Below are 144179 nucleotides of genomic sequence, written 5' to 3'. Positions count from 1 at the left end.
TTCAGAGAAGGTCATCACCACGCCGTCCTAATAAGACACCCCCTGGAGCTTGCTTCAAATGTGGTAAGGAGGGACATTGGGCCAAGGATTGTCCTTCGCCAAGGACACCCTTCACCCCCTGCCCAAAGTGCCACCAAAGGGGACACTGGGGGGTGGACTGCCCAACAACCCGGAAGGGAGGTTGGTCAGCCACCTGGCAACCCCAGCCTCTCCTGGGCTTGGCAGAGGAGGATTGACGGAGCCCTGGGCCTTCCCTCCCAACTATTACCATCAAGAAGCAAGAGCCTAGGGTCACCTTCCTGGTGGATGGACGCTTCATTACCTTCCTCTTAGATACTGGTGCCACTTTTTCGGTCTTGAGGGAGTATTGGGGTCCTACCACACCCTCAAAAACTCCTATTGTCGGGGTAGGAGGTAAACAGATTTTCCCTCGAAAAACCCCTCCCTTATCATGTTATATGCAGGGATCCCTTTTGTCCTTCACACACTCCTTTCTCGTTATGAGCCATTGCCCCACTCCCCTTCTGGGAAGGGACATACTCTCACTATTGAAAGTCACCATTCACATATCACCCCACACTTCTCCCACCTCTCATTTCCTCATGATGTTCCTAGGGACAGATACACCTCCTTCACACACTCTTCCATAACTATCTAAACCAGTTAACCCTGAGGTTTGGGACACAACTACACCCTCTATGGCTTAATGCAGTCCTATTCATATTGTCTTACGGGACCCTTCAAAATATATTAGTCAGCCACAATATCCACTCACAACCACAGCCCTCCTCGGATTAGAACCCATCATCCAAGATTTATTACGAAAGGGATATCTTAGGCCTACACACTCTCCTTTCAACACCCCCATTCTGGCAGTTAACAAACCTAACGGGTCCTACAGGCTGGTTCAAGACCTTCGCCTTGTCAACTCCTCTGTGGTCCCTATCCACCCGCTAGTGCCCAACCCTTACACCCTCCTCTCTCAGATCCCTGCCACTACTACCCACTTCTCGGTCCTAGATTTGAAAGATGCATTCTTTTCTATTCCCTTGTCCTCAGAATCTCAGGATATCTTTGCTTTTACGTGGACTGACCCTCACACCCGCCATTCTCGTCAGCTTACCTGGACTGTCCTCCCTCAGGGATTCAGGGATAGCCCCCATCTCTTTGGCCAAGTTCTTGCCCAGGACCTCACATCCTTTCACCCCACCTGTCCTGACTCTACTCTCCTTCAATATGTCGATGACCTTCTTCTATGTAGTCCCTCTTGGGAACACTCTCAATCCCACACCGCCCAGCTTCTTAATTTCCTAGCAGACAAGGGATATAGGGTGTCTCCCCACAAGGCCCAGATTTCCCAATATTCTGTCACCTATCTTGGCTTTTGCCTTACACCCGGGAAAAAGGAAATAACACTAGATAGGAGGCAACTCCTCTCTAATCTTCCAGTGCCCCATACGAAAGCCGAAATACTATCATTCCTAGGACTAGCAGGTTATTTTAGGGCCTGGATCCCAAATTATTCCCTTCTAGCCAAACCCCTGTATGACCTAGCAAAGGGACCCCCTAGTGAATCTCTTGCCTCCTCCTCTCAACTACTACTTCCGCAGGCTTCAGCAACTCCTCTTAAAGGCACCTGCCCTTCACCTTCCTGATCTTTCAAGACCATTTCATCTATATGTCCATGAGAAAAGGGGGCAAGCACTTGGGGTCTTGGGTCAAAACTATGGGCCTACATTTGCACCTGTGGCATATGTGCCCAAACAACTAGACCCTACCATCCGTGGGTGGGCCCCTTGCTTAAGAGCTCTGGCTGCTGGACAAATTTTAAACAAAGAAGCCTCTAAGCTGACTTTTGGGGCCCCTTTAACTATCCACTCCCCACATCACTTGAAGGATCTTTTAGCTTATAAGGGCCTTCAAACCCTTCCTCCATCCAGAGTTCTGTCACTCCTCACTTCCTTTCTGGAAAACCCTAATATTACGTTCCTCCCCTGCTCTGCACTGAACCCTGCCTCACTGCTCCCAACGACTCCCACGTCTGACACACCAACTCATAATTGCTTGGAAACCTTAGATGATTTCCTCCCCTGTCATCCTTCCATTTCTGAGGGACCACTCACCAAGCCTGACCTTATCTGGTTCACTGACGGCAGTTCCTTTAGACAGAATGGCACTCATTACTCTGGATACGCTGTAGTTTCAGCCACTGAGATTATAGAGGCCAAAGCTCTGCCTTCAGGAACTACCAACCAGCAGGCTGAACTCATAGCAGCCACTCGTGCCTGCCTTCTAGCTCAAGGCAAATACCTCACCCTTTATACTGACTCAAAATATGTCTTCCATATTCTATTATCCCATGCTGCAATATGGAAGGAGCGAGGCCTACTTACCACCAAAGGTAATGCGATCACCAATTCGGCTCTTATAACCAATCTGATAGAGGCCTCCCCACTTACCCACCCAGTTGGGAGTCGTCCATTGTAGGTCCCATCAGAAGGACGGCTCTCTTATCACTGAGGGCAACGCCAGGGCTGACCAGGCAGCACGCATGGCTGCTACCACCTTCAATTATGGCCCCCCTGGGGGACATATAATGGCCACCTTAGACAGCTCATCTGAAGCCCCTACTTCTTCCAGTAAGTCACCCCCTCTGACAAAGCCATGCTACAGAATATAGCCTCTAATTGTCAGATCTGTCAGCGGACCAATCCTCATACTCCTTTAAGGCCTAAACCTTTCCCCTCCCACCAAGCTCGGGGACACACTCCTGCTGCTGACTGGCAGGTAGACTTCACCAACATGCCCACAGTACAGCGCACTAAGTACCTCCTTGTCTTTGTGGACACCTTCTCTGGTTGGGTTGAGGCATTTCCCACTTCCAATAAAAAGGCTTCCACTGTAGCTTCAATCTTACTGACAGACATCATCCCTAGGTTTGGTATGCCCACTTCCCTACAATCCGACAATGGTCTTGAGTTTATTTCTAAGATCACACAAAAGGTCTCTCAAACCCTCTCCTTCAAGTGGCATTTCCACTGTCCATATCGCCCCCAGGCTTCAGGAAAAGTGGAAAGGGTAAATCGGACTCTAACGAAGTCCTTACCAAATTGACAATGGAATTAAACTTAGACTGGGTCAAACTCCTTCCCTTGGCTTTGCTTCGAATCAGAGCTCTCCCTAAGAAACCATCTTTACTGTCTCCCTTTGAGATAATGTATGGAAGACCTCTCATACCCCCTGGGCTGGTTGTTTCACAAGGACCTCTCACCCGAGATTTGTCTTTGCCTCTCTTGTTTCATCTCCGCTTGGAACTCTGGAAATATCAGGACTGGCTTCTTCCGGACCCAGTCTCCTCTCCAAACACTCCTCCCTTAACACCTGGAAGTTTAGTCTACTATAATACCCCAGAGGAGAAAGGGCCTCTTACCCCCAAATGGGAAGGCCCCTATCCTGTCATTCTCTGTACCCCCACCACCGCCAAACTCTCCTTACCAGACAACCGTCTCACTCCCTGGATTCACATTTCTAGGTTCAAGCCATATCATCAGGAGGCCCCACCTGCTGACGACAGGACCACCCAAGAGGAACTCCAAGAATCACCTCCTGAACCTCCCCTTTACTCCTGCTCTCCACACCCATCTCACCCCTTTAAGTTGCGGCTCACACGGTGTTCCCCGCAGCCCCATTCCTCTTAGAAAAAAGGCACAATGAGCTTCCCCAACACCCCAGTCTTCTCTCTCTGCTTGTTTTTTGTGCTCTGCTTCTTTTCTGTGTTCTGTCGGGACCGGTCTTTACCCTCCTCTCCTACCATGTATCTATTCACTCTCCGGGAACGATATTCAGAACATGGCATGCTGAAGGTCCGCGAAGTGGATGCAACTACTTGCTTCATCCACAACTGCACCTCTATTTCCCTAAAATTGTCACCTTCCAGGACCTTCGTCCCTGGTAACTGGAACTGGCCTTTCATTTGCTTCCTTTTTGATCAAACCAAAGGCTATTGCCATTGGTGGCCTGAGATATATAATGGGTGCCCCTATTGGTCATGCAGGTTCCATGATGAACGTGGTAGCTATTCTTACCACTCACTTGGTTACCCTGTAGGATGGACTTCTAGTTACCTAAAATGGCACAAAGGCTCTTCATCAGATAACCATGGATGGTATACTTTAGATATACCTGACCCCAAGGCCAAACGTTGGGACTATGTTGAGTTTGCCGTCTATGCTCAGACAACCTCAGCCAAACCTACAGGGTGGATGACTGTCGGCCGCACCCTGATTACGTCACCTAAGGCAACCATTCAGGTAGTCGAGCACATCAAGGAGTCAGAATCAAAACTTCGAGATCTTATCCATAGCCCATCCAAAGAGGATTCAGAGCCTTCAGCCCCCTCAGGCCTCCCTCCCACATGGCTCAATTTGCTACACCAAACTCTTCGATTATTAAACTCCACCCCTCTTTCTGTGCCTACTTCTCAGTGCTTTCTCTGTGCTTCACTTAGTCGTCCACTTCTAGCAGCGGTCCCATTAGCAGCAGGAAATATTTCAGCAGAAACCTACAATTTCTCTAAGAAAGGACAACCCCTACACGTGACACGTATCCCACTATGGGAAAGTTATTCCACCAATACTTCATTTCCTTTCATCTGTTTCCACCCGCCAACAATGAATCCTTTACCCATTTGTTCCTGGAGCTATAGCACCCCATCGAGCCCTGTGTTTATGCAACCTGGACATTTCCTCTGGTGTAACGGGTCTTTAAGTACCTCAACAATCAATGTCTCTGGCACCTGTTTCTTGGTTACTGTAGTTCCTCAGCTGTCTTTGTATACTCCCACCGAATTCCAACAGCTGGCCCTGCCTTCCCGCACCCGTAGGGCAGTCTTTCTGCCAGTTCTGGTAGGCCTCACTTTAACAACCTCAGTGGCAAGTCTTGGACTCTCTGGTGGAGCTCTAGGTCATGCTCTATGGGCATCCAATGACCTGCAACAAAAACTGCAGGAGGCACTTGATACCACTGCTGAGTCTCTGGGCTCCTTGCAGCACCAGGTTACTTCATTGGCACAAGTGGCTTTACAGAACCAAAGAGCGATTGATCTTCTTACTGCAGAAAAAGGGGGTACATGCTTGTTCCTCAGAGAGGAATGTTGCTACTATGTTAATGAGTCTGGGCTAATAGAGAAAAATGTTGTTAAATTGCAGGAATTATCGACCCAATTGCTTAAACCCACCTCCCCTAATCCCATAACGGGGTTCTTCCAATCCTCTCTTGCCACGTACTTACTACCTATCTTGGGGCCCCTTATTGGGATGCTCCTTTTCTGTGCTCTCTTGCCCTGCATAATAAAGTTCCTTCAAACTCAATTGCAGAAAATTTCTAATCAAACTTTCAACCAGCTTCTGCTTAGGCACTACCAGCCTCTGATGACCGATGAACCCCCAACATCTCCAAGAGAACAGTTCACTCAGTGCTGAGGCTCCCTACCAGGCACGATGGAATGCAACGGACATCAGACAGCGGGAGACAATGAGCCCAAAGAACCTCTTAATCTGCCATCCTGGATCCATAAGTCTTTATGTCCTTTTAAGCCTCCTCATGGCCCTTGGCCTCTTCTCTGTCAGTCCCCCAACATGGAACTTCTGCCAAAAATTGACCTTTGCTTTAATTTTTATCTTCATTCTGTTTTTATTCGCTCTGATCTTCTTCAGGTGCTGGTGACGCCATGTCCAGGCAACGCTTCCAGTATTTCCTAGAGTCTCTGTTGTCGCGACCCCCTTGCCCGCAAGGAAGACGCAACACCAGGAATCTTCTTTCAGCCGTTTATTCGGATCCTCGAACTTTCTTCTACTCCCCCCGGAAGCCCCTCCCAGCCTTAATAAAGTATCCCAAGGCCCAATGCAAAGCTGCCACGTGGAGCTTTCTCATAGGGTGTTAAAGAACCATGCGCTAACTCTCCCAAATAAGGAGTTGTTTGTCACAGACCACAACGAGGCCAGCGCCATCTTGTAATGGCGACCACAGTCCGCCGAAGCGGCTCACCACAGTTCCCCCTTTTGTTTTCTAAAAACAATACAGGCGAGAGTAGAGGTCCTATCCCACTGTGCAGAAAGGACTGCATAGTATGGCTCAGCCCCAAGGAGGCGCCTTCCTCAGATCCGAGGCCATATCAGCCGACGCTTTTTCCGTGGGACGGGGCGTGGACGCGTCTAACCCGCATGCAATAGGACATGCTCTCCTTGAGGTCCACTCCAAGGATCACTCAAGTGCAGTGCCTTGCCTCGCATCCTGTATCGTGACGATGGTGGACGAAGGGGGATAACCGAGGCTGAACTGTGGCTGTTTAGAAATACAATGACAAACAAGTTGGTAACACCCTAAAAGAAAGGCACGGGTCCTAAAGCGATAAAAAAGCACTAGTGTGGAAACCCATCTGTGTGCAATGGCAGTAAAGCCGGCAGAGTGCAAGGGCTTTCCAACACTAAGAGAATAGCAAGAAGAGACATGTCGTTCCCAGTGCAATGTCCGTAAAACTTGGGGTGCAACGACCATGTCAAAGATTTACTGTTTAATTTGCGCAAGCCAAACTTGAGGTGAGTTGCCATTTTCTAAAGCTGCAAGAGCTTGTATGATCATAGCCTTATCATGAGCATTGCGGGCCTTGAGGCGACAGAGAAACCACAAGCAGAGAACCAAACCGAAGCAAAACATTGCACCAAAAATGCCTACCCCCACCCACTCTTTAAAAAAGGAAAAGGCAGAAGATATCCAATCGGTGAATTGACCCAAAGTTATGGGATCGACATGGGTACTATTCAAGACAGCTATCTGGGTTAGTTGAGACTGGATCAGGTCTTCCGCTGCCATGGACCAATTTCCGGCCAAGTATTCACCAATGATACGGGAAGCATTCCTGGAATCATTAAATCTGACAGAGGTTATACATAAATGTGCACGTTGGTCAACGCAGCCCAAAAGCACTAGGTCAGCCAATTCTTCTACCTGAGCTTGGAGTAAATCTATTCTTTGGTTGGCAGCTAAAATCCCTGACAAAATATGTTGATTAATTGCATTTTGGGATTCAAGTATGGTGGAAGTTTGTTGAACAACTTGATTAACAGTGGCAGCAGTCTGCACTTGATTGGCCATGGCCACTCCGGCCGCGACCGCTGCAGCAGCAGATACCGCCACGGCTGTCACTATAGCAGCCGTGATTCCAAAATCCCTGCGGACTCTAAGTAGCTCAACAATGGGGAATTTGTCAGGGTCCGCAGTGACTGGGATTGGGACAAAAGTTGGAATTTTCATAACCACTGCCACAGTCGAGGAACCATCCCAACATTCAGCTAAAAGACAGGTAACATTAGAACAATCCAGCATCTCTGACGAGGTGTCATTAGCCAAAAGGAGTAAGAACGGGGATTGAACACAAACCGCTGCAGGGGGCAATGTGGCATTATCTAACAGAGAGTTGAACGAAACAGATGTGAGTCTATTACCTCGCTCACTCTCATAAACAGTGCCAGAAACATTAGCCAGCCAACTTTTGGCCCCCAGCAATCGAGCCAATGCAGAAATATCAGCTGAAGCCCCCTTGTTGTTGGAAATCAGCCATTGAAACCAGGACCAACCCGCTCCTGTAGAGGAGTTGGCACTGTTGTTAAAGTTGTAAACATGCCTCTTAAGAGAGGGGGAAAAGGAGAAACCTTTAGCAACTTGACGTTTCTCCCAAGAATGATCCTGACAAGGCGTGAATGTTGGGGGGAAACCGAGATTAGGGGTACAGTAAGGAGAGGCCTTAAAATGAGTGGCATTATAAAGATTATTAGAAGAAGGAGGCACTGGGATTAGTACCTCAGAAATAATAGCCAAGGTAGTTATGTTTAAAGCAGAGCTACTTGCAGGGGTTCCTGAGCCAGATTGTTCCCCCGAGACTACTTGGCTCAATACAGCACTGAGAATGCTCCCTGAGACCTGACTGGACCGCAATGGATCCTCCCAGTTAGTCAAATTCTTGGTCTTAAGACTGATACAATGAGCGTTCCCAAGGCTAAAACAAAAAACTCCTGTGAGATTAACTTGAGACTGATTGAAAATGCTTTCCACGTCCCCTCTAGGAGAGGCACAGGGAGCAGACATCTCACATGAGGTAGAAAAAAGAGTGGGAAGGACACTAGAATTACCATGAACCGGCATCGGCATTGGCCAAGCCCGTGCCACTGCCCACCACTGCATTGGTGTCGTCTGCGTCATCGGCATCAGCACCAGAGCCAGAGCACTCAGCAGAATGAAGATCCTCATCGCGGGATTGCCGTGGTAATTCTTGTTGCTGAGTAGCTGGCACCAAGACTCTTCTTGTCAGGCGTTCAGGGACCCACAATGGTTCCGTGCGATCCTGAGGAAAAACACATACAGATCCTCGTGCCCATGTCAGCACGGGGTCAGGGCCGTTCCATTGGCCCATAAGAACATCTTTCCACTTAACATAGCCAATCACAGAGGGCTGAGGGGACACATGTCTATCAGCTGCAGAGCGACCATGAATATCCAAATTCAAAAAATTAATGGTAAAGAGAGCTAAGGACAGGCGTTCTTTAGGAGTATGTTCAGCTCCTATTCCCCCTTTTTGTTTTTGTAAAGTTTCCTTTAAGGTGCGATGAGCACGTTCAACAATGCCTTGCCCTTGAGGATTGTAAGGCAAACCATGAGTAAGTTGTACCCTCATAGTAGAACAAAAGGACGTAAATTGTCTGCCAGTATAAGCAGGTCCATTATCAGTCTTAAGGAACGTGGGCGCACCCCACGCCGCCCATGCCTCCAGGCAATGAGTAATGACATTACGTGCCTTTTCTCCTGATAAAGCAGAAGCATGAATAATTCCGGAGAACGTGTCAACAGAAACATGGACATACTTGAGGTTACCAAAGTCAGGTATGTGTGTCACATCCATTTGCCAGACAACCAATGGTTTCAATCCCTGTGGGTTCACTCCATAAGTAGGGGGATGAAGAAACGTGACACAATGGGGACAGTGTAATACTATCTGCCGAGCATCTGCTCTTGAAATGGAAAAACGCCTGCGCAGTGTTAAAGCGTTAACATGGAAATTTTGGTGAAATAATTTAGCCTCCTCTAAGGAGGAAGCCAAACAGATTAACTGACCTCTAGTGGCTAAGTCTGCACAGGCATTACCCTGCGATAACGGACCAGGGAGAGAGGTATGAGCCCGGATGTGCAGTGGATAAAAAGGAGCAGTGCGGCTGCAGATAAGCTGTTGAAGCTGATTAAAGTAAGCAGATACATTACGGGCATCACTAATAGCTCCCACAACCTCCAAGATTTGTAGTGCTTGTACTACATAGATGGAATCCGAAATGAGATTAAAGGGAAAAGAACACTGTTTAAAAACCTCAATAACAATTTGCAGTTCTACCCACTGTGGATTTCCAGGAGCAAATTGATGCTGAACAGGGGGAGAATCATTAATTACATAAGCTCCCATTCCAGACTTGGAACCATCAGTAAAAATGTTAACAGCCCCCGGAATCGGACTGGATGAAGTTACTTTGGGGAAAATGATAGGATGTTCTTTAACAAAATGGAGTAACGGATGAGAAGGGTAATGATTATCAATGTCCCCTTGAAACGAGCAACATAAAATAGCCCAGTTATCTAGAGTAGCACACAAAACACTAAGTTGAGCTTTAGTATAGGGTATAATAAGAGAAGAAGGTGATTGTCCGAAAAATTGAATGCTTTGTTGAATCCCTTTAAGTGCTAATGCTGCAACAGCATCAGGATAATATTCTAAGGATTTTCCTGGGGATACATGTGGGTGTATCCATAGCAAAGGTCCCTCTTGCCATAGTACTCCAGTAGGTTGCCGCATAGTGGCAAGCACACATAGCTGGAAAGGTTTATCACTCTGGAGCCTGCATAAAGTTGCATGTTGTATAGCTTCTTCTACTGACATAAGGGCCGCTCTAGCTTCTTTGGTGAGGCTACGAGGGGAAGTAAGATCTGGATCACCCCTAAGGGTAGCGTACAAAGGCTGTAGCATAACATTAGAAATATGTAAATATCCCCGTATCCAATTAATATCTCCCAGCAGTTTCTGAAAATCATTTAGAGTTTGGAGATCCTGAGTTCGTATGGTGATTTTTTGTGGTCGTAATTTGTCACACCCAATTGTTGCTCCCAAATATGTAATAGAGTCCCCTGTTTGAACCTTTTCAGGTGCGATGTGCAGTCCAAATTGAGCTAACAACTTCACTAGGTCTTCATAGGCCTCATGAACTGTCTGCTCTGATTTAGCAGCCAATAATACATCATCCATATAATGAATGATCTTGATGGAGGAATACTTGTGCCTGAGAGGTGCGAGTGTCTTCCCCACATACATCTGACACATCGTGGGACTATTAGCCATTCCCTGCGGCAACACTACCCACTCGTACCTTTGATCTGGCTCCTCGTGGTTACACGAGGGAAGGGTGAAGGCAAAACGCTGCGAGTCTTTAGGATGCAAAGGAATAGAAAAGAAACAGTCTTTAATGTCAATAACAATAATGTGCCAGCCTTGAGGAACAGAGGAGAGCAGAGGCAGCCCTCTTTGAATGGGCCCCATAAGTTGCATTTGAGCATTAACTGCTCGTAGATCATGCAGCAGGCGCCACTTCCCTGATTTTTTCTTAATGACAAATATGGGAGTATTCCATGGAGAAGTAGAGGGTTGGATATGACCCAAGTCAAGTTGCTCTTTAACTAGAGCATGGGCTGCTGCCAATTTAACCGAGGGAAGAGGCCACTGAGGCACCCAAACAGGCTCCTCGGTAAGCCATGTTATGGATATTTGAGCCTCAGCGGCCCCTAGGAAAAACCCAGACCAAATCTGTCAAGCTTTTGATGACCTTGTACAGGATGCTTACGTCCCTGTAAATGTTTTCCTAGTCCTAGACCTGGCCTATACCCCATATTTTGCATAATCTGTTGGGACACTGGGGAATAGTCATTACTAAGAGTGAACCCCATGTCTTTCATCAGGTCACGGCCCCATAAAGAGATAGGTAAATCAAGCACATAAGGCTGAAAAGTACCATTATGTCCTTCCGGGTCTTTCCAGAATAGATGCCTGCAGCTGATCTGAGGAGCTTGGGCATATCCAAGTCCTCTCAGAGACTGATCAGAAGTCTGCACTGGCCATCCCTTAGACCAGTCCTTAAGTGCAATAATGCTACGGTCTGCCCCTGTATCAAGCAAGCCCACAATAGATTTACCCTCTATACTTAATTCCAAAGTAGGGCGATTGCTCATATTTAGTGACAAATAAGCACAATTCCCTCCGGTGGTACCAATCTCATTCCCTGTCCGTGACCTTAAGTCTGCAGGGAAATGATCATGTAAACTAGGCAAAATTAGTAATTGAGCAATCCGATCCCCTGGGGAGATGGACACAATGCCCCTTGGAGCTTCCACCATAACCTTTACTATCCCAACAGTATCAGGACTTATGACTCCGGGGAAAACATGAAGACCTTGTAAAATAGAGGATGCACGTCCAATTAGCAAACCTACAGTGCCAGGTGGTAGAGGCCCTGTAAACTCAGTTTCCACCAGTTGGACTCCCATCTTAGGTGTTAATACGAGTCTGGAGGTGGAACAGAGGTCCAATCCCGCGGCACCTGTAGTGGCTCTCCGCGTTTCATGGGATGGCGTAGAGATGGCCATGTCTCGGGTTCGGGTGTGACATTCTCCACCGCCCCATATATTTGCGGGCCCTGGGGTCGGGGGCCCCGTCGGCCGTTTTTTGGCCCAGCTGAAATAGGCTGTCCATGGATGTCCCTCACTGATCTACACTCTCTTGCCCAATGCCTCCCCCTTTTGCATTTTGGACACAATCCCGGTGGACGAAGGCCATTGGAAGGGCCACCGTGAGGAGGTCCAGTAAAATTGTCTTTGTTGAAAGTGTCTTTTTTGGGACATTCACGTCTAAAATGACCGGGTTGACCACAATGGAAGCAAGTTCCGGCGGCAGGACCGCCCTCTTTTGTAATCCGAAGGACAGCAGCTGCAAGACCTGCATTAGTTAAAGGTCCTCCAATCTCTCTACACACCTTCATCCATGCTTCTATGCCTTTGTTCTTATAAGGAGCGATTGCTGCTTTACATTCCTTGGTGCATTGCTCAAAGACCAATTGCTTGACAAGGGGCATGGCTCTATCAGGATCCCCAAAAATCTTTCCGGCGGCATCCACCATCCTTGCTACAAAGTCTGAAAAGGGTTCTGTAGGGCCTTGTATAATCTTGGTCAAATTACCAGATACCTCTCCTCTGTTTGGAAGTGACTTCCATGCCCGAATGCAAATGTTATTAATTTGATCATATACCTCAAGAGGGAATCCTGTCTGTTGATTAGCAAATCTACCTTGCCCCAAAAGCATGTCCTTATCCCAATGAGGATGTCCTGCCGCATGGTTTTGGGCGGCTTGCTCTATAGCGCCCTCTAGCACAAATGCTCTCCAGTCCAAATATTTACCTGGAGAGACACAAGCCCGAACAAGGCTAGCCCAATCAGAGGGAGTCATACAGTATCTAGACAGACTCTCCACCTGAGTTAGTGTGAAGGCGGCATCCACCCCATAAGTGCGCACAGACTCCGCCAGGGTCTTTACAATTTTGAAATCTAAAGGCTCCTGAAATCTTCCCCTATTTTCATCCTGAAAAACTGGATAAGCAAGACCCATTTCAGCGTTAACAGCCTTCCATGTTTGAGCATGGAAAGCTCTCCCCGAAACACCCCCACCATACGGTGGTGGATCCGGAGGATCACATTGCTTGAGCCCCTGTCTATCTTTGTTTCCTTCTCCTACAGCTAAACTCCCTAGCTGGCGAGACAACCTCCCAAGCTCCTCCTCCTCATCCTCCTCTTCCTCTGACCCACTTTCACATGGGGGTGTGCGCAGCGCACTGAGATCTGGATACAAGCGTTTCTTCCCCTGCTTCTCGCTCCGCACACTTCCATCCTCCCGAGATACCTCACCTTTTGCCGGAGACAATCGTCTCCTCCCCTGTTTCACGCTCCGCACGCTCCCGTCCCCCTGAGATACCTCACTTCCTGCCGTCTCTGATCTCTCCTCATGTAATTGTTCTAGAACTTCCTGTCCTTTAGTAAGTGCGTCATGACATCTGTCATCTGTGAGACAACTACGGACTATTTTCCAAAGGGGTATCACCCCACCCTCTAATATGCCCTGCTCAGAAGCAAAATCGATATCTTTGCCTAATTTATCCCAACTAGGTATAGTAAGACTGCCCGAATATGCAAACCACGGTGCAGCAATATCCACCTTCTGTAAAAATCTCTGTAAAGTGCTATGTCTCACTTTCAGGCCCTTGGAGCGTAACAGGCCGTCTAGGGCCAGAAGAAGTGGACTTGAAGATGTGACACCCATGACACAACAACAAAACAGACACAGAAAACAAAAATGAAAGCACACAGAAAACAACAATGAAAGTACACAGTGCAGCTGCAATAAAATATGAGGCTCTCTCTTTCTTTGTAGAGGAGCTGATTCCGCTTTGGTTGCGGGTCCCGCTCACCGGGACTATGGGGTCCCGCTCTCCGGGACGATGGGGTCCCGCTCTCCGGGACGATGGGGTCCCACTCACCGGGACGATCTGGTGCACCACCCCTGACGACTGAGAATCCTGGTTTTCCCGGGTTTCGGCACCACTTGTCGCGACCCCCTTGCCCGCAAGGAAGACGCAACACCAGGAATCTTCTTTCAGCCGTTTATTCGGATCCTCGAACTTTCTTCTACTCCCCCCGGAAGCCCCTCCCAGCCTTAATAAAGTATCCCAAGGCCCAATGCAAAGCTGCCACGTGGAGCTTTCTCATAGGGTGTTAAAGAACCATGCGCTAACTCTCCCAAATAAGGAGTTGTTTGTCACAGACCACAACGAGGCCAGCGCCATCTTGTAATGGCGACCACAGTCCGCCGAAGCGGCTCACCACACTCTGTTACAGGACCAATGGCTGATACCAACAATCTCCTCCATCCAGGACTGGTTCGATGCCATCGACGACTTGTGGCTTCAGGGAACATTCATAGACCTCACCCCTACGGAAGTAGCTTCTATAGCCACTGGGTTTTATTTCTGGCTGCCATGATATCCCCAGACCTGCCCCTCGAACATTCCTCCACTTCCCTTTCTAGGCCCTACGGAGCCCCCACCCAGCAGGAAGCAGCCGGATCTGACTAACGACGACCCAATTCCTAAGAAAACAAAAAAGGGAGGAATGTTGGGAAAAGTGTAAACGGCAGCCGTACCCCAGAGAAAAAAAACCCAACATGGCGCCTAAGGACTTCTCCTTCCTACCTTCTTCTTCTCTGCAGTGGCGCGAAAAGTTCCCGCCTTTGTGAACTCTCCCGCCGGCGCCAATTTCAAACCTCGCTGGCGGGGAACCTTAGCCCCAATGAGAACTAATGCCTGGGCGCGGGAACTCATATCTGGAAGAACTTGCCAATAAACGGGTGGCCTGCCATTTATCTAAGCCCTACCATCTCCCCTTTAGTTCTATATAAGCACATAGCTTTTTGCAATAAAATTGGAATTCTCCCGGCGAAGTGTCTTTGCGTGGGGAATTCTTTCAACCAGCACCACAAGGTTGATGCCAAGTTCCCACCATCTCAAGTAGCAGCCAAGCCTCCTGAGACCATGGTTTCAGCAGCCTCTAGGTGCCTGAGCCTCTAAGTATGGTGAAACAACTTCCTAGGCCCCCTTGTGCAAACAGGATGGGGATGGTCTTGCCAATTCCTGAGATGCCTTCAGGCCAACTTTCCTATTGTCTCTGTGTAAAGCATTTAGCATCTCTTTTGTGGTTCTAATTTCTTTAACAACCACAACTCCTTAGCCTCAGTTTGCCTACACTTTTCTGACAAAACTGAAAGTTATTCAAATCTTTCTCCACTGATTTATGATCCTGATTATCACAGTAAACTTGGCCAAAAGTTGCCAGAAATATTTGTGTCACTGCCTGAATGCTGTGCTTGCCTTGAAATTTGCACCACCAGATTACTTACCAATATACATAACTTCTTAACCAGAATTTAACAAAAATGGCCTCTCATCCTATTTCCAATACAGTTCTCTTCTCCTAAAACCTCACAAGTCCAATTGTTACTGTCTATACTCCTGTCAGCATTACAGACTTATAGGCTCCCACCAGAACCCCCCATTAAGCTTCACTTACAACATTCTAAAGCTCCAGCTTGCATCTCTAAACTTTTCAAAATTTCTTTCCCCAAAAAAACAGCTTCAAAGGCTTCTGAATCCCATGTGACCATGTGCTGTTATATACAGCAATTAACCCACTCTAGGTACCACTTTGTGTTTTAGTTAGCTTTTTCTGCCACTGTGATGAAAAGACCTGACAAGAAAAAATTTAGAGGAGGAAAAGTTTACTGGGTGTTCATAGTTTCAGAGGTCTCAGTCCAAATATGACCATTGTTTTTGGCCCAAGGTAAGACAGAGCATGATCATGGCCAAAGGGTATGGAAGAAAAAAGTGGCTCAGGGCATGGCAAATAATAAGAAAGAGATCTCTGCTCACCATGAACAAAATATAAACCCCAAAGGCATGTCCCCAGTGACCCATCTCTCCAGCCACACCCTAAGTAAACACCCACCCTAAATTAACAGCCTCTGGTTAAAAACCACTTAATCCCAATGTGTGAATTAATGTACTAATTATGTTAGGTTCTCATAACCAAATCTTTTGACATCTCAACTTTCTTCCACTGTCTTAGCAAGGGACTTTTGGGAATTTCATATCTAAACCATAACAGGTATAGATTTGATATTAGTATGAAAGGCCAAAGCTTAGCCATTACATTACTTTTAGATGCTCTAGTAATGAATACCATATTAAAGATAACAGGGCAGCATAGATGTTATTATGGAGACTATATTAGTATTAAAGTTCACAGGGCACATATTACATCTGTTTTAGATAACAGTATGCCTATTATATGAGTGTTAAAGGCCATATTACAGATATCATATTAATATAAGATGCCATAGTATGAATAACAAATTAATATTAATTGCCATATGGCAACTATCATATTACAATTAATACTCTATTATGGATATTATAATAGTATTAAAGGTCAAGGAAACTATTGTGTCACTTTAGATTCTCTAGTATGGATAACATATTAGCATTAAAGATAATAAGGCAGCTATTATATTAATTTTACAGCCCACAGGATGAATATAAAAAACTTAGGGGCTGGGGATGTGGCTCAAGCGGTAGCGTGTTCACCTGGCATGCGTGCGGCCCGGGTTAGATCCTCAGCACCACATACAAACAAAGATGTTGTGTCTGCCGATAACTGAAAACTAAATATTAAAAATTAAAAAATTAAAAAAATTTTTTTTAAAACTTAAATGCCACAGGGCAGCTATTATATCAGTTTTAGGTGCTATATATTGGTATCACATTAGTATTAGTTTTATTTATTTTTTTAAAGACAATCTCTCATCTTTTTTTTAAATTTATTTATTTATTTATTTTGGCGGACACAGCGTCTTTATATGTGGTGTTGAGGATTGAACCTGGGTCGCACGCATGCCAGGCGAGCGCGCTACCGCTTGAGCCACATCCCCAGCCAATAGTATTAGTTTTAAATACTCAAATATGGATATCATATTAATATTGAAGGCCATAGGAAAACTATTGTGTCAGTTTTAGATGATGATATAATAAGAATATCATATTAGTATTAAAGACCACAGCTCAGATATTTTATTAGCTTTATATTCAATAGCATGGATATTCCATTAATATTCAAAGCCACATAGTGTTATGCTCGAATTCAGGACCCCCAAAGACCACCAGAGACCCAAGATCGATGTAAGCAGCAAAGAGGTGTTTATTGCAAGCTAGCTCGGTCCTCCGCGCGCACACAGAGCAACTGGTGACGTTGAGAGGCCCCGAGCCCAGGGTTTGCAGCATTTTTATACATTTTTTTGGAGAGGGCCGGGACTTCACATACATCATAGCAAATCATCACACACCACGGGAAAATCAAATAACAACTCTAAAACATGATTAGCACATTCACTGGCGGGAACAAGTTGGGTAGGGGTGATTGGTCAGAACAAAAGGGGTATTGGTTTGAACTGATTGGTTTGAGCCAAGAGGGGTGTATGTGCTGAACTACATGGTTTTCCAATATGTTATCAACCACCATAAACTACTGGGAGGGTCATCTGGCATCCCAGGTATTTCCCTGTCTCATGCTGATTGGTGGCTGCTAGGGGGTTGCTATGGATCTCCACCTAGCCTGAGTCAGGGACACCTGGGGCAGCAGATCTCTCCTGTTATTTGTAGATAAACAACCTAGCAGGGTGGGAATGTGCCTAGGAGTGCTCTGTGGGTTTTTCCAAGGACAAAGGTCATGTCCCTTTCTTGGACAGGCTTTGCTCTGAGGTAGAGGCTGGTTTTTCAATAGAAGCTAGTGTATCAGTTTTATATAATAGGGAGCTATTATATTAACAAGTAATATTAGTCTTGAAGCCAAAGTTCAGCTACTATAATAGTTTAAGATGTTATGTTATTAATATTAACTTAATTTCCAGGAGCGCGCCACGTGAAGGTGTGTTGCTGTGGGTCTCAACATGGTGGTGTCTCCATTAGTTGTCCCACCCAGGCCGATTCTTTCGCTGAACCCACAGGAAAACGTCCAGTTTCAGAAGGAGGTGCACCACGTCCGCCAGCGCATAACCCAGCAAAAAAAGCAAGAAAAACTTATTCCTGGAGTAATTTTTGTAGGCCATCTGCCTCCAGCACTTTATGAAACCCAAATCAAAGCATATTTCTCCCAGTTTGGCACTATTACAAGATTTAGACTATCCAGAAGTAAAAAGACTGGAAATAGAAGAGGCTATGCCTTTGTGGAGTTTAAGTCTGAAGATGTTGCCAAGATAGTTGCTGAAACAATAAATAACTACCTTTTTGGTGAAAGACTCTTGGTGTGTCATTTTATGCCACCAGAAAAAGTACACAAAGAACTTTTTAAAGAGTGGAATGCTCCATTTTTCGTCAGCCATCCTATCCAGCCCGTGAAGCGGTATAATCGGAATCTGACATTTTTTCAAAAACTGCAAATGGAAGACGATTTAAAAAGAAAGAAAAATTGCTCAGGAAAAAATTAGCAGCAAAAGGAATTAATTATGATTTTTCTTCATTGGTTTTATCATCCAGTAAGACCAAAGATCCTTCAGATAAACCTACAAAGAAGAAAAAGTCTTCAGGCATACCAAAGAAGAAGAAGAAGCGGGTTTCTAAAGGCACTGCTGCCACTCCTGAGAAGTCTATAGATAGCCAGAGCCCTACACCACAGTTTGTACACCAACATTGTTAGAGAAACGAAAAGCTGAAGTGGCGGGAATGGATGATGATGAAGATAATGAAATAGTTTTCAAGCAGCCTGTATATTAAAAAGTGTTCAACGTCTCTAGCAATTAGAGAAATGCAAATCAAAACTACTCTTAGATTTTGTCTCACTCTATCAGAATGGCAATCATCAAAAATACAGGCAACAATAAATATTGGTGAGGATGTGGCAAAAAAGGGAAATTCATACATTGCTGGTGGGATTGAAAATTGGTGCAACCACTATGGAAAGCAGCATGGAGATTCCTCAGAAAACTGGGAATCAACCACCATTTGACCCAGCTATCTCACTCCTTGGTTTATACCCAAAGGATTAAAATCAGCATACTATAGTGATGCAGCCACATGGATGTAGTAGAGACTCCAACATCTAAATAGTCAGGGAAGAAAAGACAAAGACAAAAACCAAGCAGTGATTCTGAACTTATTATATGAATATATATCTTCTGACAAAATGTGATGGTTTTTTTCCTTACAGTGGCTGACTATATTTTACAAGGTACAACGAAATGTAACCATCAGTAGACTCAAAAGAGAAAACATGCTGTTTGGAAAGCAATCAGTACTTCGGCCTTTTTGCCCCTGTTGAAGTACCGGGGTACATCAGAGCTTGCAGTGGTTGGGCTAACACTGCCTTTGGTCTCAGTTTTCCTATCCCCTCTTTATTTTGCCTGTATTAAAGGGTCACTGTTAACTGTACATTTAACAACTAATCTGAAGTTATTTTTATTACCACCAAATAAAGACAGTCAATCCTGAAAAAAAAATATTAACTTAATTCAAAGGCCATTGGGCAGCTCCTATGTTAGTTTAGATGTTATACAATGGAAATATATATTAGGAAGAAAGCCTGTAGTGCAGCTCTTATATTACTGTTGGATACCACACTACAGAAATTATATTAATATTAAAGGCCACAGGGCAGGTATTACATCAATTTTAGATGCAATAGTATGAATATTATTATAGTTAGAAAACCAAAAAAAGGACCTATTATATTAGTTTTAGATGCTATATTTAGATATCATATATGTATAAAATGCCACAGGGCAGCTAATATATTAATATAAGATGCTATAGTATGAATATTACATCAATGTTAAAAGCCATGGGCAGGTATTATATTGATTTGGATACTATAATATGGATATCATTTTACTGTTAAAGTATTATAGTGTGGCTACCTTATAATTATAATATTAATTTTAGATACTATAGTATGTATATTAACATAATATCCACAAGGCAGATATTAGTTTTACATGGTATATTATGGGAATAAGTATAGGTCACAGAACACATATTTTATCAGTTTTTGATAGTAGAGTAGGAATGTTATATTAGTATTAAAGGCCACAGCATAGCTTTTATATCAAATTGATATGTTGCAATAGTTTTAAATATTAATTTATGAACATTATATTATTATTATTAAAGTCCACAAGGCAGTTATTATATTAGTTTTAGATACTATTGTATGGATATTATATTCATATTTAAGGCCACAGTACAGATTATATTTGCTTTAGAACTCACAGTATGAATATAATTGAATACAAAAATCAGCTATTGTGGGCTGGGGATGTGGCTCAAGAGGTAACATGCTCACCTGGCATGCGTGGGGCTCTGGATTCGATCCTCAGCACCACATAAAAATAAAATAAAGATGTTGTGTCCACCAAAAACTAAAAAATAAATATTAAAAAAATTCTCTCTCTCTCTCTCTCTCTCTCTCTCTCTCTCTCTCTCTCTCTCTCTCTCTCTCCAAAAAAAAAACCCAGCTATTGTATTAGTATTACTTGCCTCAGGCCAAGTGTTATATTCATTTCAGATGCCATGGTATTGATATCACATTCATGTCAAGGCCTCAGCACAGCTATTGCATTAGTTGTAGATGCTATCTTGTGGGCATCATATTAGCATGAATGCAACATTGAAACAATTACATTGGTTCTGGGAGCCACACTGTTAATATATTAATGTTAAAGGCCACAGAAAATTATTATATTAGTTTTTCAGGCCACAGTTTGGATAATATGTTAATAATAAAGGAAACAAGTCAGTTTTAATTAATTTGAGTTGCAGTAGGATCTACATCATATGAACACTAAAGTTCACAGGACAGCCATTATATCAGTATCAGATGCTCTACTAAAGATGTTATATTAATGTTAAAAGCCACAGGGCACTAATAAAATCAATTTTCAATGCTATTGTGTGGAATATCATGTTAGTATTAAAGATAATGGGGCAGCTCTTATATTAGTTTTAGATGTCATAGTATGGATATTATATTAAAATTGAAGGTCACAGGGCACCTGTTACATTAATTTTAAAATCTATAATATCTATATTATATAAATTATAAATATTAGAAGAAAGCTGTTATATTATTATCAGATACTATAGTATGAATATTACATATTATGAATATTATATTAATATAAAAGACCACATAGCAGTATTATATTTGTTTTAGATTATATAATATGGATATTACATTGGTATGAAAGGCCATATTTTATTAGTTTTATTTTATTAGTTTTAGAATCTATAATATAGATAATATATTAATTATAATCACCACAGGGCAGCTATTATATTAGTTTTGAATATAAGACTGATCACAAGTTCAAGACCAGCCTCAGCATCTTAGTGAGGCCCTAAGCAACTTAGTGAGACCCTGTTTCAATTTTTTAAAAAAAGGAAACAAGTCAGTTTTAATTAATTTGAGTTGCAGTAGGATCTACATCATATGAACACTAAAGTTCACAGTTCACAGGGGTTGCTCTGTGGCAGAGCACTTGCCATGCAAGTGTGAGGCACTGGGTTTGATCCTAGCATCACATAAAAACAAATAAAGGTATTGTATTAAATCCAAAACTTCAGTTATTATATTAGTCCATATACAACTAAAAATTTTTTTAAATGGTGGGGGTTGGGGGGCTGGGAATGTAGCTCAGTAAAAAAAAAGTGACTGAGAAGCCATTAGCAGCTTTTATATCAGTTTTAGAAAATATAGTTGGGTATCATAATGGTATTAAATGTTACTGGGCAGTTATTGTATTAGTGATATATTCTACACTATGAATATCATACTAGCATTAAACACCATCATGTAGTTATTTTATTATTTTCAGGTGCTATGGTATGAATACTATATTAGTACTAAAGGCCACAGGACAGCTCTTATGCCAGTTTTAGATGCTATATATGGATATCACATTAGAACCAAAAGCCACAGAGCAGCTATTATATCAGTTTTCAATGCAATATTATGTTTAATTTAACATATGATACAAAAGGCCTCAGAACAGGTATATCAATTTTTGATACTATAGGATGGACATAATAATAGTATTAAACACAACAGGGCAGCTATTATATTACTTTTAGATGCTGCAATATAGATATCATATAAGCTATGAAGGCCACAGGGCAGATACTATATCAGTTTTATTTTTATTTTTATTTTTTATTTTTTTGGTACCAGGGATTGAACTCAGGGGAACATGACCACTGAGTCACATCCCAGACCTATTTTATATTTTATTTAGAGACAGAGTCTCACTGAGTTGCTTAGCACCTCACTTTTGCTGAATGAAGCTGGCTTTGAAATTATGATCCTCCTGTCTCAGCCTCCTGAGCCACTGGGATTACAGCATGTGTCACTGCGCCTGGCCCTATATCAGTTTTAGATGCTATATCATGGATATCATTTTAACATCAGAGGCCACAGAGCATCTGTCATATCAATTTTAAATGCTATATTAGTCTTAAAGGACACAGAGCAGCCACTTTATCAGTTTTTGATGCTCTAGTATGGATATCATATCAGTATTGAAGGCCATGGAGCAGGAATTATAGCACTCTTAGATGTAACAGTATGGATATTGCATTAGTATTAAAAGCTATGGGGCAGTCATTATATTGACTTGAAATGCCATTATTTTATTTTATTAATTAATGGAATCATTTTATTATAAAAGGCTAAAATGCAGCTATTTTAATAGTTTTGGAAGATAGAGCATGGATATTATATTAACATTAAAGGCCGAAGGGAAGCTAGTATATTAATTTTACATGCTGTTCTGTATATCATAATAATATTAAAACCACAGGCAGTTATTATATTAGCTTAAGATGCAATAGGATGGATATTATATCAATATTAAAAGCCACAGGGCATGTATTATATTTCTTTCAGATGTTATAGTATAGATATTATATTAATATTAAGGGTCACAGGGAAGCTAAGTAATATGTTTTAGATACTATGGATATGATGTTAGTATTAAAGACAACAGGGCATGGGCTGAGGTTGTGGCTCAGTGATAGAGCACTTTCCTAGCAAGTGTAGGGCCCTAGGTTCAACCCTCAGCACCGCATAAAAATAAATAAATAAAATAAAACAACAGGACAACTGTTATATTATTTACAATGATAAAGTATGGATACTACATTAAAACTATAGGCCACAGGGCTGCTATTTTATTAGTTTTAAATGCTGTAGTATGGATATCATAAAAGAATTGAAGGTCACAGAGCAGGTATTTTATTCATTTTAGATGCTGTAGTATGGATTTCATATAGTATTAAAAGGCCACAGGGCAACTATCATTTAAGTTTTAGGGGGCACAGTGTTGATATTACTAAAAACCATAGGGCAGCTAGTATATTAGCATTAGATGCTATATGTGGATATTGTATTAATATGAAAGGCCACAGGAGAGCTATAATATTACCTAAAGAGGCCACAGTATGGTTATAATATTAACAATAGTGTCACAGGCAGCTCCTACAGTACTTTAAGATGATGTAGTGGGGCTGGGACTGGGGCTCAGTGGTAGAGCACTCATCTAGCATGGGCAAGGCACTGGGTTTGATCCTCAGCACCACATAAAAATAAATAAAATAAAGCCATTGTGCCCAACTACAACTAAAAAAAAATACATATTTAAAAAAAGATGATGTAGTATACACACTGTATTAGTATTAAAGCCCAGCCAGGCAGTGGCACATGCCTATAATTCCAGTGAGTTAGGAAGCTAAGGCAGGAGGATTACAAGTTCAAGACCAGCCTCAGCCACTTAGTGAGTCCCCAAGTAATTTATCAAGACCCTGTGTCAAAATAAATTTTAAAAAATCTAAAAAGGGCTGGGGATAGAGTTAAATGCCCCTAGTTTCAATTTCTAGTACCAAAAGCAATGTATTAAATCCAAAATTTCAGTTATTATATTAGTTCTATATACTCTACTATGTATATCCTATTAGTATTAAGCTATTATAGTCATTTTAGGTACTATAGTTTGGATATCATATTACTATTAAATGCCAGAGCTATAGGCATTTAGTTAAATTATATTAACTTTAGATGCTATAGTATGGATATCATAATAGTATCAAAATCCACAGGGCAGCTATTATATTACTTTTAGAAGACATAGTATAGAGATTTTATTAAATTTAAGGTTAAAGGTCATAGGGCTGATATTATATCCATTTTAAATGCTGTATTATTGATATCATATTATATGGATATCATAATCAAGGCCATAGAGTAGCTATTATATTAATTTAAGATGCTATAATAAGAATGTCATATTGGTATTAAAAGATACAGGGCAGGGGCTGGGGTTGTAGCTCAGCAGTAGAGCGCTTGTCTAGCATGTGTGAGGCCCTGGGTTCAATCTTCAGCACCACATAAAAAAATAAATAAACAAAATAAAGGTATTGTGTCCAACTACTTCTATTATATCAGTTTTAGATGCAATCATATGGGTATTACATTAGTGGCTACAGGGCAGATATTATATTAGCTTGAGATGCTATAGCATGGATATTAATTTAGTATAAAAGACTACAGGGCATCTATTATATCAGTTTTGTGCCAATCACCACCCATTCCTGAGTCACCTTGCCATTCAGCACCCACCACATCACCAAAGCAGCCCTTCTTAAGCTGAAGCTTGTAGACTCACCCTGCTGCTTTCTTCCTCTCCTTTTCTGTATTCTTTCTCTCCCTTTCTGCTCTCTTCCTCTCCTTTTCTGCTCTCTTCCTCTCCTTTTCTTCCCCTTCAGACAGCTCCCCAATAAAATCTCTTGATTGAATTTCCATCTCAAGTGACTCACTTACCTTTCATTGGATATGGTTTGGATATTTTATTAACATTAGAGGTCACAGGGAAGTTATTATATTAATTTTAAATGCTGTGTATGAGTAATGTAATAGTATTTAAACCTCAGGGAAGTTATTATATTAGTTATACTTGCTATAGTATGAATATTACATCAATATTAAAGCCTCAGAGCAGCTATTATATTAATGTAGATGCTGTAGTATGGATATTATACTAATATGAAAGGCTAGAGGAGAGCTATACAATCCTATTCTAAAGCCACAGTATGCATATATTAATACTAAATGCCACAGAGATATTTTTACAGTACTGCAAAGTGCTACAGTAAACATACTACATTAGTATTAAAGGCTAAAGTTTAGTTATTAGTTTTAGATACTAAAATATATTTATATAGTTTTATGGATATCATAATAGTATTGGCAGCTATTATATCAGATTCAGATGCTATATTATGGAGAATTTATAAATATTAATGGCCAAAGGGCAGCTATCTTATCAGTTTTAGATACCAAAACAAGTCATCAAATTAGTACTAATGGCTGCAGGACAACAATTATATTAGTATTAAGACCACAGGGGAGATATTATATCCATTTTAGATGATAGAGTATATATATTGTATCAAGGCTACAGGGCAGCTATTATATCAGTTTTAGATGCTGCACTAAGCAGTTTTAGATGTTCTACTAGTATAATATCATATTAGCATTAAAGGCATCATGGCAACTATTTTAGGTGATGCAGTATGTATATTATTTAGTGTTAAGACTACAGTACAGCTATTATATTAATTCAGATACCACAGTATGATATTATACTAATATTAAAGGTCACAGGGCAGCTATTTTATCAGCTTAAGATGACATAATATAAATATCATATTAGTATTATATATATTATATTATTAAAGGCCACAGGGCAGCTCTTATATTAGCTTTGGATACTATAGGATGGATATTTTGTTAGTTTTTAAGATCTCAGAGCAGCCATTATATCAGTTTTAGATGTTCTAGCATGGATATCATATTAGTATTAAAGGCCCAGGTTAGTAATTATGTCACTTCTAGATGTTCAAATATGCATAACATGTTAGTATTAAAGTCAACATGACAGTTGATATATTAATTTCAATAGCATAGCATAAATATCATTAGTTTAATGGCTACAAAGCAGATATTATACTAGCTTAATGTACTATAATAAAAATATCATGCTAATATTTTTAAAATTTTTTATTAGTTATTGATGCACCTTTATTCATTTATTTGTTTATATGTGGACCTTTATTCATTTATTTTTGTTTATATGAGAATCAAACCCAGTGCCTCACACATGCTAGGCAAGCACGCTACCACTGAGCCACAACCCCAGCTAGCATGCTAATGTTAAAGGCCACAGAGTACCTGTTTATCAGTTTTAGATTCTATATCATGTATATTAAATATTAAAATCCGCCAGAGAGTTATTATATTGCTTTCACAGGTTGTAGAAAATGTGTCACATTCATATTAAAGGTCACAGGATATCTATTACATTGGTTTTAGAGGCCATAATATGGATGTCATATTAGTTTTAAAAGCTACAGGGGAGCTATTATATTAGTTTTAGATGCCATAGTATGGATATCACATTAGATTTAAAGGCCACAGCCCAGCTACTATATTCATTTTAGGTATTATAGTTTGGATAGCATATTAGTATTAAAGGCCTCTAATAGCTCTGATATCTGTTTTTGATGCTATAATAAGAAAATTGTATTAATAGTAAATGCCACAGAGCAGCTGTTTTATCAGTTTTCCATGCCATATTATGGAGATTATATCAATAACAAAGGTCACAGGACAGCTACCATATTAGATTTAGAGATCATAATATAGATGATATATTAATAGTGAAGTCTGGGCTGGGGTTATGGCTCAGCAGTAGTGCACTTGCCTGGCATGCATGAGGCACTGGGTTCAAGTCTCAGCACCACATATAAATAAATAAAGGTCAATCAAATAATATTTTTTAAAAATAGTGAAGCCATAGGGAAACTATTATATTAGTTTTACATGTTATCACAAGGTAATTATATTAATATTAAAGGGCAGAGGGAAGCTATAGGATGGATATAATATCTGTATTGGAAGGCCACAGGACAGCTTTTAAAATAATTTCAGGGACCATAATTTTTATATCATATTAATATTAAAGGATACAGGGCAGGGGCTGGGGTTGTGACTCAGTGGTAGAGCACTTGCCTGGCATGCATAATGCAATGGATTTGATCCTCAGTATCACATAAAAATAAATTTTAAAAATAAAAGTATATGTTCATCTATAACTTTAAAAAATATTTTTAAAAGGCCACAGGGCAGGCTGGGGTTGTGGCTTGGTGGTAGAGTGCTTGCCTAGCACATGTGAGGCACTGGATTTGATCATCAGCACCACACAAAAATAAACAAATTATGGGCTGGGTTTGTGGCTCAGCGGTAGAGCACTCACTTAACACATGTGAGACCCTGGGTTCAATCCTCAGTTCCACCTAAAATAAATAAATACATAAATAAATAAAATAAAGGTATCATGTCCATTTACAACTAAAAAAAAAATTTAAAGGCCACAGGGCATGTATTATATTAGTTTTAGATGCTAAATTATGGATATTATGTTAATATAAAAGGTCACAGGGCACCTATTTTATTAGATTTAAAAGCTATCCTATGGATGTCATTAGTATTAAAGATCACAGGGCAACTATTATAATATTTTAAGTACCAGAGAGCATAACATGTTAGTATTGAAGGCCACAGAAAGCTATTATATTAGATTTAGAGTCCACTGTATGGATATTACCTTAGTATGTAAGGCCATAGTGTCACTATAGTATCAGTTTCTGATGCTGTATTATGTATTTTATATTAAAATTAAAGGCCACAGTGCAGCTGTTATATCAGTTTTAGAGGCTGTCGTATAGATGCACATTTGAATTAAAGAGCAGAGGTCAGCTATTATATTAGCATTAGGTGCTATAGTATAAACATCATTTTAGTATTAGAGGCAAAAGTACATGAATTAGTTTAAGATGCTATATGTGGATATTGCATTAATATTAAAAACACAGGAGATCTATTATATTAGATGAGACAGTATGTATGTTACATTAGTATGAAAGGCTATCAGACAGCTACTATGTTAGATTGGGATGTTTTGATACAGATATCACATTACTGTAAAAGACCAAAAAGCAGTTATTATATTAGAACTAAATGCTATAGTGTGCATATTATATTAGCATTAGAGACCAAAGATCAACTATTACATTTGTTTTGGATATATTTTGGATATTATATTAATATGAAAGACCACAAGACAGCTAATATATTAGCTGTTATATTAAAGGTTTCAGGGCAGTTACTATATGTTTTATGTGCTTGAGTATGAAAATTACATAAGTATTAAAGGCCACAGCTCAGATATTATATTAGTTTTAGATGCAACAGTATGGATATCATATTAAGATTATAATATATTACAAGATCACAAGGCAGCTATTATATTAGTATTGGATGCTATAGTATAACTATAATATTCATATAAAGACCACAGGGCACTATTATAATTATTTTCAATGCTTTAGTATGGATATTATAATAGTTTTAAAGCCACAATGATGTCATTATATTAGTTATAGAGGGTATAGTATAAATATCTTTAGTATTAAAACCACTGGGTATGGGAGACCACTCTGAATGATTCGTATCTTCCATTCCAGAATGGAGAAGCCTTGACCATCACTGCATCTCATAGTGACCTGGATAGTTCCCTGGTCCCAGAAGTTTGAGGATGTGTCTTCAGACATAGGTGTGTCACCCTATAGCCCCTTGGGTCAAATTACACTTACCTGTCCTTTGTAACCCTGCCCCTTCTGAACTTTTCTGGATGGAACTTTCTAAGAATAAGGGTCCCCCCAATAAAAGCCCACTTCTGAATGTGCTCACTCTCATGACTTTTCCTTACTCTCCCATTTGGGGAGCTTGAGGCCAAGAGTGGAGGAGAGGTCCTGAAGCTTGTTTAAAGGTAAAGTGTGTGTCTGTATTTTATTTAGTGTCCCTGGAAATTCACATGAGTGACCTTGAGTTCAGCTGCAGCAACTGGATACCTATTGTATTAGTTTTAGATGCTATAGTATGGATGTTATTATTATTAAATACCACAAGGCATCTATTATAATATTTTAGGTACCATAGTGCATATCATATTAGCATTGAAGTCCACAGGAAACTATTATATTAATTTTAGAGGCCTCAGTATAAATATTATATTAGTATCAAATGCCACAGGCAGCTATAATATCAGTTTTACATGCTACATTATGGGTTTTATATTACTATTAAAGGCTAAAGGGCAGCTATTATGCCAGTTTTTGATGCTATAATATGAATACAATATTAGTATTAGCAGGCCAAAGAACAGCTATTACATTAGTTTGAGAGGTCACAGTATTAATATTATATTAATGTTAAAGGCTACAACATTACACTAGTTTTACATGCTATGATGTAAATATCATAATTGTTATAGGTTACAGGGCTGCTAGTTTATTAGCTTTATATGCTATAGTAAGGATATTATATTAGTAGTAAATTTCAAAGGGCAGGTGTTATATTGGAATTAAATTTCAGCATGTACATATTACATTAGTATTAAAGTCCACAGGGCAGCTGTTATAGTAGTTTAAGTCCATGCATGTATATGATATTAATATTAAACATCAAAGATCAGCTATTATATTAGTTTCAGATTGTATATTATAAATACCACATTATTATGAAAAACCACAGGACAGCTATTACATCAGGTTTAGATGCTATACTATGGAGATTTTTTAGCACTAAAGTCCACTGGGCAGATATTAAATAAGTCTTAGATGCTATAATATGGATATTTCACTAACAAAAGTGTTAATATTATATTAATGTTAGAGGCCACAATGTAGATATTGTATTAGTATTACACGCCACAGTTTGGACATTGCATTAATATTGAAAATCACAGGGCAGTCATTATATTGCTATGAGGGCACAGTGTACATATTTCATTACTGTTAGAGAGTATGATTCTGATATTATATTGGCATCTAAGGCCACCATATGAATATTATATTACTGTTAGAGGTCATAGTATGGATATTACATTAATATTAGAGGCCACAGTATGGACATTATGCTAATGTTAAAGATGATAGGACTGAATGTAATATAGCTATGGGTACTATATTACTATCAGAGGCCACATGTGGACATGTTAGTATCAAAAGTCACTATGGATAATGCATTAGCATTAGAGGCTGCATATAAATAACATGTTAGCACTATCACATCGCCATATCAGTAGCATGTTACCACCAAGTCTGGGAAGGTGACACGCCCTCTGGTGGCAGCTGGGACTCAATTCAAGACACTGCAGTTCAGAGGTGCACTGGTGTCTCCTCCTGGCGTTCCTGGGAAATAGATGAACTTCAGTACTGTATCCAGATTATTCAAGGCCAATTTTGGAGATTCAAACAGAAATGAAACCCATTAAACACTATTTGTCAAAAAGTGGTGATTGAACAAGCTTTTGGAAACTATATTCAGTGAAATGAATGTATATGCAAACCAAAATTTCCACAAAAATTGACTCATAATCTTCATAACTAAACTTTGAAAAAAAATTAAACAGAAACAGAAGAAAATCCATGTAATCTTAGAGAGTGGTAACAGTGTGTGTGTGTGTGTGTGTGTGTGTGTGTGTGTGTGTGTTCATTCTGGAACTGGAGATCAAATGCAGGGCTGCACACATGTTAGACAACCTCAGCTACATAAAACCTCAGCTACATCCCTAGCCCTTGGTGATGAGTTTTAACACACAATACTAAAAGTAAATTGACAGAAGAAAATATTGATAGCATGGACTTTATGAAATTAAATTTTTACCAAGTGTGGTGTTGCATGCCAAGAATCCCAACTACTCAAAAGGCTGAGGCAGGGAGATTACAAATTTAAGGCTACCCTGAGATTTTTAAAGGGATGGGGTGTAGCTCAGTGGTAGAGCACTTGCCTGGCATATGTGAGGCCCTGGGTTCAATCCCCAGCATCACATGAAAAAATTAAATTTTATACTCTGTGAAAGAGAGAACAAAAAGAAAAGCTATAGGGGCTGGGGATGTGGCTCAAGCGGTGGCGCGCTCGCCTGGCGTGCGTGCGGCCCGGGTTCGATCCTCAGCACCACATACCAACAAAGATGTTGTGTCCGCCGAGAACTAAAAAAATAAATATTAAAAAAAAATTCTCTCTCTCTCTCTCTCTCTCTCTCTCTCTCCTCTCTCACTCTCTCTTTAAAAAAAAAAGAAAAGAAAAGCTATAGACTGAGATAACTATTTACAATGCAATTCTCTTGTGCCTCTTGTGAAGAAGCATACCAGATAACTAAGGCAGACAAAGCCATCAAGGAGGTGAAGCTAACTCCCTGATCCTTAAGTGTGGGCCCTGTATAATGACGTCCTCCAGAAAACACAATGTGGACATGCATAGAACATTAACTCCACAGAGAGAAACTTGAAAGGCACTACCTCAGCCAGGTGAGCACAGTAAGTACTAACATGGCATTCACCTTGAGGGTCTGAAATGACAAAGTAGCTGTCCACCTCTGTGACCTGCTTCCCTAAGACTCACAGCCCCGGGCTAAACAAGAGAAAAACAAGGAAACATGAAAGGCACTCTCCCAGCCAGCTGAGCACACTCAGTACTAATATGACATTCACCTTGAGGGCTTGAGATGACAGAGCAGCTCTCCACCTCTGTGACTGCTTCCCCCAGACACATGGCTTAAGTCTAAATGTGAGGAAAAACAAGTAAACCCCAAAGTAGAACAATCTAAAAGATACCAGACAGGTCCTCCCCATGGTGCCGAGGTCACTGGAACAAGGAAGTTCAGAGAAACTGTCACCCCAAGAGGAGTCTACAGAGACATGTTGACTGGATGTCATTTGGGGTCCTGGACAGGGTCCTGGAACAGGAAGAGGCAGAACTGAGAATCCAAAGGAAATACAACTTCAGTTAATTATAGCATACTAGTGTTTATTCTTCATGACAAATGGTCTAAGATGTTAATACATCTGAAATAGTGCACATAAGTCATCACAAGGGAAAAATCAGGTTGAGACTTTCTTTGAAATTTCTGTATAAAGATAAAGATACTCAAGTAAAACTTTAAACATGGCTACATTTCCAGGCTGGGGTTGTGGCTCTGCGGTAGAGAGTCACCTAGCATGTACAAGGCATTGGGTTCAATCCTCAGCACCACATAAATGTAAAATAAAGATATTGTATCCACCTAAAACTAAAAAATAAATAAATAAACATGGCTACATTTTCAAACCAACTGTTTTTTTAATTATTTGTATAGTTAGTTACTGGTAAATGACACTATTAGCTAGTTCTGTATTTTATTATGAACACAAAATTTATTATAACATAAAAATCAAATAACTCAAGCTAATATTTAATTCAAGACAAGTGCCTTTGTTATGTTCTGTGTTGAAGTAAAAACACGTGTAAACTTGTTATATTTTTATGCTGTCACTAGGTACTTTTAAAAACTTCATCACTTTAGAGGAAAAAATGATATTCTATTTTAACTCATGGCCAAATTTTATCAAAAGATCCACTTTATAAAAATACATGTTCCAATGGCAAATTGACTCACTTCAACTTTGGATTAGTTATCCTAAAGAATCCTTGTCTCTATTTTGTTTCTATGCATACACTTTAGCAATAATAAAATAAAATATTTTCCCTGGACAAATAGTCAAAGAAAAAAAAGGTAACTGCCACAACATTATGTATTTACATATATCTCTTCCAGATTTAGATGAAATTATTCTAAGAAAAAATTTCAATGTCAACTATTATATTGCATGATTCCTTTTTTTTACTTTTATTTATTTTTATGTGGTTTTGAGGATTGAACTCAGGGCTTCACACATGCTAGGCAAGCTGAGCCACAACCCCAAATATTTTTTTAATATTTATTTTTTAGTTGTACACAGTACCTTTATTTTATTTTTATGTGGTGCTGAGGATTGAACCCAGTGCCTCACACATGATAGGCGAGTATGCTACCTCTGAGCCACAACCCCAGTCCCCCCGCATGATGATTATTTTTTTTGATAGGGAGACAGAGAGAGAGAGAGAGAGAGAGAGAGAGAGAGAGAGAGAGAATTTTAATATTTAATTTTTAGTTTTCGGCAGACACAACATCTTTGTATGTGTGCTGAGAATCGAACCCAGGCCGCACGCATGCCAGGCGAGAGCGTGCTACTGCTTGAGCCACATCCCCAGCCCTGCATGATTCTTAAAATCACTGTAGATGAAGTTTCCTTAGGACTCAAGTCATTACAATGTGTAAGAGACAAGTCAATAGCTGAGTTTTGTAATTAAAAAATATTTTTACTAAAAATAAATTTTTTAAACAGACATTTTCTTTTCTACTTTTCAATTTAGAAAGCATATCCCTATGTCTTATTAAAGTTCTACATTTGTTTATTTATTTTTATGTGGTGCTGAGAATCGAAGCCAGTGCCTCATGCATGATAGGTAAGTGCTCTACCACTGAGCAACATCCCAGCCCTTAAACTTTTACATTTATAAAAAGTTAGTTCTTTTATTCATTGCAAGCAAGGGATTGGGTCTTCTGATGAGCATGATGCTTTGTATATTGCCAGGAATTCTTGTTGGAGAACTCTATTTGTGTTTTGTATCTGTTCAAAGTATCACTTGTTAATATACCATTATGTTTGGAGTTCAGAAATTTGAATTTATTCTTTTCAGGTTATATGTTTATTATCACTTAGAGTTATTTCATGTGAAATGCCATAATTACATTTTATCCTAATGTTTGTGCCCCTATGTGCTTATAAGTTGGCTTTTAGAGCAGAGTTGAGTATTTTGCATATCTGCTGGGTTTATTAGAAAAGTACATACATTTTTATCATATTTAAAATGTTATCAAGACACATCGCCCGGTTGGGGGAGGGGCAGAGCCACCGGGCGCCTGCAAGGTAGCCGACCTGTGACCCACCAGCAGAACAGGCCCAGTGGCCTGCGGAGGGGCAGAGCTGCCCCCCCGCGCCTGCAAGGTAGGCGGAACTGCGACCACTGACAGAACAGGCCTAGCGGCCTGCGGAGGGGCAGAGCCGCAAACCGCGCCTGCAAGGTAGGCAGACCTGCGAACCACCAGCAGAAGAGGCCCAGCAGCCTGCAGAGGGGCAGAGCCGCCCCCTGCCCCTGCAAGGTAGGCGGACCTGCGACCACCGACAAAACAGGCCCAGCAACCCGCCAGCGTGGTAGACACATCACCCCAGTTGGGGGAGGGGCAGAGCCGCCACCCGCGCCTGCAAGGTAGACAGACCTGCAACCTACAGACAGCACAGGCCCAGCAGCCCGCACCTGCAAAGTAGGCGGAACTGCGACCACCAACAGAACAGGCTCAGCAGCCCGCAGAGGGGCAGAGCCGGCGCCCGCACCTGCAAGTTAGGCGGACCTGCTACCCACCAGCAGAACAGGCCCAGCGGCCTGCCGGCATGGTAGGCACATTGCCCCAATTGGAGGAGGGGCAGAGCCACCACCCGTGCCTGTGAGGGAGACTTTGCAACTATACAAGAGCAATATAAATATATAGGGGGGAAATTCAATAACACAACAGTTTCACCAAGCAGAAAGAAACGCAAACAGTATGAAAAGACAAGGAAAGAAAGGACCACAAGCAATGCAGGTCAACTCAACGTTAGAAGAGGTAATAGCTGCAGTAGATGGAATTTCAGATAAAGAGTTCAGGGTATACATGCTTCAGATGACCTGGAGGCTCAAGGAAGACATTAGACAGCAAAATCAGACAATGAAAGATCACTTCGACAATGAATTACATAAACAAATCCAAGAAGCAAAAGATCAACTATACAGGGAAATAGAGGTAATAAAAAACAAACAAACAGAAATCCTAGAAATGCAGGAAGCAATAAACCAACTTAAAAACTCAATTGAGAATACTACCAGCAGAGTAGAACACTTAGAAGATAGAACATCAGACAATGAAGACAAAGTATTTCAACTTGAAAAGAACATAGACAGCTCAGCAAGACTGTTAAGGAACCATGAGCAGAACATTCAAGAAATATGGGATAACATAAAGAGACCAAACTTAAGAGTCATTGGGATACAGGAAGGTATAGAGGTCCAAACCAAGGTAATGAGCAATCTGTTCAATGAAATAATATGAGAAAACTTCCCAGACTTGAAGAATGAGACAGAATCCCAAATCCTAGAAGCCTACAGGATGCCGAATGTGCAAAATCATAAGAGATCCACATCCTAGACACATTATAATGAAGATGCCCAACATACAGAAAGGAGAGAATTTTAAAAGCTACAAGAGAAAGGAAGCAGATTACATTTAGGGGTAAACCAATCAGGATAACAGCTGATCTCTCAACACAGACTCTGAAAACTAGAAGATCCTGGAATAACATATTTCAAACACTGAAAGAAAATGGGTTCCAACCAAGAATCATGTATCCAGCGAAATTAAGCTTCAGGATGGAAGATGAAATTAAAACCTTCCACGATAAACAAAAGTTAAAAGAATTTGCAGCTAGAAAACCATCTCTCCAAAAAATCCTCAGGAAAACATTACAGGAAGAGGAAATGGAAAATAACAATGAAAACCAACAGTGGGAGGCAGGACAGTAAAGGGGGGAAAATAATCAAAGAGGAAAACAAACCATGTTTAGTAACATAAATAAACAAATATGGCTGGAAGAACAAACCATATCTCAATAATAACCCTAAATGTTAATGGCTTAAACTCACCAATTAAGAGACACAGGCTAGTAAATGGATCACAAAACAAGACCCAACAATATGCTGCCTACAGGAGACGCATTTGATAGGAAAAGATATACATAGACTGAAGGTGAAAGGTTGGGAAAAATCATATCACTCATACGGACTTCGGAAACAAGCAGGAATGTCCATACTCATATCAAATAAAATAGATTTCAAGCCAAAGTTAATCAAAAGGGATAAAGAGGGACACTACATACTGCTCAAGGGAACCATACACCAACAAGACATAACAATCATAAATATATATGCCCCAAACAACGGTGCAGCTATGTTCATCAAGCAAACTCTTCTCAAGTGCAAGAGTCTGATAGACCACCATACAATAATCATGGGAGACTTCAACACACCTCTCTCACCACTGGACAGATCTTCCAAACAAAAGTTGAATAAGGAAACTATAGAACTCAATAGCACAATTAATAACCTAGACTTAATTGACATATATAGAATATACCACCCAACATCAAGCAGTTACACTTTTTTCTCAGCAGCACATGGATCCTTCTCAAAAATAGATCATATATTATGTCACAGGGCAACTCTTAGACAATATAAAAAAGTAGAGGGTCCTAAGATGGCGGCCGGCGAGAAAGCAGCACGTTCAGTATCTCCACAGTAACGGGATCAAAAGATCCATTAATACACCCAGATTCTACCTACTGATGAACTTCGAGCAAAACTCCGCTGAAAAGAGACCTGCCGGAAATTAGTAAGTTCATTAGAGGTGACAGTTTGTCCCAAACGAGTGAATCTTGGCCACGAGGTGCAGAGGACCAGTCCCGCTGCCAGCCGCCGCCAAACGGCTGCCGGCGCCGCCCGCCCGGTTCTGCAAACGGCCCCCGGCTGCGGGACCTGGCGTGGCGAGAAGGGTCCCCCGCCCGCACATAAAACAGCCCCCTGCCCGCCCAGCCCAGGAGGCGACGTGAAGGGAATCTAACCAAGCCTCTATGAAATAGCGAACTGGGCTGCCTATGGGGGTGGCTGAAGTGCTGAGCCTGGAGCTCAAAGTAGAGGCTTTAATCGAGTCTTTGCGCAGCTTGTTAGAGCTCCTTTCACCATTAGTCTGTAGTGGACCACCCGGCCAAACAGCAGTAAAAACAAAGAGATTGAAAAAGAGACGCTTGGCTCCTGGACGCTTTTCTGCTCAGAGCCACGGGCGCTTTGCGCTCATCTGCTTCCTCTTCCACTTCGCTCCCCGCAGAGAAGCTGAATGGGTAATCAGCAGTGGATCCTAAGTACCTGAGGCTAAGAAAGCTCAGTACACCCCCGCCCTTCTTTTTTTTTTTTTTTTAATATTGTCTATACAGGGAGAATTAGTGGACTGAAATTGTTGGCTGGGCTGGGGTTTCGGGGCCGAAAATCCACTCCGCAGGAGCGGCCATTTGCTTTCGGCATGCTGTCTTGAGGGCCCTGTCTACACGGTCTAGCTGCCGCATCTAGAGACTAGAACTGGGCGGCGTGCCGAGCCCTGTCCTCCGAAGGCTGGGTCGTTCGGCATCCCCCTGCGAGAGGACCCGTGCTCCGGAGGAGGCGGTTGGAGTGCCGCGGCGGCAGCCGCTTGGGCCCCGGGAGCTAGGCACCGGGCCGAGGAACAGCGGAGGCCGCGGCGGCGCTGCTATCTAAAGCCTATTTGCTCAGGATCACTAGGCAATGCTGAGCTGACGTGGAGCTAGGGCGTACACTTTGGGCCCCTCAGAAAACACACACTGAACACGTATCTGCTGCGTTTAAGCCTCAGATCGCCTGCTTCTCGTGACTCAGCACAAACGACCCAACTGAAATAACTAGTCGGCCCACCTGATCTCACAGAGGTAAAAAAAAAAAAAAAAAAAAAAAAAAAAAAAAAAAAAACAGAGCACCATAGCCAGACCCAGGGAATCAGGAGTGATGTGGGACTAGCGGCGCAGAAATCCCAGCTATCGCCCCCAACAGGGCTGACAACAGAGGTCCCTTGCACCACCTACCAGGGGAGTTGCTACCTGAGGGCAAACAAATTCGCTGGGGGTCCTCAGCCCCAAACCCTACAAACTTAGGGCCTGAGGGAGGCAAACAGAAAGGGTGTGCCCAGACATCCATGAAAACAGGGCTCCCAGGAGCAGCAGACCCAACGTGTAGACAATAAGGTGGTAAGCGTCACAGGCGAGTGGGGCCTGGATTGAGGAACCACAAGAGAAGGACCCAGGCATCCAGGACTGGAGACCCGCACAGTCGGGGAAGAAGAGCTGAGGCACAGTGATTGGCTCCCACCTATCAAGAGGAGAAGCCTGGCCCAGTGGGCATAGCTCCACCCACTGGAAGAGAAGTCAATCGAGCTTTATGACTGCATTTATTATTAGTATTTTTTTAATGATTATTATTAGTATTTTTATTATTATTATTATTATTATTCTCACTTTTTGTAGTTGACGTTGTTGTGTTCTTTAACTTTCTTACTAATGGTTTCAATTTTTTTTGTTAATTTTTCTTATTCTATTATTATTACTATTATTTTTTTAAACTTCAATTTCCATTTTTTATTACCATTATAATTTTTTTCATTTGTTTTAAATTTTTATTTTTTCGTTTTTTCTCTCTCTCTTCTCACTTTTTTTTCTTTTGTCTTTTCATTTCTTTTCAACTTTCTTATTCCCCCTCTCTTGAATTCCACCTGCCTACACTTACTCTCTTTAGTGACTTCTTCCCTTCCCTTCTAATACCTCTCCTCCCAAGCATCAAATAAACTAAGAGTAAACAGTAACTCAACAGTCAAACAGAACAAGAAGTATCATGAGCATAAAAAAGCAAGGAAGAAAAGGAGTACAAACAATGAAAGACAGCCTAAATATTCAGGAGGACCTGGAGTCATCAGAAAAATGGCCATATAAAGAACTCAAGGAACACCTTAGACAGATGGAAAGGAACCTTAAAGATCACATTGAAAATGAATTACAAAAACAGATAAAAGAAGAAGTTAAGCATCTTTATCAGGAGATACAGATTATAAAAAAAAATCAAACAATAATTCTAGAAATGAAGGAAACGATAAACCAAATTAAAAACTCAATCGAGAGTATCACTAACAGAGTGGAGCAAGTAGAAGCCAGAACGTCAGATAATGAAGACAAAATATATCACCTTGAAAAGAGTCTAGCCAACTCAGATAGGCTGGTAAAAAATCACGAGAAAAACATCCAAGAGGTTTGGGATAACATAAAAAAACCAAACTTACGAGTCATCGGGATAGAGGAGGGCACAGAGATTCATGCCAAGGGAATGGGTAACTTACTGAAGGAAATAATTACAGAAAACTTTCCAGAAATAAAAAAGGAAACAGATATACAAATTGTAGATGCATACAGGACACCGAGCACACAAAATCACAATAGACCAACGCCAAGACACATTGTTATGAAGCTATCCAATATACAGAACAAAGAGAAAATATTAAAAGCTACAAGAGAAAAGAGGCAGATTACATTTAGGGGTAAACCAATAAGGTTGACAACGGATTTTTCATCACAGACGCTGAAAGCGAGAAGATCCTGGAACAATGTATTTCAAACACTGAAAGACAATGGATGCCAACCAAGAATCCTGTATCCAGCAAAATTAAGCTTCAGATATGACAACAAAATAAAAATCTTCCATGATAAACAAAAGCTAAAAGAATTTGTAGCCAGAAAACCAGCATTGCAAAGCGTCTTGAGCAAAACTCTACACAAGGAAGAAATGGAAAACAATAACCAAAACCATCAGTGGGAAGTGCCTCAGTAAAGACAGAGGATGGGAGGAAAGCTAATCATGGAGAAACAAACTAAATTAGGGGAAAAAAAAAGAGATAAATAATCAAATCTGGCAGGAAGTACAAACCATATATCAATAGTAACTCTAAACGTTAATGGCTTAAACTCTCCAATAAAGCGACATAGGCTGGTAACATGGATTAAAAAAACAAATCCAACGATATGCTGCCTCCAGGAGACACATCTGACTGGAAAAGACATACACAGGCTCAAGGTAAAAGGCTGGGAAAAAACATACCAAGCACACGGTCCTCGTAAGCAAGCAGGCGTGGCCATTCTCATATCGAATAAAATCGACTTCAAGACTAAGTTAATCAAAAGGGATAAGGAAGGACATTATATACTGTTAAAAGGAACCATTCACCAACAAGACATAACAATTATCAATATTTATGCACCAAATAATGGTGCTGCGACGTTCATAAAACAAACTCTCCTCAAGTTCAAGAATCGAATAGACCACAACACAATAATCATGGGTGACTTCAACACACCTCTCTCACCATTGGACAGATCCTCCAAACAAAAGTTGAATAAAGAAACTATTGACCTCAATATCACAATCAATAACCTAGACTTAACTGACATATATAGAATATATCAGCCATCATCAAGTGGATATACTTTTTTCTCAGCAGCACATGGAACCTTCTCAAAAATAGATCGTATATTATGCCATAGGGCAACCCTCAGTAAATATAAAGGGGTTGAGATAATACCATGCACTTTATCAGATCATAATGGAATGAAACTGGAAATCAATGATAAAAGAAGGAAGGAAAAATCCTACATCACATGGACAATGAGCAATACGTTACTAGATGATCAAGGGGTTACAGAAGACATAAAGGAGGAAATCAAAAAATTCTTAGAGATAAATGAAAATACAGACACAACATATCGGAATCTATGGGACACAATGAAAGCAGTTTTAAGAGGGAAATTCATCGCCTGGAGGTCATTCCTCAAAAAAAGGAAAAACCAACAAATAAATGAGCTCACACTTCATCTCAAAGCCCAAGAAAAGGAAGAGCAAAACAATAGCAAATGTAGCAGAAGGCAAGAATTAATTAAAATCAGAGCAGAAATCAATGAAATTGAAACAAAAGAAACTATTGAAAAAATTAACAAAACAAAAAGTTGGTTCTTTGAAAAAATAAATAAGATTGACAGACCCCTAGCCATACTAACGAAGAGAAGAAGAGAGAGAACTCAAATCACTAACATACGGGATGAAAAAGGCAATATTACAACAGATGCTTCAGAAATACAGAAAACAATTAGAAATTATTTTGAAAACCTATATTCCAATAAAATAGAAGAAAGTGAAGACATCGATAAATTCCTTAAGTCATATGATTTGCCCAGACTGAGCCAGGAGGAAACTCACAACCTAAACAGACCAATATCAATAGATGAAATAGAAGAAGCAATGGATAAATGGATAAAAAATGGATAAAAAAAATGTGGCATTTATATACCATGGAGTATTACGCAGCACTAAAAAATGACAAAATCACGGAATTTGCAGGGAAATGGATGGCACTAGAGCAGATTATGCTTAGTGAAGCTAGCCAATCCCTAAAAAACAAATACCAAATGTCTTCTTTGATATAATGAGAGCAACTAAGAGCAGAACAGTGAGGCTGAGCAGGAAGAAAAGATTAGCATTAAACAGAGACATGAGGCGGGAGGGAAAGGGAGAAAAAAAAAAGGGGGAAATCACATGGAAATGGAGGGAGACCCTCATTGTTATACAAAATTATATATAAGAGTTTACGAGGGGAATGGGATAACAAACATGGAGGGAAATGAATTTCAATAGATGGGGTAGAGAGAGAAGATGGGAGGGAAGGGGAGGGGGGATATTAGAGGATAGTAAAGGTAGCAGAATACAACAGTCACTAATATGGCAGTATGTAAAAATGTGATGTGTAGCCGATGTGATTCTGCAATCTGTATTTGGGGTAAAAATGGGAGTTCATAACCCAATTGATTCTAATCTATGAAATATGATCTGTCATGAGCTTTGTAATGTTGTGAACATCCAATAAAAAAAAAGAGAAATTGTAAAAAAAAAATAAATAAAAGTAGAGATAATACCATGCATCTTATCTGATCATAATGGAATGAAACTGAAAATCAACAATAAAAGAAGGAAAGAAAAATCATGCATCACTTGGAGAATGAACAATAGGTTACTGAATGATCAATGGGTTATAGAAGACATCAAGGAGGAAATTAAAAAATTCTTAGAGACAAATGAAAACACAGACACAACATATCAGAATCTATGGGACACATTGAAAGCAGTTCTAAGAGGAAAATTCATTGCTTGGAGCTCATTCCTTAAAAAAAGAAAAAAACAACAAATAAATGATCTCATACTTCATCTCAAAATCCTAGAAAAAGAAGAGCAAAACAACAGCAAAAGAAGTAGAAGGCAAGATACAATTAAAATCAGAGCTGAAATTAATGAAATCGAAACAAAAGAAACAATTGAAAAAATTGACAAAACTAAAACTTGGTTCTTTGAAAAAATAAATAAAATCAACAGACCCTTAGCCATGCTAATGAAGAGAAGAAGAGAGAGAACTCAAATTACTAACATACGGGATAAAAAAGGCAATATCACAACAGACACTTCAGAAATACAGAAGATAATCAGAAATTATTTTGAATCCTTATACTCCAATAAAATAGAAGATAGTGAAGGCATCGATAAATTTCTTCAGTCATATGATCTGCCCAGATTGAGTCAGCAGGATATAGACAACCTAAACAGACCAATATCAATTGAGGAAATAGAAGAAACCATCAAAGACTACCAACTAAGAAAAGCCCAGGACCGGATGGGTATACAGCAGAGTTTTACAAAACCTTTAAAGAGGACCTAATACCAATACTTTTCAAGCTATTCCAGGAAATAGAAAAAGAGGGAGAACTTCCAAATTCATTCTACGAGGCCAACATCACCCTGATTCCTAAACCAGACAAAGTCTCTTCAAAGAAAGCAAACTCCCGACCAATATCTCTAATGAACCTAGATGCAGAAATCCTCAATAAAATTCTGGTGAATCTAATACAAAAAACACATCAAAAAAATTGTGCACCATGATCAAGTAGGATTCATCCCTGGGATGCAAGGATGGTTCAATATACGGAAATCAATAAATGTTATTCACCACATCAATAGACTTAAGAACCATATGATCATCTCGATAGATGCAGAAAAAGCATTTGACAAAATACAGCATCACTTTATGTTCAAAACTCTAGAAAAACTAGGGATAACAGGAACATACCTCAATATTGTAAAAGCAATCTATGATAAGCCTCAGGCTAGCATCACTCTGAATGGACAAAAGTTAAAGGCATTCCCTCTAAAATCTGGAACAAGACAGGGATGCCCTCTCTCACCACTTCTGTTCAACATAGTTCTCGAAACACTGGCCAGAGCAATTAGACAGATGAAAGAAATTAAAGGCATAAAAATAGGAAAAGAAGAACTTAAATTATCACTATTTGCAGCTGACATGATTCTATACCTAGCAGACCCAAAAGGGTCTACAAAGAAACTATTAGAGCTAATAAATGAATTCAGCAAAGTGGCAGGATATAAAATCAACATGCATAAATCAAAGGCATTCCTGTATATCAGCAACAAATCCTCTGAAATGGAAATGAGGACAACCACTCCATTCACAATATCCTCAAAAAAAAAATAAAATACTTGGGAATCAACCTAACAAAAGAGGTGAAAGTCTTATAAAATGAAAACTACAGAACCCTAAAGAGAGAAATAGAAGAAGATCTTAGAAGATGGAAAAATATACCCTGTTCATGGATAGGCAGAACTAACATCATCAAAATGGCGATATTACCAAAAGTTCTCTATAGGTTTAATGCAATGCCAATCAAAATCCCAACGGCATTTCTTGTAGAAATAGATAAAGCAATCATGAAATTCATATGGAAAAATAAAAGACCCAGAATAGCAAAAACAACTCTAAGCAGGAAGTGTGAATCAGGTGGTATAGCGATACCAGACCTCAAACTATACTACAGAGCAATAGTAATAAAAACAGCATGGTACTGGTACCAAAACAGGTGGGTGGACAAATGGTACAGAATAGAGGACACAGAAACCAATCCACAAAACTACAACTATCTTATGTTTGATAAAGGGGCTAAAAGCATGAAATGGAGGAAGGATAGCATCTTCAACAAATGGTGCTGGGAAATCTGGAAATCCATATGGAACAAAATGAAACTGAATCCCTTTCTCTCGCCATGCACAAAAGTTAACTCAAAATGGATCAAGGAGCTTGATATCAAATCAGAGACTCTGCGTCTGATAGAAGAAAAAGTTGGCTCCGATCTACATATTGTGGGGACGGGCTCAAAATTCCTTAATAGGACACCCATAGCACAAGAGTTAATAACAAGAATCAACAAATGGGACTTACTTAAACTAAAAAGTTTTTTCTCAGCAAGAGAAACAATAAGAGAGGTAAATAGGGAGCCTACATCCTGGGAACAAATTTTTACTCCTTACACTTCAGATAGAGCCCTAATATCCAGAGTATACAAAGAACGCAAAAAATTAGACAATAAGATAACAAATAACCCAATCAACAAATGGGCCAAGGACCTGAACAGACACTTCTCAGAGCAGGACATACAATCAATCAACAAGTACATTAAAACAATGCTCACCATCTCTAGCAGTCAGAGAAATGCAAATCAAAACCACCCTAAGATACCATCTCACTCCAGTAAGATTGGCAGCCACTATGAAGTCAAACAACAACAAGTGCTGGTGAGGATGTGGAGAAAAGGGTACTCTTGTACATTGCTGGTGGGACTGCAAATTGGTGCAGCCAATTTGGAAAGCAGTTTGGAGTTTCCTGGGAAAGCTGGGAATGGAACCACCATTTGACCCTGCTATTGCCCTTCTCGGACTATTCCCTGAAGACCTTAAAAGAGCATGCTACAGGGATACTACCACATCGATGTTCATAGCAGCACAATTCACAATAGCCCTTCAATAGATGAATGGATAAAAAAAATGTGGCATCTATACACAATGGAGTACTATGCAGCAATAAAAAATGACAAAATCATAGAATTTGCAGGGAAATGGATGGCACTAGAGCAGATTATGCTTAGTGAAGCTAGCCAATCCCTAAAAAACAAATACCAAATGTCTTCTTTAATATAATGAGAGCAACTAAGAACAGAGCAGGGAGGAAGAGCAGGAAGAAAAGATTAACATTAAATAGAGACATGAGATGGGAGGGAAAGGGAGAGAAAAGGAAAATTGCATGGAAATGAAGGGAGACCCTCATTGCTATACAAAATTACATATAAGAGGTTGTCAGGGGAATGGGAAAATAAACAAGGAGAAAAATGAATTACAGTAGATGGGGTAGAGAGAGAAGATGGGAGGGGAGGGGAGGGGGGATAGTAGGGGATAGGAAATGTAGCAGAATACAACAATTACTAATAGGGCATTATGTAAAATTGTGGATGTGTAACTGACATGATTCTGCAATCTGCATTTGGGGTAAAATTGGGAGTTCATAACCCACTTCAATCTAATGTATGAAATATGATATGTCAAGAGCTTTGTAATGTTGTGAACAACCAATAAAAAAATAAAATTAAAAAAAAAACAGTCAATAAAGCCTTTTTATTTTTTCAATGGTATGCTTTAACATTAACATGCTTTAAGATGTGTCCCTGCTGTTCATGATAGTCTAGTTATGCAATTCACAGCAAGAGTATTTTGATTCTGATAGTCTCAATGGTGTTTCAGGTCCAACATATTTTCCTGGAAGCAGTGATCATTCATTTCCTATTTGATTACACAAATAAGATACAATTTTTTTTATGGGCCTCCTACATGTTGGGCAAACACTCTTCCACTGAACTGCATTGACAGCTCCATAGATCCTTTAGTTATGATTAGCTTCATGACTAGCTAGAGAGATAATAAAATTATATAGAAGTTCTACTGAATTTGAAACATTAAAGTGTCTGGGCATCTAAGAATTCTTTGTAATCTCTAAAGAGTGAGTGTTTTTCCATCCATGCCTGATCTTAGCAGCATCTAAAATCAGGCATGGATGGAGCTGCCACCTATGCTCCTTGTGTCTCACTATTTCCTTCAGAATGTCATGGAGGAAATGAACCTTTGTGTCTTTTTAAACTCTTCTGCTCACAAGGCAGATTGTTTTCCAATCTTGTTTACCTTTTTCTTTTCATTTAAGAGTTTGGGCATCTGATAGTTCCTTATAATTTTTAGAAAGTAGAATGTTTTCCCATAACACAGAAGCATCTAAAGTCACTGTTGGGCTGACTACCACCTGTACTTTTCTGGGCTCACCACTTCTTGCAGAGCATCATGAAGATGAACACTGGTGTCCTCTTAAACTCTAATGCCAGAAGGTGTCACTCATCATCACTGCCAATGTTGTGGCAGTTACCTTTTTCTTTTCTTTGACTATTTGCCCAGGGAAAATATTTTATTTTATTATTGCTAAAGTGTATGCATAGAAACAAAATAGAGACAAGGATTCTTTGGGTGAAAGAACTAAACAGACATTTCTCAAAAGAAGAAATACGAATGGCCAAAATAACATGAAAAAAAAGGTTCAACATCCCTGGCACTCAGAGAAATGCAAATCAAATCTACATTAAGATTTCATTTCCAGTTATAATGGCAAGAATACAAAGAAATAACAAACACCGGTGAGGATGTGGAGAAAGGTACACTCACTGTTGTTGGTGGGACTGCAGACTAGTGCAACCACTCTGGAAAACAGTACAGAGATTTCTCAAACAACAACAAAAAAAACTAGAAATAAAATCATCACAAGATACAGCTGTCCCTCCACCATTTTTCTGGTATTTATTTAAAAGAAAAAAATAAGTATGCTACAGTAATACAGACATATCAATGTTTAAGCCAGCACAATCACAATAGCCAAGCTATAGAACCATCCCAGGTATCCAACAACAGATGAGCAGATAAAGACAGCATGGTATATACACACAACAGAAGTTTACTCAGCCATAAAGAAGAACAAAATTACTGTATCTGCTGCTAAATAGATGGAACTGGAGAACATCATGCTAATTGAAATAAGCCAGACTCAGAAAGTCAAGGGTCAAATGTTTTATCTTATATACAGAAACTAGAGATAAATAAGGAAATATAAAAAGGGGGAGATCCCATGAAGATAGAAGGGAGGTCAGTGGAATAGAAGGGTATGTATGGGGAAAGAAGAGGGATGGGAAAAGAGAAGAACTGCAGAAGGAAACTGACCAAATGATGTAAGTACATATACAACTATATTACAGTGAATCCCACCTCCGTGTATATCTATAAGCCACCAATTTAACAAAACAATAAATAAATAGAAGGAATACCCTAGAGAAAGGGGAGAAAAGGGAAGAAACTGGAGAGGGAAAATAAAAATACTGGGGTGAAATTGAACAAATTATATTCCATGCATGTCTGCATATATCAAAATGGACCCCACTATTATGTATAAGTAAAATGCACTAATAAAAACATTTTCAAAAGAGAGAAAATGCACATATACTGACAATTAAACTTCAATTTTCTCAACCAAATAAAAATGTGGTTCATGAGTTTAGTTCCCATGAAAGCCATAGAATAAAATTTCTTAATATTTTTAGGTGTAGATAAAACAAATACCTTTATTTTATTTATTTGTATGTGGTGCTGATGATCAAACCCAATGCCTCACACATGCTAGGCAAGCACTCTACCAGAAAGCTATAGCCCCAATCCTTGGAATACAGTTTTAATAAATAAATTTGTTACAAATAATATGTTAAACTGAAATAAAGTAGTGGGCAGTTAATACATGTGCTTTTTCCATATTCTTTTCTACTACTTTAACACTACAAAAAAAAAGAACCATTAAAACAATAAGGAGGACTGGGGTTGTGGCTCAGTGGCAGAGCACTTGCCTAGGATGGAGAAAGCACTGGGTTTGATTCTCAGCACTACATATCAATAAATAAAATCAAGATCCATTGGCAACTAAAATAATATTTAAAAAATAAACAATAAGGAAAACAAGTAACAGAGTCCCTCCTAGGCTTAGAACCCTCATTTATTATTCCTCCTTCATCCCATCCAGGTTCTCCAGAAACAATCTGGGGTAACTGTATTAAGATGATGAGGGGGCTGGGGTTGTGGCTCTGTGGTAGAGCACTCACCAAGCATATGCAAGGCACTGGGTTCAATCCTCAGAACCACATAAAAATAAATAAATAAAGTAAAGTTATTAGGTCCAACTACAACTAAATTTTATTTTAAATTATGGCAAAATATACATAATGTAAATTTAAAAAAAAAAAAAGATTAGGAGGGTCAAAACCTAAGGCCTGCTGCACAGCCAGCCTGAAAGAAATAGTAAAGCAGCAGGGCACATAGCCAGGCTATCCTCAGCTCTCAGTCCCAAGATGGAGCTCTTTCTTCACCAATACCACATTTTCCACACTTGCTGCTGGTCACTCCAGAAGCTTCTGGGGCATCACACTCAGGCAATTCTAAGGAGAAGGAAGCTTCAGGCATTCCTAGACACATGACCCACAGTGTCCCAAAGACAGGCATCTCCCTGAGGTAGTTCTGAGGAAAAGAGAGCTCCAGGCACCCCTAGAGACATGACCCATAGTATCCCAGAGCCAGGTGTCCACCTGAGGTAGCTCTGAGAAGAAGGGAGCTCCAGGCATCCCTAGAGACATGACCCACAGTCTCTGAAAGGCAGGTGCCTCCCTGAGGTAGCTCTGAAGAGAAGGGAGCTCCAGGTGTCCCTAGACACATAACCCACATTGTCCCCAAGCCAGGTGTCACCCTCATGCAGTTCTGAGGAGAAAGGAGCTCCAGGTGTCCCTAGAGACATGACCCACAGTGTCCCCAACCAGGTGTCTCCCAGCTCTGAGGAGAAGGGAGCTCTAGGCATCCCTAAATACATGACCCACAGTGTCCCCAAGCCAGGTGTCTCCCAGAGGCTTCTCTGAGGAGAAAGGAACTCCAGGCTTCCCTAGAGACATGACCCACAATGTCCCCAAGCCAGGCATCTCCCTGAGGTAGCTCTGGGGAGAATGGAGCTCCAGTTGTCCCTAGAGACATGACCCACAGTGTTGCTGAGCCAGGCGTCCACCTGAGGTAGCTCTAAAAATAAGGGAGCTCCAGACATCCCTAGAGATATGACCCACAGTTCTGAGGTCATAGTGGCTCCCTGAGGCAGTTCTGAGGAGAAGGGAGCTCCAGACATCCCTAGACACATGACCCACGGTGTCTCCAAGCCAGGTGTCACCCTCAGGCAGCACTGAGAAGGGAGCTCCAGGCATCCCTAGAGACATGACCCACAGTGTCCCCAAACCAGGTGTCTCCCTGAGGCTTCTCTGAGGAAAAGGGAGTTTTTCCCTCCCTGAGGGGTGACCATAGTGTCTAGGAACCAGGCTTTCCAGTGTTGGTCCTGAGGAGAAAGCTGGCCTCTCACCTTGAAGGAGGTGGACCAGCATCAATGATGTGATGAGGCCCCATCCCCTTATGGTCACGCCCCTGATGGCCACGCCTTGCAGGACGCTGCTCACTGCTCAGAGGCGGTGCCAACTTCTGGGTTCCTGGTGAATCTCAGCCCTTTCTCCACTCTCAACAGTTACTGTATAAAACCTATTCTCATCGCTGTCACGAGGTCTGGCTGTGTTGTCTGCGGCATCATGGAGTGGAATCTTAGGAGAGGAAGCCCACTTCCCTGTTCACAGAAAAGCAGGGAGCTGAAACTCCAAACCCCAGCTTTTGTATTCCAATGAAGGAAAATTTAAAGTCAGACACCAAAAGTCATGTAGGAGAGGTTTCTTAGAAGTGAGGGTGAGATGAAAATAAACTAAAAGAAAAGTGAGGTTAAGCAAAAGCATTCTCAAGGAGGATAGTGGGCATCTCCAGGCAGAGAATTATAAAGGAGGCTGTCCCTGAATTATAAATGAGGCTGTCCCCAAACTTCATTAGTGTTTGATGTTTACCAAGAGAACTGGGGACCAACTCTGTACTATGGAAATCAGGTATTCAATTTCTCCTTCATGTTGTGCAGTGGAGTTTTTTACCTTAGCTGGTCCTCTCCAGAACTGTCATGGTGGCCATCCTATTTAGGGGGCTTCATCTACAAGTCAGTCCCATGTTAATGTGGGCACTGGGGTCAATTGCATGTCAGAAGTTACCTTAGTGTAAATGCTACTAAAGGAATCTTCTGTAATGGCACCCCCTCCTCCACAGAAAATCTTAACTAAGTTTCTCCAAAAATCTTCACCATAATTGATTTTAGGACTATGAGCAAAAGAGTCTCTATCTACAAGAGAGTTCAATATATGTAAACTTCCTATTTTCCTGTTTCTCTATTTTACTTGGCCACTGGCCTGGAAGAAATCATAACTCCAGGTGCTGAATGACCCTTTACTAGTTTTTCCACAAATATTTATCCAGTATAGTAGTTTGTAGAAGGGTGGGGAGCCACTCTGAATGACCCACACCTTCCAGTCCTGAAGCAAGAGGCTCTGACCGATCACTACATTTGGGGATGACTTGGGTGTTGTCCCAGCTCAGAAAGTCAAAGGCATGTCTTCAGATGTAGGTGTCACCCCTGAGGTTGAGCTACACTCACCAATTCTTTTGTAATACTACCCTTTTACCCTGTTTAGGATAGAATGTTCTATGAAAACTCCCTTTGTGTATCCCCTTCTCTTGCTTTGCTTTTGGGTGTGGCCTTCCTAAATGTCAGTCAACCTGCTGACAGCAGATATCTCGAAGCTAGACACAACCCCCTGAAACCTGATCCCTTGCCTCATTTGAATGGCTTCTCCTCAATAAAAGGGTTTAGCAAGTGATCTCTCTCTCTCTCTTTCTCTCTCTCTCTCTTTCTGTGGACCCTTAAGGTCAGAGGAGCCATCATAGGACCCAAAGAAAAAGGTATTTCTGTCTCTTGTGTGATTATTTTGTATAGCCCATTTCACCTGGAATAACCCTGAACATTTTAGTCATGAGAAACCCGACAATTTGTGGCCTGTACAGAGTGACTCAGGATGACTTTTAGAAATTTAGTGGGTGTGAAATTTTTCTTCAGAAGTTAAGCATACTTAGGATTGCAGAGTATTGTGGGCTGAATTGTAGAAAGTAAGTGAATTAGACAGAAGAGAAATCTATGATGCTAAACTTTTTAATATTTGGGAATAGTTTGTCTTTAGAAAGAAAAAATATTTTTATAATTCTAGAGAATTATAAAATAATGTAAAGAATTATTAAGATGATTAGTGGGATATACTGTTAAGTTTGGTCCTCTCCCATGGGAAAAGTGCTTTTGTGGACTTTTTTGATTGTTTTGTAAATCTTTATATTTTGAAATATTAGGTAAAGATTTGGGGGGGTTATATACTAGAAGTCTGTGCTTGGAGAGTGAGAAAAAGAGAAGGAAAATTTTGTGATGAGACTTAATACAAGGATTCTTTACCTGTAGAGGAGTGTGTTGGGAAAACATAATGGCAGCAGCACCCCAGAAAAAAAAAACCCAACATGGCGTCTAACAACCCTCTTTCTCCTCTTTGTTTCTTTCACTGGCGCAAAACTTTCCTGCCGGCGCCAATATTCAAACCCTGCTGGTGGGAAGCCTTAACCCCAATTAGAATTAACTTCTTGGGCTCCGGAACTGACATATGGAAAAGCTTGCCAATAAACAGGCGACCTGTTATCTACCTCAGCCCTGCTACCTCTCCTTAGACCTATATAAACACACAGCCTTTTGTAATAAAGTGGAAACCTCTTTGGTGATCTGTGTCGTGTGGTGCGGCGTCTTCCAGTCTTACAGAGTGAATTTTATTTTCCTATTGTTTTTGCAAATACTCAGAATGCTTATACTGAACTCTTTGCTACATTCTTGTCCTACTGGATCAGAATAGCTGGAACTCAGCTGCTGCAGACACAAGACTTTAGCCACTTTTCCCTATAGTGTCTGTAACTAGACCCACCACCAGCAGTGCTTTTAACACTTAAGCAACCTGGCCTGGGTGCCAAACGCAGACTGCCTTAAAATCTGATAGTAACACTCGTGTCTGCCATTAAAACTCACTTTTAAAGTCTCACATGCTGCAAGGGAAAGTACAAAATACAGGAGAATACAAGCTGCAAGCGCAGGTCTCAAAGACAAAGCAAGCTGCTATCCGCCTGTAGGATCCTGCTGGACAGGGATGGGGGAGTGGGTATACAGACAAATCAAATGGAATGCAACTGAGTAGGGAAGCTCCAGGACCCTTTGCCCTGACAATGGGCAGGGGGCTCCATGCCTTTTCCATCACCATGGTAACTACCCAAAACCTAGCATTGGAGTGGCCTTCCTGGTCCCACTTCCTGCATTTTTGCAAGCTTCCCATTGGTTCTTCCAGTGTCACTCACACAGGACTTCTGGTCCCGCCTTCCAGCCACTAACCTGTACTTCCTGTTTTGGACCTGCTACCAGGAGCTACCCAGAGCCTGCATTTTTAAGAATACCCTCCTGTAAATGCTAACAAAAGATATATTTTTCAGGCAAAATTTAATTCCATAGGTTTCTATGATGCAACCCTAAATATAAGTTATTTTTGAATTAAATAACCTGACTTTTCTCTATGGTTTTGTTACTAAATAATGCTATTGGTGGGAGGTTTCCAACATATGCTTTTTTATATTTTGCTTTCAATTTTGAAGGTTACGAGGGTGCATTTTCTTGTCATAGGAACAAAAGCTGGCAATGTTCCTGTGATTAACAAAAAAAAAATCTTTATTCTCATTCCTAATAATTACAATAAATAAATAAATAAAATATACATAAGGATCTTATTTCAGCTACATCATGTCACATATAAGAGTGCACTCCTAGTTAAAAATAAATTGAAATGGATCCAAATATCTTAAAAACCACGTGGCTACATAAAGTTAATACAATTATAACTTATGCCCTTATTCTTAATATATATTTTTCTAGGTATTTGGATAACCTATAGTTATTAATCCATAAAATAATTAGCATATATGTCTAATTGTTTAGTTAATATATATTTATCCAATTGCTTTTCTTCAACAGAAAACCCATCATTTCTGTTGATTTTCTTATAAATGATTTTCTTACAAATGCATTTATCTGATGCTTTGCCTTTTAGTTAGATATTTTAGATAAATATATTTTACTATAAATTTGCTTTCAAGAGAGAATACAACCTTCAAGCAATCTCTAATTCTCAGTTATTGTACAAACTTTAAAATAAAAAGAAAAAAAAAAATATATATATATATATATATATATATATATATTGTTTGTTTGTTTGCTTTAGTTGTAGTTGGATACAACACCTCTTTTTTTTAATTTTTATGTGGTGCTGAAGATCAAACCCAGCACCCCACACATGCTAGGCAAGCTCTCTACCACTGAGCCACAATTCCAACCCCCGTACAAACTTTTATAAGATGATAAAAAAATATAATTCTATCTACAGAAATATTCAAGGGCTTTAACTATATTTTCATTGATATTTCTTCTTATAAAAGTACAAAATTTATTTAGATTCTAAGATTTTCAGAAATTATTCTAAAGTATAGCCAGGAAAACTTTTAAAAGGAAAAGATGCTTCAACAGAGAGGAAGCACACATTGGAGGTCCTAAGAAGAAGAAAACATCTTTGAGTGAAGCAAGGTCTTTATATTCTAGATTTTAATGATAAAGGTATTTTTCTAAACCAGAAAATCTTTATATCATTATCTGGACAGATGATATAGAAAGTTAAAACAATTAAAAAAAGATTTATATGTACTGGACTGACTATGAAAATTTTAACTGATTAATTCAAGAATATATTAGGCTATTTCCATAATTTTATTATGCTAATGTGAGCTAAGATTTTGTCCATATTCTGACATAATAAAAACCTATTAAAATGTTAACTTTATTTCCTTTAAGGAAGGTCTTTATTGACTAATGATTCTTACTGTTTAATGTGATTTTTTAAAAAATACAAATCCTTTAAGAAGGCCTCTGTCCTTGAGCTGGAGCTTCACTGAGATGTCTACATTCCTAAGATAAAAGAAGTTACCAATCCGGCTCCATGGTAAGAGCTGGCAGGGGGGGTCGGGGAAAGAAAGGGGAGAAAAAGCTCTCCCCTTCTCAGTCATGGTCCTTTAAGTGTTAACTTGCTCAGAACAGTGAAAGAAAAAGCTGCTTTTGTGTGAACTTCTGCAGACTGTGAACTTCTGAACCCCTCCCCTTACATGCAGAGTATAAAGTTCTGAAACTATCTGAACTCAGGGTTCAGGGGGATTGATTGATTACAGCAAAAGCTGTACCCCCTGAACCTGGCTTTAGCCAAATAAAATCTGCTTCCTGTTTGGTGTCTTGCCTAGTCTGTGCCCTGCAACACTTCCTTTACAGACAAAGAGTTAGTCCCATTACTCCCTTTTCTTAACTAATGAAACTAATGTCTTCCCAATAGCTCTTTTGCTTCTGTTTATTTTCTACAAATTAACTACCAGGTTTTCTTTCTTACCTACTTTGGAAGTAGTTTAAATTTGTAATATAAATTTACTTTCAAGAGAGAATACAAAATCTGCCTGCATTTCACTGCTCATTGATAGCTACTACCTAACACCTTCACCCAGCCCTGCACTCCACCAGGCCAAGCGCTGCTACAGCCAGGGGACAGGTGGGCAGAGGTGCAGACATGTGCAGCTGCAGGAGCCAGGAAATTCACTCATGTGCCCAACAGAAGCCCAGAAACAGGCCACTGCAGAGGTCTCTGGGAAGTGTGGTCTTTGAGACAGAGTGACTTAGCCAGAGGCTGCCCCATTTTAGGATCATGGTTTTTAAGAAAAGAAGTTAAGGCTGGATGTGGTAGCACACACCTGTAATCCAAGTGGCTCTGGAGTCTGAGGCAGGAGGATCATAAGTTCAAGGTTAGTCTCAGCAATTTAGTTAGACCCTAAGCAACTTGGCAAGACCCTACCTCAATGTAAAAACTGAAAAGGACTGGGTTGTGGCTCAGTTGTTAAGTACCTCTGAGTTCAATACCTGGTGAGGAAAAAAAAAACAGTTTAATCTCAGCCCATGGTGACCACTGTTAAGGTGAGGAGAACTTGACTTCAGATCAAACCCTCTGGTGATTCTGGGAATGCAGGCTTCAGTCCCCTGCCTTGGGGCATTCTAACTAATTCTAAATAAATCATTCTAGATAACTCAGCTCTAATCATGGATGCCATTGGGAGCTGCAGGCTACACTTTCATTCAGAATTCCCAGGGATTCTTGACTGTAATCTGGTGTTCTGCCCACACAGGAGGATCTGAAAGCTGTGTGCCACATGCTGGTCCAGGCACCTGGAGGACCATGGCAGTATCATCTGGTTCTCTGCAGCCCTTGCCACAGAGGACCTGAGAATTGTGTGCCTCATGCTGGTCCAGGCTCCTGGAGGACCCTGGCCTTGTCACCTTGTGTTCTGCCCACACAGCCCTTGGCACAAAGGACCTGAAAATTGTGTGCCCCATGCTGGTTCAGGCCCCTGGAGACCCCTGGCAGTGTCATCTGGTGTTCTTCCTATACAGCCCTTGCCACAGATGGCCATGGGGGCTGTGTACCATGTGCTGACCCAGGCACACTATAGGTGTCATCTGGTGTTCTGCCCATGCAACCCCTGCCACAGAGGACCTGAGAGCTGTATGGTCCCTAGGAGCTGCAGGCCACATGCTGGCCCTGGTACCCCAAGGATTATAAGTACTTCAGCCAATAAACTGCCCACACAGCCACCAACACTGTGGGACTTGTCAGAGGGTCACCTCACTAGGAACATACTCATCCAGCAAACTCCAGCATCATCAGGTTTCTTCTAAAAAAATTGTAGTCATGTAAAGGGAAGGAGTCTTTAATACAGCCATGGTTGAAAATAATAACTCTTTAATATATAATACCCAACTAATACACAAATTTCTCCAGCTATTTCAAATAAATTTTAGACAAAAACAAATCAGGTTCTAATAGAAGCATGCAATGTATTTGATTAATATATCTTAAGTCCTCCTTTACTTGTGGTTAAATTATACTGTAGATCTTCAAGTCTGTGTTTTGCTTCTTTGTTTTGTTTTATCTCATAGTGCCTGGGATGGAGGCACTCCACCCCTGATCTATAACCCCACCCACAAGGTTCTTCTTGTAACAGACACAAATACAATATTAAGGTAACTTTGAATTTTAACACATAAACTTCTCAATATTTCTCAAGTACTTAAACCTATAAGAAAAATTAGTCATTAAAACATGAATAAGAGCAAGTGTGAGAGTAGAAGCAAATGTGACTCCATTTTATTTTATGACTTCATCCTGTAAAACAACCATGCCAAGTAGAAGGGTCATGACCAAGGCAAAATGTTCTTTTCCTTTTACTACAGAAACCTTTAAGAACAGGAACTCCCTAATGGGGCTCTGTTTCTGTAACTGGAGTGACTGGGCTAACTGTGATTGGTTAGGCCTCCCTCTGCTTGACTGCACTCTCCCACTTCTGTAACCTGTCTTGCTTGCATTGGCTAGAACCCGGAACATCCCTTTTGTGGTTTTCAGGCTTATAAGGAGTGCCCTTGCAATTGTTCAGGGCTGATCAGGGGAACAGTTTTATGTTCTGGTTAGTCGCCACTAGTGTGCTTCAATAAAGGCTTGATTCGATTATACATGAGTGGTCTGGAAGCCAGTTTATGAAACCCTGAGATGAAGCTTTAACTATAACACAAGCAATGAGGTGCACATTAGCCCTTCCCCTCAGGCCACAGTGGGACTCCAGGCGATGAGCCCTCCCTGCACCATCTTGAGGGGCCATCTGTGTTTCTCCTGCATCCTTGGATTTCTCCCCCAAAAATACACTCAAGCCAAACAAAACACACTGAAATGTCATAATGATGAGCAGCCAAAGCCTTAGTAAGGAATACTGTTGTAAAAGAATTTCTGCTAAAATATTACCTGGGAAAGTAAAGAATATGGCAGAACTTCTTCCTCAGTACACCAGGCAGTGCCCAGGAAGCTTCTTCCTCATATTTTCCTCACATGGACCTCTGTCGTCCTGAACGCACAGTGAGTCTCCATGGGTAGGTGCCAAGGAGAAGGAAGCTTGGTCCTCACCACAGACATATTCCCCAGGCATCCCCAGGCCATGATGTCTCTCTACATGGGACCCCAGGATAAGGAAGCTCTACTTCTCACCATAGATATATCCCCCAGGCATCCCCAGACCAAAGTGTCTCTCCATGTGTGTCCCAAGGAAAAGGAAGTTTTTGTCCTCACCATAGACAGTTTCCAGGAATCCCCAGGCCATGATGTCTCCCCAAGTGGGTCCCCAGGATAATGAACCTCTGCTCCTCAACTTAGGGCCCCCAGGTGTCCCCAGATGTGGCATCTCCCATGTGTGTCCCCAGGATAAGGAAACTTGCAGAGGACACAGAACAGGACCCGCAAAAGCAGGTGGTCAGAGAAAGTTGTTATGTGCGCTCTCTGCTGGCTGTCATGGGCAGCGCAGGATACCAATGCTCACCATTCAGAACTGCCTCTGCACACCCTAGTGCTAGGCAACAATGAAGCTCTGAAATTCATAATTCTGATTATTTCAGGTTATGATTTTATAAATCAAAAAATAAATAGAATGGTTGGGCTTATCTTAGTGGCAAAGCTCTTGCCTAGCATATGTGAGGCACTGGGCTTGATCCTCAGCATTGCATTAAATAAATAAATAAATAAAATAAAGGCATGCTGTACATCTACAACTATACAAAAATTTAAAAATATATAGCCCAACCTGTGTCTTGATCAGAATGGATGGAGATAGAAAGCCTCAAAGTACATGGCCCCTAGACAAAATTCCATTGATTTCCTATATATCAGCAATCATGTAGAGGAAAGAGTGGAATTTGTAAACTGGAATAAGAGAATTCTAAATGTATTAACATTTAAAATAGCACACCCATTGGTTGATTGGGTTATTTGGTTTTTTTGGTGCTTATCTTTTTTAGTTCTTTATATACCCTAGAGATTAGTGCTCTATCTGATGTGTGAGGGGTAAAAATTTGCTCCCAAGATGTATGCTATCTATTCACTTAACATATTGTTTATTTTGCTGAGAAAAAAACTTTTTAGTTTGATTCTGTACTATTTATTGATTCTTGGTTTTAATTCTTGCACTATAGGAGTCTTATTAGGGAAGTTGGGGCCTAATCCCACATGATGAAGATTAGGGCCTACTTTTTCTTCTATTAGATGCAGAGTCTCTGGTTTAATTCCACTTAGAGAAGTGCAAATCAAAACTACTCTAAGATATCACCTCACTCTAGTCAGAATGGTAGCTATTATGAAGACAAACAACAATAAGTGTTGGCGAGGATGTGGGGGGAAAGGTACACTCATACATTACTGGTGGGACTGCAAATTGGTGCAGCCAATATGGAAAGCAGTATGGAGATCCTTTGGAAATCTGGAAATGGAACCACATTTGACCCAGCTATGCCTCTTTTTGATCTATATCCAAAAGACTTAAAAACAGCATACTACAGGGACACAGTCACATCAATGTGTATAGCAGAACAATTCACAATAGCTAAACTGGAGCCAACCTAAATGTCCTTCAGTGGATAAATGGATAAAATATGTGGCATATACACACAATGGAATTTTACTCAGCAATAAAAAGAATAAAATCATGGCATTTGCAGGTAAATGGATGGCACTTGACAAGATAATGCAAAGTGAAGTTAGCTAAAAAAAAACAAATGCTGAATGTTTTCTCTGATATAAGCAGTCTGACTCATAGTGGGGTAGGGAAGGGGAGCATGGGAGGAATAGATGAATTCTAGATAGGGCAGAGGGGTGGGAGGGAAAGGCAGGGGCCAGGGGATTAGCAAGGATGGTGGAATCATTATCATTAGGGACATCATTATCCAAACATTATCCAAAGTACATGTATGAAGACACAAATTGGATGTCAACATACTTTATATACAACCAGAGATATAAAAAATTGTGGTATATATGTGTAATAAGAATTGTTATACATTCTGCTGTCATTTATTTTTTTTAAATCAATAAAAAATAAAATAGCGCCCCTCAAAACTGAAATACCTGCTTTCAGAAAATCTTGAAACAGTAGAAAGAAATCAAATGCAATGTAAATAAATTCAGAGATATTCCTTGTTCAGGTCTCAATGTAGTTGACATAAAATTATCTCAAACCTGATCTGTAGATTCAGTGCATTCCCAGTGAAATTCCCAGCAAACTGTTTCTGAACCTAGGATATGAACACACCTCAAGAAGGCATACATCTGGACCCCAGAACCTGTCAAAATACTCCATAGACTTGCATTTAAAATGCAAAACTGCAAAACTCTAGAAGACATGTATGACCACATGTTTCATGATGAGGCTTTAAAAACAGCCCCCAAACAAATCCATGAAAGACAAAAACTGATAATGTGGATTGCATTAAATTTCTCTGTAAAAAATCATATTAAGGAAATGGAAAAACAAGTCAAAGACTGGGTGAAACAATTGGAAAGTATGTGTCTAAAATAAACTTATGTCCTAAACATAATAACACCCTCAGCAATAAGACAACCCAATGGGTAAAATCTGAACAGACAACTCACAAGAAAGTATGAGATGGCAAAGAAGCATAGAAAGGATTCTTAGCATCACCTGTCATGAAGAAAGCACAGACTAAAACTCTTGAGATGCACTGCACACCTACTAAGCTGCTAAGGTCTTTCCTTAAGTGCAGCATCCACCTTGAAGATGATGAGCAGCCACAGGTACTCTCGTGCATTGCTGGTGGAGCACACTATAGCTCACTACTATCAAAAAGCTGGCCATTTTCCCCAAAGTTAGACATGGCATCACCACATGATCCTAAGAACATAGACAACTGCCTCGAAAACAAATCTAGGTAACAGCATGCAGTTACATATAGCAGTTCTGTTCACAGTGGCCAGATACCTCAAAGGATGTCCCTGCCCAAGGTGGGGGTGGTGTTCAGAGGATGTCCCTGCCCAGATGGTGGAGGGGGCTGGGGGCTTCAGAGGAAACACCTGACCCCACATATCATACTCTGCAAAGAGAGCACACCACACCAATCTCCAGTGGCACCACAACGACTAGATGGGGAAAGGGGATGGCTCCTGACGGGTTCGGGGGAGCTCACTTGCACTGTGTCCCACATTGATCCCTTGTTTGTATGTTTGTTTGTTGGCCTTCTGTTTTGTCTGCTAATAAGTCAAAAGCCCAAGTCATAGACCCCTTTTCCCCCTTGTCACTGAAGACAGAACAGTGAGGACCCAAAAAACTCACATGTCAGCTCAGGTCCCCATCGGAATCAACCCCTGAAAAAGCCCAAGCCTGGAAAATCCATTCCTGGCTCTGGAGAGAAGTCTAGGATTTGAGACAGAGTTGGGTCAGGAAGGGAACGCCCTGGTCTCCTGGAAAGTGATGCTTCCTCTGTCTGCTGCCAGGCTCCTCCCTTGGCTTCTCCTGGCTCCTCTCCTGGTTTCCTCCAATCTGCGGCCTCAAAAGTGCAAGCCAGACAGGGATGTGAGTGTGTACACATATGTATAGGCACACAGAGGTTCATGGGTGTATCATGAGTATGTGTAACAGAGTTGGTGGGGAAGACTGTGAGGGTGTTGTGTATGTGTGTGCACCTACACAAATGTGTATACTTGTATTTGTGTGTTTATGCACCACTCCTCCAGGGGAATCTTAGATCATCACTTTCTTACCTTTTTTTTCTTTTTTTTTTAAATATCTTTATTTTATTTTTATGTGGTGCTGAGGATTGAACCTGGTGCCTCATGCATTGTAGGTGAGCACTCTACCTCTGAGCCACAACCTCAGCCCCTACCTTTTTCTTTTAAGAATATTAAGAAGTGATGCATTTCTTCTTAAAATTTACACACTTGGTCAAGGCCCAGCCCAGCTTAGGGAGGGCAGAGGGATCATCCAGGCCAACTGGATAGGGGTGTCGCTCCCTCTGTCACTACACCTCTTCCTGTGCTGCTGGAGGAGGCTGGAATCAGGCCTCTCTACCCCAGCAGAAACATGACTAGAGTGCTGAGGTCTCCCTCAGAAGAACAAGTTGAGCAGTAGAGGGTTAGAAGGAGCAATGCCCGACACTCAGGGCATGGACTTTGCTGCCCATGGAGGGACAGAGCAGTTGCTGGTCTTGGATCTGATGTTCATCCCTGAGCTGAGAGCAGCACTTTCACACAGGAATGTTCCCAGGCACAGCAGTGAATGGCCTGAGCTCAGAATAGAATTGAGGGGCTCAAAACTGAAACAGTTCCTTTCCTGCCACATACCCTTGACCTTATCTAAGCCCCGCCTGCCCTGTTGTCTTTCAACTCAGCCCTCCAATTGCCTTGGCCACTTTCTTTGGTCCCTCACCTAACCAAAGCCAAAACTGCTCCAGGATTCCTCTTCAGCTTCAAATTCGGAACAGTCTCCTTAATGTTGAGGTGATTAGCAAGGTGCTCTGGGAGGAGAAAATATCTTTAGTACAGGGAGAGCCAATGTGTTCATTTCCCAGCACCAACAAAACAGAGCACAGAAATAAGTGTGAGTTAAAACACAAACCTGCTATCTCACCATTCTGGAGGCCAGAATCCCCAAATGAGGGTGTCAGCAAGGCCATTCTCCCTCTGAAAGCTGTTGGGAAGGTCCTTCCTTGTCTCTTCAGCTTCTGGTGTTTGCTGATAATCTTCTGTCTTGCAGCATTAGAGAAATAATTATCCATTAAAGCAAGGGAAGAGAGTTTAATGAGGGCTCTATATGCTGGGAAAGGGGTGTCCTTGCTAAACTGATCAAGCAGGGTGCTTACTGGAGACAGGGTAGCCAGATGTCACCAGGGATGGCAGAGGATGAGGAGCCTGATCAGATACTGGGGAGGGGGTGTCCTTGCTAAACTGATTGAGCAGGGTGCTCTACTAGCACTTAATTTTAAAAGGTAGGGCAGCAACAAGCCCAGGAAAGGGTTCAGGAGTCTGACAGAAGTGTGGCCAAGCAGAGGATCTTTGTCAGTCTCCTCTTGTTCAAGAAGAGAGATTCTTCTCTCCTTTGAACAATATTAAATCATGTTGTCATTTGTTTCCCTTGTATTTATCAGGGACCAGCTGACTCATCTCTGGGACTTTGTAGTGGAGGATACTTGCTGGATTGGGCCAATAGCCAGGCATTTAATGAGAAGGAATTAATGTGAAAGTAAAGAAAACATGGAAAAAAATAAAAGTCACAAGTAAGTTCTGTTCCTGGATTGTCTTTGATGGTGCTATGGCTTCAATTTTTGTCATCCAGAATTCATATGATGAAATTCTATTCCCCAAAGTTATGTGGAAACAGTAACGGGGTACTCTGAGAACGGACTGGGCCCTGAACACTCTGTCCTCCTGAGTGTATTTACCCATTCATAAATTAATGGATCAAGGGGCTGAGATATAGCTCAGTTGGTAGAGTGCTTGCATCACATATACACAACCCTGGGTCCAATCCCCAGCACCACAAAAATTAATTAATTATTTAATTAATTAGTGGATCAATGAGTTGTCAAGGGAACAGATTTGCTACAAAAGCTAGCTCTCTGGCACAGCTGGTTTCATCATGCAGTGTCTCAGGATACTGCAGAGTCCCCTCCAGAAAAAGGTCTTCAACAGATTTAGCCCCCTAACCTGGGATTCTCTACACACCTTAAAATTAATATTTTTTTTCCTTTTGGTGCTGGGGATTGAACCCAGAGCCTATAAGGCAAGCACTCTACCAACTGAGCTGTATCCCCGGCACTAAAAATAGTTTTTTTAATGAATGACTCAGTCTCAGTTGTGAAGATATAGCAACTGAAAATAGCCCAAGACAGATGGAAATATCAAGAGGCGAAGCAGATGGCTAGAGGACCAAAGGAAACTGATGAGGCAACATAGGAATTACTGGAATTTTAATTTAAAAAAATAGCATTCCTGAAATTGAAATACTGAAGGATTACTCTGACAAAATATATATAAGTATGCATTCAGAAAACTTTGAAACATGGTTGAAAGGAATAAAAAGAAACACAAATAAATGCAGAGATTTTCCTTGTTCAGGATCAATTCAACCATTGACATAGGAGTGAACGAAAATAGCTCAAAAGGGGGCTGGAAATGTGGCTCAGTGGCAGAGTACTTGCCTCACACATGTGAAGCATTGGGTTTGATCCTCAGCACCACATAAAAATAAACAAAATAAAGATATTTTTAAAAAAATAGTTCAAGACTCTACACATCTGGTTACAAGCACTTATCATAAAGCTTCAGTGATCCCAGAGTGTGGCATTGGAAAAGGAATTGGAAATAGACAAAAGGAACAGAATAATGAGCCCGAAAAAGACCCATGTAAAAACTAGTCAAATGGTCCTGTCAAAGGGACAAAGGCAACTTGATGGAGAGAAAAAGTCTGTACCACAAAAGGCTACAGAACAATCGTGAAAAAAAAATGAACTATGTCAAACCCATTTGGAATATAATGAACACAATCTTTATGGCTTATCCAAAAAGCTACTCAAAATAATCCATAAAGTTAAATTTTCAAATGCAAAATAATAAAATTTATAGAAAAAAAATCTACATAGCCTTGTGTCTTATAAATAGGAGGAATCAGACACAGAAATGCACACAGGAAAAACACCCTGTGGAGACTGGAGCTCTGCTGACAAAGCCAGGAAACTAGGGAGGCTGCAGTGACCATCCCGGGAAATGCATCCCACACCTCAATTCCAGAGCTCTGAACTTGAGAGCTCTGAGGCAACAAGACTCTGTGTGTCTAAGCTATCCAGTTTGTAGTGCTTTGCTAGGCAGCTCTAGGACAATGATACAGGCACATTCTGCCCCACTCTCTGCAGATACTTCTCTCCCCGAGCTCACCTCACATAGAGAGGGGGCAGGAACAGGGCACTTCACAGGCCATGACCACTGCCAAGTGTTCACTTCCCTCCCTGACTGTCTGGGGACTCTGGCCTCAGCTTTCAACCTCCTGCGGCCAGTGGAGGATGAGGAAAGGAGTGGTAAGAGGTCAGCTTTCCTGGAACTGGACACTGAGCCTCCATCTTGCTGTTCCTGGACCGCAGAAAACACAGAACTAGACAAATCCCACCCTTTACATGTCCTTCAACTCTACCTCCCAGCCCTCCATAGCTTGTAACAGCAAAAATGTCCCTTTTAATCTCATGAGGCAAAGGAGAGGATGTTCCACCTGGTCAAGGCATCTCACCTGGGTCCACAGCCCGAGCAGGGTGAGGGTAGAACAGCCTGGGGGTCAAACAAGACAGAAAGGGGAAAAGGGAATGGAGGGGCTGGTTGTCAGGACACTGAGAATGAATATATCTCCCCACAGAGGCTAAGTGCAAGTTCTGAAGAAGGACCTCCTGCCTCCATCCAGGGCCTCTGATAATTGCATAGACACTCCTTCTCAGAAGGCCTAGTCCCACTCAAGGGTCAGCTCCAGGGACTTTAATCTGTTTCCCCAAATGGGCATGATGCAGCTTGCTGAGTCAGGATTCTGACTTTTAGGACTAGCATACTCTCTGTTCAGCACAGGAGGAGCAAAAGGTCCTCCCACAGCCCAGGCCTCTAACTGTGCCTCCCTTACAGGCATCCCCTTTGTGGAACTCCAGGCCCTTCTGGCTGCAGAAGAGGCCACAGGTCAACACAGGGATAGCTAAGGACTCTGCATGTTTCCTGGGAGGGCTGAGGGCTGGCACTCCCCACAGCAGCTGAAGGCAGAGCAGTCACTGCCTCTGCCCTCTTGAGTCTGGTGGGGGCTTCCTGGTGGGGGATGCATGAGTTCAGTCCTCCTGAGGCAGGTAGGAAGATAGTTGTTCCCCCAAGTCCACACACCCTGCTGGAAGCAAATCCCCTGAGCTCAGGGACTCAGCATAGTTTGTGCCTTATGCCCACCTCCAGCTCCACCACCTCCACCATGTCCATCAAAACAACTGCCTGAGGAAAGCTCAAGGCTTCCAGGAAAACTTACTATGTCCTAACCAACACCTGATGACAGGCCCTCAACCTCCCTTGCTCCAATCATTTAGAAAGGGTTTACAATTGGCAATATGCAGCTCTTGCACACAGAAGGGCCTCTCTCAGAAACTGAGAGCCATCCCCTTGAAATGTAATCATCTAGCAGGATAAGGCCTCTCTCCCAGTCTCTGTGGGAAGACAGAATTCTTAGACAACTGTCACAAACACAATTGGCCTAATTGCATTTACAATGACCAAGTCTATTTTTTACTTCACTGACTCCCATGCTCATACTCTTCCCCATCCCTCACTTCCCCTTTAAAATACCCAAATTAACTCTGCACAGATCATAAAGGAGCTCAGGTCTTTCCTCTATCATGATTGTTTACCTAATAAAATCTGTTCCCCCTGCTTTACCTGATGTCTTGTTGAATTTATCTGTGACATCATTGCAAGTGAACATTCAGAAGAGGAGAGAAAGGAGTCAAGGGGACCACCTAAGCTCCATCCTCTGCACTCAGCCCCTCCAAGCACAGCTGAAGCCCATGGAGCAGAGGCAGAGGAACCACATTCAGCAGGTGCACATGGCTGAGTGCCCAGTCCACAGGGTGCAATGGACTTGCCATCTTTGTGTTCAAGGCCTGGGCTGTAGGTAGAAAACAGAAGATGCCACAGAAGCCTCTGGGAAGTGTAGTCTTTGAGACAGTTACTTTGCCAAGGACTGCCTCCATTTTAGGATTATGGCCATTCAACAGTGGCCACTCTCAATGTGAGGAGAATCTACACACAGAAGTGAAGCTCCCAGAAGCTTCTGGGAGCTGCAGGCTGCACATCTTCCCTTTCCATGCTCCAGGGATTCTGGGTAGTACAGCCCATCCTGTCTGGGGCTGCCTCCCACCCCACTGCAAAGACTCCTTGGATCTGTAGCCCCCTGAGGTTTCTGGGTAATGCAGTTCTCCTGTCACTGCCCCCTTCACTGCAGAGGCTCTGGGGAGCTGTGGGTCCCTGGAGATTCTGGGTAGTGCAGTCTGTTGTTCTACCAATGCAGCCCTCACATTCACCTGGACCCTGCCCCACCAGAGGATATGGAGAGTGTAGTCTGTTCTGCCCACTAATGCCTCCTCCCACCCTCACCTCAAAGGCTCGGAGGAAGCTAGGTAGTAAGCCTCAGTGCTCTACCAATGTAGTCCTCACCATAGAGGCCTCTAGGAGCCACAGGGGCACATTCATCCAGGCACCTCCACAGATTCTGGATAGTAGCAGTGGTAGTTCAGTGTCCATGCAGTCCTCACCATGATGGCCTATGGAAGCTCTTGCCCCCTGATGATTCCAGGTAATGTATTCTGGTGTTCTACCAATGCAGGCCTCACACTCACCTGGACTCTGCACCCAGGGATTCTGGAGAATATATTCTGTCATTCTGCCCACTAATTCCTCCCCCACCCTCATCCCAAATGTTCCTGGGTAGTACACTTCAGTGCTCTACCAACATAACCCTCACCACAGAGGCTCCTAGGAAACACAGGCACATTCATCTGGGCACACCCAGGGATTCTGGACAGTGTTCTGCCCATGCAGGCCCCACCATATGACCTCTGGAAGATTCAGGCCCCCAAGGATCCTGGGTAGTGTAGTCTAGCATTCTTATTCAGCCCTCAAAGCAGAGTCTGAAGCCTCAGCAGCTCTGTGCCCCAACTATCCACCTAGCTCCTCCTGGGCCCTCCTGGCAGACACTGAGGGAAGCTATACCCACTATAGGAATACCAGTTAGGACTGGGGGGCAACCTACCAAGTTTGGTTACACAGTGGGATCCCAGGTACTGGGGTGGGACCAGGGGCTATGCTGTCTCAAGGGGTCTGTTGTGGCCTGGTGAGATGACCCCTGGCCTAAGTTTTGAGGCAACCTAAAAACCAAGGTTGTAGAGGGGAAGCTAAGTTCTAGGGGAAAAAATGTCATTGACTGGAGTTCAGGATCTAAGGGAGGGGAGAATGGAGGTCTTCTGTGGGGACAATGGGGGACACAGGTCCACACTATTTTTGAACAAGGCACCTTATAGTACTTGATTTGTTTTTCCTTTAGTGTAATACCTCCCTTTGCTGATTTTCATTGTTGTTTTTCGTTTTTTCCTCATGGAATATTTTGCCAAGTATGCTTTGTAGTGCAGGCTTTCCAGTTGTAAATTCTTTGAACTTTTGTTTATCATGGAAGATTTTTATTTCATCATCAAATCTAAAACTTAATTTTGCTGTATATAAGATTCTTGGATGGCATCCATTTTCTTTCAGAGCTTGGTATATGTTGTTCCAGGAATTCTAGCTTTCAGGGTGTGGGTTGAAAAGTCTGCAGAGACCCTAATTGTTTTCCTCCTATATGTAATCTGATTCCTTTCTCTTGTGGCCTTTAAAATTGTCTTCTTATTCGGTATGCTAGGCATTTTCATTATAATGTGACTTGGTGTAGATCTGTTCTGATTTTGTACATTTGATGTCCTGTAAGCCTCTTGCATTTGATTTTCCAATTTATTCTTCATGTTGGGAAATCTTTATGATATTGTTTCATTACTTTGTAACTCTATGCCTCCCTCAATCCCAATAATTTTTAAATTTGGTCTTTTAATGTTATCCCATAATGCTTGAATATTCTGCTCATGGTTTCTTACCATCTTCACTGTGTGGTCATACTGCCCCCAGCCAGTGCAGGCAGCTAAACTAAGGGTCACTCAAATGAATTTCCTAAGGTATCAAATAAAACACAGACACACAATTTACCTTTAATTTAAGCCCTGGGATGATTCTTCTGCCCTCAGCCTCAAGCTCCCCAAATGGGAGAGTGAGGAATGTCACGAGAGGCTGGCAAGAGAGAGAACTAGCCCATTCAGGAGTGGTCTTTTATTGGGGGAATTCTCATTCTTTAGAAATTTTCATCCAAAAAAAAGATCAAGAGGGGCGGGGTTACAAGGACAGGTAAGGTAACTCAACCCCTGGGGCTTCTTTCCCTCTGGCTGGGAGCCACTGGAGGAATGTGCCCCATGGCATCTCAGGCCATGCAGCACTCCCAGGTGAGATGAGTGCTCTGCCATCATATCCCATTCAGAGGCTGGTAGAGGACAGGTTTGAAGCCCATCTGGCCACCTCTAGGTCCTCCTGGTATCAGTAGCACTGATGTGGAGGGGGATCTTGCTGTAACCTGACCTGTCTTCACTCTGCCTTTTCACAATGCTGTCCTCAGAGGTGACATGAGGGGAGTCAGAGTCCCTTCTCTAGAGAACTGCATCTCTTAAAAGGAGTTGTTGGCTGCCTACCTCACATTGGGCAGGAGAAAACAGTTATCATTTTGTGAAAGAATGACTGGATGCATCTGAATAACAAATATTCAGCACTTTGTTAGCTCAATATTGCATACAAAAAGTTGATAAGAAATATAAGCCCAAGAAAATCAAAGTGCATTATGAAATTTATTTTATTTTATTTTTTGGTACTGGATATTGAACTCAGGGGCACTTGACCACTGAACCACATCCATAGCCCTATTTTGTATTTTATTTAGAGACAGGCTCTCACTGAGTTGCTTAACGCTGAAGCTGGCTTTAAAATCATGATCCTCCTGCCTCAGCCTCTGGAGCCAATGAGATTACAGGTTTGTGCCACCACACCCAGCTGCATTGTGAGCTTCTTGAATGTTAAAGATTCTGATTTTGTATTATTCCTAAAGAGCTATAACTTAGATGGTGTACACATGTCCAGTGTACACCTCTGATTTTCCATGTATGTATATGCATGATCACCAATTCCAGGACCCTAAATCTCTCATGTCCATATCCACTCTGCACCCCCCCCCAAGTAGCCACTGCTCCACCTTAAGTCATCCATGACCCTGGGCTGTATCTGTACCTATGTGGGAGGGGTCATCACTAGCATTCAGAATCATGACTTTGGCTGTATCTATACCTATGTGGGCAGAGTTGTCACTAACACTCAGAATCATGACCCTGAACTGTTTCTGTACTTAGGTGGAGTTGTCACTAGCACTCAGAATCATGACCATGGGCTGTATCTGTAGCTAGATAGGTGGGGTGATAACTAGCCCTCAGAATCATGACCTTGGACTGTATGTGTACATAGCTGGGTGGGGTCATCGCTAGCACTCAGACCAAGACAGCTCCTGACAGCCATACATTAGTGCCCCTCACTGGCAACATACCCCAAAGGCAACCATTGTTTTGGCTTCTGTTGCCATAGTCTTTTCTTAAATTTCATATAAAGGGAATGATCATACTGCATGTTCTGGAGCCTGGCTGCTTCTGCTCAACAGCATTCTGAGATTCATTCACTTATGCTGTTCCAAGTATCTTTACTTTTCCTTACTGTATAGAAGTTTGTGGCTTAATGTGCCACAAAATGATTGGGCACTCAAACACTAATACATGAACAGGCTGCAGTGTATCATCAAAGGTACTGTGGACATTCTCCTAATACTTGGTAGCACAGGCATGCACTTATTTCTCTTGGGATATAGCGAGCAGTTAAAATGCTGAATTATACCATGGGCAACTTTGTTTCCAGAAGAAACTGTCAATTTCCCAAAGTAGCTATCCAAATTTATACTCCCTGAACATGAGTTCCAGTTCCTCCACATCCTTAATGGCATTGGAAACTGTGGGATGTTTTATCCACTTTGCAGGGTGGACTTGTGCATCACCATGCTGTGTTGTTGAAGGATTGTGCCCATAAGCACATTTCCATATGCATATTGTCGATTTGATTTTCCTTTCTGTGGAGTTTTTACACATATCTTTTGCCTGGTTCATTTTGGATTGTGATTTTTCTTAATTTCTACTTTTATTGCTTTGCTTCTTATAGCTGGAATCCAGGATCCCATGCATGCTAAACACACCCTACCATGAAGCCACACCCCAGCCAAGCTTGTCCTTTTTTTTTTAATACAGTACTGGGAATTGAACTCAGGGCCTTGTGCATGGCAGGCAAGTGCTCACGGAACTATATATATTCCCAGGCTTTTCTGATTTTCTTAAAGATGTCTTGGAGGCAAATTTGGTATATATATATTTTATTCATTTTTTATGTGGTGCTTAGGATCGAACCCAGTTCCTCACGTGTGTCAGGTGAATGCTCTACCACTGAATCACAACCCCAGCCCAGATTTCTTTATTTTAACAAAATCTATCTATTGTACTTCCTTTATGGTTAACATACTTGCATTCTCTTTGATAGACTTTTGCCTTCCCCAATGCCATAAAAAAAATAGTAGTGTGGTTAATTACATTAAAAGACTTCTAACTGTAAACTTTCCAAACATACAACTATTTTCCAAGTACAATCCTCACAAGAAAGGTGACTGAAATGGGCAGTAAATTTCTTATGTGTAAAAGACCTCCCTAGTTCCCAGAGGCAGCCTTTTCCTGCTGTACATTTGACTCAGTTTCCCTCAAGACAAATTTGGTTTTCAAGATGGCTCCTCTCTATCAGGTGTTGCAAATAGAAAAGAGGAAAGGTTAAGACACTGGGGCTTTCCCCAGCTCTTTCTCTTCTAGGGGAACTTTCCATTGCATCTTCTCAACAATTTCTATTTCCACTTTATTAGTCAGAACTAGTAACTAGTTTAGAAGCATGGTCACATTTAGCTTCAAGGACAGTGGAGACGTGCAGTTTAAGAGCACATTGCCATTCTGAGTAGAGTGATCTGTGGGCATGAAAGGAGGTTAAGCTCACCATTAGAAGTCGTTAAACCTAGTATGTCTTATTTACATTTTTAGTTGTAGATGGACACAATACTTTTGTTTTATTTATTTATATGTGGTGCTGAGAATTGAACCCAGTGCCTCACATAAGCTAGGCAAGTGCTCTACCACTGATCCACACCCCCAGCCCTAGTATGTCCTTTTTTTATTTTTATTTTTGGCCAGGTATACATTCATTTGCTATAATACCATTAGGATGGGGGGAGGAAATGGGGATTGAAGCCAGGGTCTCACACTTGCCAGGTGTGTCTTCTACCAAGTGAGCTATATCCCCAGCCTGAGAATAAGTCCATATTCACAAATATTATTTGCAAGTAATTTCTCTCCCAAATGTCTATTTGATGGCAATTTGAAAATTGTTGAAATGATCTCTCCTTGGCTTCCCCCCACACACACAAACACCCATACAATTATTAACTATTCCTGAAGCTTCTAGAACCTTTGTCTTTACTGTGCTGGGGAGCGATAGAGGGACTTACTAGATGTACAAGCCAGTGGTGGAATTATTGGTTTACTGGTGACAGATCCAGGACTTCTTACTGCTCATAAATGAAAGCGTCATTCCTGTCAAGTTTCAATCATCTGAAAAATTTTTCATTTAAGAACATTTATCCTTAACTCTGTAACACTTCTGCCTTCTATGTGCTGAGGCCACTAGATAAGATGGCAAACTTAATCCTAAGCCTAGTTGGTAGTTACCTGAATTTGCACTTTCTCTTAGGAGCTTGTTCTTATTTGGTACATCAATGACAAAATACACTTTCACATGTGCTAGGCAAGCACTCTACCACTGTTACAACCCCAAAATTTTGAGACTGGATTCTGAATAATGAGTAGAACACCACAAATACTGGGCATTCAGAAATCAATAGCTTCCTCCCCTCCGGAAGCAGTTCAATTCCCTTCTCAAATAAATAGCACAAAATGGAGAGCGTTTCAGAAATATTTACAGTGCTGAATCCTCACAGTTTTCACAGATAGCCCTAATCTGCCAGGATCCTGCTCTTTCCAATCAATGCTCATTCACATAAAGAATGTGCTGAGGTTGAAGGAAAGTGTCTCTGTGAAAGCAACTGGATTTGATTTTTACCACCCTGATTCTACAGCTATACACAAACATCTCAGCTGTACCACTTCTCAAAGCCCCTGGCTTGACACACCACCTCAATGTCTTGAGCTCATCATTTCCCATGTTATTGTTGTTTGAAAATTTTCAGCAGCAGCAACTTCTCATTTCCCCCAGAGCACAGAATTATATGTAAGCATGATTCTAACAGTTAGCTTCCTTACTTTATACCATGTGCCAAGTTCCTGCCACAGAACATGAAAGCCTTCCCTCCTACTACATGAAACCACAATTCCCTACTGTCCACAAAGCCTTGCAAGCTTCTGCCTAAACTTCACTCTCTGGCACCAATTCCTGAAGCAGTCTGAGTTATTATGCAATAAAACACACACATTCATGGTTAACTTGCCTAGTGTATTAAAAGGATACTAAATAATTCAACTTAAACACAAGTGATTAGGTAAGAAAATGACACTTATTAAAACTGTTCTGGCAAATCTATACAGAAGGAACTAATTAACAATCACATCAAGATGCTACCACAGAACAAAAGCTCAGGTTGCTTTTCTGTTTTTGAGAATTTTACTGAAAATATGGAATGTTTCAGCAAACCTTAGTTATCATGCAGGGCACTCTGAATGGTGGTCACATCATCATGACTCCTACACTGTGAGGGTTACTTCTCTTAAAAGAAATCAAGATGGGGCCTGGAATTGGGGCTCAGTGGTGAAGCACTTTTCTGGCATGTGTGAGGCACTGGATCCTAGCATCACATAAAAATAAATAAAGGCAATAAGTCCATATACAACTAAAAAACAAGAAAAGAAATCAAGATGCTCTAGCCAGCAACCAGGCTATACCAACCCATGGGATATGCATCATATTGATTTCCATAACTAACAAGTTAACTGCCAGGACTGCTTACTAAGGGTGAAAATGACAGGAAGTATTTGTGATGTTGCTAAAAATTCATTTTTATTAGCCATAGTTATCCAAAAACCAAGTTTTATTTACTCAGAAACAAAGAAACATGTTGGTCTAGAGGGTAGGAACTCTGGTAAGCAATCCTGTATATGCTATCTGTTTCACACATGGCATTTCTAAGTCAAACATCCAACTATACAAAAGCCACATGAAGTAACATAGGAAGATATTTAAATAATTTCTGTAGGCCTTAGGATGTATTTCTTAGTGAAATTCTGATTATAACATTTATTTACACACTAAAAAATTGTATTTGTTTACCATTTAAAGTTGAATATTTCCTCCCATCTTTTCATAAAACTTGGATCATCTACAAAATAATTTCCCTTAAAATTATTTCTAAAGGAGGGGCTGGGACTGTGGCTCAATGGTGGAGCGCCTACCTCACATGTGAGGCACTAGGTTCAATCCTTAGCACCACATAAAAATAAATAAAGATATTGTGACCATCTACAATATCTTTTTAGTTAAAAAATATATTTTTAAAAAATATTTCTAAAGGAAATGTTTCCAGATTAAATGAAATAACAGGCATTTTAGAATGAACATTCGGATACCTGATGAGGTGAACCTTACTGCTGAGGCTTTCCCTCATGTGATACATTCAGAAATCTTCACTCCTACATCATCATCATCATCATCACTAGAAGCTGGCCATTTCTAGATGAAGAAACCATAATGGGGCCGGGGATGTGGCTCAGCAGTAGAGCGCTCGCCTAGCACATGCAAGACCCTGGGTTTGATCCTCAGTACCACATAACAATAAATAAAATAAAGATATCATGTCCAACTACAAGTAAAAAATAAATATTTTTTTTTAAAAAAGAAACCATAATGTATAGCATGGTCCTCTAAGGTATGGGCTCCTGACTCCTACGTTTGTAATTTTGATAGTTCTGCCATTCACTGGTTCTAATATTTTTCTCTTTAAAATCCAATGACTAATAAATAATAAATGTCAGCAGAGTCCATTCCACATTCATTTTCTTCACAAAACTTCCTCCATGAACTTTACCATGGACTAAGACAAACTGCCAGCACTCATCTCACTCATGGGAAACTTTTGGTTTCCCACAAGTATAGATTGAAGCAAGGTACAGTGGCAAGAACCCATAGTCCCCGCTACTAGAGAAAATGAGGCAGGAGGGTCACTTGAGCCCAGATTCTTGAAACCAGTCTGGTCAATAGAGTGAGACCTCTTTCAAAAAATAAATAAATAGGTAAAATAAAAGATCTGCTGCTGAAAACATTCAGAGGGTTTGCTGAATTCTTAGCATCCTGTGTGTATTTCCTAGTATTTTGGAGCATAAAGAACAGCTTTTGGAGGGCTGGGATTGTGGCTCAGCAGTAGAGTGTGAGGCACTGGGTTTGATTCTCGGCACCACATACAAATAAGTAAATTTTTTCATCAACAACTAATAAAAATATTTTTTAAAAAGAACAGCTTTTTGTAATTACTGTGTGGATTCCTGGCATATGCCAACCATTGAAAACATTTCTGTTTAATATGAGTTTTCTGGCATACAATGAATGAGATGACTCAAATTGAGTTTCTCTTTTATATGATTTTGTTGCTATTCCCTGTGAATTAACTTTTGAGAGAAATTTTCTGATATGAAATGCATCAATATGTTTCTCATCTGCATGAGTTCTCTGATGCATAATAAGTTGTGACTTCCAACAAAAGGCTTTCCCACACTCAGAGCATTTGCAAGGTTTCTCTCCTGTATGTGTCTTCTGGTGTGCACTAAGAATTGACTTCTGAGAGAAGGTCTTTCCACATACAGTGCATCCATAGGGCTTCTCTCCTGAGTGAGTTCTCTGATGTACAATAAGCTGAGATTGCCTAATGAAGGCTTTATCAACTCGCTATACTCATAGGGTTTCTCTCTTATGTACATTCTCTGATGTATGACAACCTGTAATTTCCCACTTAAGAACTTCTTACACTGATTGCATTTATAAGGGTTTTGCCCTACATGAGTTCACTCATGTACAAGGAGTAGTGACTTCCAAATGAAGGCTTTCCCACATTCATTACATGCATATGGTTTCTTTCCTGAATGAGTCCGCATATGTATAATGAGGTATGACCTGCTGCTGAAGGCTTTCCCACATTTGCTACATACATGGGGTTTTTCGCCTGCTTGAGTTTGCTGATGTGCAATGAGCTGGTCTTTCCTATTAAAAGTTTTCCCACATTCTCTGTATTCAAAGGGTTTTTCTCCTGTATGAATTCTATGATGCAAAATTAACCGTGAATGGAAACTAAAGGACTTCCCACATTCAGTGCAGGCATTTGGCTTCTCTCCTGTGTGTGTCTGCATGTGTAAAATGAGGTAGGACTTACTCCTGAAAGCCTTGCTACATTCATTGCACACATAAGGTTTCACTCCTGTGTGACTTCTCTGATGCACAATGAGCTGTGACTTCAAACTGAAGGCTCATTACACCCATAGGGCTTTACTCCAGTGTGTACCATCTAATGTACAATGAGCTGTGACTTGAATGTGAAGGCTTTCCCACAGTCAGTACAGACACAGGGTTTCTCTCCTGTGTGAGTTCTCTGATGTACCATAAGATTTGACTTTGTATTGAAGGCTTTCTGACATTCACTGCATTCATATGGTTTCTCTCCTGTGTTTTTTTTTTAATTTTTTTTAGAGAGAGAGAGAATTTTAATATTTATTTTTTAGCTTTTGGCAGACACAACATCTTTGTATGTGGTGCTGAGGATCGAACCCGGGCCACACACATACCAGGCAAGCGTGCTACCGCTTGAGCCACATCCCCAGCCCCCAGTGTGAGTTTTTTGATGTATAATGAGCTGTGACTTCAAACCAAAAGCTTTCCCACATTCATCACACCCATAGGGTTTCTGTCCTGCATGACTTCTCTGGTGTAGAATGAGCTAGTCTTTTCTTTTGCAGACATTCCCACATTCACAACATTCATGGGGATTACTGCCTGTACGAATCCTCTGATGTGTGACATGTTGTGGAGTGAAACCAAAAGCTTTCCCATATTCACTGCTTTCATGTAGTTTCTCTCCTTTGTAGGTTTTATGGCATACAATGAAGTATGCCTTACTACTGAAGTCCTTCCCAAATCCACTGCATTCATAGATTTTCCCTACCACAGGAGTTTGCTGATGCACTACAAGGTATGACCTGCTGCTATAGGCTTTCTCCCCATGATGCACCTGCTGGCAAATAAGTGGTGACTTCTTGTTCAGTTTTCCCAGATTTCTTATTTTCATATTATGTAATTCCAGTAACAGTTTGCTCATGCTTAGAATAAAATAATGATTCCCCCTGTATGTGAAACCCATTAGGATTCTTTCCAGCATAATTAGTATCATAGTTCATAATTAGTATATCATAGTTCAACATCTTTCCATGTGTGCCACAGTTATGAACATTGTCTTGAAGTATAACTTGTACTGAGAAGACACAATTCTCCAAATGAAGTACATTCAAAGCTTTTTGCCACGCTTCCCACCTTGCCTTGGTTCTCCTGTTGCCTCTCTGTATGATCACCAATCTCCCAGATTTTGTCTAGAAGTGAAAATAATTAGTCATGTTATAAATAAGAACATGACCCTGGTATGGTATACAACTGCATTAAAATTACCATGTCATAAGATTTTTAGTTTCAGACATCAGATCTTAAAAGAGAGATCGACTGCTATAAGAAACTAACAACAAATAAAGATGGTTTTGAATTCCAAGTTTTGTATAATGTAACAAAAACAAATCCACTCAAGGAACAGTGAGCATAATATAAAGAAGTTGTATGGGATCTTTAAGCATTAGTTTCATTCAACAAATACTGTATACATTTTATGTACCAAACATTGTGCTAAGCTCTGTAGAAATGACAGAGAGCATTGCAGATTAGCTCATAATCCCTTTAGGAATAATGTCCCACAGAACACCTAGATCACATGGACCATCATCATGAAGCTACTTAGGATAAGGAGCAGTTCTTAAAGACTCCCAGAGGAACAACAAAACAAAGTTTCATACAATGGACCAAAAATTAAAATGGCATCAGACCTCTTATTAGTAGTGTTTGAAGACAGAAAACAGAACAACTGACAATACTGAGAGTGAAAATATTGTCAGATATATAAGGCTCAAAGTGTCTATCACATGCACCCTTTCTCAGGAAGGCAGTGCTACTGAAGAAAGTGCTTCAATAACATACACCAAGAAGCCAGGCAATGTGGCACATGTATATAACTCCAGCAACTGGGGAGACTGAGGCAGGAGGATCAGAAGGACCAGCCTCAGTAACATAGCAAGACTAAAAAAGAAATTAGGAAAACTATCTCATTCACAATATCCTAAAAAATAATATGAAATATGAAATACCTGAGAATAAATGTAATGAAGGAATAGAAGAACCTCTACCATAGAAGAAAGGGATTGAAGGGTTGAGGGAGAGGGAGAAAAAAATGAGATAAGGGACAATGGAATAAATCTGATCTAACCTTCCTATGCATATTTATGAATACATTACAGTGACTCACCATTATGTACATCCACAAGACAATAATTTAAAAATAAACTGTGAACAAAGAGCAGACAAATCAGTAGACTAGAGCAAAGGGAATGGGAGAGGGAAAGGGTGCTGCCCCTGACCTGCACGAGGAGCTGAAGTTAAGGTCGCCTGTGTGAATTTCTAGGTACACCAAATAAAACACAGACACACATTTTACCTTAAAACAAGCTTCTGGAAGGCTTCTCCGCTCTCAGCCTCAGGCTCCCCAAATGGGAAAGCAAGAGAAAGTCATGAGAGGCTGGTGAGAGAGAGAGAGCACGTTCAGAAGTGGGCTTTTATTGCAGGAACTCTTGTTCTTTGAAAGTTCTATCCAAAAAAGGCCAGAAGGGGCAGGGTTACAAGGACCAGGTTAGTGTAATTCAACCTCAGGGGTGACACCTACATCTGAAGACACGCTTTCTACTTTTTGAGCTGGGACAACGCCCAAATCACCACGAAATGTAGTGATCGGTCAGAAGGCATGGGTCATTCAGAGTGGCTCCCCACAAAAGGGTAAATACTTGGCAGTGAGTTATAGCAAAATATATTCCATGCTTTTATTACTTGGTCAAAATTAACCCCAATGTTATGTATAGTTAATATGAACCCAAAATGGACTAAGAAGGTTTTAATAGTTACAACACATGAGCAGGGGAGTTGCTCAGTGGTGGAGCACTTGCCTACCATGCACAAGGTCCTGGGCTCCATCCCCAGCATTACACACACACACACACACACACACACACACACACACACACACACCTCAGAGTTACAACATACAAGAATACAGGAGGGGCTGGAGTTGTGGCTCAGAAGTGGAGCGCTTGCCTAGCATGTGTGAGACCCTGGGTTCAAGCCTTAGCATCACACAAAAATAAATAAATAAAATAAAGGTATTGTGTCCATCTACAACCAAAAAAAATTTTTTTAAGAAGAAAAGAAAAAAGAATACTCAAAGACCCCCACAGACATAGAGGAAAGAGCAAGAGAAGACCTGAGGGGAACGAGGACTTGGAGGAACAGCATGAAGACAGGCTCCATGGGGTGGGGGACTGAAGTGGGGAAGGGTCAGGCTTCATATGATGCTAGATGTGCTTAGAGGGTGACAGGAGCATGTTAAGGCAACCAGCAAGGCCAACCTAGAAGGCAAAGATTCCCCAACAGTTTACAAAGAGAAAAAGTTGGAACTGCACCTGTTGAATTTAAGCATAAACTGTGTGTATATATATATACACAAGTATGCATGCATGTATAAAGGACAGAGAGGAAGCCACGCCAGTAAGCGGGGGAGAGGAACCTTGCTTACATGAGTAATAAAGTGAGAATATCATCAATCAAGCAAGAAGGGAATGGAGGATGCCAAGGAGGAGATTAATTAAGAGCATGACTGTGAAGGAGACCAAAACTGTATAGACAAGAGGGTGAGTCACGTGGAGACTCACACCAGCTCTGAGAGAGAGGAGAGAGCACATCACCTCCATCACTGACCTGGGTGGCCTCGACTCAGGCTCTGAGTCTGCACCACACACAGCTCTGCCCCTTGTTCTAACCTGAAGACAACACCAGGTGTAGTGTGGATACCCTGTGAAGAGAAAACCATGCACTCAGGCAAAGGTCATTCAACCAATAAACTGAGACTGACTAAGGAAAGCTCTAAGTGAAGCCAACAGCACAAAGAGTTCTGCAGAGCAGTAGGGGAGGTGGCCTCAGGTCTATACTCACTCCCCTCAGGAAGTGGCACCTACCCAGGGACACCAGATTGCAGTAGTTCTCCAACATCACACTCCAGTACAGGCACTTTTGCACTGGATCCAACAGCTGCCACTCCTCCCAGGAGAAATACACAAACATGTCCACGAAGGAGAGAGGGGCCTAGCCATCCACTCAGATGGGGTGGGAGGACATTAAGAAAGTGAAGAGCCCAAGCCAGGAAAAAAAAACTGAACAGACACTGAACACTAATGATACTGGTGAATCTGAAGTGCCAGACAAGCATGTGCTCACTGGAAACAGCCATTCAATTCTAGCCTGCATTTAAAATTCTTCCTAACAAAAAATGTTGATGATAAAAAGCACTACCCCAGGTAAAATATGAATATGGACTTGTATCAAGTTTGATGTAAACTTTACTATACATGAATCAAAGACTCCCATAGAGATGAAGAGTCTGATTTTTTTTCCCTATCCTCAGATTGAACCCAGGGGTGCTCTACCACAGAGCCACATCCCCAGCCCTTTTCATTTTTTATTTTAAGACAGGGTCTCCCTAAATTGTCCAGGCTGGCCTCAAACTTGCAATCCTCCTGCTTCAGCCTCCAGAGTCACTGGGATGACAGGCATGTTCCATCATGCCCTGAGAAGAGTCTGATAATAATCATTGTAAATATGAAGACTCTAAAATTAAGAATGGGGGTGTAGTCTGAGATTCTGCATTTCTAACAGCTTCCAGAACAACCCACACCTTATAAACACACATAAACAAAAGCATACTCTAAAACAGAATAATTTCAAGGTTTAGAAGGAGGCAGCAATCAGGTATGCAGACATAAGTGAATGTATGAATAAAGGTATAAAAAAGGTATGAGTGCACAAAGGCCACATGATGTGTAAAAGGTACCAACCAAAAAGTGACTGAGGCCAGGCATGGTAGTGTTCAAAGCCAGCCTCAGCAAAAGCAAGGCACTAAGCAACTCAGTGAGATCCTGCCTCTAAATATAATACAAAATAGGGCGGAGAATGTGGCCCAGGGGTCAAGTGCCCCTGAGTTCAATCCCTAGTACTCCCCCCACCAAAAAAAAAAAAAAAAAAAAAAGGCAATCGACTCAGCCCACTGACCTAAGGATCCCCAGGCCTCCTCCATGGAAAAAAATATATATAAAGGGAGGAAATGGAATAGACAAGCAAGCAACTTACCCAGGACTTGGTGGTTTCTAGCTGTTCCTGGGAAATAAACAGCCACTCTAGGACCTGCTCTGTCCTGAGGCTCTTCTGCCTCTGCCCAGCTGCTCCCAGGAGAGGCCTCTAGTCGGGGGTCCCTTGGAGAATAGGCTCCTGACCTTGATGCTCTCTGATCCCATCACATGAGTGGTCTGCTTCCTGGAGAGGAGGAACCTGTGGGCTCAAGAGAAGCTCACTTCAGCAAAGGTTTCCTTCCGGCCCCACCTCAATCTCCAGCTGGTGACTCCTGCCCACATGGAGGGGAGGCTGGGGTTCTGTGCACAGTAGTTGGCAGCAGCAGGGCAAGAACTAGAATGCATATACGGAGCCCAGCACATTGATGGCAGTTCCACCAGCTCCCACACAGCCTGAAGCCCTGGAAGTGCAACAAACCACCAGGTTCACTGGATATTTACAGGACTGCTAGGCAGCAAGGTCAATGAGCATGGCTGCCAAATGCTCAGGGGCATCCCACAAGGTGTTCTGGACCACACGTGTCAGTCATGGCCAGCCCCTCCCACCATCTCATGCTGTAACAGTTCACCTCTTGAGATTTTGGGGGGTTTTGTTTGTTTTTTGTTTTTATTTATTTATTTATGGGGGGGGGGTTTTGTTTATTTTTGTTTTATTTTGTTTTTGGTAGTTGCAGGTGGAGAGCATGTCTTTATTTTATTTATTTATATATGGTGCTAAGGATCTGATCATCTGAGACCACAGGGAGCTGAGAAATTGATAAGCAGTTACTTCCAGAGCACATATTCTCAGTCTAAGGGAAAGTTACTGGAAACAGAGACCAAAATGAAACAGAGACCCAAGAGAGAAAAATAGACTCAGGGGAGGGAGGGAAAAGTGGAGGGGGCTCAGAGTGGGGCACAGGAGAGAAGGGAGAGACAGGATTTAGATGGAGAGAGAGGATCCAGCGGAGGCTTACCCAGAAACAATCTGAACAACACGCAGCATGTGAACATGAGAGAAAATGCACTAGAACACAAGGCACGTCCAGCCCCACAAGAGACGGGATCAGGGCAGGAAAAAGCCTCCTGGCAGGGACAGCCTTCATGGTACAGACAGAGGCAGGAGCCTCTGGTAGTGAAGCAAGATCTGGCCCATTCCAGACCCCAAAAGAACAGCCAAAAAACACCTTATTTAAACTTCTTTGGTTTTAAAAGAACCAAAGAAGGCTCACAGACAGGAAAAACACATCCAAAATATCTGACCCTTTTGTACATGCACATAAATTGTAACCTAGTGTTTCAGAAGTTAAAATTAGGAAAGCAAAAATCAGAAAGGACAATCATAAATAAAGGACCTAGAAGGCAGATGAAGAATGTGAAATAAGAAATATGAGAACTAAGAAATGAACTGGGAAAAAATGAGAAACTAAGATCAAATTAGGAAGAACAAAGTGGGGCTGGGGTTGTGGCTCAGTGGTAGAGCACTTGCCTCACACGCGTGAGACACTGGGTTTGATCCTCAGCACCACATAAAAATAAATAAATAAATAAAGAGTTGTGTCCATCTACAACTAAAAAAATTTAAGAAAAAGGGAGGAAAAATCCTGCAGAAACCAGAGGGCAGCAAAGGTGAAAGTGAAGAAAGCCTAAAGAAGTAAGGACAGAGTAAAACCATCCAGAGAAGCAATGAAAATGACTTCTACAAAGACTGTTCACAGGTTGGTTTGTTTTGTTATTGCTACTGTTTTTCTTTTGCCATCCTGGGAGCTGTACCACTAAGCCCCCTGCACTCCCCCTTTTTTAAATTTTTGAGACAGTGTTTGGCTAAGTTGCCTAGACTGGCCTCCAACTTGAGATCCTCTGCCTCAGACTCCTGAGCAGGTGTGCCCACAGTGCCAGCATTAGGGTGCACTTTAACTTCCAAGTATATGGACTCTAGTATTGAGAACTCGGTGTCTGGAGTCTAACTGCCTCTGGCAACCTACATGCTGTGAACATAGCAAACCACTTTACCCATCTTTGTTGAAATGTCCTCATCTGTAAGAGCAGTTAGCATTAGTACCTTCCTCATGAGGCTGCTGCGAGGATTAAAGCTAATATGTGTAAAGTGCTCAGACCTGGCCAGGTACAGAGGCCACACCTGTGCTCCCAGCTACTTGAAAGGCTGAAGCAGGAGGGTCGCAAATTCCAGGTAAGCCTGGGCAGCTTATCAAGAAAGGCTTACCATTTAGTTCAGTGGTAGTTCAGTGCATGCCTAGCATGCAAGAAACCCTGGGTTTGATCTCCTGCACAAAAACAAGGAAGGGTGCTGCGCCCCTCCCCTGACTCAGGCAATGGCAAGGCCCTACTGAGGTGGATGGCGTAAGGTGTCCATCCTCTGGAGGAGCACAGTATGTTTCTGGTAATGGGCTGGTTTGCTTTGTATTCCTTTAATAAGTATAGTTGTGACTTCTCATATGACCATTAAGTATGAAGGAAAAAACATGACTTTCCCAATTAATGCAACTACTTCTAAAGAATAAATCTGTTTACTCTAAATGCAATGATTTAGCTGTGGAACGTAAATTGTTAATTGTCGCGACCCCCTTGCCCGCAAGGAAGACGCAACACCGGGAATCTTCTTACAGCTGTTTATTCAGGCTCTGCAGAGTTCTTCCTCTCCCGGAAGCCCCTCCCAGCCTTAATAAAGTATCCGAACACCCAATGTGAAGCTGCCACGTGGAGCTTTCTCATAGGGTGTCAAAGAACCAAGTGCCAACTCTCCCAAAGAAGGAGTTGTTTGTCACAGACCACAACGAGGCCGGCGCCATCTTGTAATGGCGACCGGTCTGAAGAAACGGCTCACCACAGTTCCCCCTTTTGTTTTCTAAAAACAACACAGGCGAGAGTAGAGGTCCTATCCCACTGTGCAGAAGTGGCTGCATAGTATGGCTCAGCACATACTTATATATTTCTTGCAGATAGAATGGAAAGTTACCAGTAGGCGGGAGCAAGGGCGGGGGGAGACAGAAAGTTCTTGTTAACTCATACCAAGCCTTCAACCAGGAACCTTATCGGACCCAAGCAGGTCAAGACGTTCCCACATGACCGTTATAGGCTGAATAATATGAAAACAGACACCACAAGTCCTTCAAGGCCTGGTGAGCTGCCTCAAGGCCTTGTGAGCTGGCCTCTTTGACGTGCACAACAAGAAACCAGGGCTGGATCCAAGCCCTGGGGGCCGGGGGGAGTCCGTGCCAGCAGTTCCCCCTCTTTTGTTTGTGGCACGTCAAAGGGAATCAAGTAGCCCCTGTCTTAGGTCGTTCACTGCCCTTACAGTGCTTACCCGTCTCTGGGGAGGCCCCATTCCCCTGTCTTAGGTTGCAGTGCAAGCGTGAAAGTTGCCCGTCTCTGGGTACTACAAGATCAGCTCGTTGTTGCCAAGGCGTTTAGTGGTATCTATTCAGCCAGTCATTATTAGGTCTTTAATTGGTTCCGGTTCAACAGGGCATAGAGTCAGAGGAGAGGAATAATAAAAATAAGGAAGAAAAGGGGGCAAAAGGAGAAAGGCATGAAGCAGGAATCATTGTAGAAAAATCATCTTCGAATTGGTCGGAGACAAACTTCAGTAAGATCATCTTTGGTTTGTAGGCGTTGATAATGGACCTGTATTGGCTTAGAAGTCAGAATGTTAATTTGGTCTTTAATAAATTGTGTCATTCTCTTGACAAGGCAGGGGCCTACAGCAGCTACAAGAAGGAGACCGAAAAGCGGTCCCATTACAGTGGACATCAAAGGAGTCAGCCATGGGGTATTTTTAAACCATTGTTCAAACCATCCTTGTTGTGCTTCAAACTCCTTTTGTCTTTTAGCCAATCTTTCCGTGACCTTTTCCATAGTTTCACGGATTACCCCAGTGTGATCTGCATAAAAACAACACTGGTCCTTTAAGGCTACACATAGTCCTCCTTCCCTTGGGAATAATAAATCTAGTCCCCTCCTATATTGTAACACAACTTCTGAGAGGGAAGTGAGGGACTTTTCCAAAGCAGTAATAGACTTGGCCATGGCTGTTAAATCCTCATTCATAGCCATTTGTAGATTTAATAATTGACCTCCCTGCACATAGGCGGCTGTCCCGGTTCCTATTCCAGTTGTTATTCCACCTATGCCCAATAGGAGGGCAATAGTCATAGTTATGGGTTCTCTGGGGAGCCGAGTATGTCCCTCAAGGCGTCCAAGGACGTAGTCTGACCCATGATAAGATATCCTCGGCCATAGTTGTACCAACACACAGAAATCAGTAGTTGTATTTAAGACTGCCATGGAAACACAGGGAGTTAACCCAGTATTGCAAGCAAAATAGGACCCTTTGGGACCCCACAAATAATCAGATTGAGATTGATTTATTGGTCGGGTGATGTTGTAGAGATGTTGGTGTGAAAGCGGTACCTTTCCCAAGCAAACCCCTTGTCCCATGACCTCCGTGATAGTTAACTTACAGCTGGGCAGAGAATAACATTTAGGATCTGTAGTGGTATTAGAGGATAAATTAGACAGTATTGCTACCCCCTCATAATAGGGCGGCCTGGAGGCCAAGTATAGCCAGCAATCTTGGGTCCTGTTAGGATTAGTGGCCTTGAGAGCGAAAAAAGCTCCTCGGACCAAATTAAGAAGACGATCTCCAGTTCCAGGGTGTATGGGCTCAGGGGTATAATCAAAGGTTTGATAGCCCATAGTTATTGTTTGACCACTGGGGGAAGGTTTTAATGTTGGGGCTATGGGCTGTTTGGGTCTAGATGAGGCCTTTTGGTCTCCGAGCACCTGATTGGGTCCTATTAGACTCCCAGTAGGCTGTTCTGTGGTCAATTTGAGTCGAAAAAGCAGGCCAGGATTGTACTGTCCGGGGGTGTAAATACGCAGCCCCCAGAGATATCCTTGAGTCCAATCTGTTTGTTGTTTTCCATTGGAAGTATAAACTGAATAGTAATATTTGATTCTCCCTCTATTGTTTGCCAGAAGTGGGCATAGTTATTCCTGGGTGAATTCTTAAGCCAATACCCATTACTAGGGGTTTCACATCCCCACGAGGCACAATAATAGGCCTCAGGTCCTCCACACTTCCAAGTACGTTGTCGTCCCGGGCATAAATACCATGATCAGAACCGACAAGGGGGATAGGAATCCTTCTAAATTCAAAGTGAACAAGGTTATGGATAATAACGTTTGTGGTCCCTGGCAGCATCTATATATTTCCCCCTCCGTAATTTTTTGTAGATAAAGTTTTAAATGTTGATGGGCTCGTTCCACAATTGCTTGTCCCTGGGGGTTATAAGGAATGCCTGTTTTGTGTTCAATTTCCCATTGGGTGCAGAACCGTTGAACTGTTTGGCTTATATATGCAGGTCCATTGTCTGTTTTGAGACAACGTGGACTGCCCATGCAAGAGAAAGCTTTTAAGAGATGTCCAATAACATCTTTGGCCTTTTCCCCAGTGTGTAATGTAACAAAGATATAGCCAAAGTATGTATCAATAGAAACATGTACAAAAGACAGCTTACCAAAACTAGGGAAGTGGGTAACATCAGTTTGTCAGATATCATTTGGTTGTAAGCCTCTAGGATTAACACCCAAACTGGGAAAATGAAGAAATGGAGCACATACTGGGCACAGGGAGACAATTTGTAAAGCTTGATCACGCGAGCATCCTGTGCGGAAGCGTAAAGATTGTGAATTTAGATGGAATTTAGCATGGAGTTGTGAGGCCTCATCATACTTGGTTATAGTGTATACTAGGCCCATATTATGAGTGGCAGCATCTGCTTTAGCATTATCCTCCGCCAGAGGCCCAGGGAGCTCTGAGTGTCCTTGGATATGTCCAATGAATAAAGGATCTCGTCTAGCCCAAACAAGGAGCTGAACTGTTTGTAATTGTTCCATAATAGTAGATTGCCTGCCAATATAAGGGGCTGTTTCAATAACTAAGGCTAAATTGGCAACATAGAGATTATCAGTATACACATTAAGTGGGATGGAATTGTATGGTTTAAGGGCCATAATTAGAGCCTGAACTTCTGATCTTTGGGCAGACAGTTTAGGAACAGGGTGTCGAATTACGTGAGATCCATCAAAAGCAACAGCAAACCCCCCTTTTGCTCCGTCTGTATAAACAGTCTGAGCTCCCGGGATAGGTTCCCCTTTAATAATTTTAGGAAAAATAATAGGACATTGTTTAAGGCCTCCTAGAAGTTTATGTCGGGGAAAGTAAGTATCAATTTGACCTTTGAAATTACAAAGAAAAAGACACCAAAAATCATGTTCTTGTTGTAATTTTAAAATCATATCCTGGGTATAAGGTTGAATGAGAATGTCAAAAGTTTTTCCAAACAATGCATCACCCAAATATTTGGCTTTCCAGATCAGATTTATCACTAGTTTATAAAAGGGAGTTATCACCCGAGAGTTAGAAGCAGGTAAATGGACCCAATAGATGGGACCTGTTTGCCAAAACACTCCAGTAGGAGTTAATTTTGAAGGCAGGATTATAAATGATAGGGGTATAGAATAATCTATCTGGGTAACCTGCATCTCTTGTAAGGCTGTTTCCATTAACCTGAGTGCCTTCAAGGCTTTTGGAGTAGGTTTTCACAGGGAGGTGGGTGAGGGGTCTCCTCTCAAAAGGTCATACAGGGGTTTAAGTTAGTAGTTCAATATACTTAATGTTTAATCAACAATGCGAATTTATTTACTAAAATTAATCTTTATCTGAAACAGTAAGAATTATTAGGCAATAAGGATCTTTCTTTAAAGAAATAAACTCACATTTTAATAGGTGCTTGTCATGTCAAAATATGGACAAAATTTTAGCTCACATTAGTATAGTTAAATGAGGAAAATAAACTGAAATACCCTTAAATTAATTATAGTCAGTTTAGTATATGAAAATCTCCCCTTGGTTTTTTGTTGTTTGTTTTTTTTTTTTTTTTTTTTTTTTTTTTCGTTCTAACCTTTTATATCATCTGGTTAGATAACAATATAAAAATCTTTTTTACTTAGGGAAATGAATATAAAGACCTTATTTTACCCAAAGATGATTTCTTTCTTCTTCTTAGGATCCATGTGTGCTTTGTCTTTGTTGGAACATCTTGTTCTTTAAAAAAAAATACACTTTGGAACAATTTCTGAAAACCTTAGGATCTATAAACAAATTATTATACTTTGATAAGAAATATCAATGAAAATATAGTTAAAACCCTTAGATATTTTGTAGAAATAATTATAATAATTTATCATCTTATGAGTTTAAACAGTAACTTTGAGAAGGAGAAACTACGTGATTGCATTTTCACTTAAAAGCAAATTTACAGTAAACACATTTATCTCAAATATCTGTAACTGAAAAGGCAGAGTATCTGATAAATGTAAATATAAAACATAAATTATGGGTTTCCTGTTGAAGAAAAACAATTAGGCAAATATATATTAATTAATCAATTAGGCATGTGCTAATTAATTTATAGATTAACAAATATAGGTGATGTAAATATCTAAAAAAATATATATTAAGAATAAGAACTTAACTTATAATTGTATTAACTTTATGTAACCACGTGGTCTTAAAATATTTGGATCCATGTTAATTTATTTTTAACTAGGAGTGCACTCTTCTATGTGACGTCACTTGATGTAACTGAAATAAGATCCTTGAGTATACATTTTTATTTTTATGGTTAGCAATGAGAAGAAGGATTTTTTGGTCATCACAGGAATTTTGCCGGCTTGTTCCTGTGGCGAGCAAATGTATCCTCATAACTTCCAAAATTAAAAGTAAAATATAAAGAAGCATATTTAATATCTCTCATCAATAGAACATTATTTAGTAACACAACTATAAAGAAAAGGTCAGATTATTTAACTTAGAACTAATTTAAATTTAGGACTGTAACATAGAAACACGTGGAAATAAATTTTGTCTGAAAAAGATATCTTTTGTTAGCATTGATAGGCAGGCATGTTTCAAAAATATAGGCTCTGAGTAGCTCCGGTAGAAATCTGAAACACAGCAAAACAGGTCAGTGGCTGGAAGGCGGGACTAGAAGTCCTGTCTGAGTGACTGTGGAAGAACCAATCGGTAGCCCCCAAAAGTGTGGGAGGTGGGACCAGGAAGCCGCTCTTCTGGCTAGGCACCCCATGGTTACCATGGTGATGCAAGCAACATGGAGTCCGCTGCTCATTTTGGAGGCAAAAGTTCCCCAAGGTTTCCTAGCCGATTGCATTTTGTTTGATTTTGTCTGCATTTTTCCCCGCCTGGCCAAGATCTTACTGCGGTAGCAGCTTGTTCTGTCTCTGGACCGCCCCGTACACTCTGGCTTCCGGGGCCCGGGGTGGGCCCCTGTTCCCGTTTCCCGGCTGCAGTGGGCGTCCCTGAGCATCAATCTTGGAATTACGCTCGCTGCTGTAGCTATCTGAGCATAGACCCCAGGACCATAATTAATTTGCTGATTTATGATAGCATATTGTCCTGAGCCTGTTAAAATTTCAAGGTTACACTGTGGGAAGCCGGCGTCCTGATTGACTCAGGCTAGCTCACGACACCTCTCTTGATTTTCACTTTTCCACAACAACAACAACAACAACAAAAAAAAAAATCCCTCCGGACAATACAGCCCTGCAAAGTTGTTGCCAGTCACTAGGTGTCAGCTGATTGGCAGAGAAAAACTCGAAGAGAGTCAATGTAAAGGGGGCATGGGGTCTGTAATTAGTAATTGCCTCCTTTAGTTGTTTAATGTCCTTAAAGGCTAAAGAAACATACACTCTGGCCGGCTGTCCATCGGCATCCAGGTTTTCAATTACTGGAAAAGTTTGGGATATCTTAGGCTGCCACTGAACACCCCCCCTGCCTTCTGGGGTTGTCCTCGTTCCAATCGGGGTTATAAGGAGGGAGCGCAACAGGGATCGGGGCCGTAGATGCTTTAAATCTTGACTTCTTCATTCGACCCTCCAGTTCCTCTATCTCCCTTTCCAGTTCCTCCTCCTGCCAGCTGTTACCATGGAGCCCAGTTAGTAACTCCCTTATCTTAGAAATGTACTCAGCACTGTGAAGCCCAGCTCAAGGCCAGAGGCCTTGTTACATATTTGTGTGAAAAACTAGTAAGGGAGTGTCTAGCGCCTGGAGTGCTGATCTTTTCAGACAGTAGCCAAATAAAACAGGACACAGCAACAAAAGAAACACAGAAAACAAAAGTGAAAGTACACAGTGCAGCTGCAATAAAATATGAGGCTCTCTCTTTCTTAGTAGAGGAGCTGATTCCGCTTTGGTCGCGGGTCCCACTAACCGGGACTATCAGGTCCCGCCCACCGGGACTATCGGGTCCCACTCACCGGGACTGTCGGGTCCCACCCACGGGACTGTCGGGTCCCACTCACCGGGACTATGGGGTCCCACTTACCGGGACTGTTCAGTGCACCACCTCTGACGACTTGCAAGTTTTGATTTTCCCGGGTCTCGGCACCACTTGTCGCGACCCCCTTGCCCGCAAGGAAGACGCAACACCGGGAATCTTCTTACAGCTGTTTATTCAGGCTCTGCAGAGTTCTTCCTCTCCCGGAAGCCCCTCCCAGCCTTAATAAAGTATCCGAACACCCAATGTGAAGCTGCCACGTGGAGCTTTCTCATAGGGTGTCAAAGAACCAAGTGCCAACTCTCCCAAAGAAGGAGTTGTTTGTCACAGACCACAACGAGGCCGGCGCCATCTTGTAATGGCGACCGGTCTGAAGAAACGGCTCACCACAGTTAATGTTTAATGAAAACCCCCCTGTAGGAAAAACAGTCAAGGAAGTTTTTGAGAAATTAAATTAAAATCTAGAGAAGAAGAATTAATGATAAGAAGACAGATTAGCACTTAGTACTGGGCAACTTGTTCTTATTCCTGTGCACAATGGTTTGTGCTCTTGCTCTTGTTTGATTAAAATTAGTAGCCTCTCTTTTCAAGTTAACCACTTGCAATAACCGTGGCGCCGATTCTAGTCAGTAAGTCAAGAAAGAATAGTCAAGGTATAGGCCAATAGTCTGGGACATTTTTAACTATTATTAAAAGCTAACTAAGCAGAAACAGCTCAAAGCAAAACACGAACTGAAAATAAAAATGCTTGCTTATGCATAAGCCAAGATTCATTCTTCTTATCTAATTGTAGCTATGTAATATTTCGTTACTTTGAATGATTCCTGTTTTGTAACCACAAAGTACTGTGAGTCTGCCAAAATGAAAAGTATATATGGTTAACTTCACAAGTAAAGATTGAGATTCAGCATCTTCACTTTTGTGTCTGTGTTGTTTCTCCACCCCCTTTCGCCAACTCCTCACCATCCATTCATCTCCTGAGAACCCCTGTTGGAGGTGGACTCCGACAGAAGGGGGCTGACAAAGTAGATCAAAGGTAAAGAACTTGCCTAGCATCTGGGAGGCCCTGGGTTCAATCTACAGTACTATCACCCCCTGCCAAGAGTGCTTTGACCTTACACTATATATATGTTGATTAGCATACTGACATTGTAAAGCTCTCTTTATCTAAGTCCTCTACACATCTTAAATTGAATGCAATTTTATCCTTTTATTTCAATGGCAAGTAACATAACTTCTTTCATATACTTTCTGAATAAATACCATCTGCAAAGAGTAAATCTATTGATTTCAAACAGATTTCATACCATCTTGGTATGAAACCCAAGATCCTGGTGGTTCCCCACAAGCTGTTTTGTCCCATCACAGCAGAGCATCTTAACCAAGTCTACGCCACCGTCTCCACTGCCCCAAATTCCATTTCTGTACCCAACTGTGCTCCCCCCCCCCGTTCACACTTTCATCACCCTCCCCACCTATCATGCACACACACCTGCATTCTTCTCTAGAAATATTACTAGAAACACCACCATCCATCACCACTAAATGCAATTTAGGATTCCATGACCACTGTGGTTTAAATGTTTGTGTTCCTCCAAGTTTCATGGTGAAACTTAATCCTTACTGAGGTGGACTAAGAGGTGAAGCCTTCTGGGAAAGGATCAGGTCACAAGAGCTCTGCCCTCATGAGTGGGACTAATGCCCTGTAAGAGAGCCTTCAGAAAGCTGCCTGCCCTTCCACCTCTCCTGCCAGGCAAGGGCACATGCAGCCCTTTCTACCATCTGCACCACATGAGGACACATTAAGGCTGCACCACCTTGGAAGTAGGGAACAGCCCTCAGCAGACACTGAAATGCTGGCACCAGGATCTTGGTCTTTCCAGCCTCTAGAATCATGACAAAATTTATTTCTGTTCTCTATAAATTACCCAGTCTGAGGCATTTTGCTATAACAGCACAATGGACCAAGATAATGATCTAATATTACTTGATCTCCCTGGGGCAGCTCAGGGCAGCAACCATTTTTTCAGGCTTCCCTTTCTTTAACACTGGAACACAAGTCTCTCCTTATTCTCTCATACTTCTCTTGGGCTCTGTCTCATCTCCACCACTCTTTCCTTGACTTCCCTTGCTATTGCCCTAAGCACTGTTCTCCCTGAGCAATCAGTGGAACTTTCTCTTGAGATGCACACCTACCCACCAGCAACTGCCACCAGAAATCTAAACACCCCTCCCAAGAAAAACCAAGAGTCTTCCCTTCCACCTGGTCTGGTGCAACCATAAACGCAGGCCCACAGACCAGAGCTCCAGCCTCCTTCCTGGCCTTCTGACTCTCTGTCCACCAATACTCAGCTACTTATCAAATGCAGTACCTTGTGCCCCTACCTCCTCTTCTCAAAACCACTAGTTTATTTAGTGTTCTCTTGCCAGTTGCAGACTCTTCCATTTAAAAATCCTCTGTGTGAAAAGCCTAGGTGCTTCTGAGCAGCCTGTGTCCCTGAGATCTGTGGTGCCTGGAGGTTCCTCCAGAAATCACAGGGTCACCAAGGAAGACAAACATGATCTCAGTGACCTTTGAGGATGTGGCTGTGAACTTCACCTAGGAGGAATGGGCTTTTTTGGATCTTTCCCAAAAGAACCTTTACAGAGATGTGATGCTGGAAGTCCTCAGAAACCTGGCTTTATAGAAAACAAATGGGATGAAGAGAACATTGAAGATGAGATTGAAAGTTCTGAGAGTATTCTAAGGTACATCACATCTTACTCTGGACAAAAATGCTACAAGCATGAGGAATGTGAAGAGAAGCCACGTGAATTTAAACAGTACAGGCAATCCCTGGATTCTCTCAAAAGTGTTCACATACAAATGTTAACACAAACTGTAGATGGACCATATGAAAGTACAGTACGTGGGAAAGTCTTCAGTTGTCCCAGTGACATTCAAAGGCATGAAGACACTCATACTGGGTGGCAACCCTATGAATATCAACAATGTGATGAAGCCTCTTCTACTCCCACAGGTGTTCAAAGACACATGAGAACACACAGTGGAGGTCAACGTTTTCAATGTGAGGTACATGGGAAAGCCTTTCATTTCTCCTCTTTTATTTAGAAGACATGAAAGAACTCATTCTGGAGAGAAACTGTAAATGTAAACAAGGTGGTCAAACCTTTATTTCACACACAAGTCTTCAAATGTACAGGATCACACACACAGGGAATGCACGTTCCAAATGTAAGGCATGTGGGAAAGACAGTGCTTATCCCAGTTTACTTAGAATACATCAGAGAACACATACTGGAGAGAAGCCCTATGAATGTAAGCAGTGTGAAAAAGCTTTTGGTAGTTCCAATGACCTTAACAGACATGGAAGAACACAGACTGGAGAGAAGCCCTATGAATGTAAGCAGTGTGGAAAAGCCTTTACTCAGTCCTATGGCCTTCACTCACATGAAAAACTTCATACTGGAGAAAAACCCTATGAATGTAAACAGTGTGGCAATGCATTTGCTAGTTCCACCAGCCTTCACAAACATGGAAGAGTACATATTGGGGAGAAGCCCTATGAATGTAAGCAGTGTGGCAAAGCCTTTGCTACATCCAGTCTCCTTTACTCACATGAAAAAACTTATACTGGAGAAAAGCCCTATGAATGTAAGCAGTGCAGCAAAGCCTTTGCTAGATCCAGTGACCTTCAGATTCATGGAAGAACACATACTGGAGAGAAGCCCTATGAGTGTAAGCAATGTGGCAAAGCCTTTGCTACATCCACTAACCTTTGGATTCATGGAAGAATGCATACTGGAGAGAAACCCTGAGTGTAAGCAGTATGAAAAGCCTTCACTAGGTCCTCTGGCCTTCAGTCACATGAAAAAAACTTATACTGGAGAAAAACCCCATGAATGTAAGCAATGTGGCAACGCCTTTGCTACATCCAGTTCCCTTCAGATTCATGGAAGAGCACATACTGGAGAGAAGCCTTATGAATGTAAGCAGTGTGGAAAGCTTTTGCTACTTCCAGTCACCTTCACATTCATGGAAGAATGCATACTGGAGAGAAGCCCTATGAATGTAAGCAGTGTGACAAAGCCTTTGCTAGATCCAATGACCTTCAGATTCATGGAAAAATCCATACTGGAGAGAAGTCCTATGAGTGTAAGCAGTGTGGAAAAGCATTCACTCAGCCCTCTAGCCTTCACTCACATGAAAAAATTCATACTGGATAGAAGCCCTATGAGTGTAAGCTTTGTAGCAAAGCCCTTCCTAGTTCCGGTGACCTTCAAAGACATGGAAGAACACATACCAGAGAGAAGCTCTATGATTGTAAATAATGTGGAAAAGCCTTTGTTACATCTGCTCAGTTTCACTTATATGAAGGAACCCACAGAGCAGAAAAATCATACTCATGAAAACAATTGGCAAATTCTTCTGTTAATAATGTTTCACTCATTAACATGTAGTAAATTTTCTGGAGAAAAATTCTTTGAATGTGAAATGTGGTAAATCAATATTTCTTGTCAAATTCAAAGAGAAGAAAGTACTAATGTTGGGAGTCGCCCCAGCTCCAAAGACTAACTTCCCCATCCCCAAAAAAGAGCCATCCAATGGTGAGCCCTGCTAGCTCACATGATCCTGCCATCCAATGGTGAGCCCCACTGGCTCACATGATCCTGCTGTCCAATGGTGAGCCCTGCTGGCTCACATGATCCTTACCCACCAATCAGACTAGCCCTGCTGGCTCACATGATCCTTACCCACCAATCAGAAACCACCCCAGCCAACTGTCAAACCATTCAACCATTAAAATGTCATAACTGTCAAACGGCCCCCAGCTCTATAAATATGCAGAGCTGTTCCTCAATAAACGGGCATTTTCTCAGACGGAAAGCCTTTATCGTTCTTTCAGTACTCACATGTCTGAATCAATCAATCAATCAATCTACCTATCTATTGTACTGGGGATTTAGTCTGGCGTTCCCCTATCACAGAGCCACATCCCTTTTCCTTTTTATTTTGAGACAGAAACTTGCAGAGTTCCTTAGTGTCTTTCTAAGTTGCTGATTCTGGCTTCACATTTGTGATCCTTCTGCCTCAGCTCTCTGAGTCTCTGGGATTAAGGACATACACCACCACATCTAACTGAATAATGCTTTAAATGGAAAAAAAAAAATTAGAAAATCATTCCATTTTCCCCGGTGCCTTCAAAGCTATTTCACTCACACTGGAAAACAAATTCTCAGAATGTGAAGGATTGGATACATCCTGTCAGCTTCCCATCCCACCCCTGCTTTTCTTCTCATATATGAAAATAATTATGGAGAGAAGCCCTGAGAATGTGAGAAATGTGGGAAGTCTTCTAATTTTCCCACTTTTTTCTTAGGACTGGGAAGATTCTTCTTGAAAGATTCATGTCAAATTGAATAAACTGTATGCAAGTAAGAAATACAAAGGGCTTAGGTGTTCCAGTTTTGTTTAGTTGTATGAAAGGACTCATACTGTATAAAATCTTGTGGATAAGCCATGTGGGGCAGTATGCATCTTTCACGGTTTCCTCTAAAGACTTAAAAGGATTCATATCATGGAAAACCTTTCTGCTCTTTAAACAATGTGGTGACACTTTCACCTTTCCAGGTTCATTTTGAGTATCATGGGAGAACTCACTCTGGAGAAAAGCCTTGTATAAAAAATGTCATGAGATTTTCAGTTGTTTTACACTTACTCATCAAACTTGAGGGAATTTTTTACTTTATTCTCTTTTGCTTGTTTTGGTACCAGGAATTAAGGCCAGAGACACTTAACCACTGAGTCATGTAGAGAATCAGATGTGACTGCATTACTATTACTGTCCTTGATGGAGTTTGCCTGCAAACGGGATATTCTGTCAAGGCATAGATAGGTAACAGCGGACATGCTTGAACGAGGTGTCTGCTATCCTTGGGAGGGCCTGCTCAAAAACGAGAAGCTCCTTCAAGGTTTAGATAAGGTAACAGCGGACATGCTTGAAAACAAGGTGTCTGCTGTCCTTGGGAGGACTTGCCTGCAAACGGGATGTTCTGCCAAGTGGGTTAGGAGGGCGCTGAGAAAAATTTTATTATCTGTTCTTAACAAGAGCAGAGCTCAGCATACTCCAGGCCGAGAGTAAATTAGCCATGAGAAGCAGGTCACTTCTGATTAGAAAGTAAAACTTGTGTGTGCTATGTTTAATTAGCTGAAAGATCTGATTTATTGACGTTGGAAGGCTGCCTTCTTTGTTCACAATACTATAAAAAGATTGCTTGTACACAATAAAGGACTTTTTTTTTCTGCTGCTGCTTTGCTTGCTCTGCTTCTTCTTTCTTTTCCCATGCTGACCTGCATGTGAATTACTGCAACAGAGTCACATCCCAGTTCTTTTTAATTTTTTTTTCAAATATTTAAACATGGTCTCACTGAATTGCTTAGGTCCTCACTGTGTTGCTGAGGTTGAGTTGGGAACTTATGATTCCCTTCTTCAGCCTGCTTTTTCACTGGAATTAGTCATGCAATCTCTTCAGCAAAGAACCTTTCTTGTCTATTCAGGGGTAATGAAAATGCACCCTGGAGTGGATGTAGGGACTGTTTCAGCATGAAGATGTGAACGCAACATGTTTCTCTTGATTAAATATCTCTTCTTGTTAGATTTAATTTTTCTGTATTTTAAATTTTTTGCATCTGTAGCCATCTCTCACAAATTATGACATAATCTTATATATACTGTGCCTGTATGTGTGTGCAAAATTTAGTGTGTAGTATAATTTTGTACATAGAAGTGTGTTATAGAATAGTACACAAGATTCATTGGTAAAATGTATCAATCCTTATTTGCAGCATTTTAATTTTTTTTAGAGTTTTCATTTCCCTACTTCCCTTGAGTACATTTTCTCTCATATTGTTCTTTTTTTTTTTTCACTAAAGTTCTTACCAAATAAATTATATAACTCTAGTCTCATAATTAAAAAACTTTTTCCAGGTCAAAAAAAAAAAAAAATCCTCTGAGAAACTCTACAATGCAATCTACCTCCCCTACAGGATGAAAGCCAACTAACTTCTTAATGGGGTTCACAAAGTCCTCTATGATGTGTTCCCAACCTATGGCTCTGGCTTCTTTTTTTTTTTTCCTTTTAAGACAGCATCTTGTTAAATTGCGAAGGCTGGCCTCCAACTTGTAATGCTCCTGCCTCTGCTTCCCAGGCGTACACCACCACATCCGGCCTCACTTCTTAAAACACACTTCCACCACCACCATTAAGCCCCAAAATTCTTCATTCCAGCAATCCTAAAGAGCCCAAATTTCACCAACACAGCAGCTCATCTGAAGCTTCTCAAATGTGTACACGTGGCTCCCTTCACTAACTGGCGGTCAGTCCTCGTCCAGCACATTCACCTTCCCAAACTCCATTCACAAACCTCTTTTCCGCTGGGCTGATGGTGCATGCCTGTCATCCCCACTACAGGTGCGGATGAGGCAGGAGGACTGCAAGTTGGAGGCCAGTCTGGGCAACTCAGCGAGACCTTGCTTGAAATGAGAAATGAAAATGGAAAGAGGCAATGGGTGGGAAGCCCGACGCCACCACAGGGAAACACGACAGCTCCGCAGCTCTGCAGCTCTGCAGCACGCCCACACTGACCCGCCGCCGGCTCCCCACCGAGCCTGCAGACCCCCGCACCCTGTCTCCCTACTCGGCACCTGCCGCGGGACCACAAACCCAGGACAATCGGACGAGTTAACTGACAAGTGCCCAAGACGCAGTGACCCCCAGCAGGACAAGCTGGAGGGCAATGATCATCCGCCAACTAGAGGCTTGGCGGGCAGGAAGCGGACTGCAGGAGAGCAGCCTGACGGCCGGCAGCGCTCCCTCCTCGCAGGCCCGGCAGCCTTCCCGGGATGAGCGGAAGCCCCACTCACCCAGACGGCGGCCGTGCGGATCCTACCGGCCACGCCCAGGAGGCCGTGGGGCAGGGGTACCCGCTCCGGTCCGCAAGCCGCACAACAGCCGCCGGCCCTGGGAGCCCAAGACCGCACAGGGGTCCGGCCGCCAGCGACAGGCCCCGCCCTGCCCCCGCGGACGCACGGGAAGTGCGTCATGCGGCCCAGCGCGCGGGGAACTACAACTCCCGTAGGCCTCTGCGCGGGGCCGCACGTGGGATGCCGGGAGCCTCAGCGGCTACCCCCTGCGATCGCAGGGGTTCCTGACATCCCGCTACTTGTCCCCGTTAGTGACGTTCTGTTGGACGAAAAAGAGAAAGACGGCCAGCGGCCGCAGTCGGCGAGTTTGGGGAGCGTCGGTCTTCCCGGAGGAAACACCTGGAGGGCCGAGAAGCCGCTGGCCAGCCTCGGTCTCAAAACGCCTGGTCTGAATAGACTTCTTTTCCTCCCAGCCCGGTCCCCGAATTTTAACAGAGCGAAGAGTGGGCTTCTCTCGGCTTCAAAACCCTGTGGGTGGGCCCGGCGCGGGGCAAGTGCTCTACCATGAAACTACACCACAGCCCCATTGGCTCTGGAGGCTGAGACAGAACGACCACTTGGAAACTAGTCTCAGCAATTTAGAGAGGCCCAATCTCAAAAAGTAAAAGGGCTGGGATGTCAGTGGTTGAGGCACCCCTGGGTTCAATCCCCAGTACAAAAAATTTTTAAAAAATTAAAAACCATATACGTTAACTTTTCTTCTTTATTACACTAAAATCCATTATCTACCTTGCACTTCGGATTCTTCTATCATTTATTTTGTAACGTCATGCATTAGCCATTTGGGAAGTACCAGCTGAGTTGACATATTTCACTAAACAATAAAATCATCATCATCAATATCATTGATCTTAAGTATCATGAAACTGAAATTCACAATGGTAGATATAAGTTTCCTGAAATTACATTTTTCGACTTTTTTTTTTTTTTTTTTTTTTTTTTTGCCGTGCTGAGGCTCAAACCCAAGGCCTCAAGCATGCCAGGCAAGTGCTCTACCATGAAGCTACACCGCAGCCCCAGAAAACTAATTTTATATTGTCAAAACAATACTAGCATTCTTTTCCTTAAAGTGACAAGTTCAATTGGTTGATTTAGGGGGAAAAAAATGTCAAAGTCTGTGGCCTTTTAATGCAAACTTCAGTTCCCAACCGAGGTTAACAGTGCAGGTGATTTTACTTGGACAACCCCAGAACTTCAGTACACAACATAGAATGTTCACTGCAATCATAAGAAGGTATGCACTCAAGTGCTGGAATAAAATGAATTTTTACTGCTTCCTTAGGGACATTGTGAAGAGAAACTAGCCATTTTTTTTCCTGACATGCAGTTTTACCCTCCACTGTTTTTGCATTATCTGGGCAAAGGTTCACAACATAAGTAACAGCTTACATTTGGGAATGTCAGTGACCACTGTGAAATTCTAACCCCAATGTAGAACCACACATTATCTAATTGTGGTCTCTCTACCATCTCCTTTGGGAATGTTTCACGAACCCATTCTCCACTTTAGCCCCAGGGATGTCATGGCATCCTGTGAGGTGAACGGTGGTTCTGATTTTTTGTCATATTGCTGAGGATGTTTGTTACGCTGCTGAGAAGTTTGTCACCTGGTTAAGATGTGTTGGTCAGCATCATTGCCTTAAAGTTACTCATTTTCTCCGTGACTAATTAACGTGTCATAGTGAGGTAGCTGAGACTGTGTAAGTACCTCATTCCTCACTGAGCATGGAGACTTGGAATAACCTGATGCTGGCTGGTTCTTCACTTCATACCCACAGCCCCAAATCCTGCATTCTAAAAAAGACGAAAGCACTTCTCAGCTCAGTGTCCTGTCCATGATTTTCTTGTAAATTTGCAGTTCTTCAAGTCTGATGAAAACAAGAGTCCAATGTTATGGTGGACAGCCCTTGGATGTCAACGTTAACGTCAAGCTGAGCCTCTTAAGGCTCTAAAGTCCTGAATGTGGCATCCCTGTCCCGGCACACAGCAGGAAGCTTCATGAGGTGGTCTCTGCCTGGACTCATCCAAATAAGGCTGCAGAGAATCCAATAGTTCCAATTGTAGTCAATCAAGAGCATTTAATTTGTCTCTACTGTGCTCCTTCTGCAGACAGGCCCTGCACCTCCACCCCACTCCTGCCACACATCCCAACAACCCTTCTCCCTGCCACCTTATTTAAATTGTAGCAAAAAACACAGGACAAAGATTTACCACCTTAATGTTTCTTAAATATACAATTACTGGTATTAAATGATCTAACCAAGCAGTCCAAAATTTCTGCCCTTAGTCTTGCCTTTATGGTCCATTTTTTTTTTTCCTGAGTCTATAACCACAAATTCAGGTAACAAGCAGGGAACACTAAGAATGCACACAGATACAAAAACATTTAAAATCTGAACACAGAACATGGTTCTGCCCTGGCAGCTGCCTTGGGAATGGAGACAGGTTGAGGGAGGGAGAAGCACCTGCTCTCTGCCAGAATCCCTGCTGCAGCCTGAGATCAGACTTGGGAGAGGATCCCAGGGTTCTGGTAACTAAACTGCTAGAGACTTCAGAAGACACTGGTGCCGTATCTGAATCATCCTGAGACTAGGATCTTTTGCCTCCGCCGGGCTGCACAGTGCACAGTGCACAGTGCATGGGCGAGTGCTAGAAATACATCAATTTGTCATGTACCGGTAATGTCAGTAACTGAGGATGCCCGGGCCTTGTAGGGCTCAGGGGCAAAGGCCTGCCCAGCATGCAGGAAGCCATGGGTTCCTTCCCCAGCACCATAAAAACAGACTTCTCTTTGCTTTCCCTCTGTCCAGCATGATGGCCAGCCCTTCAGATGCAGAGGCAAGGAGCAGCAGAAGAGATGCAGACACCAGCCCGGGACATGTGGTGTGGCACCTAGCTCCTCTGCTTCTGGTCACAACCCCAGAAGAGTCACTGAACTCAGAAAGCAAAGCTGTCATGGACACTAAAGGAGGCAGCATGTGACTCAAGACGCACACAAACCATGCAGGATGCTTTCTTCACCTGGAGATGGCGTTCTAAAACACATCTGCCCACAGTACAATAGGGACAGGGCAGTTGGAGTCTGGGTAAGCGTGCCTCTGGGGAGAGCAGTAACCATGAGGGCAGCCTGCACTCAGTTCTGTCTCAGAACAGGTAACTCCAACACCACCCAACTATGGACCAGGGACTACCTTATCACATCTCTGCCACAAGTTTGCTAGTTTTTTTGCTTTTCAAATTTATTTTATTTATATTTTTTAATGATACCAGGGATTAAACCCAGGAGCACTCAACCAGAAAGCTACATCCTGAGCCCTTTTTATTTTGAGACAGGGCCTCACTAAGTTGCTGAAGCAGGTCTTGAACTTGCAATACTTTGGCTTCAGCCTGCCAAGCCACTGGGATTACAGGTGTGCACCTCTGTGCCTGGCTTGCTAGTCTTCAAATGAAGCTTTCACATTTCCAATCTTGGTGAATTTGGCCAAATTACTTAAAATTTCCAAACCCTAATTACCTCAAAGTTTCCAAACCCTGTAGAACGGGGTTGGAGGGGTAATGTTAATTCTTTATAGGATTGATTTAAATATGCAGTTACCTGATCATGAAAGGGCCTGGCACATTGCTGCCTCATGTTATGCTATCCCTGGAGCTGCCAAAATCAGCACCTATCATATAACTACAACCTTCAGTAGCAGCTGCAGATCTCCTCCTTGCCCTGCAAACCCTGGTTTTCTACACATTTTAAAAATCAATTTTATTGCTGGGCACAGAGGTGCACGCCTGTAATCCCAGCAGCTTTGGAGGCTGAGGCAGGAGGATCCAGAGTTCAAAGCCAGCCTCAGTAAAAGCTAGGTGTTAAGCAACTCAGTGAGACCCTGTCTCTAAATAAAATACAAAAAGGGCTGGGGGTGTGGCTCGGTGGTCCAGTGCCCAGGAGTTCAATCTCTGGTACACCCCCAAAAGCAATTTTATTGAGGTAAAACTTACATATAACAGACTGGACCCATTTAAAGGTGTTGTTCCATGAGTTTGACAAATGAACAGTGGGAACCAACAGGGCCAAGAGAAGATGGCTCTAGCGATTCCCAGGTCAAGCTGACCAGTCCCTCCTCACCCAGCCAGACAACCCCTGACAGGTCTGGATCTGCTTTCTGAGACCCAGGTTCCATCTGTGGAACTTAACAATGCAGTCCCATGGTCTGTGCTGTTTCTCACTCCCTGTACTAGACTTACCCTCCTGCTGGCTGTGTCCCCAGCCAGGTGTTATCAGAATTCCATTATATTCAACACCATTTGCTCATTCACTCACACATCCTTATGTCTGTGTCTATTCCTGTTTCAGCTACTGTGAACAGTGCTACACATTCATCTACATGTTCCTGAAGGGACATATTTTCAATTCCCTTGGGGAAATACAGTGGACTTGATGGTCATACAGTTAACTGTTTAATATTTCGAGAACCTGCCAAACTAGTTTCCAAGCAGATGAGCCATTTTACAGCCCACCAGCAATGTCAGTTCTAACCCCCCCGCCCTCTACCCCCCACTTCGTCTGGTTCTCCTTGGCCATGACACTGGATGTGAAGTACTAGCTCCTCCTGGTTTTGATTTTCATTTCCCTATGCTGAGCATTTTGTCATGTGTCTACTGACCACTCATGTATTCATTTGTGACGCATGTGAAAATATTCTGCAGTTTCTAATTGGATTGTTAAAACGTTATTCTCCTTTGGGTACAACAGAGAAACTCAAAGGAAAGAAGAAAACAATACAGGTGGCATATATTGGGAGTAGCAGGTGAACACTCTGTACTCATCTTCATAACTGTCACAATCTCGACCCTTGGCCTCAGCTGCCCAAAGAGCTGGTGGGAAGGCCATATCAGAGAAGACATTACATATGCTCATAAAGAAATCTTACAGCCAAACAGGCCCCCCTTCCTCACCAAACTCAAATTCCTATGGAGTGAACAAATATTAAATCATATTTGAAAATCTGAGCAAGCTTGAAACTGAGGTCAAATAGCTATTGAACTTAAGGAAATGACTAAAAGACTCCTCTCTGGCCCAGTCTGGTGAAATGCTTCAGGCATAGGTAAAAATGAGAGCGACCAGGTATTGGGGGTGGGGGTTGGGGGGTGCAGTGTTAAACAGGGTACATACAGAACCCAAGAACTAACAACCAGGTCCAGGAGAATCTGAGACCATAGGAGAAAGGGCCAGGCATTCTGCGCTCATCAAGGCTCCTGGCCTGATGAGCCTGTGCAGAGCTGTGCTGCTGCTGTGGGAAGGCATCCACCTCTGCTTCCCACTAAGTGGGCAGAAAGGACGGCCAGCTCAGGCCTCAGTCTCCAGCAGGAGGCCTCCTTTCCTGGCTGGCCCTCTCGTCTCCTGCATGTGCATTCCTGCCAGCTTGGTTTCTGCTTTCTGGGAGAGCCAGCACACCTGCACCTGAGAGCTCACCAGTTGGCAGTTCTGGAGGCCTGGTACTCGGCTTTGGCTGCCATCTCTGAAGACCAACTGCAGTCACCCAAGTGGTTTCCAGCCTCAAGTCCTCTTGTTTGGGCATCATATCAACTCTGGCTCCTGTGACCACCTGCCACACTTCATCTTCCCCTATGGTCTCAGAATTCATTTTCCCAAATAATTTGTTTATTGTTGGTAAAGAGAAATTAAGGTGTAAACAGCCTTAGTATATTCAGTCATTGCTTCAATCAATGGATATGTGGTTTTAGAGAGAAAGGGGGAGGTGCTGTCACCAGAGACCCAGCCCTCATTAATGCTTCATTACTAGAGAATGAGGCTCCAATTTCTGAGCATTAGGAACTGCACACAAGGTCACATCAAACACAGCCACCACCATTTTCTTCTACTTTTTTTTTTTTTTTTTTGGCCATGGTATTGTCATTTCTGAAAAAAAAGCATTTCCTAGAATTAACTGCGATGGGAACACACTGTCTGCACCCAGAGGTCCTTCTCAACCCCACTCTGGACCCTCCAGTTGATGGAACATGGCTGTCAGGCAAAAAAAAACAGCCCAAGAGACAAGTCAATTGGGTTGTTTTCTTAAGTTATAGGGCTCTTTACATTTGGGATAGAAGTCTTTGTCAGATGTACGTATTGTGACATACTCATGGGTCAGCTTTGTATATTATTTTCTATTCAGCATCCAATTACTTGCATTATGTTAAAAAAATTCACTGTTAGATTTTTTCTCACTCATTTAGCACTTACTAACTGTTCAGAGCAGTCATTTCCAAGTGGAGAGGTTCTCACTCCAGCTCTCCACTGACCTGTGGGCAGCACGACTTCCTGTTCCCAAGATCTCACAGCAGAACTTGCCTGCTGCCACCAACACAAGTGAGATTGTAGACACCAGATATTGAGGATGAAGGTGGTCAGCAGGATGCCAAAAACTGCTCCCATCAATGCGCCCCTGCTCAGTCTCCACCTTCCATAGGTTTTTGACGGTCTTGCAGTTCTGGGGATTAAACCCAGGGTTGCCTTACCATGGAGCTACACCCAGCCCTTTTAATTCTGAGACAAAGTCTAAGTTGTAAGGCTGGCCTCAAATGTTCAATCCTCCTGCCTCCAGAGTCTCTGGGATTACAGGCATGTGCCACAACACCCAGTGCATTTGTAAATTTTTTTTTAAATATTTTTTTGTTATACATAGACCCAATATCTTTATTTTGTTTATTTTTATGTGGTGCTGAGGATCGAACCCAGGGTCTTTCACATGCGAGGCGAGCGTTCCACCACTGAGCCACAACCCCAGCCCCATTTGTAAATTTTTTTGTACTAAGGATTGAACCCACAGGTACTTAACCACTGAACTACCTTCCCAACCCTTTTTTTATATTTTTATTTAGAGAAAGGGTCTCACTGAATTGCTAAGCACCTTGCTAAGTTCCCAGTCCTTCTGCCTCAGCCTCCCCAGCAGCTAGGATTGGTGTGTGCCACCACACCAAGCCTAATCAGTACTTTTTAAAGAGCTAGTTATTTCCATTCTGGGGATGAAATCCAGGGCTTCATGCATGCTAGGAACTGAACCCAGCTCTACCTGAACTACATCCCCAGCCCTTTTTTAAATTTTTGAGAGAGGGCCTTGCTAAATTGCCCAGCCTGGCCTTGAACTTGTGATCCTCCTCCTCCAGTCTCATGAGTTGCTGGGATTACATGGTGTGCCACTGTGCCTGGCTGTTCTCTCTTTTTTTTTTTTTTTTTTTAGTTTTCTTCTATGTAAAACTTGTGCTTTTGGTGCTGAGAAATCTTCCCCTACACTATTATCATAAGTATTTTTCCTAGATACCTTCACTGTCAGCTTTCATATTCAGCTCTGTGATGCATTCCAAGTTACTTCTTCTATGTACCTTGAAGTAAGGGGAGTCTTTCTCTGCCCCCATGCAAATACCTAGTTATTTCAGCAGCATTCATTGAAAACTCTTTCCTACACCAAATTATTTGGACACTTTATTCAAAACTGGAGAATCTAGGTGTAGACTTGTTTCTAGACTTTGCGTCTTACTGACTTACTTACATACCCAGGCTGATGCCAAAAATACACAGTACTACTAACATAGTTCTGTGATAAAGCTGTGAAATCAGATAGTGCAGCCCTCATATTTGGGGGTTTTGTTGTTGTTCACTCATTTTGGCAGGACTATCTTGAACCAGGTTTCTGCAAGTGCTAGGCAGCACTCCACTCTACGTCTGCAGCCTCCTTTCATTTTCAAACAGGGTCTCCAAAATTGCTCAAGCTGGTCTTGAATCAATTTTTTTCTTCTTCAGAAATTCTTTTGTTTTTCTAGGCCCTTCTCATTGCCATTTAAATTTTTGATTACTTTTTCAATTTCCATATGAATGCCTCTAAATCTAAAAAGACTAATCTGTGGAGCACCACCACACTGAGCTTCCAAACCTTGGCTATGGCAGGGACACTCTTCTTTTATGTGGTGCTAGGACTGAGCCCAGGCCCTGCATGGCTAGGCAGGTGCTTCATAGGAGGGCAGCTGGCTCGTGCCCCTGCACTTCCCATGCTCACCGGCTACCTGCCATCTTCTGGCAGCATCCCTCACTAACTGCAGACTGCACCTGCTCCCTGGGCCCCCTAACACTGCATGCCTCTGCTGTGGTACGTGGACTGAGAGCCGGCTTCCTTTCCTGTGGCCTTGATCAAGTTCCTCATCAAGATTACTCGCAAACATGAGTTTCTGAAGAGAAAAAAAAAATTATATCACTGAGGGGACTGTTTTCCTGATTCTAAAACTAGCTTATGTTCCTCAAGGAGACTTTGTCAAGAATAGAAAAGTAAATTTAAAAGTAGAATGAAAGAAAGAAGAGCAAACTCCAGTTCTCCCAGCAGGAAGGTAAACTTTCCACACACTGGTCGGTCTGGGTGGCACCGTCTGCTGTCTAAGGAGGCGTTCACTTAAGCAGCTGTGCTCACTCCATGCTGACCCTGCTCGAGCTTTCTTCACAGTGTGTGGCAGCACTGACATTTTCCGATGCTGTCAGACTTCTGGTACATGACGTGCCACACCATGGCTATGCCATGTACGACTGTTCTGCTATTGGGCACTTTTTATTATTTTGCAAATGATGCACTGTTGTAAGCAACACTTCAGCTAGACACCTGTCAGGTGCTGTCAGCAGAACTACCCACAGCCCTCACAAATGCACCTACCAGGTGTGGCTTGCATGTCATGTCAGTCCACACAACAGCCCTCTGAAGCAGGTATTAGTAGTATCCTCCTTGAAAGGTTGAGGAACACCAGCCACAGGTATCAGAAAACCCGAGGCCCACTTAAAGGGCTATCTGACATTCCTGTGAAGAACTACAGCCGTAATGAAAACCGTGGACAGGAGCACACTGCATGTGAACAGCATGGGGAAATGAGCAGCCCTGGATCTGACTGGCTCTGCTACCACTGATGTTCTCCCCACTTTATCACAAAGCACAAGTTATGAGGGGCTGTACTCCTTTAAAAGACTCCAATTCCAGCCACCATCCTAGTTGTTCCCAGGACAGATCACAACCTACTTGTCTCTGCAATGTTATCATTCAGCCATCTGAGCATCACCTGTGCTATAAAATAGCAAACCATGGTCAGTCCCCACTGCTGAGAAGCACACAGCGACACTGAAGCCAAGGCAACTGTTGCCTGGGAGCAGCACTGCAATAGGAAAATGTGTGTCACAGTAAACTGCAGATGTACTCACGGAGGTGGCAGCAAGGGGAGGTTTTTAAAGGCAAAAACAAGGACACCATGTACTTTGAAAGATGACTGGCCATAACCATGAACAGCAAGGTGACGTCACTCCAAGGATGAACACAGCCTCTGGGCAGGCATCCCCGTGAAGGGCCATCTGTGTGAAGCCTCGTGGCCTCTGAGTGCACGTGTGGCTCTCTGAGCATCTTATCAAAGTCACTACCAGGCAATCATGCATGATAGCTCTTCCTTCACGATCTCGTGGCTTTATTTTTTTATTAGGGTTGATGCAAGCTACTTCACTTTGATTTTGACACTTTTCACAACACACAAAGATTCATTTATAGAATGAAACAGAAAATTAAAGCAGATCCTATTCCTGAATCTTTTTTGGGTAATGGACTTACCAGAGAATCTGAAGATTGGGGTCTTCCCCCTAGAAGACCTCTGTACCAACAAAACAATTTTGCATACAATATTAAAAGCTGTTACTGATCCTCAGGAATTAAACCATAATCCCAGTAATTGTCAGTAACTTTCACAGGTAAATTCTGACTTAGGCAAAAGGGAAAAGCATGTGTGAGTGGAACTCTATGGCCCCAGAAAATTTAGAATCAATAGGAACCTTGGTCAGCAGGTGGTTGTCAGGCTCCTGAGAACCCAGGAAGCAACAAGCACATGTAAATTAGGTGACAAGTAACATTCAGTGGGGGAATATATTAACAATCACGGTAATGGTGACAAAGAACTTGGCACACATGAGGCCCTCTTCTAAGCTGTCACACTCACTCTCAAACACTCACCTCGATGATCCAAAGTACATGCTCCCCTCATCTCCAGCTTGCTGGGAGGCTGTCTGCACTTCAGGCAGAGAGAAGCCAAGCAGATGCCCACGAACACCAGCTAGTCAGGGAAAGAGGTGGGATTTCACCCTGGGCATTCCAGCTGGAGTACATGCCCTCAGGCAATAAGTCTCCTCTACAAAGGAAAAGGATTCAGCAGTGCTGGGTTGTCTGGTGCACACATGTGCTCTGAATATTGCCCACGTTCCTGCTCCTGATCCAATGGTGACCCTCCCTTAAGTATCCAAATGCCCAACGATCCTCTAAGTCTCCACATCCAGAGAACTGCTGCATTTTAAAAATGCTTAGGAACGTTCAGCACCTTTTTGCAAAGAATGGAACTCTAAGGCCCCAAACAATTTAGAATCAATAGGAACCTTGGCCAGCAGGTGGTCCTCAAGCTTCCTGGATACTGAAGAAACTAGATGTCCTTTCTGAGCACTTTAAGATGTCTTAACAATCATTTCAGCAACACTGAATAGACTATAAAGCTCAAATCCCATAAACTAACACGTCAGTTTTTCCCATTTACCGAGACTTTCTCATCTTTCCACTGAATTCTTGCCCTTGTGGAACTGTATTTAAAAATGAGTTATCACCAGTAGTATAAATGTGTTCTTTACTGTTTGACATGAGAGGCATTTTCCTTGCTGCTAACCAAAGTGTGGCCTAGCCAAGACGTCAACCTCAGAAGTGCCACTGAGCAGCACCTGGCCAAGGGAGTGCGTCTTGCCAGCTTGATGCAGCAGCCCAGCTGTTCTCGTTCTCAGCAAGCCACTCCCCACACAGGTACCCTCGTCTCTTTTCCTTCTGAGGACAGCAATGAGGCTGGATCATCCCCAACCACCACCCTCACAGCTCCTCCTCAGGCTAGCACTTTCAGTTGGTCAATAATGCTTCAGAAAATTGGACTTGTGTACTGAAATGAAATTAGTGGATTTTTCCTACTCCAGGACCTTTTTAGGGGGGTACTGGGTATGGAACCTAGGAATGCTCTGCTGCACCCCAACCTTTTTAAAGTTATTCTTTATTTTGAGACAGGGTTGCACTGTTGCTGAGCTTGGTCTTGAACTTGCAATCCTTCTGCCTCAGCCTCCAGAGTAGCTGGGATCACAGGACTGGCCACCATACCTGACTCCACATATGTCCATGTGCAGAGCTTCTCTCCAGGTGTTCTGCAAAGCTTTGGGTGAAGGATGCCCTACGGTGACCACACCAGCCCTTGCTTCCTAGTATGCCTTGTCTGGAATGCAGGTGAGGGCAGGGCTTCCTGCAAGCTCAGCCCCACACTGATGGCAGGTGAAGAACTGCTCCCCAGTATGCCCTACCTGATGGACAACACAGGGGGAGTCCTGGCTGAGGGCGAGGCCACACCGCTGACACCTATAGGTCTCCTCTCCAGCATGGGTCTTCTGGTGCTTCACAAGGTCATTCTTGCGGATGAAGGCCTTCCCACACTGGCAGCACTGGTAGGGCTTCTCCCCAGTGTGGATTCTCTGGTGCACGATGAGGGCAGAGCTCTGGCTGAAGGACTTTCCACAGTCGTGACACTCGTAAGGCTTCTCTCCAGTATGGGTCCTCTGATGTGAGAAGAGGTGCGAGCTGCGACCAAAGCACTTCCCACAGTCCTTACATTCGAAAGGCTTGAGGCCAGTGTGGATCCGGTGGTGCACCACCAAGTGGGACCTCTGGCTGTAGGACTTCCCACACTCACTGCACTCGTAGGGCCGCACTCGGACGTGAGTTCTCTGGTGCAGAATGAGGTGCGTGCTCTGTCGGAAGGCCTTCCCACATTCGGGGCATTCATAGGGCTTCTCTCCTGTATGTGTCCTTTGGTGCCGAATGAGCCTGGAACTGTGGACAAAGGATTTTCCACACTGACCGCATGTGTACAGTTTGTCCCCAGTGTGTGTCCTCTGGTGGGTGACCAGATGGGAGAACCAGCTGAAGGACTTTCCACACTCTTTACACTCATAGGGCTCCTCGCCAGTGTGTGTCTTCTGATGCCCAACAAGGTGGGAACTCCGGCTGAAGGACTTTCCACACTCTTTACATTCAAAGGGTTTCTCTCCAGTGTGAATGAGCTGGTGTCTGGTAAGATTGGAGCGCCAGCTGAAGAACTTTCCACACTCCTTACACTCATAGGGCTTCTCCCTGTGTGTGCCCGGAGACACGTGGAGGGATGCTCCGGGATCAAGAGGGCTGCTGCCAGCAGGGCACTTGCAGGGTTGGCCTCCTGTGCGAGCTCTCGCACATTCAATCAGGTGGATGTTTTTGCAGAAGGCCTGGCCACACTCCCCACTGTCACCCACACAGTGCCCCTGATGCCCCCTAAATGCCAAGTCATGTTTCATGCTTCTCTCATCTGAGCCCCGTGTGTGGAAATACTCCCTCAGCACCAGCTGAGCAGGAAGGAGGCAGCTGCCCTCATACTTACCACTCTCACAGACCCTGCCTGGAGGAAAGACTTTCTTTGGGGTGAAGGCCACTTGCCTCAAATGTCTGTCTTGATTCTCCTGATACTTGCCCAACGGGTCTTCACATTTCCACATGTCTTCCAATGACAGATACCAGAGATCCTTCCTTGCCATTCCTTCTACTTTAATGCCACAGGGTTTTTTATCTTGGGAAATGTTCTTACTGGAAACAGGTGATTTCATTTCAACTTTAGTATCCAAATCTGAAAGAAATGAAAAGCTCTCTTCAATTAAAGTGCTCAGGTTAGGAATGGTGGGGAGTACACGGAGTCAGAAGCCGTAGGAGTATAGAGCTGCCTTCAGGGTCATGCGGGAGAGAGGAGATGGGTGAGCAGCCAAGCGCCACGCCGTGCACACAGAAGAAACACCACATGAAGGGGAGGTGCGGCCCACTGGGACCAAGATGAAGCAGTGGCAGGAAGAGGAAAATGCCATACGGGGTGCCCACACACTGCTAAGCTTCCCCTTCACAGGGCATGAATCCTGTGCAAGCACGGTCTCAGGGCAACAGCACTTGGAGGTGGAAAAGCCTTGGGAAGGCCTCATAGAAGGTCTTGAGGTCATGGTGTGCCCTGGAGGGGACAGGGGGACTCGGGTCTCTTCCTGCTGAAGTGGGGCTCTGTTCACCGTTTGCTCCTGCCACAGAGTACCATTCCCCAGAGACAAGGCATCACGGGCCTGCCTGGCTATAGATTGGAACCTTCACAACTGTAATTAACTATCTTAAGTGGGTTTTTTTGGTTGGGGGTCTGGGAATTGAACCCAGGAGCATTTTACCATGGAGCCACATCCCTACCCACTTCCATTTTTTGAGACAGGTGCTCACTAAGTTGCTGAGGCCGACTTGAACTTGCAATTCTCCTGGCCTCAGACTCCCAAATCACTGGGATTACAGGCATGAGCCACTACACCCAATCTCAGGGACTCTTCTATAGTGACAGAAAAATAACACAGACATCAAGATTAACAATTTATATATGATAATCACTAAAGAAAACTAACTCAGAACCTCAAGTCTTTCCCATCATCTCCTAGACTTTCTGCCTACCTGCTGTCTATTGATATTAACACAAATTATTTCCCCTATTTAAGTGTGACATTTGTTTGTCAATACCTTTTAGGTAAAATGTTTGGTTCCAAATCTAAAAAACAAAACACACTACTTATACAATTCCACTTCTTACACAAATAAGGAGGAACTGTACCCCCTAAGGAGATATGGTTAAGTCCTGATGCCCAATAATTCGGAATGTGGCCTTACTTGGAAATAGGACCACTGTAGATGGAAGTAGTTAAATGAGGCAGTACTGTAGTACATTGGCTCCTAATTCAATATGACTGGTGAGCTTATAAAAGAAAAGACCCAGAAACAGACGTGAGTGGCCACCACATGGAGTGGTTCACCACAAGCTCAGGAGCCCCTGGCTGTGAGGCGCTAGAAGAGGCAGGAAGAACCCTCTCCTAGAGGTCTGACATGCCCCCAATGGCACCTTGATTTTAAACTTTTAAGCCTCCAGAACCATAAGAAGTAAAGTTCAATTTTAAATCACCTGGTTTTGGGTTCAATTTGTGCATCTCTTATCCAAAATCCTTAAGACTCAAAAAGTATTTTGAATTTTGGATTTTTTCATATGTTAGAATATCCACACATACATAACAAAATATTTTGGGGATGGGACTATGTCTAAAAACAAAAGTCACTTATGTTTCATATATACCTTACACACACAGCCTGAAGACAATTTTGTACTATATATAAATACATACATACATACATACATAGGTACATAGATAGATCTATACATATATACATGTTTTATATAAATCTATATATATGTATACATATATGTGTATGTGTGTGTGTGTGTGTGTGTGTACACACACACACACACACACACACACACACACACACCAGAGATTGAACCCAGGGGCACTTAACCACTAAGCCATATTCTCAACCTTTTTATTTTTTTACTATGAGACAGGGTCTCACTAAATTGCTTAGGGCTTTGCTAAGTTGCTGAAGATGGCTTTGAACTTGCAATCCTCCTGCCTCAGCCTTCTGAACCAATAAATTACAGGTGTGTGCCACAGTGCCTAGCACACAATATTTTTAATAATGTTGTGCATGAAACAAAGTTTGGATACACTGAACCATCAGAAAACAAAGGTGTCTGGGAGGCCAAAGCAGAAGTATATCCAAGTTCAAGGTCAGCCTGGGAAACTTAGCAAGACCCTACCTTGAAATGAAACATAAAAGGGCTGGGGACATTGGGACTGAGGTTGTGGCTCATTGGTAGCATGCTTGCCTAGCATGCATGAGGCACTAGGTTCAATTCTCAGCACCACATACAAGTAAACAAAATAAAGGTCCATCAACAACTAAAAATATAAATATTTAAATAAAAAGGCTGGGGACATAGCTCTGTGGTGGAAAAGGGAAGGGAAGGAAGAGAGAAAGCAGGGAAGTAAGCACAGATGAATGTCTCCACACGCTGGGGACACCTATAGCTGCTTGGCACTACCACTGTCCTGAGTGAATCTGTGCTACAGCAATCATTTTCTTACACTTATTCACACGTAAGGACTTAAGAGTGAAAAATACAACATGTCGATAACACGGTAAAAAAGAACAAAAACAAAAAGGTGCAGGCGCAGTGCATATGGCAGCCGCCTACTAAACTCCCTGGAAAACGTTCCACACCCATCTCTGTTCCCTACTACCAGCACTTGCTCTGCTCATTCTTCAGTGATCTACAGCACTACGGACCCAAGGCGAGGCTGGAGTGATGCAGTCACATTTAGGGAAAGGACATAGCACAAACACTGTTTCTGAAGAGTCTCAGCAAGACAAGCAGCTCGATTACCAAGGAAGAACTAAGGCTTGCAAGAAACCAGTGCAGCTTCCCCAAGGTGACTTGAGCCACTGGAGCAAAATCCTTATGAAATCAATCAGAAATACATTCCTGGCAATCCATGCCTTTTTATTGGCATAACAATGGCCTGGCAAGAAACCGGCTCCTTTAAAACAGGGAGTACTAGAGCTTTCCTCACTTGCAGCAGGTCTGCAGAGAGCTGGACAAGCTGCTCATCAGCACATCCCAGCCTTGGTTCTGTTGGTTCCTGGGTCCTGCGGGGGCTTCTCATGGGGATAGTAGCATGACAGACTTGTTCTGGCATCAGGATAGTGACAGCTTCCACCAGTGCCAACCTTGGCCAGCTCTTCTGTGAATGTCCCCCTGCTTGGGCATCAGTAGATGCTTTATCACTGCCAATCTTTAAAATATATAGCTGTCTTTTCTTAATTTCTGCAACCAACCATGAATATCCAGTTCCCCTGGATTTTCAGTTTACTGAGTTGAGCACACTGTCATGTGGCATATGCTCACTGATACTGATCATCTTTTGGATTCTTCTGATATACTGCAGACATTTTAATTTTTAGTTCATGCATTTTAAGTTTTCTTTCTATTTTTCAAGGTTTTTCCTTCTTTTCATCACTTCCAGCATGGCGTTCACCAGTCTATCCTTCTGACCCTTCAGGTCATTCCAACAACATATTTTTCTATAATATGTTTCACATTTGAACTGCTGTTCAGTTTCTCAGGCAGCACCTTTTGTGCTACTAAAAGACACAAATGCTTGGGGGGCTGGGGATACAGCTCAGTTGGTATAGAGCTTGACTTGCATGCAGTAGGCCCTGGGTTCAAAATGAAGAAGAAAGAAGAAAGAAGAAAGAAAGAAGAAAGAAGAAAGAAGAAATAAGAAGAAAGAAGGAGGAAGAGAAGAAGAAGAAGAAGAAGAAGAAGAAGAAGAAGAAGAAGAAGAAGAAGAAGAAGAAGAAGCAGCAGCAGCAACAGCAGCAGCAAGAAGAAGAAGCAAGAAGGAAGGAGGAGCAGGAGGAGGAGGTGTTGGGAAAAGTATAAACGGCAGCCATACCCCAGAGAAAAAAACCCCAACATGGCGCCTAAGGACTTCTTCTTCCTACCTTCTTCTTTTCTGCAGTGGCACGAAAAGTTCCTGCCCTTGTGAACTCTCCCGCCGGCGCCAATTTCAAATCTCGCTGGCAGGGAACCTTAGCCCCAATGAGAACTAATTCCTGGGCTCCGGAGCTGATATCTGGAAGAACTTGCCAATAAACGGGTGGCCTGCCATTTATCTAAGCCCTACCATCTCCCCTTTAGTTCTATATAAGCACACAGCTTTTTGCAATAAAATTGGAATTCTCCCGGCGAATTGTCTTTGCGTGGGGAATTCTATCATTCTGGTACCCCGTGTGAGGATACGGGTGAGCTCTTTCCAACAAGAGCCCCGTCCCCTGCTCCGCTGAAGACACTCCACCCTGGTCCGCTCTTTTCAGATGCCAGCTCCCTGCACTCACCACTGATCCGACCATAGGTAAGCTTCCCTTGACCCCGGCTCACCAACTCCCTTAGGGCTAACGCTGGAACTGTGACCGCTGGAACTGTGACCGTGATCGTCCAGCACACTCCAGACGCCCGGTGGGGGGAGGGAATTCACACCACTGAAACCTTTACCGGTTGCAGTGGACCCTCTGGTGATCCGTTTCCCTTTGGGGCGTGAGGCTTCTGAGTTTACACGAGAGGTTCTGTGGTTTTTTCCTCCTCCACTGCTGCTGCTGCCGGCTAGAGTTGCTGTTTCCTGCAGGGCTGCTGTGTCTGGCTGAAGCTGCCTTTCTGCTCGGGGAAAACTGAACTCCCGGCCTGGAACTGCGTTCTGCCGGAGCCGGAGTTCTGTTTTCATTACTGACTTTTTCCGCTGCGGTTGAAAACTTTCCTGACATCAGATTGCTCGTGGCTCCGACCCCATTGGGTCTCACAGATCGCACTTCACTGGTGACGACCGGATAGTGCCCTCTGTAGTTCCTCGTGACGGCTGGTCATTTTGGGGACGCCCACCTGACCCCCGTTCGCCCTGGGCTTCATGGAAGCCCTTCCAGCCCGGGTTTTCTCATTGTCTCTCTCGCTTACTCTTATTCTCTCTCTCTTTCTCTCTCTTCCATCTCTCCCTGTGACTATGGGCACCTCTTCGTCTGTACCTGAAGCCTCACCTCTCAAATGTTTAATAAAAAATCTGGCCACACTCTCCCTCACACCAGACATCAAGCCCAAACTTCTAATCAAATTCTGTACCCAAGATTGGCCTACATATCCACTGGATAATGGCAATCATTGGCCTCCAGAAGGCTCCTTAGATCCAAACCTCCTTCGAGACCTTTTTAACTATTGCCAGCCTCTGAAAAAGTGGAGGGAGATTCCCTGAGTTGAAGGTTTTAGCCTTCTTGGACAGCACCCTGCTCTCTGCTCCTCCTGCTCTCCCTCTCAAGTCCTCCTTGCTTGCAAACCCCTCTCTTCCCCTACTTCTCCTCCTGACTTCGCAGATTCTTCCTCATTCGACCCAGCAGATGAACCCCCACCTTATCCCCCAGCCCTATCTGCTCCTTCTCTCCTGCTATACCCTCCTCTTCCTCCGCCTGATTCCACGGATCCTCAGCCTTCCATTTCATCCCCCTCCCCTCCGCCCTCTTCTGCCTGCTCCACCTCCTCCTCCGCAGAGACACCCCCTTCCCCTCCCTCTCCTTCCTGTCCACCGCCTGCCTCTTTCAGTCCTCCGGTTACCAGGTCTAAGGGACTCCTTCCCACCCCCAAGACAATAGCACCCCTTCGTGAGGTAGCTGGTCCCGAGGGTGTCATCAGAGTCCATGTGCCCTTCTCCATGTTGGACATTACTCAGCTAGAGAGGAAGCTAGGCTCATTCACCACTGACCCCACCACTTACATTCGGGAGTTTCAATGGGTCCTGCAAGCATATAGCCTCACTCATCATGACATCTACATGCTCTTGGCCAATACACTTCTCCCCGAGGAAAGGCGACAGGTCTGGGAGCTAGCCCAAGCCCATGCTGATGAAAATCATAGGACCAATCCCAACCACCCCACGGGCCCTCATGCTGTCCCAGAGCAGGATCCCCTGTGGGATTACATCACCCCTGAAGGCTTACAGTCTCGTGACCTTTTTACATCCTGCCTCTTGGCGGGCCTGAAAAAGGCCACCCACAAGGCTGTTAACTTTCAAAAGGTGCAGGAGATCATTCAAAGAAAGGAAGAAACACCTTCAGAATTCTTGGACAGACTAACCAAGGCCCTTCAACAGTACACAAACCTCGACCCAGATGGCCGTCATGTCTTAATGACATATTTTCTGGCCCAAAGCTACCTTGACATTAAAGCCAAGCTTAAAAAGCTTGACAGGGCCCTGCTACTCCTCAGACCGAAATCCTCGCTGTCACTTTCAAGGTTTTTCATGGTAGAGAGGATGAAAGCCGTAGGCAGAGGGCTGAAAATGCCAAGTTCCAAATGTTGGCCCAGGTCATTCAGAGAAGGTCATCACCATGCCGTCCTAATAAGACACCCCCCGGAGCTTGCTTCAAATGTGGTAAGGAGGGACATTGGGCCAAGGATTGTCCTTCGCCAAAGACACCCTCCAGCCCCTGCCCAAAATGCCACCAAAGGGGACACTAGGGGGCGGACTGCCCAACAACCCGGAAGGGAGGTTGGTCAGCTGCCCGGCAACCCCAGCCTCTCCTGGGCTTGGCAGAGGAGGATTGACGGAGCCCTAGGCCTTCCCTCCCGACTATTACCATCAAGAAGCAAGAGCCTAGGGTCACCTTCCTGGTGGATGGACGCTTCATTACCTTCCTCTTAGATACTGGTGCCGCTTTTTTGGTCTTGAGGGAGTATTGGGGTCTTACCACACCCTCAAAAACTCCTATTGTCGGGGTAGGAGGTAAACAGATTTTCCCTCGAAACCCCCCCCTTATCATGTTATATGCAGGGATCCCTTTTGTCCTTCACACACTCCTTTCTCGTTATGAGCCATTGCCCCATTCCCCTTCTGGGAAGGGACATACTCTCACTATTGAAAGTCACCATTCACATATCACCCCACATCTCTCCTACCTCTCATTTCCTCATGATGTTCCTAGGGGCAGATACACCTCCTTCACACACTCTTCCACAACTATCTAAACCAGTTAACCCTGAGGTTTGGGACACAACTACACCCTCTATGGCTAAATGCAGTCCTATTCATATTGTCTTACGGGACCCTTCAAGATATATTAGTCAACCACAATATCCACTCAAAACCACAGCCCTCCTCGGATTAGAACCCATCATCCAAGATTTATTACGAAAGGGATATCTTAGGCCTACACACTCTCCTTTCAACACCCCCATTCTGGCAGTTAAAAAACCTAACGGGACCTACAGGCTGGTTCAAGACCTTCGCCTTGTCAACTCCTCTGTGGTCCCCATCCACCCGCTAGTGCCCAACCCTTATACCCTCCTCTCTCAGATCCCTGCCACTACTACCCACTTCTCGGTCCTAGATTTGAAAGATGCATTCTTTTCTATTCCGTTGTCCTCAGAATCTCAGGATATCTTTGCTTTTACGTGGACTGACCCTCACACCCGCCATTCTCGTCAGCTTACCTGGACTGTCCTCCCACAGGGATTCAGGGATAGCCCCCATCTCTTTGGCCAAGTTCTTGCCCAGGACCTCACATTCTTTCACCCCACCTGTCCTGACTCTACTCTCCTTCAATATGTCGATGACCTTCTTCTATGTAGTCCCTCTTGGGAACACTCTCAATCCCACACCGCCCAGCTTCTTAATTTCCTAGCAGACAAGGGATATAGGGTGTCTCCCCACAAGGCCCAGGTTTCCCAGTCTTCTGTCACCTATCTTGGTTTTCGCCTTACACCCGGGAAAAAGGAAATAACACTGGATAGGAGGCAACTCCTCTCTAATCTTCCAGTGCCCCATACGAAAGCCGAAATACTATCATTCCTAGGACTAGCAGGTTATTTTAGGGCCTGGATCCCAAATTATTCTCTTCTAGCCAAATCCCTGTATGACCTAGCAAAGGGACCCCCTAGTGAATCTCTTGCCTCCTCCCCCAACTACCACTTCTGCAGGCTTCTGCAACTCCTCTTAAAGGCACCCGCCCTTCACCTTCCTGATCTTTCAAGACCATTTCATCTATATGTCCATGAAAAAAGGTGGCAAGCACTTGGGGTCTTAGGTCAAAACTATGGGCCTACATTTGCACCTGTGGCATATTTGTCCAAGCAACTAGACCCTACCATCCGTGGGTGGGCCCCTTGCTTAAGAGCTCTGGCTGCTGGACAAATTTTACACAAAGAAGCCTCTAAGCTGACTTTTGGGGCCCCTTTAACTATCCACTCCCCACATCACTTGAAGGATCTTTTAGCTTATAAGGGCCTTCAAACCCTTCCTCCATCCAGAGTTCTGTCACTCCTCACTTCCTTTCTGGAAAACCCTAATATTACGTTCCTCCCCTGCTCTGCACTGAACCCTGCCTCACTGCTCCCAACGACTCCCACGTCTGACACGCCAACTCAAATTGCTTGGAAACCTTAGATGATTTCCTCCCCTGTCATTCTTCCATTTCTGAGGGACCACTCACCAAGCCTGACCTTATCTGGTTCACTGACGGCAGTTCCTTTAGGCAGAATGGCACTCATTACTCTGGATACGCTGTAGTTTCAGCCACTGAGATTATAGAGGCCAAAGCTCTGCCTTCAGGAACTACCAACCAGCAGGCTGAACTCATAGCAGCCACTCGTGCCTGCCTTTTAGCTCAAGGCAAATCCCTCACCCTTTATACTGACTCAAAATATGTCTTCCATATTCTATTATCCCATGCTGCAATATGGAAGGAGCGAGGCCTACTTACCACCAAAGGTAATGCGATCACTAATTCGGCTCTTATAACCAATCTGATAGAGGCCTCCCACTTACCCACCCAGTTGGGAGTTGTCCATTGTAGGTCTCATCAGAAGGACTGCTCTCTTATCACTGAGGGCAACGCCAAAGCTGACCAGGCAGCACGAATGGCTGCTACCACTTCCAATTATAGCCCCCCTGGGGGACATATAATGGCCACTTTAGATAGCTCATCTGAAGCCCCTACTTCTTCCAGTAAGAACAAGGATCTTTTCGAGTTCCTTCATACTCTATTCCATTCCAACTCTCAGTCTTTGACCCTCTTTTTACAGAGCTTCTTTTCCCTCACCCCCTCTGACAAAGCCATGCTACAGAATATAGCCTCTAATTGTCAGATCTGTCAGCGGACCAACCCTCATACTCCTTTAAGGCCTAAACCTTTTCCCTCCCACCAAGCTCGGGGACACACTCCTGCTGCTGACTGGCAGGTAGACTTCACCAACATGCCCACAGTACGGCGCATTAAATACCTCCTTGTCTTTGTGGACACTTTCTCTGGTTGGGTTGAGGCATTTCCCACTTCCAATAAAAAGGATTCCACTGTAGCTTCAATCTTACTGACAGACATCATCCCCAGGTTTGGTATGCCCACTTCCTTACAATCTGACAATGGTCCTGAGTTTATTTCTAAGATCACACAAAAGGTCTCTCAAGCCCTCTCCTTCAAGTGGCATTTCCACTGTCCATATTGCCCCCAGGCTTCAGGAAAAGTGGAAAGGGTAAATCGGACTCTAAAAGAAGTCCTTACCAAATTGACAATGGAATTAAACTTAGACTGGGTCAAACTCCTTCCCTTGGCTTTGCTTCGAATCAGAGCTCTCCCTAAGAAACCATCTTTACTGTCTCCCTTTGAGATAATGTATGGAAGACCTCTTATACCCCCTGGATTGGTCGTTTCACAAGGACCTCTCACCCGAGATTTGTCTTTGCCTCTCATTTCATCTCCGCTCGGAACTCTGGAAATATCAGGACTGGCTTCTTCCGGACCCAGTCTCCTCTCCAAACACTCCTCCCTTAACACCTGGAAGTCTATCTATTATAATACCCCAGAGGAGAAAGGGCCTCTTACCCCAAAATGGGAAGGCCCCTATCCTGTCATTCTCTGTACCCCCACCACCGCCAAACTCTCCTTACCAGACAACCGTCTCACTCCCTGGATTCACATTTCTAGGTTGAAGCCATATCACCAGGAGGCCCCACCTGCTGACGACAGGACCACCCCAGAGGAACTCCAAGAATCACCTCCTGAACCTCCCCTTTACTCCTGCTCTCCACACCCATCTCACCCCTTAAAGTTGCGGCTCACACAGTGTTCCCCGCAGCCCAATTCCTCTTAAAGAGGGCACAATGAGCTTTCCCAACACCCCAGTCTTCTCTCTCTGCTTGTTTTTTGTGCTCTGCGTATTTTCTGTGCTCTGTCAGGACTCGTCTTTACCCTCCTTTCCTACCATGTATCTATTCACTCTTCGGGAACGATACTCAGAACATGGCATGCAGAAGGTCCGCGAAGTGGATGCAACTACTTGCTTCATCCACAACTGCACCTCTATTTCCCTAAAATTGTCACCTTCCAGGACCTTCGTCCCTGGTAGCTGGAACTGGCCTTTCATTTGCTTCCTTTTTGATCAAACCAAAGGCTATTGCCATTGGTGGCCTGAGATATATAATGGGTGCCCCTATTGGTCATGCAGGTTCCATGATGAACGTGGTAGCTATTCTTACCACTCACTTGGTTACCCTGAAGGGTGGACTTCTAGTTACCTAAAATGGCATAAAGGCTCTTCATCCAATAACAATGGATGGTATACTTTAGATATACCTGACCCCAAGGCCAAACGTTGGGACTATGTTGAGTTTGCCGTCTATGCTCAGACAACCTCAGCCAGACCCACAGGGTGGATGAGTGTTGGCCGCACCCTGATTATGCCACCTAAGGCAACCATCCAGGTAGTGGAACACATCAAGGAGTCAGGATCAAAACTTCGAGATCTTATCCATAGCTCATCCAAAGAGGATTCAGAGCCTTCAACCCCCTCAGGCCTCCCTCCCACATGGATCAATTTGCTATACCAAACTCTTCGATTATTAAACTCCACCCCTCTTTCTGTGCCTACTTCTCAGTGCTTTCTCTGTGCTTCACTTAGTCATCCATTCTAGCAGCAGTCCCATTAGCAGCAGGAAATATTTCAGCAAAAACCTACAATTTCTCTAAGAAAGGACAACCCCTACACGTGACACGTACCCCACTATGGGAAAGTTATTCCACCAATACTTCATTTCCTTTCATCTGTTTCCACCTGCCAACAATTAATCCTTTACCCATTTGTTCCTTTATCTATAGCACCCCATCGAGCCCTGCGTTTATGCAACCTGGACATTTCCTCTGGTGTAACGGGTCTTTAAGTACCTCAACTATCAATGTCTCTGGCACCTGTTTCTTGGTTACTGTAGTTCCTCAGCTGTCTTTGTATACTCCCACCGAATTCCGACAGTTGGCCCTACCTTCCCTCACCCATAGGGCAGTCTTTCTGCCAGTTCTGGTAGGCCTCACTTTAACAACCTCAGTGGCGAGTCTTGGACTCTCTGGTGGAGCTATAGGTCATGCTCTATGGGCATCTAATGACCTGCAACAAAAACTGCAGGAAGCACTCGATACCACTGCTGAGTCTCTGGGCTCCTTGCAGCGGCAGGTTACTTCATTGGCACAAGTGGCTTTACAGAACCAAAGAGCGATTGAGCTTCTCACTGCAGAAAAAGGGAGTACATGCCTGTTCCTCAGAGAGGAATGTTGCTACTATGTTAATGAGTCTGGGCTAATAGAAAAAAATGTTGTTAAACTGCAGGAATTATCGACCCAATTGCTCAAACCCACCTCCTCTAATCCCATAACAGGGTTCTTCCAATCCTCTCTTGCCACGTACTTACTACCTATCTTGGGGCCTCTTATTGGAATGCTCCTTTTTTGTGCTCTCTTGCCCTGCATAATGAAGTTCCTTCAAACACACTTGCAGAAAATTTCTAATCAAACTTTCAACCAGCTTCTGCTTAGGCACTACCAACCTCTGATGACCGATGAACCCCCAACATTTCCAAGAGAACAGTTCACTCAGTGCTGAAGCTCCCTACCAGGCACGATGGAATGCAACGTACATCAGACAGCGGGAGACAATGAGCTTGGAGAACCTCTTAATCTGCCATCCTGGATTCATGAGTCTTTATGTCCTTTTAAGCCTTCTCATGGCCCTTGGCCTCTTCTCTGTCAGTCCCCCAACATGGAACTTCTGCCAAAAATTGACCTTTGCTTTAATTTTTATCTTCATTCTGTTTTTATTCGCTCTGATCTTCTTCAGGTGCTGGTGACGCCATGTCCAGGCAACGCTTCCAGTATTTCCTAGAGTCTCTGTTACAGGACCAGTGGCTGATACCAACAATCTCCTCCATCCAGGACTGGTTCGATGCCATCGACGACTTGTGGCTTCAGGGAACTTTCATAGACTTCACCCCTACGGAAGTAGCTGTCTATAGCCACTGGGTTTTATTTCTGGCTGCCATGATATCCCCAGACCTGCCCCCCGAACATTCCTCCACTTCCCTTTCTAGGCCCCACGGCGCCCCCACACAGCAGGAAGCAGCCGGATCTAACGACACCCAATTCCTAAGAAAACAAAAAGGGAGGAATGTTGGGAAAAGTATTGGGAAAAGTATAAACGGCAGCTGTACCCCAGAGAAAAAAACCCCAACATGGCGCCTAAGGACTTCTTCTTCCTACCTTCTTCTTTTCTGCAGTGGCGCGAAAAGTTCCCGCCCTTGTGAACTCTCCCGCCGGCGCCAATTTCAAATCTCGCTGGCAGGGAACCTTAGCCCCAATGAGAACTAATTCCTGGGCTCCGGAGCTGATATCTGGAAGAACTTGCCAATAAACGGGTGGCCTGCCGTTTATCTAAGCCCTACCATCTCCCCTTTAGTTCTATATAATCACACAGCTTTTTGCAATAAAATTGGAATTCTCCCGGCGAAGTATCTTTGCGTGGGGAATTCTTTCAGGAGGAGGGAGAATAAACAGTGAAAAGATACAAATGCTTACACTTTTTCTTATCACCATTATCAACAGGGGCATCTGCAGGCCTTTCGGATATCTTAAGTCCTTTACACCACAGTCCAGAGAGTAAAGAAGACATAGAGTATACAATGGGCACAGATCTTGGCCTCATGTGGGGAACTGGAAACCTGCCATTCATTATCCAGATAGCACACATCTTATTGCACTCTTTGAGCACGCTTGTGTAAGGAACACAGGCACACCTAGAAAAGGTATACCACAGCTGAGTGGGCTGGGAGTCTTTGCTTCCCTTGGGGACTGAATAAATTGTATCACATTCCTTCATATTGACAACAACATGCAGTACACCAAGTAACTCTACACTTTTGACATCATGTCAGTGCTCAGAAAGTCTGGGTTTTATCAGGTGGGTGCAATGTGCATACCTGTAATCCTACCTACTTGGGAGGCTGAGGCAGAATGAATACAAGTTTGAGGTCTGTTGAGAGCCACGGCCCAGACAGAATGATGCCTGGCATTTGCCAGAGGGAATGTTTGAAAGGTGACCAGTGAACCATTGAGATGATGATTTGAATTAAGCTATATATAATTGCTGTGATGCTGGATTGATAGTATTGTATATTTGACCTTTACTGGAGGGCAATAGGGCGGCTCTTGCTGCCTAGGGCACCCGCTACTTTGGAGATCTCGTGCTACTTTGGCGTTCTCGAGGGGATTCCTGGTGGGTGGCCTTCACAGGTTCGGGCAATAAAGGAGTTCCTGTTTTGAACCTACAAGTGCCTCCTGGTGGCTCGGTTATTTTGTGCCCAGCCAGACTGCGGCAGAGGTCAGCCTGGACAACTAATTGAGACCCTGTCTCAAAATTTAAAAAGGGCCATGGATGTAGCTAGATGGCAGAGCACCCCTGGGTTTAATCCCCAGGACTGGGGGGAGAAAAAGAGTTTCAGGTTTTAGAGTAGTTTGGATCTCAACTTTCCAGATTAGATGCTCAACTTGTACTTTTTCATGGCAGCTTTAGGAAACAAACACGAGCAACATGATCTCTGTGCCCAGCCAGTTCCCTGGGTGACTTCTTTTTAAACGCCCACTCCAATATCCTCATTTTCATGACCATCAGAGTTCCTAGTTTCTATTTTGCCCTGATGATTCTTGGTCCCCTTTCCATTACCCAAGGCATCAGAGAATCTCAGAGTGGCTTTTCAAACTACAAATGGCAACTGCAAGACTCTAAAATGGACATTGATGTGAAGGGGCTGCACACTGGTAAAGAAGAGTCTGAGTGTGGTGTCTGAACACGAGCGGGTGCTCTCCATCACCAGTGTCCTAGAAACACTGACCTACCAGGAAACACTGTTACGCAAATACATCACCATCAAACTGCAGCCCCTGTCAGTCAACATTTCTAAAGCATCGTTCATTACACTGATGGTTTTGATGATGAAGTTCATTAAGTCTTGTAGATTTATTTAAATTCCATGTGTTTGATAACATGGAGTTTCAATATTTCATTTGACAACAAATTATCAATAGACATCTAAATTATTTTATCAACAAATATCTAAACTGCTCAATCTAGTTAATGACTGATATTTTTGGAAACTTGTCAGTTAACATCTAGGAAAACTTGCTGAATGAATGAGCACAAAATAAAAGAAATAAGAAAAGGAAGCAAGAAAATAGAAAAAGCTTTCCTCCCAGGCCCAAAGCAGTTGACTGATCAAGTTCTTACAAGTGAGCCAAAGCAATCCTCAGTGAGAAAAGTGAAGCAGGAGGCATCATAATACCAGACCTTAAATTATACTACAGAAACAAAAACAGCATGGTATTGGCACCAAAACAAACATGAAGACCAATGGAACAGAATAGAAGACATAAGAGACAAACCCACATAAATATAGTCATTTCTCATACTAGACAAGGTCCCATAAACACACATTGGAGAAAAGATAGCCTCTTCAACAAATAGTGCTGGGGAAACAGGAAATCCACAGGTAACAGAATGAAATTGAATCTTTATATCTCACCCTGCACAAAACTCAACTCTGTGTGAATCGAGGACCTAGGCATTAGACCAGAGACCCCCGTTCCTACTAGAAGAAAAAGCAGGCCCAAATTTCCATTATGTTGACTTAGGAACTGAATTCCTCAATGAGACTCCTAAAGCACAAGAAGTAAAATCAGGTATCAATAAATGGGATGGTATCAAACTTAAAAGCTTCTTCACAGCAAAGGAAACAAACTAGAACATGAAGAGAGAGCCAACAGAATAGGAGAAAATCTTTGCCACCTGCACATCAGAGCATTAATCTCCATGATATATAAAGAACTCAAAAAACACCAAAAACACACATAACTCAATCAATGAATTCATAGGACTCGTAAGACTCAAATATTGAGGCATCGGAAATGCCTTCCAGGTGTGCACATCAGGTACTGGTGAAGAGGTGGAGAAACAGTTCTTTCCAATGTGACAGGAATCTAATGGGACTGAGAAATTAATGTTCCCTGAGAGCCCACGTAGAGCCCCTTGCATGTGAGCTGGCCCTCTGCATGCCGAGAAGCATTGTACCCGCAGCATGACTCTGACAGCAACACGTGAGATGCACTGAGCTCAGAGCTCAGAAAAAAGACCACTGACTGAGAACATGGGGGTGGGGAGCTGGGAGACAACTTCCTATTTTTTAACTCAGAAGGCCAATTTCCCAGAAATACACAGGGAATTGGGAAAATAAATTACCTTTGGAAGCTACACAACAATTTTCATTTTAGGAATACTAACATTAAAATGAAATATGAGTAAGTTGAAAAACATTAAATACGGAGCTAATAGTGGGAAAAGTGGTCCAAGAACAGCACTTCTGGAATGGAGGGAGCCAAGCCAGCAGGAGCCTGCAAGCCTCCGGAGCAGCTTACAAATGACTGGAAACAAATGCTCAGAACATTGGCAGGGGACAGTTCCACTGGCCAGCTCACAGAGAAGAGCTGAGCTCTGTGGAGGGACCACAGGACAAAGGAAAGAGTCAGGGAGATGAAAAAATTACCCCATGGTAAGTGGAGCTCATGGTAATAATCCCCAAACAGGAGCAGGGCTGAGCAAGGTGTGCCACAGGAAGACAGTCTTAGTGAAGCAGTCAGACACTGATAGACCCAACCTGATCTTTTATTAAAATTGGGAGCCATCTTGCCACAAAGCCATGAAAAGATAATTTCGGCTTTACTATAAATTACTGCAAATTCTGAACCTGCTTGGAATGCCTGCCCATGCCTTGAACTCACCCATGCCTGGCTCTCTGACCAGATAGCAGCCCTCTCTGAAACTTTAGTGACACCTCACAAATCTTGGCCTTCCCTGGCCAGACAACAACCCTCTCTGAGGCTCTAATGGTCCTCATAAATTCTGATGTTGGGGCCAGCAAAAAAAAATGTAAACTACCATTAGTGTGATGCTTGTCAGAGTTCTGTTATCTGTAACCCCCCTTTGTGTAACTTTCTGGGCTATAAAGCTGGGCAACAAGAAAGCTGCAGTGCTGTCTTGTTCCCGCCGTTTTGGGAGGAAGAGGCAGCCCGGCCGGTCGAAATAATAAGCTTGCTTTAATTTGATTTTAATTGGAGTCAGTGGTCTTTTCTTGCGTCCTGGTCTAACAACACCTTGGTCTCTGCAAGCCAACGCAAGCCTGCCAGGAATGCAGAACAACTGGAGGCAGGAGACTTTAACACTCTCTCAGAAAGGAGGACCTATGAGGAGAGCCTGAGCCTGTCTCGAGGCTGTGCCCCATCAGGCCATGTGGACATCACTGTGGCAGCTCCTGCCTGGTGCTCACCTGGACACAACTCTTGAACTGCCCTCTCCACCAGCCAGGGATCTTCCCCTTTCTCCAACTGCAGGATCACCTCTGGTTTAGGAAACTGGTGCCCTGTTCAGGGAAAAAGCAAGGCCCAGGTAAGCACAGGAGAGCTCTAAAGTAGACAGAGAAGAACCCTAGTTAAACCCACCCCAACCCTTCCACAGCACTGGGGCTACAAGGAGTTAGCAAAAGAAATATGCATTTTTTTTAATTTAGCAAATTTTCCCCACAAAAGTGGGATATAAAAACCCTATTCAATGCCCCAAAGGAAGCAGGTAACTGAACCCAAGCCCACAGGGTCTTAGCCACTAAGCAATGAAAAGCCAAAATCACCACAGTGAGTAGTTTTCAAGCACAGGTTAGTCTTACCCAACGACACCAGGTTCTCATAGTTCTCCAACATCACATCTTTGTACATGACCTGCTGAGCTGGGTCTAGCAGCTGCCACTCCTCTCTAGTGAAGTCCACAAGCACATCCTTGAAGGTCACCAGTGTCTACAAAATCAAACAAATCTGCACTGAGCCAGATTAATACATTTGCCCTCCCTTTGGATCCTGGCAAAGGGAGGCTACCTGCACTGAGTGGGGAGAGGATGGACCAACTCGCTCTAGGAGCTAGCAGTATTTATTTTGAGGTATCTGGGTCAAGTCTCCCAAGGAATGGATCTTAGGTAGTTACTATCCAAAAGCAAAGTCTGTGTCATGCTTTAGATTAGAAACAAACATTTTTATTTAAACCAAGTTTATTTAAAACAACTATGGAAGGGAAAATCAGACACCAGAAGTTAACCCGTTTACACCTAAATTCAAGGCAAGAAAATAGGGGGGGAAAGTAGAGGTCGAGCACACTGCATGGCTCAAAAGGCACATCACTCAAGCCACCTCTCATGACCCCAAATAATCACCCAGAACATTTTCCCTCAACACTGATAGGCATAAAAAAGGAGAAGAAAGTTATCCTTTAGTAGTAGCAAAACAATTTAATGAAGGAAACAATATATACAAATGTAAGGACTGTACTAGCTTCATCAAAAAGAAGTGTTGATTATATGTAGAAAAACTATCTATTTGGAGCTTGGCACAGCAGCACACACCTGCAATTCCAGCAGCTCGAGAAGCTGAGGCAGGAGGATCTCAAGTTCAAAGTCAGCCTCAGTCATTTAGTGAGGCTCTAAGCAACTTAGTGAGACCCTGACTCAAAATAAAAATAAAAAGGGCTGAGGATGTGCTTAGTGGTTAAGCTCCTCTGGGTTCAATCCCTGTTCCCAAAGGGGACAAAAAATCTACTTGAATGAAGAATATATGCCTGTTTTAAAATGCTGAAAGAAATGTCAAAACAAGATTTCTTTTTTCTTTTGGTGTTACTGGGGATAGAATCCAGGGTTTCACACATGCTAGGCAAGTGCTCTGCCACTGAGCTACACTCCCAGTTCTTTTTGTAAATTTTTCTCTTGATATAAGGTCTTGCTAAGTTGCACAGGCTGGCGCTGAACTTGTGATCCTCCAGCCTCAGCCTTCTGAGTACCTGGGATCACAGGAATGTGCCACTGTGCCTGGCTAAGCCAGAATTTTTTCATCTAATGGAAATATCTTTCAGAAATGCCAAGAAATATACATTTTGAAATGAAGTAAAACCAACAAAGTTTGTTGTCAGAAAATCTGCCCTAAATGATGTGCTACAAGATATTCTTCAGGCAAAAAGTGAATAACGCTGAAGAGAAAACTGAAATTTTAGAAATGAAGGATGAATCACAAAAACAGATATCTGGGTGTAATGGGTTTCTTTCTTTTTTTAATATTTTTTTTAGTTGTAGTTGAACACAATACCTTTATTTTATTTATTTATTTTTTCATATGGTGCTGAGGATCAAACCCAGCAACTCCCATGTGCTAGGCAAGCTCTATACCTCTGAGCCACAACCCCAGCCCAGTGTTGTGGGTTTCTTCCCTTAAACTCAAAAATATATGGGATATAGAGGAAGGAGCACATATAACAATAATGCACATTTCCAAAAGCTAGAAGAAAGGATTTTCAAAGTTTTCACTGTAAAGAAAAAAAAAAGTGTTTCAGGAGATAAATATGTTTAAGTTCACTTAAACATTACACAATATATATGTGAATTGAATATTATATGGTACCAATTAATATGTACAAGTTTTATGTACTGGTTTAAAAACTATTTTAAAAACATTAAACTTATAATTATAAAAAAGTATATATATGGTAGTTGAAAGCAAAGCTGCAACATTTTCCGGTGGGGTTTTTCAACATATGTAAGGACACAAACACACATGCACACACACGCAATATGAACTCAAAGGGAAGAAAATCAAGGGATGCATGTGTTTAAAAGGCTTCCAGATTTTAGTTGAAGTGGTAAAAATTAAGTCTAGATTATAAAAGATTAGGTATGTACATTCTATTCTCTACAACAACCCTTTAAAAATACAAAAATGCAATGTTAAAGAGTCAAAATATAAATAAAAATGAAATACTAAAAAACACCCATGTAAAGGCAGCATGGGGGTGGGATGGGGAATATGCAGAAAACACAATGACACATTTAAATTTAAGCACATTAATATCAACATTCAGGGGCTGGGGCTGGGGCTCAGTGGTAGAGCGCTCACCTAGCACATATGAGGCACTGGGCTCGATCCTTAGCACCACATAAAAATAAATAAAATAAATGTGTTGTGTCCATCTACAACTAAAAAAAAAAAGAAAATTTCTTTTTAAACTCAACAGTAGGGGCTGGGGATGTAGCTCAGCGGTAGAGCACTTGCCTCACATGCATGAGGCCCTGGGTTCAATCCTCAACACCATGTAAAAGTAAATAAATAAAAATAAAGATATTGTGTCCATCTGTAACTAAAAAATATATATATATTGTAAAAACTCAACAGTAAGTAAACAGACTAGTTAAAAACTGAGCAGAAAAAAATAAAACTTTTCACCAAAAATGGTAAATACTCATATGAAAAGATGACCAAGGGTTGTAGCTCAGTGGCAGACCACTTGCCTAGCATGTGTGAGGCGCTGAGTTCGATTCTCAGCACCACGTATCAATAAATAAAATAAAGGTCCATTGACAACTAAAAAAAAATTTTTTTAAATGTCCAAGGTCATATTCATCAGGGAAATGGAAACTAAAACCATAGCAAGACAGCAGACACCTATTAGGAAGGGTAAAGTTTCAAACCAAACACCAGTGAGGATGTAGAGTGACTGCTGCTCTCCACTGTGGAATGGAAAATGCCTCACTTTGGGAAAATGCTGCTCACATTTCCTCAAGTTAAAGTTACTTGCACCACATAGCCGATGTCATCTGGCTGTCACTCTAACAGAATACATGGGTAATCAACAACAAAAAGGTTTGTTTGGGCTCCCACTTCTGGAGGTCTTAGGCCATGCCAGTTGGCCCTGGGGCAGCACCATGCATTGTGGTGGGAGTGTGTGGCAGTGGGGACCTATTCACATTATGGCCAGGTAAGTGCAAGGAAGAGAGGGCCAGAGACAGAGGCCCACAATCCCCTGAGAGGGGCTACCCCAATGCCTTGGGACCTACAGGCCCCTCCTCTTAAAAGTGCAACTGCCCCCAACACACCAAGCCAGAGAACAAGTCAACACAGGGCCTCTGGGAACACCTAACCTGCCATTCTCTTGGCTAAATACTAGGAGAATGAAAACAGGCTCACACCAAAACCTACATGCGAATGTATAAAAACCGGTAAAGGGCTTTATTGAAAGCTGCTCCAAACTGGAATTAACCTAAATGTCCTTCAATAGAGAATATAAAAACAATGTTTATGCCCTTCTTCTCTGACGTACCAAACTACTTTTTCTACTATTGTATATCTGTGGAAATTTCTATAATAAGCAAGGGAAAGCCAGGCACGGTGGCACACACCTGTAATCCCAGTGGCTTGGGGGCTCTAAGGCAGCAGGATCATGAGTTCAAAGCCAGCCTCAGCAAAAGCAAGGTGTTAAGCAACTTAGTGAGACCCAGCCTCGAAATAAAATATAAAACAGGGCTGGGAATGTGGTTCAGTAGTCTAGTACCCCTGAGTTCAATCCCCAGTACCAAAAGAGAGAGAGGGAGAGAGGAAGAGAGGGAGGGAGGGAGGGAGGGAAGGAGGGGGAGGGGAAAAGATCAAGCCATAGTGATTTCTTATTAACTCACTTTTCAGCAACACAGCCTAGCTTCTCATTCTCAGCAGCACAATTGACATGCAAGCCCCTCAGCTCAATCAGCTTGCCAGTTACTGACCTGTGTCTGTTCTGCAGGGCCTTTCCTGAGGGCCTGCAGCAACAGGCACAAGGTCCACACTGCCCACTCTCCCCTCAGAGTTCTTCAAACAGGCCATGCTTTCTCAAAACTCTGAGTACTAGGGCTGGGGATGTGGCTCAAGCGGTAGCGCGCTCGCCTGGCATGCGTGCGGCCCAGGTTCGATCCTCAGCACCACATACCAACAAAGATGTTGTGTCCGCCAAGAACTAAAAAATAAATATTAAAAATTCTCTCCTCTCTCTCTCTCTCTCTCTCTCTCTCTCTCTCTCTCTCTCTCTCTCCTCTCTCACTCTCTCTTTAAAAAAAAAACTCTGAGTACTCACAAATCCACTTCCTTCACTTCCTTCACGCTTAGGCGGATAATCATAAATGACTTTTTTTTTTGTAGTTGTAAATGGACAGAATGCCTTTATTTTGGTTTTTTTTTATGTGGTGCTGAGGATCAAACCCAGTGCCTCACACATGCTAGGTAAGTGCTCTGCCACTGAGCCACAGCTCCAGCCCCATAAATCATTCTTAATGTCTTGGTGTGAATGTCATTTCAGCAAGTTTTCTCCTGAACCTTAAAATTATTTAAATCTCCTTGTGTTCTATGCATACACCAAACTCCTGCCCAGAGCATTTACTGCACAAGGAACATCTGTTCTGCTCCTGACTGCTCCCCAGATCACCTGTCTACGCCCACATAAAGGATGCAACCAGGCTGCTCTGCTCCTAGACAGTGCATCCCCCTGAGCACTCTGTGCTGTGCCTTGGTGGAGTTTTCTCTCTTTGATAATTACCTGTGCTGCCCTGAGATCCTTCAAACAGGAGATCCCCACGGATGAATTCACACAACCAGCATCACACCAGAACAGCCAGGACCAAGGAAGCCTGTGTGAGGCACCAACACTCTACTTCCTCTGTGGGTTTAATGACTGGTGTAGATGAAAGAGCATTCCACCAACTGGGTCCAATTCCAGCCCAGCTGTTCCACTTGTGTTTGTTTTGTATTAAAGGAAACAAATCTACATCTACAAACAAAGCAGACAAAACACTCCTGGTCTCCTGGATGCAAACTCCTAAGCCCCTGGGCACAGGGCATCAGAACCTTGGTATAGAGGGGTTCCCAACTGGGCAACAAGGAAAGCAGCCCAACATACCTGGGACCAGGCAGGCAGCAATGCGGCCTCCATGCCCTCCTTGTTCTTGGCAACACTTTCCTGAGCAACAGGAGAGTCCTGAAAACCCAAGTTGGGGAAAAGAGAAACATGAGACAAGGTTGCTGACTCTTTAACTGTGCAAAGGTGTCAAAGACCCACCACACAGAAAAACAACACACAATGCCTGAAACTTCCCAAGATTACAGACGGGGTTACATAAAAGGGACCCCTTAATCTCTGGAGTACCATGCTAAAACTAATTCGGGACTGGATGGTTCTACCTACCACTACAGATCCTCTTTTGAGGTAAAAAAGCAATAAATAAACTGACCTGACATTCCCACTTTAGAAATAAGAAACAAGTCCCCTCCTGCTGGTCACAGAAGGAAGCAGAGGCCTGAAGCACCCGGAGAGAAGTGCAGCATGGACAGGAGTGCAGGCTCCAGGGAGCCAAGGGCAGCATCCGGCCCACAGCCTTCATGGAGGAGGGACAAGAAAATGAACCCTGCCACAGCCTCCAGAGGAGCACTTGGTCCTGCAGGCCCCTGAGCTAGGCCTCTGGCAACCCTGAGTAGAGGACACTGCCACGCGGACCTGCTGGCCTGCAGAACTGTGAGCAGAGTGCTGTGTGAAGGCGCCAGGCACCTGGTACTTGTTACACAGTAACAAGAAACCCACATGGTCAACTTCCTCCTAGAGGGACTTAAACATTAAGGAGAACATCACACACATACCTAATTACCATCACCAGGCTGTTCGCTCCTCAGCACAGGGCCAGCTCTCCATCTGCTCTCATGTCCTTCTCCCTGAAGGCGCTCTTCAACATTCGTGGTAAGGGATCTCGTGGTTGTAAATTCTCGCAGCAATTGCTGTGACGTCTTTACTGTACCTTTGTTTTTTTTAAATAGCTTTATTGAGATGCAACTCCTATACAATATAATTCACTCATTTAAAGTTTTCAATTCAATGACTTTTGGTATATTACATAATTTTAAAAATCGCGGTAAAATACAGATGACAATTTGCCAATGTAGCTGTGTCCCAGCACACAATTCAGTGGCGTTACACCCACGATGTTGTACAGCCAACACCACTAACTCCATAGCTTTTCATCACTCAAAACAGAAACTCCAATCTCTCAGGCAGTAGCTCCCCATCCTCCCTCTTCAAAGCCCCTAACAACCTTTATCTACAAATTTGTCATTCTAGATAGTTCATGAAAGTGGAATCCAACAACATTTGCCATTTTGTCCAATTTATTTCATTTAGCATGAGGTTTTCAAAGCTTGCCATATTGCAGCATGTATCAGAACTCCATTCCTGCCAGGCACAGGAGCCAAGCCTGTTATCCCAACAATTCAGGAGGCTGAGGCTAGAGGATCACAAGTTCAGGACTAGCGTGGGCATCTTAGTGACATCTGTCTCAAAAAGTAAAAAGGGCTGGCATGTAGCTCAGTGGTACAGCACTCCTGGGTCAATCCCCAATACTATTTATAAAAAAGAACCTCATTCCTTTTTATTGACCGAATACTACTCTGTTACACATTCCACATTACCCATTCATTTGCTGAGGGACACTGGGCTGTTTACAACTTTCAGTTATTGTGAATAATGCTTCAATGGACACTGGCAGACAAGTATCAATCCGAGTTCCCCTTTTCAATTTCTTTGGGAGTATACTCAGGGTCTTCTGGTGTTGTTTAGATTTTTTTTGTTGTTGTTTCCTTTTTTCAGTACTGGAGAGAGAATTCACCAAGAATGTGCTAGGTTAAGAACTCTACCACTGGGGCTGGGGATGTGGCTCAAGCGGTAGCACGCTCGCCTGGCATGCGTGCGGCCCGGGTTTGATCCTCAGCACCACATACAAAACAAAGATGTTGTGTCCGCTGAAAACTAAAAAATAAATATTAAAGTTCTCTCTCTCTCTCTCTCTCTCTCTCTAAAAAAAAAAAAAAAAAAAAAAAAAAAAAAAAAAAAAAAAAAACCTCTTATTTAAAAAAAAAAAAACTCTACATCCCCAGGACTGAATCTGGTGCACTTAAACCACTGAGCCACATCTCCAGCGCTTTTCTGAGACAGGGTCTCACTAAATTGCTGAGACTGGCCTCCAACTTGTGATCCTCCTGCCTCAGCCTCCCCAAACCCATCTTTATTTTTTTGAGATGCAGTGTTGCTAAGTTACCCAGGCTGGCCTCAAACTTGGGATCCTACTTCAGCCTCCCGAGGAGCTGTTCATGTTTTTCTTCCTTACTCTCCTCTCCTTCGGTATAATGACCACAGCCCACATTATCACTGTTCAACAGGGATCTGTTCTGAGAACTGCATGTTAGGTGATCTTGTTACTGTGTGACCATCATAGACAACACCTAAGCAAACCTATGTGTAAAGCTGCTGCCAGCTTGGCCTAGCATGCCTTATATTCTTCACCTTTACAAGAAGGTATACTCTCTAAAATAACAATTAAAAAGAACAGCAAATCCATACTTAGCAAGGTCATTTATTACCAAGTCTCATGCACTGTACACCTGCACATGCTACCTGTGTGTATGGTGCTGGGGTCAAACACAGTGTGGGGCCTTGCAAAAGGAAGGCAAGTGCTCTGCCCCCAAGTCACCCCAGCCCACCTGCTGTGTCTCCAAGAGGTGCACTGTGTTGCCACCACAGTGGCACTAGATTGTCCTATCATTAGACAACAGCTGTTTTCCAGCTCCATTGTATCACACTGTCCTATTTTTCGCCGTCATTGACTAAAACCTGCTTGTGGGGCACATACATGTTCACACAGTGGGCAACCGGCCATTGTCCACAGCTCAATAAAGCATTCCTTTTTTTTCTTTCGGCTTCCTTTTCTTTCTGCATTTCACTTTGGACAGCTTTATTGCCATGCCTTTAAACTCATCAATCATTTCTCCTACAAGTCTGATGTGTTGTTAATCCATTGTATTTTCCTTTTAGATAATATAGATTTTTCTCTCTAGATTCTCGATGTAGTTCTTCTTTTATACCTCCTATTTCTCTTTAGTGCGGTTTTTTGATTTGTCTTTTTTTTTTAAATATAAAGATGTACTCTCTAGAACAACAACAACAAAAAAAAAAAAACAGTAAATATATAAAAGTCACTGAAACCAGGAACTTCTGCCACTGAGCTAACATTCCCAGCCCTTGAGACAGGGTCTTGCTAAGTGGCTATGGGTGGCCTCAAGCTTGTGATTTTCCTGCCTGAGCCTCGAGTAGCGGGGATACAGGTGCATCACTGGCTTCTATGACCTTCTTGACAGTATGAAATGACTCTAACAGTTGCATTGCCCTCCTCTGCTGATTCCAGTGTCTGTGTCAATCTAGGTCAGTGTCACCTCATTACTGTCCTAATTAAGGGCCTCGTTCTCCTCTTTGCCTGCTTTGTAATCTTTGCATATGCTGCGGATTTTATTGCATTACATGCAATATAAATCTTGAGTGTTGTTTTAGGATGCAGTTAGGTCACTTGGAAAGAGCTTGATCTTTCTGGGTCTTACTGCAGAAAGACCTTCCTGATAGGCCCTGGCACACTAGGAAGTAGTCTTCCCCTCCTTCCGGCCTGTGTAAACTTCAGGTACTATCCCTCTGGCCCCTTAGATGAACCTTTCCCTGACTCAGGCAGTGTTCTCCATTGCATGTAATGACCTGTGCTTGTTGGACACTCAAGGAGGACCTCTGCAGACCTCCCCATTCACTCTGTAGCACTGTTCCTCTGCCAGCAGTATCCTTCCCTTCCTTGACTCTTGACAAACCCTATCCACCCTGCAAGGTCATACAACCAATCCTTTCTGCGCCACAACCTCATTTCTCCAGGTAAATCTGGTGCTTCTTCCTCTTTGCCCCCACAGCTGCTAACACAAGCAGCAACATGAACATACAGCCAGCTGTCCAAGGCAGAGGTCTGATATTAGGCTACACGTCTCACTGTACCTGGTCCTGAACCCTTTGCCCAGCAATGTGAGTAAGGATCAGTCACAACTTGTAGATGACGATAAAGGCAGTGAACACACTAGATGAAGACTCAGATTCGAGAGTGGGTGCTGTGTAAACTCTGGGTGGGTATTATCAGAGCACAGGCTCCTTTGAAAGAGCCACTGTCAGCAGGCCCAAGAAGTGGAATAAGCCCATGTGGCTCCTGTATTCCTTCACATCTGATGATGCCCCAAGTGCTTACAACACAGTAGGTCCATCCTAGGGGTTCCAGACCCACCCTCCCTCATGGATTTCACTTTTCACAATGTGAGAAGCAACCAAGGATGTGGAGCCTGCACAAAACCTGGTCTGGGTCTCAGAGTGGCTTGACAGGTAAAGATTGGCAGACAGCATGAAGAAAGGCCAACCCAGAAGACGTTGTGTGAGTCTGCTCGTGCATCCAGTGCAGGTGGCCAACAGCAGTAGATACAGCAGGCAATGTACACAGCCAGGCCCAGCCAGGCCAGGGCCCAAGAAGGCCATTCTAGAAGTGTGGAGTCCTCCCTAGATGTTATCAGCCAGGAAACATCAGATTTGTGTCTTAAAAATGCTGTACTAGGGCTGGGGCTCCATGGTAGAACACTTTCCTAGCATGTGTGAGGCACTGGGTTTGATTCCCAGTACTACATATGAATAAATAAAGGTCCAATTACAATTTTAAAAATATTTTTTTAAATGCTATACCAGAGGGGCTGGGGTTGTGGCTCAGTGGTACAGCGCTTATCTAGCACGTGGAAAGTGCTGGGTTCGATCCTCAGCACCACATAAAAATAAATAAAATAAAGGCATTGTGCCCTACTACAACCAAAAAAAAAAATTTATATATATATATAAATGTTACATTAGAGGTGGTTAAATGAAGGATCAGAAGAAAACACAAAGGCCACAAAGAAGCCAGGCAGGAGGCTGACAGTTACTCAGAAAACGGAAACATGAATGAGGGCCACAACAGGGACATGGGGAGCAGAAAGTTCTGGGAGATGGGTATGTCCTGAACAATGATAGCTGTGGGGTGAGGATTGGCTCATGGCTGCTACAGGTCCAAGTTGAGAACAGTGCATCAGCAGGAAGAGGTGCTACAGGAATGGAGAGACTCGTTTGCAACGCAGGGAGTGGGCCACAGAGAAGGCACATCTAGGAGGGTCACTTGAATGTGATATACCCTGATGTGATGTCTGCCTGCCATGTTTCTCTTCTATAATGTGTACTCAAGTTGCCTGGCAACAGACCCCCAACTCTGTGGCCTTTTGTCAGGATTCAAAAGTAACTGTGGACTTCTGCTTTAAGACTCAGATGAAGCAGACCAATGGAGAGGGGAGCCTAAGGGCAGTCACATGTCCCCACCAACAGCCCAACAGCACCACTCACATGACACCTGCTAAGGAACCAAGACACAGGATGAAAATACAGCGTACAACGAAAGGCAACCCAAAGAATACACTGAAGGGCCATGATTAAACTATGGAGAAATCAACACGCAGGAAGCAAAGGAGAAAGAGAAGCGAAGCCCACAGAGAAGAACACTGACAATGAGAAGATACAGAAGGGGGAATTTCAAGGAGGGTAGGATCAAAATATAGTTGGATAAATCAAGGGTGGAAATATATTAGATCAGTTGGATAAGGATTCACTAATGATTTGGGGAAAGCAGTTTCAATACACTGTTCCCATGATAGGAATGAGAAGTACGGAAATGGCAAAAGAAGAAAAATGGTAGCACTGGAAGAGGTAATGGGGTCAATCAAGTGGACGCAGGCAGGAAGGCGTGACAGACTAGGGGGCTGGAACAGGGAGGGGGAGGGGATGGGATACAAAGCTCTGATGAGAAAGCAGGCCTGCAGAGGAGGAGAGTGTGTCCTTGTATACGACAGGAAGTCGGGACAGATGGCTTTTGACAGTTCCATAAAAACATAACATAGAACGAAAAGCTGTAAGCTATGGATGAGAGAGATGGCACTGGCTATGAGCTCTGAGGAAGGTGATAGCCTGGGCCACACTGCAGTGGAGCAACAAAAACAGCTGGAAATGGCAAGCTGAGGCTGTGGAGAGTGTGTGGGTCACATCCGGCTACCTGGCTGTGATCTCTGGCAAGCTCACTGCCAGGCAAAGGAAAAGGCAAATGACTGGATGAACCACGCAGGCTTGGCACAGCCAGGAGCAAGGACAGGATGCCCAGCGTGAGAGGTGTCTGATCATAATACAACCTTCTCTGGGCACAAACACCAGCATCGGGGAAGGAGCTGACAGACTTGAGACAAACCTCTAAGAACAGAATCGGGAGACTCAGACTTGACGCGAACAGGAAGATAAGAGGCGACAGGCAGGAGGAAGGATTTTAGAGTTTGAGGATTCACATACTATGTTGCTGGGGTGATGAGAGGAAGACTGAGGCACAGCAGTGGAGGAATGTGCAGAGCCCCAAGGTTGGGAATGTCACCTATAAGGAAGGTTCCACTCATGTAAGAAAGTCCCAGAAAAACAACCCATAGAAGAAAGCTGTTCCAAACCTTCTATTTGCCAACATCCAGCAATACTTCTCTCTTGTTCTGGCTGCAGTAGCATAATGAGTCTTGGCCTTTGGGGAGCAGTCCCCCTTTCCTGGGTCACAGCAGAGAACTCCAGCCCATCTTCTTATTTGGTCACTGGTGTAGGAAACAAAACAAAGATGAGAGGCAGTCCTGATGCTCTGGAATCCAAAAATCTTCCCAGTAAGACAATACACACCCATGAAAGGCAAAGGACAAGTCCCCAGCAAAAGCAAAGATCAAAGGCATTTGAGAAGCTCACATGAGTGCCTGAGGGCTTCCTAGCCAGTGGGCTCTTTTTCTTTTTTTTTTTAATTTTATTTTTTTTTATTGGTTGTTCAAAACATTACAAAGCTCTTGACATATCATATTTCATACATTAGATTCAAGTGGGTTATGAACTCCCATTTTTACCCCAAATACAGATTGCAGAATCACATCGGTTACACATCCACATTTTTACATAATGCCATATTAGTAACTGTTGTATTCTGCTACCTTTCCTAACCTCTACTATTCCCCCTCCCCTCCCCTCCCATCTTCTCTCTCTACCCCATCTACCGTACTTCATTTCTCTCCTTGTTTTTTTTTTCCCATTCCCCTCACAACCTCTTATATGTAATTTTGTATAACAATGAGGGTCTCCTTCCATTTCCATGCAATTTCCCTTTTCTCTCCCTTTCCCTCCCACCTCATGTCTCTGTTTAATGTTAATCTTTTCCTCCTGCTCTTCCTTCGTGCTCTGTTCTTAGTTGCTCTCATTATATCAAAAAAGACATTTGGCATTTGTTTTTTAGGGATTGGCTAGCTTCACTTAGAAAGTGGGCTCTTTTTAAGTGAGACCGGAAATGACACAAGGAAAGGTCTCATGCTGAATCATCACAGTAAATGCCATTCTACATGAGGACCTCTAAATTTTCAGAGAGATATTTTTATACCCACCACCTCCAGAAGGTAAAATCTTCTAGGAGTGAGAAACTAATGTGACTCCATTTTTTAAAAATAAATAAATAACAGCAGTTTCTACCTCAAGGCCTGTCCTAAGGAAGGGGGCGTGACCCTTGTCCTTGGAAAAACTCACAGAGCACTAGTGAGTACATACCCACCCTGCTGAGTTGTTTGTCTGTAAATAACAGGAGAGGTCTGCGGAGCCAGGTGTCCCTGACTCAGTTAGGCTAGGTGAGGACCATGTAACCCTCCTAGCAACCTTCAATCAGAATAAGACAGGGAAAATACCTGGAATGCCAGATGACCCCCAAGTAGTTTATGGTGGTTGATAACATATTGGGAAACATGTAATTTAGCACGGTACACTCCTCGTGGCCTAAACCAATCAGTTCAAACGAACCCCCCTCTTGTATTAGCCAATCACCTCTACCCAACTTGTTCCTGCCAGTGAATGTGCTAATCAATGTTAAGAGTTATTGTTTGATTTTCCCGTGGTATGGAATGATTTGCTGTGTGATGTTGTGACGCATAGAGTATCCCCTAAAACCTATAAAATCTCACTGAACAAAGGACCGGGACTCACTCCCTGAGACCGCTGCATTGGGAACGGTTGTGAGTCCAGGCTCGAGCTTGCAATAAAGACCCTTGTGTGCTTGCATCGAATTTGGCTCCTGGAGGTCTATTGGGGTCCCACGAATCTGGCATAACAGGAGACAAACATGACAAATCTTCAACATTTGGATGTAAATATTATAACAAAGCCTACATTTTCTACCAGATGTAGTCACCAAAAAAAGTATTGAAGCCAGGCACAGTGGCATACATCTGTGATCTCAGTGATTCAGGAGGCTGGGGGCAGGAGGATCACAAGTTCAAGGTGAACCTGCCTCAAAAATTTTCAAAAGGACTATGGATTCAGCTAATTGACAGAGTACTTGCCTAGCATGTGTGAGGCTCTGGATTCAATCCCTAGTACTGCCTCCCTCAGCAAAAACTTTTTGCTAATTTAATTTATAATCATTCTGTTTTTCTTCTGAATCCTCATCAAAGGACAGAGCCAGAAGACAAGGGGGCCAACCTTTGCACAGGAAACTCATATAAGGACAGAAGGCTATATTAACCAACCACCACCCAGTGGCTAAAAAGAGCACACACTTACTACCTAACAGCTCTGGTCTACATTAGTGTGTGGGTAGCGCCGCTCCTCCTGAGCCTCCTGGGGAAAATCCACTTCCTGCCCCTGCCAGCTGCCAGAGGCACCAGTTTCTCCACCACGCTACCAGCAACAACCACCAGCAGCCACCCAGCTCTGTGCCTTTGTGCAAGTCACACCCTCCAGCTGTACCTTTGGCTTCCCTCTTCAGGACTCCTGTGATTAGCCCAGGCCCATCAGAATAATCCAGGATAATTGTTCCCCATCTTAAAGTCCTTTTGAATCACAATTCTTTTTCACCACTTAAGATTTAGGTTCTGGGGACATCTTTGGGGAGCCATTACTTTGCCTACCACATTACTTTGCCTTCTCAAAGCCAGCAAAGGCTCAGCAAGTCACCCTCTGCGGTGCCAGCAGTTGCACAACATAGCTCCAACCAAATTACTTGTCATTCAGCTTCACAGCGCCTGCATTCTGGGCGCTGACAACTTTTCAACCTGACCCAGTCTCTAGAAGAGGAAAGGTTAGGATGTAGCAGCAGAGAGGGACTGTGCAGAGAGGAGCAAAAATGCTGCCTTGAATGTTTGTTCCAAGTCAAAGCCTACAGACAAGAAAGAGAGAAGGAAGAGCCCTGGCTGAAAGGAGAGATGCTAGAAAGAGCACCACAGTAAGCGCACTGTCTGCAGAACAGGAACAGTGTGACATTTCATTTCCCTTAAGTTTTTAAAACCCAAAATGCTTTAGTGCTTAAATTACTTGATGAAAACCCCCATTTCTAGGCTTAGTTCTCCTTTAAAGAATGTTTTTCTAGTTAAACTGTACAAAAAAAAAAAAGGAATGGACCACTTCCATTATCATTTTATGAGGCAAGAAGATATCAAGGACGAAAAATGAGCGTGGGAGTTCTTTTTAAAATTTCCAGTTAGATTTTGTTGAGAACTGAATTTAATCTAAAAACAGAACTATTTTCCTTCTTATTGATCCTTTATTCTTACTTTTTACAGGGTACCAGGGATTGAACTCAGGAGCGCTTGACCACCAACCACTGAGATACATCCCCAGCCCTATTTTGTATTTTATTTAGAGACAGGGTCTCACTGAGTTGCTTAGCACCTCACTCTTGCTGAGGCTGACTTTGAACTCCCAATCCTCCTGCCTTAGCCTCCCCTGCCTCAGCCTCCCAAGCTGCTGGGACCACTGTGCCCAGGTGATCCTTTATTCTTATTTCATACCTTCTATTAGTTTTGTTTTCATATAGTTAACACATTATTTCTATTTAAAATTAATACTAAGTGTTTTCTTCCTATTGTGAACAGACCTTCTTTTTTTGCAGAAATATGTGCTAACTTGTTACTGAGGACAGTAGTAAAACAATGTGTTAACTTATCTCCTTTTCAGTAACTTCATTAAAAACTTACTGATAGTAAATAAGTCTCCTGCATGCTGGTGACTTAGCTAATTAATGACAGTTTTAGAGTTTGTTTACCAGGACACAAGCCTCGCATGTTTAAATATTGCCTAAGAAGACCATGCAGCATACACTGACAAGCAGTCAATCATCCTGATCTCTAGATGTGTGCCTGAAATCCCTGCCCCTGCGATTGGCAAAAGAAGAGCTCAAGAAGTAAGCGCTGAGAGGAGGAATGAAGGAACACATGAACGTTTTAAAAAGAAGCAGGAGGATGTGCAACCCCCGGCCCCTTCATAAGTTTTGCAAGATGAAGGACAATCATGAAGCAGAGGAGGAGCAGTTTCCTCATAAAGAATAGTGAAGTGCTGAGGTGCTCTATAAGGGGGGAGGGAGTTGTCCTATGTGGTCCTCCAGTAACTGCAGACAACATCTCTGCCCCAGCACTTTCCACTGGCATTCAGGGTGACATCTTGTCTTCCTTTTTCCTTTGTTTTAATTAATAGCTTCTTGCTGCTACTGACCTGCAAGGAGAGGGGAAATGCTGCGCCTTCTCCATACACTTTGGGGAGGATCTATGTGTTCAATTTTGCTACTAACCTTAAGTCTTTCACACATAAGATGCTGGATGACATACCAAACTATAGCTAATTTAACAAATCTAGTGTCAAGAAAAAAATGAAAATGTAAAACCAAGTTGTGAGCTCCCGGGAAAAAAGTAAGTTAAATACACACACCTTCCAATTAATCTATTTAATTTAAAAAAAAATGTAAAGACGCTAGAGACAATGATTTCTTTTTTCTTCAGGCCACACACAAACTACGTGATCTTAACTAAAAATACCGATGCCATTCTGGGCAATTTCGACGCAAATACTGCTTAACGTCAACGAGGAGCAAAGTTCTGAAACGCTTTTGCATCAGACGACAAAATAGCCACCCGTCCTTTGCTCCCTGCCACCGCACTGGTGAAAGCTGCCCCGCCTGGCTGAGGACCAGGGTCTGCCAGCTCCCGCGACCGGGGTGCCCACGGCAGTGCCTGGAGGGGCCGCCGCGCTTGCCCCGCGTCAGGCTCACCGTGGTGCGTCCTGGCGCCGTGCTCGTCCCGCGGGCACCTCCGCCGCCCCGCCCCGGCCCTCAGCCGGGGCGCCCCGTGCGCGGGAAACCAGGCCCGCCAGGAGGCCACAGCGACAGCCAGGCCCAGCGAGCGGGCGCGGGCAGCTGGCCCAGGGCCACGCAGGCCGTAGGCGGCCGCAGGGCGGCGTCCACTGCGGCGCCGACCCGCCCCGCCCGCGGGGCCTCTTCCCGGCTCCTCGGCCTGCCGTCGGCGCGTCACGCCCCTACCGGCACGCACGCACCATCCACACCGACGCACGCACGCGCATCCCTCACGTTCCAACGCGCACGCGCCCCCGCGGGGCGCGCTGGGAAATGCAGTCCCGCCGGGCCTTTCTCTTGACGCCGGGGGCAGGTGAGCGCGCTCGGGCGGAGCAGGATCAGCGCTCTGCCCAGGTCTGGACCCTGGGTCCGCCCTGCCCGCGTGCTATGGGCGTTGTTCCTTTCAGGCTCCACTGTACACAGTTCGCTAATAAAACACCGGGTGTGATGTGTGCATTTCGGCCCTGGGATTGGCCCAGGGGCTCCACCCGAGCTACTCTGCTACTCTCACCCCGCCCCGCGACCCCGCCTCGGCGCGGCCAGCCTCCGACCCGGCTCCTTAGCCGTGGCTGGTGCACCGCCTCTTCGCTACGGAGAGGCCAGCTGGCCACGGCGGAACCGCGCTGGGCCTGTTCAGGCGATTTCCAGATCGCTGCTTTTCAGGGTGCCGACCTTAGGGGTCACGAAACTCGAGTCCTTGTAGTTTGGCCTTCTGGTACAGCACTTTTTCTACCTATTCTGCTTTCCAATAAATATGTGCATAGATTTTTAAAAATCAAATGTTTAGCCCACTCCTCTGAACAGAGCCTCTGCTGCCATGGATTTGTTGACTGCGCTGGATGAGTTGGAAAGAGATGCCATTGCCGAGTATGAGTTGATAGGACCGATCGCTGACTATGATCCCAGGGAGGAGATGAAAAAAATTCGCGAGCTACTGGAGCCATTCGCAAAGAAGTGGAGTATTTTGTTCTTCACAAAGGAGCAGACGATGATGCTGGAGGACCACTTCCTGAAGGACCCCTTTCCATCCCACTTTACCTTGCTGACCCTGGCCTTCCGCCTCGGCCTAAAAGAGAGAGACCTGCGACACACGTGCAGCATTGGTTTTTTTGAGCAGCAGTGGATTAAATTCCCCTCCTCCAGGCGCTCACGCTCCAAGCACTCACGCTCCTCCCCGGGCACATGGGTCACATTTCCTTCCGTGGAAGGTGCCGGCTCCTGCAGCCCAAGAAGCCCCCGGAAGCTCCTGCGT

The 144179-nt window shown here is 43.1% G+C and overlaps 1 protein-coding gene and 1 pseudogene across 9 annotated transcripts; one reads left to right on the top strand and one right to left on the bottom strand.

Moving 5' to 3' along the window:
* Positions 1 to 17687: 17687 nt before the first annotated feature.
* On the top strand, positions 17688 to 18510 carry LOC308645230 (MKI67 FHA domain-interacting nucleolar phosphoprotein-like; annotated as a pseudogene). Its single transcript has one exon. The product of its transcript is annotated as an MKI67 FHA domain-interacting nucleolar phosphoprotein-like (transcript).
* A 61220-nt stretch (positions 18511 to 79730) lies between these two features.
* Positions 79731 to 143095, bottom strand: ZNF10 (zinc finger protein 10). Of its 8 annotated transcripts, XM_081286739.1 has the most exons (11): positions 142847 to 143095; positions 138243 to 138377; positions 132480 to 132634; positions 131746 to 131823; positions 131386 to 131616; positions 128943 to 128971; positions 126680 to 126806; positions 126287 to 126379; positions 108425 to 109776; positions 107058 to 107157; positions 79734 to 79899 (listed from the first exon to the last, which is right to left on the bottom strand). In XM_081286739.1, exons 7-11 carry the CDS (start codon positions 126726 to 126728, stop codon positions 79865 to 79867), a joined length of 1629 nt encoding a protein of 542 aa, XP_081142865.1. In that variant the 5' UTR covers positions 126729 to 126806; positions 128943 to 128971; positions 131386 to 131616; positions 131746 to 131823; positions 132480 to 132634; positions 138243 to 138377; positions 142847 to 143095; the 3' UTR covers positions 79734 to 79864. The 8 variants fall into 8 exon arrangements, with proteins under 8 accessions (XP_081142866.1, XP_081142865.1, XP_081142864.1 ...); XM_081286738.1 differs by lacking the exon at positions 128943 to 128971; XM_081286737.1 differs by lacking the exons at positions 79734 to 79899; positions 128943 to 128971; positions 131386 to 131616 and adding exons at positions 105147 to 105255; positions 106662 to 106701.
* Positions 143096 to 144179: the final 1084 nt, after the last annotated feature.

Source organism: Spermophilus citellus (genome assembly GCF_964194105.1).
Source record: "Spermophilus citellus genome assembly, chromosome: 3".
In the NCBI taxonomy this organism is placed as follows: domain Eukaryota; kingdom Metazoa; phylum Chordata; class Mammalia; order Rodentia; family Sciuridae; genus Spermophilus; species Spermophilus citellus.
The sequence above is the reverse complement of the archived record's forward strand: the minus strand, read 5'-3'. Positions and strand labels throughout refer to the sequence as shown.

Coding starts and splice junctions, on each gene's coding strand:
- ZNF10 (XM_081286733.1), bottom strand. CDS start 131,778: ATGGAGGCCGCATTGCTGCCTGCCTGGTCCCAG. Junction 107,158..108,424: donor CCCCCTGTGTTGTCCATCAG/GTAGGGCATACT, acceptor TTCCCTGACTAG/CTGGTGTTCGTGGGCATCTG. Junction 79,900..107,057: donor ATGTACTTTGGATCATCGAG/GTGAGTGTTTGA, acceptor TTGAGCCCACAG/GTTCCTCCTCTCCAGGAAGC.